Below are 114,086 nucleotides of genomic sequence, written 5' to 3'. Positions count from 1 at the left end.
AAACAAGGGACCAAGGAAGGGCAGGCACATTTTTCTGAGAAGATAATCTAACTTTCCACATGTTCCAAGATACCTGAGCCAAATACAACTTTGTAATCATACCTTTTCAAGGCCCAGGAAGCCTCAGGTCAGAAATTCCCAGCAAAAGTCATTCTGGAGGGGACTCAGGAACTCACTCTCACAGTGTCCCTGCGTTCCATTCCCACCAGTCTACCACAGGCTCAGTCTCTTTTCTCTTCCTGGGAAAAGCAAGGGCCAAGTACACAGAATCTGAGACCTCTCCAAATAGCCTTCTACTGTGACAGAGCTTGACTCTGACAGAATCATGGAGGTGGGAAGACGGTTTTCTTTTCAAAGTTCTCAAGGACAGAAGAGAAATAAGCAGAAATAACTATGAATAAATGTTCCACCACCTGCCAACCATGTGACTTTGGAGAAGTCATGCTCCCCTGTTTAAGGCCTCAGCCTCTTCAGCTATAAAAACAAGATAATACCATCCACTTCACAAAGTTATTGTGAAGATTTAACAGGATGATGTGAGTGTAAGGAACAGGCAATCTGGTACTTATTGATTACATCTGTTTAGATTCCACACTTCAAAAATAAGGCTAAAAAGAATTATATCAGGTTTAACAGTTTATTTTATAAACGTCATAATTATATAAATGATATAAATGTAAGTTTCATAAATTACTATACATAGCAATAAAGCATAAGCTATTATAGAAGAGCTGATACAAAAATATACATAAATACTTGAGAAGGTAATTAAGCCTTCCCACAGTCCACAAAAATAAGGAAAACCATCATTTCTGCTACCAAAAAAGCAGTATCTTTACAAGTTAAAAAAAAAACCAACTTTGCTTAATAATAACTGGAAAATTTTAGCACATATACAACTATTATTTAACCAAAATTTGGTTTTCATTGACATTTATTATTTAAATAACCCTGGATGGCAAAAAAACATGTTTACTCTGTCCTATGTACAAAATGAAACTGCATGATATTGTTCCTGCTTTCAAGGAGCTCACAGACAAGTTACTTAATGACTGAGTGAAGAACACACTAGTTAAGTGTTGTGAAAAAAATACCTGCCCAGAGAACAGAGAGGGAAGAGAAAGGAACACCTGGGTCTCATCCACAGAGCACTGTGCAAGGAGCGAACAGCCCCAGGCTCACATCCCAGCTCAAGGAAGTCACCAAACTTTGTTTTCACTGAGTTCAGCTTAAAAGTGGGATGATAATATGAATATTGTTCACCATATACTGTTGCTGGGCAAAGCACTGATTCAGTAAATACCCATCTTTACTAGGTACTGTGGTAAGGGCTGAGAGAGAGAGGGACAAGGAACATTTCGATACAGAGCTCACCGTCTGGGTGGGTGCCAAGAAGATGCACACACAACAGCTGGGTATCATCAATCCTGTCAAGCCCCTGTCCCTGTGAATGAATAATCTTCAGGAGTGGTCAGTTTGAAAAAAACCAACAACTGCATTTCAAAAAATGTAAAGTTTTGTCTTGTTATTCTTTTGCCACGCCTTTTTGGAATTAATCAGTGGCTCAGGCTGGTAGTGTACATCAGAATTCTCTGTGATGCTCAGAAGTGCTGATGCCAGGCCCCACCCAAAGCTTAATGCTTCACAACCACTGGGGCCTGGCAGTTCTTTACTGCACCCCTTAGTCAAGAACCCTTTAATATTTAAAGGCAGATAAAACAATGTTAAAAGCACTCTTGATAAAAATGTGGATACTCATTAACAGTAAAAAAAAAGTATAGCTAGTATGACACAACTTGAATATTTTTTTTGTGATTAAAGCTGCTAAAACACTCTCACTAAAAAGACTTCTATCAAGGCGTGCCTGCCTGCGTGGCTTAGTCTATTAAGCATCTGACTCTTGATTTCGGCTCAGGTCATGATCTCAGGGTCATGGGACTGAGCCCCGAGATGGGCTCCACACTGAGTGGAGCCTGCTTAAGATTCTGTCACCCCCCCACCCCGCATGTGCACTCTATAAAAATAAACATACATATATATATTTTAAAGACTTCTAGCAAAAACACAATGGAGAAAAAAAACTGGCACTATGGCAGCACTGATTTCAGCTTGCAGAGGCCTGTTACCTGCTGATATTGTTTGCAATCTGTCTCTGTACATGTGCATCTGTTTTCCGGGAAAGAAAAGCTGCCCAAGATTATGAACCCTTTCTACACTACTTTTTTTAAAAAAAAATTTTATTTGAGAGAGAATGAGCAGGGGAAGGACAGAGGGAGAAGGAAAGCGGACTCCCTGCTGAGCAAGGAGACAGAAGAAGGGCTCCATCTCAGGACCCCGGGATCATGACCTGAGCTGAAGGCAGCCGCTTAACCACCTGAGCCACCCAGGCACCTCTCTACACTACTTTTAATATTAAACAACTAACCTTTAAGTGAACATCTGGCCACTGATACAGCATGGTTTTACAGCATAAACCTTAAGGTCAAAAGGACTAGATCACAGCTCTGGCTTCCCTTATTGCATCTGTAACATTTGGCAGATTGCTTACCTTACCCAGGCCTCAGTTCCTACACCTCAGTAAAATGAAGTAACTGTGCCTTGTTCACAGTGCTAATGATAGGCCATGTTAGAAACATTAATGATTGTTTAATATTTACTTCAAAATTAGTGCAATTGTGTTTGCAAAAAAGAAAAACCCAAAACTGATGTATGAATTTTTACACTGTATCTGGAAGTGTTTATTTAACGTTAAAAACGGCTTTTAACGTTATTTAACGTTTAACGTTTATTTTTTAACTTTTATTTAACGTTAAAAAACTAATTTTTGAAAAAGAATGCAATTGTAAAAACAGTCCATGTTTACAAGGATTTACCATCAAAATACTGTGTAACCATAGGCACATCACTTGAACTTTCTGGTTCTCACCCACCTCTCCTGTAAGATCTTCCTGCCAGAAGAGGACTGGGCCGTATCATTTCTTGAGACCCCTTCCAGCTTCAGGGAAGACATTACAAATTTAACTCTTTCCCCCACTTCTTTTCGAGGTGAGAACATGGGAAAAGAAAAAAATGGTGTGTTTAAAGCATTTCCTATCAAATAGAAATATAAGATTTCGGACAAAATACTCAAAGTTGGGGTCAGCCTGATCAAAGCACAAATGTTTAAGAAAAAAGGTTAACCCATCCATCTTGGGATCAGTATTTATTCATAACAAACAAGAAAAATGCAAGAAAAAAAATCAATTAGCAAGGAATCTTCCTCCTACAAAGCATGACGATCAAGGAAGAGTCTAACCAAAACATTTCGGGTCATCTAGGAAAAATAAGTGGTCCACATCTCCCAAAGCAAGTCAAAACCACGACTTAAAAAGAGAGAAATATCTAAAGAAAACCTACAACCCAAAATTCCTAAGACCAAGAGAAGCAATTTTGCAGTTGTTTTACACACACTTATGTATCACTGTTCACTAGTTCCAAAGAGCGGGGAGAGTGGAGAGGACTTAAGATTTGGGTCACGTGTTCACTAAAAGACCATAAATAACAGGTGTTGGACGATTTCAAAACTTTACCTAATACTGCCAGAAGCTGGGGACCTTTAAAACCCAAATAAAAACCATCCGTAAAGAGTAGGGCACAAACAATTCAATACCCACCAATAAACCACCCACTTAACCTACAGGCTCTCTGCTGGGAGACTGCTTCTTCAATCAACAGAGGCTTCAGCTCAGCGGGAGGCCGGGATGGAGGCTATCACAGGGAGAACACAGAAACCACCTAGCCTCGAGGAACTCGCGGTCCCCCAGGAGGCGCCGGCTTGCACCCGAATAACGGTGCGCCGCGTTCCCAGGGTTTTAAGACGACCAATCGGCCCTCTGCCCTGAAAACAGAGGCGTCCGCGCCATTGAAATTTCATTTTCGCCTAGCGGCTGTGCCAACCGAGTGCGGGGCAGAGGCTCCCCGGCCAGCAGGGCCGACACCAACTCCCGCTCGCTCGCCGCCGGGCCCGCGGGCCGCCGAGGGGCCGGATGGACCAGCGCCGGCCGCGGCGTTCCGGTGCGCGCGCGCGCCTCAGCCAATCGCGTGCTCGCCCGCCCCCCGCGGCCGCGGCGAGGCTGGCGCTGGGAAGAGGAAGAAGAACATTCGCCCTCCTCCTACCAGCGCGCGGGCGGCGGCGGCGGCGGCACCGGGGTCACGAACTCTGACCTTTCACTGACAAAAACAATAACAAACCCCCCCTTCCCCGCGACCCCGGCGGCGCCCCCGGGCCCGCCCCCGCCGCCCCCGCTCCCACCTCGGCGTCTCGTCTCTCGCCTGCTGCCCCGCGAGCCCACGGCCCCGGGGCTCCCGCCATCCGCCAACGCCGGGAGGCCGGCCTCCCCGCGCCCTGCCCTCCGCGTCGGGGGCCGCCCGCCGCAGACACGGGACCTGCTTCGAGGCTGCTTTGGCGCCAAATCCTGAGGTAAAATTGAAAAGGGGCCGGGGCGGGCTCGGGCCGGCGGCGGAGGGGGCGGGCCTGGCGCGCGGACATGGAGCCGCCGCGACGGCGGCTGAACCCGACCCTTTTACCTTTGCCACGGGGCGGCGGCGGCGGCGGCGGCGCCGCCGCCGCCGGACGCTTTGCATAGTGGGCCGGGCCGCTTCCCTCCTCTCCCCGCCCGCGGCCGGGCGAAGAGAGCAGGCTCCCCCTGACCGGCCCGGCCGGCGCGAGGGTGGGGGCGGAGGGGGAATGGCCGCGGCCCCGCCTCACAGTTGGCCCTCCGCCAGCGCCGCCATTTTGTTCTCGATGGAGATGGCTCCGGCTGGGCCAGACTCCCCTCCTCCTCCCTTTTATCCTCCTCCTCCCTGCAGTCCCTCCTTCCCTGGTTCCCCGGCTCCTCGCCCCTCCGCTTCCCGCCCGCCGTTGGAGACCGCCGCGGCCCAACCGCCGTTTTTTCTGGAGGGAGGGTGGAGAAAAAGGAGGGAGGCGGGTGCGGGGCGCGACTTCGTGAGCGACAGCTGTCCCGACCAATTGATGCCCAGATAGGTGGGCTGGGACCTCTGGCTCCGACCCCCGAGGCTCTGTTGATTGGCTCGGGCGGGAGGGGGCGGCCCCCGCGGGGCGCGGGAGCCCAGGCAGGGCGGGAGCAGAGGCCGCGGCGCGGCGTGAGGCCGGGGCGGTGGGGGCGGGGCCGGGGGCGGGGCGCGCGGGGGCGCGGCCTGGGTTAAGAGTCTGGGGCGCTCGGGGACACCGCGAGGGGCCGGGCGGCTTCCCTTGGCCTGGAACGCGTCCTGAATGAGTGCGGTAGAACAATAGTAATAAAGGTGATGAAGCACCTTGAATCCACGGCGCTGGCTCGTGGGAAGGGCTTTTCGGAACCTGGACACCCGTCGGGGCTCCTGCCCGTGTTTTCGGCATGGCTGCGGGCGAATCCCTTCCGAGGCTCAATTTCCTGGACTGTAAAATGGGGAGAGATCGTTTTAGGGGCTCTGCTCAGAAAATGGAGTCCAGGTTACTTTGTGAACCTCAAAGTAATGTAGAGATGGTGTTCCTGTTGAAAACGGGGTGTAGAGCCACCAGGAGTGGAAAGCTTAAGGGTATTGAGGGCTTGATAGAACAGAGATAAATCTGAAGTAATTCTCATTCGTTGATTAAATGGATATTTGCCTAGTTTGGGGCTCTGGAGGATACATCCAGAGAACCACCTAGACAAAGCCCCTGCCCTCCTAGAATTGGGAGTTGGGGTGAATAGACATTAAAGAGATGATTAAAGAGTGGTCAGTTTCATGAAAGAAATGAAATGAAACTGAGTGATGTGTTAAAGAAGGCCTGAGGAGACTGATTTAGATTGGATGTTCGGGAAAGGTGGTGATGTTTGAACTGAGGAACCCAAGGAAGGAATAGTGTTCTGGAGAGCGAGGCCCAGGAGGGAAAGTGTCTGGAGTGACTGAGAACAGGCCAGTTGTGGCTGGAAAGTGGTTGAAACTAGTTCATTGTCCTTTTTCCATAATCCCACTCTATCTCCAGGCTAAAGTCTGTGAAGTATGACAAAGGTAGTGGAGAACAAATCTTCAATGTAACAATAAAAAAGTAGACAAGGAAAATACAGCTATCAAGTGAATTGCTGATGTATTACATGACTGAGGGCGAAAGCATCAGAAAATCACTTTACTTCTAGATTCAAGTCTTTTGTTAGTCCCTTATATCCATCTTTAGTTCGTAAAGTATTTGCCAGGCCCCACTAATACCCTAGGCACTAGGTGACCAGTACGCTGATTGGTGTCCTCAATTAGGTGAATGTGGTTTTATACAGGTGAGTTCTGTTCTCCACCCACCCCCCGCATATGTACAAACACACATGTAAAATGGTTTAAGCAGCAGCTAAATAGTGTTGTGGTTAACAATGTCAAGATTTACCAGCTGTGTGACTTTGAATAATTTTCTTAACTTTTTTGAGCCTCAGTGTTTTCATCTGGACAATAATAGAACCTTTTTTCTAGAATTGATGATTAAATAAGTTAATGTAAATAAAGAGCTTAGAAAACTGCCTGACATACTCATAATTGGAGTTGTCATTATGAAGCACTAGTTGTCTGGTAAAGACATTGGACTAGTTAAGTGATATAAACAGTGAAATTTTTAGGCAGTGTGGTATAGGGGCAAAACACTGGATTAGAACACTGGGGTTCTAGTTTTAGCTCTTCTGCTTTTGGCTTGTCCCTTGGCATCCAGGCTGAAAGTTTATTTAGAAAACAAAGTAGTTGAAGTAAATAGTACTTACGAAAGTAAGGGTGCTTTACAATTTACAAAATTCCTTTAAAGGCATTATGTTGTTGAAGCCCCACCAGAACCCAAGTTATAGTAGAGGCCATTTGCCTGCCTCCTATTTTTTTTTTTTAAGACTTTATTTATCTATTAGAGAGAGAACGAGAGATAGAGAGCATGAGAGGGAAGAGGGTCAGAGGGAGAAGCAGACTCCCTGCTGAGCAGGGAGCCCGATGTGGGACTCAATCCCGGGACTCCAGGATCATGACCCGAGCCGAAGGCAGTCGCTTAACCAACTGAGCCACCCAGGCGCCCCTGCCTGCCTCCTATTTTAAGACCTTTCTAAAAACTTACCATTTTCCTATCCTTGTACCCCTAGTTCCCTGTGCTCTAAACACAGTGGCCTGCCTTCGACTTCCATGAGGATGCGGCTTACCTTTACCCCAGGCCCTTTCAGGTGCTCTTCTCTTGGCCTGAAATCCTCGTATGCCTGCCCTTTCCCTCACATACCTCCCCCCTTGCTCCAGTCCTGCAGGTCTCAGCTCAAGCATCACTTCCTCAGGGACGTCCTCTCCGATGCCCACTGTTTGTCTAGATCAGATTCTTTTACTTTATATTGTGTTCTTTTTCCTTGTGAGCTTTATTTCACTTTTTAATTACACTCCTTATATGATTGATTGATATCTCTTCGCCTTACCATACTGTAAGCTTTGTGAGAGCAGGAATCATTTCACTCACCATTATGTTTCCAGCACTTAGCAGAGTGTCTAGTACTATTTGTTGAGTGAATGAATTGTTGATAACTTATGGTATCACTGATAACTAAGTTGCTGCTCCTTAATGGTGCCTTTTTATGTGGGCTTGCTTGGCATTCAGATAGCAGTGCCAGCAATAAAATGTCTGTTCAAGTATTTGGATGAATTTAGGAATTGGTCCCTCACAGATGTGGCTCTGCCTGGAGATATAAATATGAATAAAAGAACCCAGATTAATCTCTTTTTACCCACTTATATGTTGATTTGTGTTTTTTTAAGAGAAATAGATAATAATTGAGTTATAAGTTAAATTTAATTCATATGGAACTCATTAATAAATAGCCCAAATATAATCATGTCGTTTCTTTTAAGTGAAGAAACAAAGCATCCATGTGATTTTCTTGAAATTAAAAATGATGGTCTTTGTTTCTCTATCACAGAGGATCAAAGAACAGTAAAGAAGACTTTGGTGGGTTTGCAGGGAGTTGGGAGTTGAAAGTCTCTGTAGCCATTAATTTCAAATACTTATCTTTCCAACAATAATTTGAGTCATGCAGTGGAGTTACTGAAAATCACCTTTTAATTGCTTTACCAAGGTTAAAAGCAGATTTTTGTGATGTGTCAAGCTTCTATGGAAAGTCTGGTAAATAGGACATTTTTGTAACATTTTTACTTAATTCTTTATTTTTGGATGTTTCTTTTCTATCCTGTTCAAGGATTTTTGGTATCACTTATTCAATTTAACACTTTTGATTCCTTGAACTAATTACTCAGGGTAAGGAAAGAACTGATAATTTAATGAAAAAGCTACATGTTTTATATCATTAAATTATTTATTGCCTTCAACAGTTGTATTTATGGTGATCTTGAAGTTTTGTTGGAACATGCCTTAATAGAAAGAAGAAAAATCCTGTGTAATAACCTTACTTTATGAGGACTGGTGGGAAGTTTTCAGGTTTATTTCCAAGGAGTCAAGTGACAGTGCAGCATGTGTCTGGAACCTTGAATAGGTAGCCTCTTAGAGGCTTATACATTCCCCACTTGTCATATAGGGAGGGGTGAGCCAACATAGGGGCCAGGAGTAGGGGCCAGTTGTCCAAATGACTTAGAGAACAAGGTAGGTGGGCCTGTGTAGAGTAGCACCCCCCTCAGTGATAGCACTGAACCACTGGCCTCATGTATCTAGCTGTCTGAGTGTGACCTATTGAGGGCTCTCATTTGGAATTTTTATCTTTTGAGTTCTCTTACCTATGTGCCAAATGCTCCTTTAGTCCCAAAGCACCCCCTAAAGTAGATGCTGGTCCCTGTTAATCAATACCACTTAGGGAGAATCTGTGAAGAAATCCATCTTAAAGCTTATCAAGTCCAGCCTCACACCTGATCCAAAGCTCCCCAGCCAGAGTTAGTTCATCTCTCTTTACTTCATTACTGGTTGTGAGGAGCTTCAGTAGTGTTGACTTTTTCCCTCCACGTATGATTACCACCTTTAAGCTGATAGACACATTTGTGCTCCTGTCACACATTGTAAAAAATACGTTCTTCCTTATATGTTGGAGTTTGACTTGCCTTCAACCTGACATGCCTAAAGGCTGAGATCCCTCCCATCCTGCCATTCCTTCCCTGCATCACCTGTCACACTGCTGCCACCTGCTTCCCATGCGCTCCTCAGTGCCCTGAGTGCTAGAGAGTTTTAGATCAGCGATTCAGCTAGCATAGCTTATAGTGATGATGAGGGGGACTGAACAGAGAAGGTGAAAGCCCATATCAAGGCACTGGCGTGGGGCACGTTAGAAGGACAGTATGAGCAGATTCATGCCCCTGGCATCTGGAAATCTTAGAGTAGAAGGATGGGAGGTGAATTGTTTAAGATGCGAAAGGAATAGGCTAGCTCAGACACTCAACTCTCCTTTCTGATTCACCCCTAGACTCCAGGTAGCCTGTAAGGATGAAAGCCAACCTCCGGTGCACAGTGTGATGTTTAGAGACAATAAAAATTACCTCCTCCACTATAATAAGAGGCCTGAAGTCTTAATAGGTTAAACCTTTCATTCTTTATTGACAGTAACCCCAAAGATTTTAATTCCTGGAAATGTTAAAATTGTTGTAGAGAGAAGTTTCATTCCAAGCATAAACAGGGATATAGCTCTCTCCTGTTTGGATTAGTAGTAGGAGGTATGGGAGATATTGGGGCCTAGAATATTAAAGTGAGTGGGAGAAGTGAGGGGCTTGTGGGAGCAGACTCAAACTTGAAGGCTTCATGGCTTTACTGGAGCCACCTTACTTGCCTTTTTTTTTTTAAAGATTTTATTTATTTGAGAGAGAGAGTGCGTGCGCCTGTGCGTGGGGTGGGGCAGAGGGAGAGGGAGAAGCTGACTCCCCTCTGAGCCGGGAGCCAGATGTGGGACTTGATCCCAGGACTCTGGGATCGAGACCTGGGCCGAAGGCAGATGCTTAACTGACTGAGCCACCCAAGCACCCTATTATTATTATTTTTTAAAGATTTTATTTATTTTAGAGAGAGAGACCGTGCGTGTGCACAGACATGAGCAACCCAGGGGAAGGGAGAGGAGCAGAGAGAGAGGGATAAGCAGACTCTGTGCTGAGCGCAGAGCCCAACGGGCTCCATCCCAGAACCCTGAGATCATGACCGGAGCCGAAACCAAGAGTTGCACGCTCAGCGAACTGAGCCACACAGGCACCCTACCTTATTTGCCTTTATTGTTCATGTATTGATAGAAGCTATGCAAAAAAAAAGAAAAAAGAAAAATAATAATTATGGTTTCTTACCTGGCTGCTCACACATGCAACCTCAAGAACTCTAATAACTGCCTGCTTCTATGTGGCAAGCAGGTCTTGGCTGAGAAAGATAAACAACAAAGATTGGACAGCTCTTGGGAAGTCATACAATGCCAGCAGGCTTCATGATGCATTTGCCCCAGTAGTATTTATTGAACTTGAATCTAATTATTGTATTATTTGTGAAACATTTCAGAAACGCCATTTGTGTTGTCCTCATTCTTTTTCTCTCCCCCTGCTCCATTGCTTCTGTAATAATGCATGTTTTTACTAGGTTGATTAAGTGAATAGCCTGGAATTATTGAAAAATCACCTTTCACTAAGGTTAAAAGCACATATTGCAAAGTACATGCCAACCCTTGGCTGAAAAGTCTGGTAATTAGAATATATTTGTTGGGGTGCCTGGGTAGCTCAATCAGTTAACCATCCAACTCTTGGTCTCAGCTCAGGTCTTGATCTTAGGGTCATGAGTTCAAGCCCCATGTTGGGCTCCAAGCTGGGCATGAAGCCTACTTAAGAAAAAAAGTAGAATATATTTGTTGACTTATTTAATACAATACAGACACTTGAAATTTTAAATTTATAATATGTTTCTTTTCTGAAGAAGGAAGACAGTCGACTTTTTAAAATAGGAAAATTTTCAAATGAAGAAAAGGTAGCATTGCATCAAAAGGCATGTACAAGAATGTTCATAGGAACACTAGTTATAAGAGCTCCAGACTAGAAACAATCTGAATGTTCATCAGCTATAGAAAGGATACATAAATTATGGCATATCGGAATACTATACAACAATGAGAATGGATTAACTGTTGGAATCTATTGGATCCCCATATATATTGGAATACTATACAACAGTGAGAATGGATTAACTGTTGATGTTTATCCCAGAAATAATGAGCAAAAGAAGCCAGACACAAAAAAATGTATTACAGCTCAAAAACAAGCAAAACTAATCCATGGTAAAAGAAGTCAGGAGAGAGAAGGGAACTAAATGACGATGGGGGGTACAAGGGAAACTTTTGGGGGTGCTGGTAATGTTTTCTGATCTGAGTGGTGTGTACATGTGTGTTCACTTAGTGAAAATTCACTGAGGGTTTCATTTATGAATTGTGCACTTCTTATTTGCATATTGTACTTTAGTAAAAATTTTTACTTTAAGAAAAGATAGTAAAATTATCCTCATTATTTTAATCAAGTGATTATTAGATAGGTAAAATTTTAAGGGAAAAGTGTGTTCAAGTTCCAGAAGAACTGTCATGTTACTTACTATCTGAGTGGAGCCAGGTCAGAAATCTGTGAGTAATACTGAACATAAATCACATATTTTGGAATTAGTGGTATAAATGAGTTACTAAGTGATCTAGCTTATTGAGGTAAGCAGTTTGTTCCCTTAGATAATCAACTGGTCTGTCACTTCTTAAAATTGCCTCCTCTTCTGTTTTCTGGGAAACTATTTTGAAGGGCACTGTGGTATACAGGGAATGTTGTGATTTTAGAGGCAGAGAGGCCTTAGAATCTTAAGTCCATCTCTTACTAACTGGATGACTTGAAACAAGTTGATTAAAATTCTGAGTCTGTTTCTTCTATCTGTATTGGTGGAGCTAATAATACTTAGAAGGTATGTTAAGGATTAAATGATGCCGAGTTTGATGTAAGGCATATAGTAGATGCTCAGAAAATCTATCCTGCTTTCCTTCCATCCTTCTATCCGTGGTTCAGAGTAATAGAAACAAAAGAGAGTGCATATAGCCTTTACAGTTGGGCCCTTGGTAAGGGATTTAATCACCCACAAGTGTATACATTATACATATACACATTATGTACATTTAGGGGCAGTCTCATACAGAAAATTGTAGTGCTGCTCCCATAGAATAGGAACTCCGTGTAGATGAGAGTCACTTCTCTTCCCCACTATTCATTCACTCCTCCCCTCCCCTCCCCTCCCCATCACACATATACCATTGCTTTCTTATACTGCAGACTTGTAATATGAAGAAATAGGTTTCCTATGGAGGGCAGGAAATCATCTGACCTAGAAACTAAATAATCTTTAAGTCTAAATAATGTCAGGGTTTCTGATAAAAGGATATATATATCTGGGGGCTTCTGGGTGGCACAGTGGTTAGGCGTCTGACTCTTGGTTTTGGCTCAGGATCATGAGATCCAGCCAGGGTTGGGCTCCCTGCTCAACACGGAGTCTGCGTAAGACTCTCTCTCCCTCGACCTCTGCCCTCTTCCCTCTTCCCTCCCCACATGCACTCACTCTCTCGCTCTCAAATAAATAAATCTTAAAAAAAAAAAAAGGTTGCATATCTGAACTTGAGGCATTCCAGTGAGCATGTTTTCTGTTGATGAACATTTATATTATACTCAATATGCCACTTGATTTCCATTTCCTGATTTCAGGTCTTGATTTAGGATTTCAAGTCTTCACCTGTGTATTTTTTAATTCTCTCTCAGGCAATCCAGATTCTTCAATTTTTATTTTCCCATGAGTATAAAAAGACTTCTGACAATCACAGCATAATAAAACTTAAACCAGATACCTCATACCTATCAAGAAGTTCTATACCCAGTAGTATTTTGCAAATAGTTACTACTATTTATTAATATAAATATATATAATAAATATACTATATATTACTAATAAGTTATATTCTTTAAATATTTGTGAGATGTATCCTAATTCAAGCCTTTCATTTTGCACAGGTTTTAACAATGAATTACAAATGCTGTGTGAGCATATTTTATATGTATGTGTATATTATATACACACACATTTCATGTGGTTCTTATGTCAGAATAAGAGACCTATTCCTAGTAATAATACACATTATACAGTTTGAATTTTTGCTTTCAAATTTCTTTGAGAAAGTGAAAGTGTCACCATATCCTTATACCAATAGTAGCTAGCATGTATTGCATGTCTACTATGTGCCAGGCACAGTATTAGGCTCTTGACTTACATATTTAAGATCTAATCTTCAGCCTTCACAGTAACCTCATGCAATATGATATCCAATCAGCTTAGTGTCAGAGCCTCAGAAACCTGATATATTTGTTTAAATGGAAAAATATCAAGACTAGATATTTTCAGTGTTATATAATCATGGGCCATGCACTGCATAAATATGGATGATGTGAATCAGTTATTGGGAAGGGTAAGGCAAGCTCACTCATTCCTGTCAGTGAAGACAGAGTTTCCTTGTCCCAGGACTTGTTTATTGTTATTTGAGACACTGGCTCCTAAACCTGCCCCTGTGGAAAGCATAGCTGGTCTATCCTGGCGACTGACTTCAGGTGTTCGCAGTGAGAGCCCAGTTTTCACTACAGTGGGGTCTGTAGCCCTGCTTGACTAAAAAACCCTGGTTGCCTCTTCAACTTCAGCCACAGCAACTTCTTCCTAGAAACATCGCCAAAGGCATGGGAAGCAAGGGCAAAAATGAACTATTGGGACCTCATCAAGATAAAAAGCTTTTGCACAGCAAGAGAAACAGTCAACAAAACCAAAAGACAACCGACAGAATGGGAAAAGATATTTGCAAATGACATATCAGATAAAGGGCTAGTATCCAAAATCTATAAAGAACTTCTTAAACTCAACACCCAAAGAACAAATGATCCAATCAAGAAATGGGCAGAAGACATGAACAGACATTTTTCCAAAGAAGACATCCAAATGGCCAACAGACACATGAAAAAGTGCTCACCATCGCTCGGCATCAGGGAAATCCAAATCAAAACCTCAATGAGATATCACCTCACACCAGTCAGAATGGCTAAAATTAACAAGTCAGGAAACGACAGATGTTGGCGGGGATGTGGAGAAAGGGGAACCCTCCTACACTGTTGGTGGGAATGCAAGCTGGTGCAGCCACTCTGGAAAGCAGTATGGAGGTTCTTCAAAAAGTTGAAAATAGAGCTACCGTATAATCTAGCAATTGCACTACTGGGTATTTACCCCAAAGATACAAATGTAGGGATCCAAAGGGGTATGTGCACCCCGGTGTTTATAGCAGCAGTGTCCACAATAGCCAAACTGTGGAAAGAGCCAAGATGTCCATCGACAGATGAATGGATAAAGAAGATGTGGTGTATATATACAATGGAACATTATGCAGCTATCAAAAGGAATGAAATCTTGCCATTTGCAATGACATGGATGGAACTGGAGAGTGTTATGCTGAGTGAAATAAGTCAATCAGAGAAAGACATGTATCATATGACCTCACTGATATGAGGAATTCTTAATCTCAGGAAACAAACAGGGTTGCTGGAGTGGTGGGGGGTGGGTGATAGACATTGGGGAGGGTATGTGCTATGGTGAACGCTGTGAATTGTGCAAGACTGTTGAATCACAGATCTGTACCTCTGAAACAAGTAATACATGATATGTTAAAAAAGAAAAAAAAGATAGCAGGAGGGGAAGAATGAAGGGGGGGAAATCGGAGGGGCAGATGAACCATGAGAGACGATGGACTCTGAAAAACAAACTGAGGGTTTTAGAGGGGAGGGGGTGGGAGGATGGGTTAGCCTCGTGATGGGTATTAAAGAGGGTACGTTCTGTGTGGAGCACTGGGTGTTATACGCAAATAATGAACAGTGGAACACTACATCAAAAACTAATGATGTAATGTATGGTGATTAACATAACAGTAATAAAAAAATGAAAAAAAAAAAAAAAAACCCTGGTTGCAAAATTTGGTCAGCTCTACACTTTTTGTGAGCCTAGAAGAGTTGATTCAGAGTCACAAAAAAAAAAACCCTGGTTGCAAAATTTGGTCAGCTCTACACTTTTTGTGAGCCTAGAAGAGTTGATTCAGAGTCAGAGTTGATTCATTGTGTTCTCTGTTTTTTGTTGTTAAAAGAGTGATATTGTTCTATTTGTATTTGAAAGGATTTATATTATAAAACCTACCACCACATAAGGCCAAGCAATAATAGTTTTACTTCCATCATTCTGTAGTCTGTATCACAGTTTTTTATTTATTTATTTGAAGATTTTATTTAAGAGAGAGAGACAGAGATAGCAAGAGAGAGCACAGGCAGGAGGGGAGGGAGAAGCAGGCTGTCCATGGAGCAGGGAGCCCGACACGGGGCTTGATCCTAGGACCCTGGGATCATGATCTGAGCCAAAGGCAGATGCTTAACCAGCTAAGCCACCCAGGCGCCCCAGTATCACAGTTTTATATGCTGTGCCCTGTTGTCATCTGTGTGCAGTACAGGAAAAACTCACTAGTTCAAGTTAAGTTTAAGACTCTGCCTTCATTCCTAGTCTTTCTAGCCACCACTTTCTAACTGCCTTCCCACATACAGTCTCTCCTTTTCCATCTCTCCACACTGTTGCCCAAAGGGGTTTTTGTTTTGTTTTGTTTTTTTAAGATCCAGATGTGATTGTTTCATTTCTCTGACAAACCTCTGGTAGTTCTCTCTTGTCAACAGTGTCAGCTTCTCTCTTCCCCTGACCTCTCCAGCAGTTTCCCACCTGATTGTCTGCTGTTCTTCGAATACGCCATTCTCCTTCATACCTGCCAGTTTGTATGAGCCGTTCCCTCTGCCTAGAACTCTCTCCCTGTCATCCCATTCCTTGCTTGCTAAATTTCCAGTCTTCCTTCAGGACCTAGTTTAAATAGCTCTTCTCCTAGGAACCTGTCATTGGCTCCCAGAGGCAGAGAGAAGCTTTTTCCTTTGGCTACTCATTGTAGCATTTACATTGTGTAGCTATTACAGGTTCCTTCTTAAGTTCTTCAGGGACAAGGACTTTTCTTCTCTTCCTCCTCCTCTTCCTTCTTTCTTCCTTTTTAGTTCACTGCCTAGTTCACAGCAGTTGCTTTAAAAGGTTTAGTTGTCTTGAATTTGATTAGTTTAAAACCACCATAGGAAAATACTCTGTAGTAGCTTTTTTTACTGAAGATACTTGGTCTTAACAGCTCTTCTGGCGACTAATCAGGCTCTTTTTCGGAAGCATTGTGCATGTGGGCAATCTTCAAGGGTTAAGGAGCTGAGCGGTCAAGCGCCAGCCCTTGAAGACCTCGGGTTTCTTTACCAAGAGCTACTTTAATGTTTTGTCCACAGTGGTTATTACTACAGTGCCTGGAGTATAGTGACCACTCAGTAAGTGTTAGTTACTATCAGTATTATGCTTACTGTTAGCTCCACCAGCCAAGAATCGCTAATGCTTTGTCTAATTTGTTGTATCCAGACAATAGATTGTTCTCTTTTTTCAGATCAAATGCAAAATTATATTATGCTAGTGAATATGGTTTTTCAAGCTACATGTAGACACAACCAACTGTCCCCTGGAGCTTCTCATTCTAGGGGGACACCCCTAATTGACAACCATTGCCCAGGACCCTTTCCAAAACACTCTACCCTTCCTTCTCACTGTGATCTTTCTGTCTCTAGGACTGCCTATGGCTGCAGTAGCAGTAAGAGAAGCTCTCATGTGAGAGTCTTACCCCCTGACATTATCTTTTTTTTCTGGGGTGCACTTGAGTTAAATGTTTTCCCTCACTTGACATTGCCTGAGGACTTTAGTTTGCTTCTTATATTGTGATATCCTAGGAGAAGCCTCTTTCTTATTTATATGTGAGGATAGGATATGGTTTGTGATAACATATTTTCAAAAATGATGGAAAATAATTTTCTGAAATAAGCCTCTCACCTGCTCTTGCTCAATTTAAATCTTTATTGAAAGCACTTGCTTTTCATAGTTTCTCTTTCATTTTCTCTCTCCCACTCTTATTCTCACTCTTTGTCTCTGCTTGTTTTTCCAGAAGGTGCACATTCCTCCTTGTTCATTTTAAGTAGCTTTGAAAGTTGCTGTTGATGATGCCTGAAGTTGCTTTGGAGGGAGAAAACCAACAGTGAGATCAAGAATTGTAAGAATTCAAATATGTAAAGAAAGGTTGCTGTTCTGGTTTTGAGTGCTTGAGATGGTCCAGGAAGTTGATGGGTGGAGAAGAGAGCAAGGTGGGGGGGGGGGGGTACTTGCCCTAACAGAAAGCACCACTTCTTGTAAAGCTGCAGTAATAAGATAATGGTAGTGGCATGGAGAAAAGTAGAACAGTAGTGGAACAGAATAGAGAACTGAGAATTATAGCCACACATACGGGGAAGCCTGCAATAGGACAGACATGGCATTACAGATTAGGAGGGAAAAGGATAGATTGTTCAGAAATGGTGCTGGAAAATTGATTATTCACACAGGAAGAAAATTAATTGGATCCTTCTCATCAAACTCAAGAATCAACTTGCACATAGATTGAGGCCTTAAATGTGAGGGACAGGGACAAAGCTCTTAAACATTTATAAGAAATACATAAAATTATGCTTATGACCCTGGGGTAGGACAGAATTTTCATAAATAAAACATAAAAGTACAACCTGTAAAATAAATGTTGAACATTCAGCCTTATTAAATTTAAAAACTTCCATTCATCAAAAGACACCATAAAGAAGGTAAACAAATGTACCACAGGGTAGGCGAAGATACTTAGCTTAATATTTAGAATATCCAGAATATTTAGCTTTTTTAAGCTGAACAGATTAACTACTATTTCTCTATGACCTAGTATCTATAATCACTGGTCATGAGCAGTATCTTGGGACAGGCCCTCCCATCAGCCTTATCTGAGGCTGATTGGTCCTACAAATTTAATGTTAAAGGAATCATTATGGAAAGTTTTCTGAGTTACAAAGTCTATCAGGCAGTCATCTGTAAAATCTGCTTCAGCTCAAAACTTGAAGGAATCAAGCCACCTGTTTTTAGGGAAACCCAATAGAAAGATATACTTTTCTAGTGTTCTTTTGTTTCTCTACTATTCAATATTTCCATAAGGATATTTCTGTAATATTAAAATTCATACATTTCTTGCAGCAAACTGCAGTTAATAACAGCAACAGAAATACTAACAAGACCTAAAAGTGATAAAATTAATAGTTGCAGCTGCATATTTGGATTTTATTTCTTAATATAAAATACCTATTAGCTATCTACCCATTTGATTTCCTAGAGACTTATTTACTATTTTGAGAAAAAAGATTAGAACTCTAGACTTTTAACATGCAATAATAATGTTTTTAACAACTGTCAATAGACTTCTGGTACCCATGAAGTGATGCTTTTTTTCTTCCATTTCTGTTAATTGGAACCAAACCGTAACTGGGAAAGAAGACCAGAGTGTTTTTCTTAATCACTGACACGGGTGACCTGGTTTCATTGTAGCAGGTGGTACAGTACCCACTCTTACAGGATTTTGACTCCTTGGAGGCAGGGGCCAGTTGTTTTATATTTGTCAGTCACAGTTTCATGCCACCATTTCTCTCTCATTGCTATTTTAGCAATAAAATAATCTGAAGGGGAATTATGTTAGTAAATATGGCTATTTAATAGTAGATAGAATCATTGGAAAATTACCAGAGGGTGAAAACGTTTCATAGAGATCAGTGTTTACAAGTATAATACTTGAGGTAAGAACTACATGGAAGTGTTTTGTAAAATTGCATTGTCTAGTTTATGGTCGAGGGAGGGCCAAGCAAATGAACTGTGTATGCATTTGTGTAGTACTATGTAGTTGGTAGTACTGTATAGTTTTTCTATGTATTGCCGGAAATAAATTATACCAGAGCTTTTTTTCTCATACTCACTGTGAGACCAGTGCCGTCAGTAATAAAGTCTTTCTGATTTGTCCAGGAATTAGGTCCAAAGTGGAATCTCTTTATCCTGGATTCTTTGTGGAAGAGTTATTGGAAGGGGGTCAGGGACTGTTCAGTGGAGCTGTGTCTTTAGACCTGAAGAGACGGTCTGTTGCATTAACAGTGCTTGCATTCAAGGGATGCTCCCCAGGAGACTAGCACACTTTCTGGTTTTTAGATGATTTTTCTTGATTTTTACAAATGATGGCACTATTTTTTCTATTAATAGAAAGCTGAATTATCTGGTTTTCTTATTTAATGAGGACTTTAAATATAAATTGATGAATTTATGGGTACCACATTTTTACCCCACGTTTTAGCACTTTAGTAATGCAGTCTCCTTACTGCTTTTCTTGGTCAGTGCTGGTGTTTGCCTTTCAGCCTATGAGTGAGTTGTGTTAGCGCCTGGACAGGGTTTTGCTTCTCACATTGCCACTGGTAAAAGTATAGTTGTTGATAGCAATCTAGTGCTCCGTATCTAACGTTGATCTCATACCTTTCTCAGATAGCCACCTTCTTTTTCAGCATACTGTGACAGGGAGCTATCCAAAAAAGTGTGATTCCCACCTCCCTGAGAGGTGAACCAAGCTGTTACAACCCAAGAGACTTGATAATTAAAGTTCTGAATTCATCTTCGACTGTGTTTACCAGGGGAAGTCTTGTTTCCAAATTGAAATGTTTCTGCTAATTAATTTTGGTACCTGTAATTGAAGAAGCTGGCACAGCATATCCAGATATGCTTAGCCTTGTAGCTGTGTCTTCTATAGAGGGCAGAATCTGCACAAGACAGTACCAAAGATGAATTTTTATTTCTAATATTTTTCAAGTAGCCTGGTTTCTCCCCACCTGATAGAAGTTGCTGCATCTTTCCAAACAGGTTCTCTAATGATCTTGCTTCACCATGGCTACAAATATGGAGGGGCTGGTTCAGCACAGAGTGGGGACCCAGCAGGTGGCTGAGGTGAGTGACAGGGGCTAGCACAATAGCTGGCACCCTTGCTTTTGAAAGGAAAAGTACATCAGTGTGCTCTGTTGTTTGAAAATAGTCCCAATGAAGTCAGCATGTGATCCAGATCCAAAGCAGGATGCTGCCATGGAAGAAAAAGTAAAAATAACAAGAACATTTGTTCCTAATGTTTCTTCGCGTGAGTAGGTGGCCTAGCTGCATATAATAAGGTGACTTTAAAAGTTCACCTTAAACCTAAACCTAAAAGAATCCAATGCTTATCAAACTTGTGATTATAGTTTTAACTCCAAGGCTCTGTCTTAGTTTCTTGCACATTTGATACTTTGTTAAAACTGTGGTATGGTGGAAAGCCCAGTTCTGTGCACTTTGCAGTCATTATTGACCAACTACCACGTGCTAGGGATTTGGGTAGGTACTGAGAAATCTAGAGGTAAATGAGCCATTGGACCTCCTTTAGCAGCCTCAGAACCTGGTTAAGGAGTAATTATAAATCAGGATGAGAAGTGTAACTCCATGTGAAGAACATGATCCTGGAGAGGGTTTGGATAACAAGCATTTGTCAGACAGACCCAAAGAAGTAGGGTAAGGAACTCTGAAGCTGATGCTGACGAGGGCACCCTAAGTCAGAAACCTATGTAAGGTCAGGACAGAGGCATGACATAGCTGGTATGTTCAGGCACCTTGAGGTGTAAAGGAGAAAAGTAGTAGGGCCAGATAAAAGATCTGTACCATGCAAGGGCTTTAGTCTTCACAACATCCATTTGAAGTTGGTATGATCGTTCGTGTTTTATAGGTGAGGAAACCAAGGCTCAAAGACAGGAGTAATTGGCGAATGGTACACTGACCTAGTTCTGTTCCACTTCTTCCAAAGTTCCTCCAATAACATGCATCATACTGTAACCAGGAACCATTAGAAGGATTCACATTCACACTTTTGAACCAATACTCATATTTCTAAGGCAAAGAAGCAAACTTACCCCCCAAAAATGAGCATTTAAAGAAAGAATTTAAAAAGATAAGTAAGAACACACATGCCAGTTTAAACAAATAAAAATGGTGAGCAGATTTTCCAAATTTTTGATCAACCATTAACTTTAAGGCTAATCATCTCTTTCCCCCAGGAAATAGTAATTAATATTAACTGAAGATGAAAGCAGGTGGATTTCGTAAATTTTTTAATATTGCATTTTTTAAAGGGTTATCAGAGCTGTGAAAGTGTTAAGTTTAAAGTGCTTGTGTTTATTTGTTGCTTTAGCCTGTGGTAGGAATAATTACCTTGGAAATCATTGTTGATTTTTCAAAGAGTTAGGGTTATTTTGCATTTAATACAGTTTCCAGTTGAAGCTGCCTTGGAGACTGATGTATGGATCACTGCCCAAGAGGTCGTCATTAATTCTTAAGGGAAGAGATTAGTATAGGAACTTAAAATAGTCATCTACAGCAATTTATAGGCTAATCTGTTTTGTGTATGCAATCAGAAAATTTGCTAGCTAAAATTTTCTGTCAAATGTCTTACTTCCTTCAGGAAATGGAATTTCATATATTAGTGCAAGTATTGTTTCCCATGACAAAAAAAAAAAGTGCATTCTTAGGAGACTTCTAAAGTAGAAGGCATTGTTAATTTGGAGTGCAAAAGCAATCTTATTTAAAATATCCCCTCGATTTCCTTGCTTTTAGTTCAAGGGATAAGTATGTGTGGTGTATTCTTTGAAATTTTTGTTTGTTTTTTGAAATTTTGAGTTTATTAACTTTAAGCTACATATAATAACTATATAATATTAGATGAGCTAAAAGAGAGAGCCTGCAGTTCATCATTTCAGTGCTAAGTAGTAATTGAGAGGAAATGAAGTATCTAAATTGAGGAGTTATTAACAGTCACTTTTGGATAGTTGTTTATTCATTCAGCAGACAGTGAAGGAACACACCCCTTCTCTTTTTGTCGGCCAGCGAGGGCACACAGGTAAATAATAGGCTGGGTGTCTGCTTACCAAGAGCTCTATCAAGGGTGGGGGGTCAAGCATGAGACGGGCCATACTAGAAGAGTGAATAGAAAAGGACAGGCTTTCCATAGTAGAAAAGATCTGCAGGGACCAGACAGATTGGGATTTAAATTCAGGCTCTGCCATTTGCTATATGGGTGACTGCCTTGCTCCTCAGTTTCCTTGTCTAGAAAATGGGAGTAATAATAGTACCTATCTCATGGCATTGTTGTGAGAAGTCATTGAAATAAAAATGTATAAAGAGCTTTAGTAGGTGCCATGCTTTTGCTCAATGAATGAGATACAGCAACATTGTCAATCATGTAAATGATTTTCTCTCAGGTCCCCAGATCAACCTTTTTGTCTCTAGACCAGATAAGCCATAAATACCAGGGTAAACTACAAAAGTTGGATAATACAAAGTAACAACTTGATGGCTTAAGATGTTCTCAAATTTATTCAGTTATTCAGAGAGGCAGTTTAATATAGTGGTCAAGACTGTAGACTATAGAGTCAGATGGCCTAGATTTGAATCCTGGCCTTGCCACCTGAAAACTCTGTGACCTCTCTGTTTTTTGGAATTGTTTATGAAGAATTAGTGTTAATTCTTTTTTAAATGTCTGGTAGAATTTAGCAGTGAAGCCATATGGGCTTGGGCTTTTCTTTGCAGGTAGCTTTTTGGTTACTAATTCAGTCTTTTTCATTTGTTGTATGTTTATTCATACTGTCTTTTCAAGTCAGTTTAGTGGTTTGTGTCTTTCTGAGAATTTATTCATTTTATCTAAGTTATCTAACATGTTGGCATATAATTGTTTACAGTATTCCTTTATAATCCTTTTTATTTCTCTTAGTTCAGTAACAATTTCATTCATTTTTGAGTCTAGTAATTTTTAATCTTTTTTTGGTCAGTCTAGCTTAAGGTATGTCAATTTGTTGATCTTTTCAAAGAACCACCTTTTGGTTTCATTGATTTTTCTCAGTTGTTTTTGTATTGTCCATTCACTAATTTCCACTCTAAGTAAACCCTAATGAGATACCATTTGCATCCACTAGAATGACTAGAAATAAAAAGTCAGATAACAAGTGCTGGTGAGGAGGTGGAAAAATTGGAAACTTCGTACATTGCTTATGGGAATGTGAAATGGTGTAGCCACTTTGGAAAATAGTCTGGCAGTTCCTCAAAAAGTTAAACATAGAGTTACCACATGACCCAGCAATTCCATTCTTAGGTATACTGTTGACCCTTGATCAACACCAGGGTTGGGGTGCCAACGACTGTACAACCAAAAATCTATGTATAATTTTTACTCCCTGGAACTAACTACTAATAGCCTACTGTTGACCGGAAGGAAGCGTTACCAACAACACAAACAGTAAATTAACATATTTTTTATGTTATATGTATTATATACCATATATTTACAATAGTGCCTGACTTTTTTTTCCCAGTATTTCTAGACTATTCATTTCATCTGCAAGTTTTTTTAAATTGTCACAAATCTCCAAAAAATTTACAGCAGTATTTATGGGAAAAAAATCTGTGCATTAGTGTACCACACAGTTCGAACCTGTGTTGTTCAAGGGTCAACTGTATACCCAAGAGAAACAAAAACATGTCCATACAAACACTTGAACACAAGTATTTATAGCAGTGTTATTAAAAATAGCCAAACGGTAGAAACAGGCAATGTCCATCAACTGACAAATGGTTAACAAAGTGTGGTATATACATATAATATTCTATTATTCTACTATAAAAAGTAATGAGGTACTGACACATGCTAGGGCATGGGTGAAACTTGACATTATACTAAGTGAAGAAGCCAGTCACGAAAGGCCATATATTATATTATTCCATTCTTATGAAATGTCCAGAATAGGGAAGTCTACAGAGATAGTAGATTAGTGGTTGGTTAGGGCTGTGTATTCGGGGGTGATACCTAAAGAGGGTTTTTTTTTTTTAAGATTTATTTATTTGAGAGGGAGAGCGTGTGCTTGTGTGCACAGAGGGAGAGGGAGAAGCAGACTCCCTGCCGAGCAGAGAGCCCAGTGCGGGCTCGATCCCAGAACCCTGGGATCATGACCTGAGCTGAAGGCAGATGCTTAATCGACTGAGCCACCCAGGCGCCCCAAGAGGTTTCTTTTTCAGGTGATAAAATGTTGTAAAATTGACTGTGGTGATGATTGCATATTTCTGTGAATATACTAAAAACTACTTAATTGTATACTTCATGTGTGTAGATTATATGGTAGATGAATTATATCTCAATAAAACTGTTTTTAGGGGTGCCTAGGTGGCTTAGTCAGTTAAGCATCTGCCTTCAGCTCAGGTCATGATCCCAGGGTCCTAGGATCAAGTCCCACATCAGGCTCCCTGCTCAGCGGGGAGTCTCCTTGTCCCTCTTCCTTTCCCCCCACCCTGACTCATGCTCTCTCTCTCTCTCTCAAGTAAATAAATAAAGTCTTTAAATAATAATAATAATAAAACTTTTTTAAAAAACAGTACATAAGCAGCCAGATGCCACTGCCAAAATTAGAAAGTATTTTCCAGTATAAAAGAATAAAAAGAAATGGGGGACAGAAACCTAAAGGGATTTGTGATAACTTTCACTTATTAATTAGAATTACCTACTTCCCAAAATAGTAAAGGATGATTTACATATACAATAAACTATGCATTAAAAAACAACCATATATACAGTTTGATTCCAGTTTTGTAAAATATTTATAGCTATATACCATCTACTATGTAATACAGTGTGCCAGGTATTATGCTAAGCTTATCATCTCATTTAATACTTCCATTAACACTACAAGGAAAGTATTACTTTCCCCACTTTATTTTTTTTTTTAAAGATTTTATTTATTTATTCATGAAAGACAGAGAGAGAGAGAGAGAGAGAGAGGCAGAGGGAGAAGCAGGCTCCCAAGGAGCAGGGAGCCCGACGCGGGACTCGATCCCAGGACCCTGGTATCATGACCTGAGCCGAAGGCAGACGCTCAACCATCTGAGCCACCCAGGCGCCCCACTTTCCCCACTTTAAATGAGGAAACTGAGAGGTAGAGAGATGAGATTACTTTGCCAGGTTTCAAACCCCTATGTGAGTGACATCAGAACCCAGGCCTTTAATCACTATCCAGTAAGTTCATTTTTTAAAATATCCTAAATACTAACAGTGTTTTTAGTTTTCCAGGTTATGGACAATTGTCCTTATACAAACTTCATTTTCCAAGTTTTAATTTTAACACTCTTATTTAAACAATTCAACAAATTATTGATTCTTTCCATGGACAGAGTGTCAGAAGCGTGGCTAAATTCAAGCTTCTGCAAAATCTTTGTGCTATGGAGTTGACTATGAAACTTGATAAAGAACAATATGGTTAAATTTTTTAAAGATTTTATTTATTTATTTTAGAGATAGAGTGCAAGTGGAGGGGATGAGCAGAGGAAGAGGGCCAAGCAGACTCCATTCTGAGCGCAGAGCCCGACTTGGGGGCCTGATCCCGCAACCCTGGGATTATGACCTGAGCTGAAATCAAGAGTCATCCACGTGCCCCCAATATGGTTAATTTTTTAAAAAGGGATAGTTGAGAATTTGTAACTATAGCAGCAGAAGATTGAATTATAATAATAGCATTAGTTTTGCTTTTCATTTATGAAATAAATGGATTTTTGAAAGGGCTTCACTATTTTTTAAGCATTTAAAATTTCCCTCTATGGCTGGAAATAATAAAACACAGAAACATCCAGTCTTAGTGTTTCTTCATATTGCCTACATGAAATAAAGACACTTTTTAACTCAATGTTTTGAGTCAGAGAAATTTAGGAGTTAACTTGTTAGAGCATTTCGAGTTACTTACTGGTTGGCAGAAAGAGCCCATTCATGCATCCAAACTGTAAGGTGAGTGTATGTTTACCCAGTGGGAGGGTGGTGGCTTCGCAGATCTTGGCAAGGCATTTTCCTGGGCCCCAGGCTGTCTAAGGGGCTCTCAGCCATCAGATCCTCTTTGAATAGGAAGGTCCTGTCACCACAGAGAAAATAGCCAGATTCTTACGACCCCATTATTCTTTTATCAGCAGGGCTTGCATCACCATTGGAGAAAACAACTCTTCCATATAAGGGAATGTTTAAAAACATATGGCTCTCCCAGTTCTTGAACAAAACTCCATATTGGCAAAGCTACATCCTCAAGTGGGAAAAAGCAAAGTCATTGCTCAGGTTTCAGGTTTCCAGTGTCCTCAGAAGACCAACTCATTACATTAAATTCTGTTATTCTGCCCTCATACAAACTGGACATTTAAGTTTTAATTTTCTTGTCGAAGTGTAGTACATATACATAGATTTGAAAGTTGGCCAATACTCTGTTTGGCTTGAAATAGGAAACAGCAAGCTCCTGAACCACCCTTACCCCTTCCTTATCCCCAAAGTCTCCCTCTCTAAATTTGATTTCTTCTGGTATTTAACTACTTATTTCTAAAAATAACCTTCCCCTGCCCTTTTTTGTTTTTTAAATCAGTGTTAGACATTGTCCTTTTTGGGGGAAGGAGTGTTGTGTTGTGTTTTGTAGTAAAATATCAAATTCACCATTATAACCATTTTTAAATGTCTGGTTCTGTGGTGTTAAGTTCACATTCACATTATTCAGCAGCCATCACCACCATCCATCTCCAGAACTTTGTCAAATTCCCAAACTGAAACTCTGTACTCCTTAACATTAACTGCCATTCCTCTTCCCCTCTGCCTCAGCAACCACCATTTTTTTCTCTATGAATTGGACTACTCTAGGTACCTTATATAAGTGGAATCATAGTATCTGTCCTTTTTGATAGGCTTATTTCATTTAGTATAATATCCTCAAGGTTCATTAATGCTGTAGCATATATTAGAATTTTCCTGCTTTTTAGGGATACCTAACTGGCTCAGCATCTCTTAATCTCAGGGCCATGAGTTCAAGCCCAATATTGGGCATAGAGCTTACTTTAAAAAAAAAAAATATGTGTGTGTGTGTGTGTGTATACACACACACACACACATATATATACACACACACACATATCTTCCTTTTTTTAAAAAAGGCTAAAAAATATTCCATTGGTATATGTTACATTTTGTTATCAGTTCATCTGTCCATGGACACTTGTGTTGCTTCCACCTCTAGGCTACTAAGAACAATGCAGCTACGAATATGGGTGTACAAATACCTCTTCAAATCCATGATTTCAGTTTTGGGGGCATATACCCCAGAAGTGGAATTGCTGGGTCATATGGTAATTCTATGTTTAATTTGTTGAAGAAGCACCATACTATTTTCCTTAGCAGCTGCACCATTTTATGTTTCTGTCAGCAGTGCACAAGGGTTCTGATTTCTCCCCATTCTCCCAAACACTTGCTATTTTCTGCTTTCTTTTTTATAACTGCCACCCCAGTGAGTATGAAATGATATTTCATTTTGGTTTTGATTTACATTGCCCAAATAATCAGTGATGTTGAACAGTTTTTCATGTGCTTATTGGCCATTTGTATATCAACTTTAGAGATCCTCTTTATTCAAGACCTTTGCCCATTTTTTAATTGAGTAACTTTATTCTTATTAAGTTGTAGGAGTTCTTTACATATTCTGGATAGTAAAGCTGATCAGAGATAAGCTTTACAAATATTTTCTCCCATTTTGTGGGTTGTGTATTCACTCTCTTGATAGTGCAGTTTGATGCAAAAAAAAAGTTTTTAGTTTTAAGTTCAGTTTATTCATTTTTTTTTCTTTTGTTACCTGTGCCTTTGGTGTCATCCATGAAATCATTGTCAAAATCGTTGTCATGCTTTTCCCCTATATTTTCTTCTAACAGTTTCATAGTTTTGGCTCTTGTTTTAGGTTTATGATCCATTCGTATGTGGAATAACAAAAGGGGCCAGCTTCATTCTTTTGCATGTGGATATCCAGTTTTCTGGCACCATTTGTTGAAAAAACTGTCCCTTCCCCCACTGAATGGTCTTAGCATCCTTTTTGAAAATCATATGACATATATGCAAGGATTTATTTCTGGGTTCTCTCTTTTTTTAAATTATGGTAAAAACCATATAACATAAAATTTACCATCTTAACCACTTTTAAGTATACACAGTAGTGTAAAGTACATTCACATTGTTGTGCAGTGGATCTCCACAACTTTTTTATTTTGTAGAGCTTAAACTCTGTATCCACTAAACAATTACCCATTTTCTCCTCTTCCCAGCCCCTGGCAACCATCATTCTTTCTATGAACCTGACTCCTTTTTATACTTCATATATATGGAGTGGAATCATAAAGAACTTACCTTTTTGTGACTGCTTAGTTTTAGCATAATATCCTCAAGGTTCTGAACTCTCTATTCTATTCCACTAGTCTGTACGTTTGTTTTTATCCCATTACCATACAGATTTGATTACTGTAGCTTTGCATTAAGTTTTGAAATCAGGAAGTGTGAGACATCAAACTTTGTTCTAATTTTTTTAGATTGTTTTAGCTATTTTTGGGTCCCTTGACATTCCATGTGAAAGCTAGGGTGGGTTTTTCTATTTCTATAAAAAACATTGTTGGGATTTGAATCCCTAGGGATTACATTGAATCTGTAGATAGCTTTGGGTAGTATTGACATCTTAAAAATATTAAATCTTCCAATACATGAACATAGTATGTCTTCCATTTATTTATGTATTTAATTTCTTTCAGCTGTGTTTGTAGTTTTCACTGTTTTAAGTCTTTTACTTCCTTTGGGTAAGTTTATTTTTAAGCATTTTATTCTTTTTGTGCTATTGTAAATGGAATTGTTTTCTTAATTTCCTTTTATCATGTTCATTGTTAACGTATAGAAATGCAACTGATTTTTTTTTAAAGATTTTATTTGAGAGAGAGAATGAGAGAGAGAGAGAGCACAAGAGGGGGGAGGGTCAGAGGGAGAAGCAGACTCCCCGCTAAGCAGGGAGCCCGATGTGGGACTCGATCCTGGGACTCCAGGATCATGACCTGAGGCGAAGGCAGTCGCTTAACCAACTGAGCCACCCAGGTGCCCCGAAATGCAACTGATTTTTATGTGTTGATTTTGTGTCCTGCAACTTTAATGAATTGTTTATTCTAACAGTTTGTGTGTGTGTGTGTATAATCTTTAGGATTTTCTATATGGAAGATCATATCATCTATGAATAGAGATAATTGTACTTATTTTTTTCCAGTGTGGGTGTCTTTTGTTATTTTTCTTGCGTAACTGCTCTGGCCAGAACTTCCAATATAATTTAGTGGAAGTGAGGGAGGGCATCCTTGTCTTCCTGACCTTAGAGGAAAATTTTTCAGTGTTTCATCACAGAATATTGTATTAGCTGTGGGTTTGTTTTTGGTTTTTTTTTTTTTTTTCTCCACATTTGACCTTTATTATGCTAAGATAGTTTCCTTCCAGGGGCACCTGGGTGGCTCAGTCATTGGGCGTCTGCCTTCGGCTCAGGTCATGATCCCAGGATCCTGGGATCGAGCCCCGCATCGGGCTCCCTGCTCCGCGGGAGGCCTGCTTCTCCCTCTCCCACTCCCCCTACTTGTGTTCCCTCTCTCGCTGTGTCTCTGTCAAATGAATAAATAAAATCTTTAAAAAAAAAAAAAGTTTCCTTCTATTCCTGCTTTGCTGAATGTTTTTGTGAAGGAGTGTTGAATTTTGTCAAATGCATTTTCTCCATTGATTGAGATTATCTTGTGTTTTTTCCCTTTCATCCTGTTAATGCAGTATATTGCATTGATTAATTTTTGTATGTCAAATCATCCTTGCATTGCAGGAATAAATCCCATTTGGTCATGATGTGCAGTATTTTTACCATGCTGCTGATAATCAGTTTGCTACTGTTTTGTTGAGGAATTTTGCATTGGTATTCATAAGGGACACTGGGCTGTAGTTTTCTTTTCTTGTAATGTCTAATGCTAGCCTCATAGAATGAGTTTGGGAGTATGCCTTCCTCTTCAGTTTTTTGGAAGACTTTGAGAAGGATTATTGTTAATTCTACTTTAAATGTTTTCTAGAATTCACCAGGACTGGTCCAGGGCTTTTTTATTTTACTTTATTTATTTTTTTTTTTGAGAGGGGTGTTGATTAATAATGATTCATTCTTCTAATTAGTTATGGGTCTGTTCAGATTTTCTATTTCTTCATGTTTAAAAGTTGATAGGGTTGGGGCACCTGGGTGGCTCAGATGGTTAAGCGTCTGCCTTCAGCTCAGGTCATGATCCCAGAATCCTGGGATCGAGTCCCACATCGGGCTCCCTGCTCCTTGGGAGCCTGCTTCTTCTCCCTCTGCCTCTCTCTCTTTCTCTCTCTGTCTCTCATGAATAAATAAATAAAATCTTTAAAAAAAAAAAGTTGATAGGCTTGTATGGTTGTTGGAATTTGTCCATTTCATCCAGGTTGCCCAGTTTGTTGGCATGCAGTTATTCATAGTACTCATTTACAATCCATTTTATTTCTGCAAAATCAGTAGTAATGTTTGCACTTTCATTTCCAGGATTAGATATTTTTTGGCTTACTATTATGGATGAAGAAATTTTAGTTTTCATTCAGCACCTCCCATTTCCATCTCTCCTCCCTTCATTCTCTCATTAAATTATATCCTCTTTGCATTAATTAATGTTCTGTTACCCACTTATGGCACTTAGTACAAATACTTCCTAGTGTCTCCAGTATTGTAAAAATTATAAAATTGTAAAACCCTATTTTCCATACAAATACGTCAGAGGAATTTTCAGTTTCCTCTTTTTTTCTTTTCCCCATGAAAACATTCCTTCTAAAGCCTTCTGATCTCCTGCTCCAGTCCTTACTGATTGCTTTTTGGGCCTGCTGCACAGCTGTCATTCTTGACTTCTCTCTTATTTGGAGTCTTTGTTTCCTTGAGTCCATGTTTTTTTCTTTAGAAAAAAAAAATGGGGGGGGCGCCTGGGTGGCTCAGTCGTTAAGCGTCTGCCTTCAGCTCAGGTCATGATCCCAGAGTTCTGGGATCGAGCCCCACATCGGGCTCTCTGCTTGGCGGGAAGCCTGCTTCTTCCTCTCCCACTCCCCCTGCTTGTGTTCCCTCTCTCACTGCGTCTCTCTCTGTCAAATAAATAAAATCTTTAAAAAATAAATAAATAAATAAATAAAAATGGAAGTAACATGCTTCAGTAGCTTCCTAGGAAAGGGTACATCAGAGGTGAATTCTTTTTTTTATTTTTATTTTTTTAAATTTTATTTGAGAGAGAGCACAAGCAGGGGGAAGCAGAGAGAGAGGGAGAAGCAGACTCCCCGCTGAGCAGGGAGCCTGATGCGGGGCTAGATCACAGGACCCTGAGATCATGACCTGAGCTGAAGGCTGACACTTGACCAGCTGAGCCATCCAGGCGCCCCGGTGAATTCTTTTTGGATCTTACACAGTTGACCTTTGAACAACATGGGTTTGAACTGCTTAGGTCCACTTATATGCAGATTTTTTTCAGTAAATACAGTACTGTAAATGTATTTTCTCTGATTTTTTTTTTTACATTTTTTAAGTTTTCACTTTGTTTTGTTTTTAAGTAATCTCTACACCCAACGTGGGGCTCACACTCCCGACTCCAAAGATCAAGTGTTATATGCTTTTCCAGCTGAACCAGCCAGGCACCCCCTTCCTTATGACTTTCTTAATAACATGTTCTTTTTTCAAGCTTACTTTTTTGTAAAAATAGAAGATGTAATACATAAAACATACAAAATATGGGGCGCCTGGGTGGCTCAGTCAGTTAAGTGTCTGCCTTCAGCTCAGGTCATGATCCCGGAGTCCTGGGATTGATCCCCGCATTGATCACCTCATCAGGCTCCCTGCTCAAGTGGGGAGTCTGCTTCTCCCTCTTCCTCTGCCCCTCCCCCTGCTCTCTCTCTCTCAAATAAATAAAAAATCTCTGAAAAAATACGTGTTAATCGACTGTTATCAGTGAGGCTTTGGGTCAGCTGTAGGCTATTAGTAGTTAAGTTTTGGGGGAGCCAAAATTATACGTAGATTTTCAACTACACACAGAGTCGATGCCCCTAACTCCCACATATGCCAGGGTCAGTTATATATCTAAACATGTTACACCCACATGTTTGATAGTTTGACTAAGAATAGAAATCTAAGTTTTTAGAAAATAATTTTACCTCAGAATGTGAGGCATCATTTTATTGTCTTCCAGCGTGGAGTGTTGGTTTTGAAAAGGCTATTTGTACTCTTGATCTTGTGGGTGACCTTCCCTCTCTCTCTCTCTCTCCCTCCGTTTCTCTCTGTTTCTTTCTCTTTCATTCTCCCTCCTTTTATACTTCCCTCCACCCCTATTGTTAATATTTTTTCTTCATCCCCGTTCTGAAATTTCACATTATCTCTTGATATAGTTACTCTTTCATATATTGTACTGCTACTCAGAAAGTCTCTTCAAATCTAGGAAATTGTTGTGTACTAGTTCTCTGATAATTTCTTCCCTCAGTATTTTTCTAGTCTCTTTTCCAGAACTAATTAATTGGATTTTGGATCTCTTGAACTAACCTTTTCAATTACTCATCTTTTTTCTCCTATTTCCAACTCTGTCTACTTCAGGGATAGTTCCTGATTTATATGTCTTCGGCCTTTAGCAATTGCATGAGTATATCATTTAATCTTGCTGTGCCAACTTCTCTACCGGTCAAATGGGGTTAATGTTTATATTTACTTTATAGAGGATCACTGTGAGAATTAAATGAGTTAATGCATATAAAGCATGGCACGTAGCAAATAATACCTTATGGCAAAGAGTAATCACCCCAACTCCTGCTGCTGCTGGTGTACTGTTCTTTAAATTCTTTTCGTTTTGAGCATCAGTACTCAGACATTTCAATTTGTACACAATTCTTGAGATATGTACTGAATATCTAAAAAGCCAAGTAGTTGTGGTTCTTTTCTAAGTAGTTATTCCAGCTTAAAATTTGAAAGTAAATTTTCCTTACAAGTTATCAATTACCAGTATCTTCAAATATTGATGTTACATGATAAGTCCCACTAATACACAATTTAATGTCGTATACATACATTTTCAATCTTTCACAGCGCATTAACGAAGTTACTAGGAAAACTGGACTAGCACTACCCAAAGATGTTTCAGAGTGCAAGCAGTTCTGACAGGGACAGCCAAGATCAAGGAGTGTTCTTTAGAAAACAGTTCTACGAAAAACAACATGGGAACAGAAGCAAGTTAAAATGTTCAAGGCATAGTAAATGTACAAGTGTGACTCCACATTGCCATTTAGTGTGTTCTGTGTAATAGGATATAAAAACTACCTCCCATCCATGGAAAGTTAAGCTGACAACTTAAGATAAAGCGTTGCACATTCGCTATCTCACTGTTTTCAGGATGTACCAAAAAAATAAACAACCAGCAAATGATTTTACCTAAAAAAAAAAAAAGGTCATTTACACTTTAAAGATGGGATGAGGTGGGATTCCTTTCCTAAAAGCATTACTAGAGGGGCGCCTGGGTGGCTCAGTCGTTAAGCATCTGCCTTCAGCTCAGGTCATGTTCCCAGGGTCCTGGGATCGAGTCCCACATCGGGCTCCCTGCTCAGCAGGAAGCCTGCTTCTCCCTCTCCCACTCTCCCTGCTTGTGTTCCTGCTCTCGCTTTGTCTCTCTCTGTCAAATAAATAAAATCTTGGGGGAAAAAAAAGGCATCACTAGAGCTACTGAAAACATTTGTGTCTACAAAATAGTTGATACAAGTATTCCTCTGGGTTGTACAAGAAGGGAGATGGACCCCTGATAAGACAAGTTATATGATAGTAATCAAACTTAGCCTCCTTCTGTCCTGCTTCTTCAGAGGCTGGACTCTCCTCCTTCTTAGTTTCTCTGTTTTCTACAGGAAAACCGTCTTTAGTTTCCTGGTTTCTCCCTTTGCTCCACTTTTCCCCTCGGTGCACTTATTTCGTCTGAACATTTATGGTTTCCTGCCCTTTTGGCTTCGTTTCCACTGCAGGTTTAGCTGACAACCTCCTGGATCTCCTGGGCTCCCCTGACTCCACCCCTTCAGAGGAGCTGACCTTCTTCCTTTGGGCTTCCTGGAGGGCAGGGACAACCAGAGAGCCTTTGCGAGGCTGGGCCGCCAGAGTGGCCGTGACCCACCGCAGGGGTGGGGGTGGAACCAGATGGAACTGTATGGCAGCTTTTTATTTTCTCTCTGATGCAAGAGCTTGTCCTGTTTCTGTGAGGGTGTTAATTGCAGTTTTTTGCTCTTTTTAGTTTTCCTTTGCTTTTACATAGTTGCTGTTTTATCCAAGTTCTTTTGTTTCTTTTAGTTTCTTTCGTATGGAAGCGTTCCTCAAATGATTAATGATCCTTATTTTTGGCTCACATTTAAGAATGAAGCACTTGCAATTGAAAACAAAAAAGTGTTTAAGGCTTGTCAACTAGTTTGGTTAGATTTTACTTTGGGGTGATTACATAGTCACCCACACATTTTGTTTGGAGGGTGCCCCAGATATCACTATAGGTTTCTTTTCTGAGGCCATTCATTTTTTCTTGTCAAGAATATTTCAGTTTTGGGGCGCCTGGGTGGCTCAGTCAGTTAAGCATCTGTCTTCAGGTCATGATCCCGGGGTCCTCGGATCGAGCCCCGCATTGGGCTCCCTACTCAGGGAGCCTGCTTCTCCCTCTGCCTCCTGCTCCCCCTGCTTGTGCTCTCTCTCTCTCTGACAAATAAATAAAAATCTTTTAAAGAATAAAAAAGGGTGCCTGGGTGGCTCAGTTGGTTAAGCAGCTGCCTTCAGCTCAGGTCATGATCCTGGAGTCCGGGGATCGAGTCCCACATTGGGCTCCCTGCTCAGCAGGGAGTCTGCTTCTCCCTCTGACCCTCTTCCCTCTCGTACTCTCTATCTCTCATTCTCTCTCTTTCAAATAAATAAAATTTTTAAAGAAAAAGAAAAAAGAATTCTTCAGTTTTCTGTTTGAGATATACACCTAATGCCAGTATTTTTTGCAGCTGCTGCTGCTATTAAAGCTGTGGCACAAGGAAGGGGGATTGGAGGTTTACCTTCAATACTTTTTCTTAATCTGCCTCTTTGAAAACAGAAGACAGGGCTCCTTCCTTCACTGTGAAAATGTGTTTGATGTCCCTGGGTCTGGGGCCTCTTTGGTTCAACTTATCCACTGACTACATTTCTTTATTCTGCAGTGAATGAGGAGGTGATGCTTATTGTGTTGAGTTCCTGGCTGCACCACAGACAGCCAGTCCCCTAGATTTTAGCTTGTTTCTCAGCCCAGCTTTCTGTGGGACCTAGAATTCTAGTACTGGGCCTTTCCGGGGTCCTGGGGTAGGAATTCGTTTTCTAGCCCCTCTGTAGTCCCTGGAATTCAGCTTTGTTCATTCTGCTGAGTCGGTTTCTTTTGTTTCTTTTCTTTTCTTTTCTTTTCTTTTTTTTTTTAAGCCAGGCAAAGTCTTAAAGACTTAACTGTATCCATATTTAAGTAGTTGTTACATGGTTATTGGAGAATATAAAGATAGGCCCTGTCACATTAATTAAGAGAAAAAAAAGTTTTTTTTTAAGATTCCAGCAAATCTGTACCCCGTAGTTTAACATTAGGGGTACATAGGAAATTTAATGTTATCATGAGAACAAATTTAGGCAGCTGTTGTTGCATGAAGAGATGTAGAACCACCCAGAGCAATTTTTCAAGAATCCATAAATACTTTCTTGTTAAATATTGGTTTAAAAACTACAGCACCCCCAATCACCCAAAAGTCTAGCGTTCAAATGGACCACCCATTTACAGCCTCTGCTTTACAGCATTCTTCTAACACCAGTGGTATTCCAAAAGTGACCAAACTAGGATTAAAACATTCAGCAACTACGTTTTTCCTGCCCTAATACAAAGCCCTCGGGACTAAGTCATTACATTTTAAGTAGCTAGCAGCATTTCACTATCTGTAATATAGATTTGATTCACTGGTACAATTTCTAATCAGAGCCGTGTTAATAGTCCATTTCTACTAAAGTTCCAGAATAAACTTGGAGTATTTCCTATATTCTGTCTTACTTGCTATATTACTTTTCATTTCAAATGTTCTACTTTGATTCAGTCTAAACAAGACTAGTATTGGTCAATAGCAAATTTATCAAGGCAAAAATTTTAGTTTTAGATTATAGGTCTGGAGGGGGAATAAAGCTCTTGGACTTTACTCTGTATACGCTATTGGTTTTCCTCATGATAAACTATCACTCATGAAGAATAACAGTTTTACTGCTTCAAAGTAAAGAAGACCAAAAGAACCTTCTTCCTCTTTTTCAATTAAAAAAATTATGGGACAAAAGTAAAGTTTGCATTTTTTATAGCATAAATTACCAGCAAGGCACAGACCTAGTAATCAAAAATTAAATAAAATCTCAAAATTTAAAACCAAGAAACAAGCTAAATTGCACACATATTTCAACCAAACAAATATTGGAATATTTCCCAAATAAAAATGTAAGCACAATTATATTCCATGGTTCAGGAAAGCAGCATTAAGGATTCATGCCATAAGTTTATTTATAAACATATCAAGCCTATTGAATTCAAGAGTTTGATCCATTTTTCAGAGATTGCACCTTTTATGCTCCTTTTCACATCTGTTTAATGGATTAATTAAAACATCCTTATTTCTTAAGTAGTTGGTGTCTTGCTTATAAAAAAAAAAAAAAAAGGTGCAACAAATCCGGATCCAAAGTACACAGTTGTCATAATTAGTAACAGTCACATGTTTTCCACTGAAAATGGCAAATTCTTCCCAGGGCCCTCCTCATAGTGGCTCCTGTGGGCCACAGAAGTTGTGAACCTTTGGATACTCTATCCCAACATAGTGCTATCGGAAATTCTGTGAAAGGCACAGAGACCCAGGACGGAAGAAATGGCAGCACCACACCAAGTCCTCCTCTCACTGGGTTGGTTTCCGTTCCACCTTCTGCTTTCCATTTTCCTGAGGTTTGTTAGTATTTGTGACCTACTGCCACCTTCTTGACTATCCTTTTTGCCCTTGTGGGTCTGTACATTTTTTTAATCCCTTACTCATAACTTAAATGTGATTTGGAAAGGAATAGAGATGATAAATGAATGTGAGTGTATTTTGGTATCAAGTTTAGCATAGCCTCATAAAGGGAATTAGGGGTAAGTCCCCTTCTTTTCTACTTTTTATGATAATTTCTGTAAAATTGCAGGTTTTTTTGGTTCTTAACTGCCTGTAGAATGCACCAGTAAAACTGTTAGGGCATGGAAAGATTTTTAACTACTTAGTTTCTTTAATAATTAAAGGACTATTCAGATTTGTTATTTGTAATTGACTCTGTTTTAGTAAGTTATACCTTTTTCTAAGAATTTAAGTTTTCAAATTTATTAGCATACCATTGTTCAAAATAACTTTGTTTTATATTTTAATATTTGAGGCAACTCTGGTTATAGCCCCTTTTCATTCCTAGTATTACATTATTTGTAATAATGTAATAATCTCTTTTTTCCTTGATGGGTTTCATGAGAGAATCATTTTATCTCTGATTATTATTGTCTCTATTGTTTTCTTTCCTCTGCTTCTTGGCACTTATTTTGGTATTCTTTTTCTAAATCCTTGGGATGGATCTTAGCTTACTGATTCCTCAGCCTTTCTTCTTTTCTGCATAAGCATTGAGCTATCTACTATCGTCTGAGTAGAGCTCTAGCCATATCCACTTCCAGGCAACCAATGATTATCTTCCTATTGTTTTAGATCGATTTGCACTTTCTAGAATTTTCTGTAAAAGAAATTATACAGTATGTACCCTTTATTGTCTGACTTCTTTCATTCCACATAATTATTTTCAGACTCATCCGTGTTTTATATGTATCAGTAGTTCATGCATTTTTTTATGGTGTATCCATTATATGGAAATACTGCAAGGTGTTTTTTTATCCTGAATGGATAAACATCTTTTTTTTTTAAGATTTATTAATTTATTTGTGAGAGTGTGTACACACGCATGTGTGCACAAGTGGGGGATGGACAGAGGGAGAGGATGAGGGAAAGAATCTCAAGCGGACTCCCCACTGAGCATGAAGCCTGGTTTGGGGCTCAGTCTCATGACCCTGAGATCATGACCTGAGCCAAAATCAAGAGGCGGACACTTAACTGACTGAGCCACCCAGGGGCTCCCCGATAAACTTTTATCCTAAATGAATAGACATTTGAGCTGTTTACTTTTTTTGACTACTACAAATAAAGATGTTATGAACATTTCTGTACAAATGTTCATGAGAACATATGCTTTCATTTCTCTTGGATAGATAGCTAGGAGATAGACAGCTACTTGCTGGGTCATATATGGTAATTTTTAAGAAACTGCCCAATTGATTTCCAAAGTAGTTTGTAAAATTTTATATTCCTACCAGCTGTATATAAGAGTTCTAGTTGCTCTACAACTTTGCCAACACTTGGTATGGCCAGTCTTGTTAATGTTAGGCATTCTGGTAGATGTTTACTGGCTCCTCATTGTGGTTTTGCTTTGCATTTCTCTAATGTTGAGTGTCTTTCATGCACATATTTGCCATCCATGTATCATTTTTCATATGTTGAAATCTTTTGCCAATTTTTTTGAGTTGTTTTACTTTCTTATTAAATTTTGAGAGTTCTTTATGTATTCTGGGTATATGTCCTTTATCAGATACATGGTTTCCGAATATTTTCTTATAGTCTGTGGTTTATCTTTTCATTCTCTTAAGAGTGTCCTTTGAAGAACACAGATTTTTTATTTGGATGAAGTCTAATTTATCAGTTTTTTATTTTATGAATTATGCTTTTGATGTCATATCAAAATCTTTATCTAACTCAGGATCACAAAGATTGTCTCCTGTGTTTTCTCTAGCAATTTTATAGTTCCAGGTTTTACTTTTATAATTAACTTTTGTAATATTTTTTAAAAGATTTTATTTATTCACTTGAGAGAGAGAGAGCAAGCAAGCATGAGTGGGATGAGAGGCAGAGGGAGGAGAAGCAGACTCCCCACTGAGCAGGCAGCCCGAAGCAGGGCTTGATCCCAGGACCCAGAGATCATGACCTGAGCTACCCAGGCACCCCTATAATTTTTCTTTAACTTAATATAATCAGAAAAGCTGGTTGTATGATAGCAGTTCTTGAAATTTGTTTTAGCTTGGTGTGTTACCTTCCAGGCTTTTTTCCTAAGTATTTATGTTCATGTTTATGTAGCTACAGAAATACATTTGACCCTTAAACAACATGGGGTCTTATGGGTGCCGCACCGACCTCCACACAGTTGAAAGTCCATGTATAATTTTTGACTCCCCAGAAACAACTACTAATAGCCTACTGTTGACTGGAAGCCTTATAAATAACATAAAATAGTTGATTCATACATATTTTGTATGTTGTATGTATTATATATAATATTCTTACAAGAAAGTAATTTAGAGGAAGGAAAATGCTATTAAGGAAATCATAAGGAGGGATTCCTGAGTGGCTCAGTTGATTAAGCGTCTGCCTTCAGCTCAGGTCATGATCCCAGAGTTCCCGGATCAAGCCCCACACCAGGCTCCCTGCTCAGTGGGGAGTCTGCTTCTCCCTCTGCCCCTCCCCCCTGCACATGTGCTCTCACTCTCTCCATCTCTCAAATAAATAAATAAAAATCTTTAAAAAAGAAAATCATAAGGAAGGGGTGCCTGGGTGGCTCAGCCAGTTGAGCGTCCAGCTTTTATTTTCTGCTCAGGTCGTGATTTCAGGGTCTTGGGAACACCCGTGTTGGGCTCCATGCTCAGTGGGGAGTCTGCTTCAGTTTCTCTCCCTCTGATCCTCCCCCTGCTCTTGCTTTTTCTCTCTCTAGTAAATAAATAAATCTTTAAAAAAAGAGCGACACAGAGAGGCTTTCAATGGATTTGACAAAGCAGCTTTACCCAACTTGGGCCCCGGGATCATCTCAGATGCCCAGTGAAGAGAATTCCCAGGAAGGCTCAGCTGCCTCTCAAACTATCTCCAAAGTGTTAATAAAGAACCTTAGTAAATTGACTCTCGACCCTAGTATCAAACTCCTTCCCCTCTACCAGAATATCCACCCCAACAGCAGGACAGAGAAGAAACCACAGGGGCTCTTTGACCGCATCCTCAGCAGCAGAACAAGAAGTGAAGTAAGGACTTTGCTAACTGCTTGGAAAGAAAGGATGGAAAGGATGATGTGATTGATTCAGTACCAGTGCTACCCCAACCAGCAATCCATGCTTCAGAAGGAAATTGAGGATGAATCAAGAGTGGAAAGATTTAGATGTATGTAGCTGTCATTATTACCTGTATCATAAAGATCTTTCTGAGGATACCAGCATGGAGAATAATTATGACATGCAGCCAGTGTAAACATAGTCTTTATTCTTGTACTGTTTCTTCTCGCTAGTAATTTTAGGATCATTATGCAGCAGCTTGGGAAAGCTGCTCTATTTTAGGACAAACTGTACAATATTTTGGTAATCTATGATATAAGCTGTCTTTTTTGTATCTTTTCTACCTTAATACCAGTAATTTGTGAGGAATCCTGTAGTTCGCATTTGAATGACTTCAGTATACTTCACTTTTTGATTTGACCTAAGGAAGCACTAACAGGTTTTGAATGTTGCCTGTGTGTTTGAGAAGACTGAAATCGTGTGTTTGAGAAGACTGAAATCGTTAAGATAAAACCTAACATCAAATTGGAAGCCAAGTAACTTGTGCAGAAGGAATACACAGAAAACTTCGGGTGGTTTGGTTAGAGCATAATTAGGGTAGGGTGCATATGCTAGATTTTCTGGTTTTCAAAAATTGTAATAAAATTTTTTTTATGTGCTATGCTATTTAAATTTTCAGTAGCAAATGCGTGTGTAGAGGATTTATTAAAACTGAGACTTATTTGGGGGAAAAGGGAAAAAAAGACAATCATAAGGAAAAGAAAATATGTTCACAGTACCACACTGCATTTATTGGAAAAAAATTCACATGTAAGTATACTCACACAGTTCAAATCCATGCTTTTCAAGGGTCAACTGTATATAGGTTTTTAAATTTAATATAAATGGAATCACACTAGATAAGATGTTCTGCAAGTTGCCTTTTTTTACTTTTTCTCAAATATAGTGATTAATTAGTATACCATTTTATATTCCTGCCGGCAGTGTACAAGAGTCCTGTTGCTCAAATCTGTATCATTCTTTTTGCTGTCATAAGTATTACATAAATTAGAGCTCTGTTTATTTAGCCACTCTACTGTAGAAGCACATTTTTAAGTTGTTTCCAAATTTTCTCAGACATACATAGTGCTGCAACAAACCTCTTTGTGTATGATGTCTCCTTGAGCTCACATGTGGGTGTATTTCTCTAGACTAGAAGTAGAATCACTGAATCACAATCTCTCTGGGCAGAATGTTATCTTCTAAGGTGTGTTTTTGTTTTTGACAGCTATCACATAACCTTGTATACAAGAAGTAGCTGGGCCACTGATAAGCTCTGTTGTTGATTCAGCAAGCACTCATTGAGTACATACTTTCTGACCCTTCCTTTTGGGGATTTCTGGGGTTTTCAGTTCCTTCAGATGCAGTACCCCCTCTTTATTGCAGTATTTCTTTTTTTTTTAAGATTTTATTTATTCATTTGACAGAGATAGACACAGTGAGAGAAGGAACACAAGCAGGGGGAGTGGAAGAGGGAGAAGCAGACCTCCCGCGGAGCGGGGTCCCGATGTGGGGTTCGATCCCAGGACCCTGGGATCACGACCCGAGCCGAAGGCAGACACCCAACGACTGAGCCACCCAGGCACCCCATTGCAGTATTTCTTAATGACGCTTTTACTATACCAAAGTGATATTCATATTAAATATACCCATTCATATAGAAATAACTTCCAAAAAAATCAGTATAGTACAATAACTATTTCCAAGAGAAGTAAAAGAAGCAATTTATTATAAAGTAATATGTATTTCATGTAAATGCTCAGTCACAGCTATCATAGAAGATGTATTAGAGAATTCATATAGTTCCACATATTTAATTAAGTTATGACTTAAGAGTAGTAAGAAGATGAAGCTATTTTGTGAATGAAATACAGACCGTGGACTTAGAATAAAATTAGTGTTATAATGAATAAGACTAGACTTACTTGTAGTATGGTAAGAGAAAAAGAGTTGACAAGTGGGGTTGTCAAACAGGAGAAAATGAAGAAGTATGCTGTCCTTCTAAGTATGATGTACCTCATGTGGAAGTATTGTACCAAAATAATTTCGTGTGGTATGTATGTCTTGGGGCAGAATAGTAACGTTCTATCTTAGAAAACATCTCAACATCTCCTTTCTTAAAATCTCACTGCATTTGAGGTGTGTAGCTTTATTTTTTTAAGATTGTATTTATTTATTTGACAGCGAGAGAGGGAACACAAGCAGGGGGAGTGGGAGAGGGAGAAGCAGGCTTCCCACCGAGCAGGGAGCCCGATATGAAGCTCGATCCCAGGACCCTGGGATCCTGACCCAAGCCAGTGGCAGACGCTTAATGACTGAGCCACCCAGGCGCCCCTAGTGTCTGATACTTGAAACAAGACTTTGGAGATTGTATCCTTTTATTGGTCATAGGTAATGGGGGATTAGAAATGAAACCATTTTGTCTATAAATAAACAATGAACATCAGCTGTAGGAGGAGATTAACATCTTACTCAGAGTGATAGGTTTAGCTCTACGCATTTGATTTCCTCCGAAATTATAATAGGAATGCTCTGTGTTTATATAATGCATTGTACTTTATTGCCTCATTTTGATCCTCGCATTGTCCTGTGAAGTAAGAGGTATCAGTGTCAATTTTACAAATGAGTAAACAAAGGCTTAGAACAATTAAGGGACTTGTCCAAAGCCACCCAGACAGGAGCTAGCCTTCTAAGTGAAATGAGTGTCCCCTGTAACTAGCTGCCTACCAGGATGATTCCGTTTATTTTGATTTGTGATTGCAGAAACATAGCCTAGTTTTAAAATATCTTCAGTAGGCAAGGAGAATTCTTTCTCACAGTAAAATTTTATATATCATCTTATGTGAAAAAAAGGTTTTCTTGAATGCGTAGAAAAGGAGTTTTTCTTTTTAAAATGAAGAAAAGTATGAAGAACACTCAGTATTTCAGACGGGGTGAAAAATAAGATCGTTCATAATACCAAATTCGAACAATATTTGCTGGTTTTAAAAGGTAACTTTTTTGGAAATAGGTTTTTTTTTAATTGATTATAAAAGTGGTAAAACATTCTGGAAAATTTGAAAAGGAGAGAAGGAAGCCATATTTCTACAATTTTACACATGTCTATCATTTTACTACTTTATCCCTTCCTTGTATAACCATTCTACCTCTGTCACTCTTTATCCTTGTTACTGTTACTTTTCTCCAAAGTGCTCATCATTATCTGACGAACATTTATACATCTTTGTCACAATAGAATGTAAAATCCAGAAAGGCAGGAACTTTGTTTCATTTGCTGTTGTCTTCCCAGTATTTAAAACACTTTCCACAGTGTGTAGAACACTGTGAGCACTCAATACTAAGATTTCTTTATTGGGCACTTGGGTGGCTCAGTTAGTTAAGCATCTGACTCTGAATTTTTGTCTCAGGTCATGATCTCGGGGTCATGAGGTCAAGCCCTGGGTCGGGCTCCAGGCTCAGCAGGGAGTCTGCTTGGAATTCTCTCTCTCTCCCTCTGCCCCTCCCCATCATGTGTGTGCGAGCTCTCTCAAATAAATAAATCTTTTTAAAAATTTAGTGAATAAATAAGTGTATTTTTTTGGTCTTTTTCTCACATGCATGTCGTCCAGTTGTAATCACAGCATACACATAACTTAGTAGTGTGATTTCACAGAATGTTATTTCACAGAATAAATGTAAATATCCTATCCACAAGTTGCTACATAGCCTGCACGATCAGCATTTTTCATAGCTACATAGTATTGTATCAAGGGAGCATAGCATAACTCATCTCCTAGTTTGAGACATTTCAGTTGCTTCTGACCTTTAGGTTAAATATATCCATTCTGTACCAGTCAAGGGGCCCACCTGTCTCTAAGCCAAACTAGGTATTAAAACAGGTAGTGAGTCCCATGGCAAACAGAAGGCTACAGTTTGGCTTAGAGACAGGTGCTCTGAGTATTAGTTACAGCCCCACCTCAAATGTGACATCAGGAGCTCCCTTTTGGCTGTGGCCTTGGGGGAGGACTGAGACTGAGACTTGAAGCCATTGAGCAGCCAGTTACTATGCCCTCATTTGCAAGGACTACATGTGCTCACCTTCCTGCCAGAATGGGAGGCTGCAGAGGCAAGAACTCTAACCTGAATTCACATGCCTGGCACATGTTGGGTGGGTGTAGTAAAATATTTGTTGAATGAGCCCAGTGCTGTTATTCTCATGGTTGTTTTGTATGTAATGTAGATTGTTATGTTGCCTTGCCTTTGAGTAGAATAGTAACTTGCAGAGACCCTGTATCTTCAAAAAAATGTTGTCTTGATGTACTGTGAAGTTCAAAATGCTATATTCAGAACACGGTGTTTCTGAATTCTCCAAATCTTCCCTCCACTCTTTTTAGTTTTAAAACTGTTTTGAGTTGGTTGGATTCCATGGTAATATGCTCAGGAGCTCTTGGTTCAGGAAGGGTGGTCTTTAAGGGGAAGCCAGTGAGGATGGGGAGAGGAGGATGGTGCATTTAGCAAAAGCAACAATCTAGGTGAAGGGGGAACTTTGTAAAGCAAAGTACACCTTCCTTAGAAGCAATTAATCATATTAGACAAACCGCTTCAGCAGCTGGGGAACTGGCAGGAACGTGTCAATTTTGCTTCCTGGGTTACAGGGAGTGATAGTGTACTTGACCTTCAGCAAGCAGGGTCATAGAGAGGGCATCTTTAAACAGCTCTGCCTGGTTTTGGTGAATGGAATCTGTACTGGCAGTTTGAAAGCAAATGCCTGCGTTTTCCCCAACCAACCCTTGGCCCTTCGGGTTGGGCTCTCTGGCCTGGGAGGTTGCTGAGAAAAAATGTAAATAAAGCTGCAGGGAGCCATTGGCGTGGTAAGTATAAGTGTCCTAAAAAATCAAGACTGCGATTTTGTTCTCATTCTGTTTCTGGGAGAAGCCTCCTTGTAATGCAGTGTATTTCATAGATAACTTGTTTTTAGAGCAGTTGGTAAAATAGCAGTGGATTTAGACACCTATTATGTATTTTGAAAGAATTAAGTTTAGTGTGTGTTGCTATGCTTAGCACCTAGCAAATTATGTCTTCATAGGAACTTGTATTTGAGTATGCTAGGTAAGTTCAGGTGGGGCAAAAGCTGCTTACTTGTTTGTTGTTTTCAACAGTTTTACCTGCTTATGAACAGGGAGATGCTCTTAAACACCTCATTGTTTTTACATAATGTGGCTACTGATTGTTGACTGTGTGGATCTTTGTTTTTGTGCCAAGAAATAATAGGGCTGGGGGCGCCTGGGTAGCTCAGATGGTTAAGCGTCTGCCTTCGGCTCAGGTCATGATCCCGGGGTCCTGGGATCGAGTCCCGCATCGGGCTCCCTGCTCCTTGGGAGCCTGCTTCTCCCTCTGCTTCTCTCTCTCTCTCTCTGTCTCTCATGAATAAATAAATTTAAAAAATCTTAAAAAAAAGAAATATAGGGCTGTGATTTTATCTTTTTAAACATATTATCAACTGGCAAATTTAAGAATTGGATAGTCAGTTCTGATATAAATGAGGCTGACTTGTAATGTTCAGGTTTGAATCCTTCGTTGACTCCAGCATAAAGAAGAGCCTAACTTACCAGTCATCAGGAGAATTTATTTTTTAGGAACACAACACCCTGGCATTGTAAGGTCCTAATCCTTTGTATGAGGGAAGGGATGAGCACTTTCAAGACTGGCAGCCTCCTGTGGATTCTTCTCTCTATGCTGCAAGTTGCAGAACAAAGAGGGATTAACTCTTTGCCCATTGACCCTTCACTACACTTATTATTACTTAGTGGTCCTTTGAAATAATAAAAGGAGGATGTGGAGCATTTCAGTTCAGGCTGAAGGTATCCCATGGCTGAAACCCTTTACCCTACTTAGGTATTTACATTGTTCATTATTTCACTGGGTATGTTTAGAAGTCGGAAGTTCGTGGCTAAGATTTGTAACATATTAACTCTGCATGATCTTTTTTTTCCACAGAGTGTGAAGTTGGTTACCCTGTTAATAACCCATGGGAATGTTACAGCCAAAACTCAGAATAAATTATAGATTTAGAAACTTAATATTTGCTCCTTAGCTCAGTGCTGTGGGCTTTCTCTTCAACCTAGATGTCCATCTTTTAGCATGTAAACCACAGAAATTTTTCCTAAGAATTTTTTCCTTAAAAAACTGCCAAAGCAATGTCATCTTATTATGATCGAATAGAGAAGGTTCTCCAGGGTGAAAATGTATGAACTTTCCTAGCAGCCTCATAAACGCAGGTATGTCAGTGAAAGCCCGTACTCCTTGGGTTTATGTAATAAACTGCCAAAGCAGGTGTTACGCAGTACCTGCAGGATGTCTGATTAGCAGACGGGCATGAGAGTGGAATAAAAGAAGAAAAGGTGTAAACAGAATCCCAGGATCAAGGACTGTAAAACAGACTTCTTACTCATTCCTGAAGTTAATAAATGTTTATTCACCAAGCAATCATTGTGGCCCTAAAATGAACCTGGCCTTGGGAGTAAAAGGAGAAATAGGAAATGTTTCATACTGCCCTCTGAGGTAGACAAAACCAAGCAGTTACAGTAGGTGCCTTGTGGAGGGGCACCTGCTAAGATATAGGAGCTCCAAGCACCCAGAACAGGACCTGTATATCAACTTGAGGAATCAGGAAAGGCTGGCCTGAGGAGCAGGGCTTTTATTAAACTCTTTAGACAGTAAACATTTGTGTGTTGGGCGAGCATGGTTAACTTTTTTTTTTTTTAAGATTTTATTTATTTGACAGAGAGTGAGCTCGTGCACAAGCAGGGGGAGCAGCAGGGAGAGGGAGAAGCAGGCTTCCTGCTGAGCAGGAAGCCTGACACAGGGCTCTATCCCAGGACCCTGGAATCATGACCTGAGCTGAAGGCAGATGCTTAACACGGTTTACTTTAGAAAAGATGCAAAGCAGAACCACTGATTTTACCCTTTAAGTGTGAGTCAGAGACCGTGCCCTGGAAGGTCTATGTCCAAACATACTTTCACATCCTCCTTGCTTATGGTTTAATTGGGTCCTTTGGACTAGCCATTTTCCTATTAAAATGTAAGTGTTCTGGCCAGGGTATAAGGCACATCTGGGTGTTGCCAGGTGTTTTATACCTCAGTATGAACTAATGATCCTGTCGTTTGCAACTTGAGCGGATTGAAGGAGTAGAAAGTAGGCTAAGGCAGAGGGCCAAGACTGACACCAGGTACTGAAAAGGTAGGCAGGGAAGGAGATGCTCCCGCTAGTTAATTTGCATCTATATTTTTATGTCCTATTACCAAATTGGCTTTTTATCACTGTGCTAAATGATATTCAGCGATATGCTTCTGGAAAAAAAGTAGATTCCTCACCTAAATGTGTACTTATAATATCAGGTTCTAAATTCATACAGCTGCAAGAATTTCCGAGCAGTCCCATTGTGGCATCACTTTGCCTTCAAGCCAGATCATATCAAACTGCCCCAGTGCCACTTAGAACACACCTTGTCTCTAAAGGTCACGGGGTGGGCGGGGGAGATCCTAAATATTTTCCCACTAACCTGTCACCTCCAGAGTTAAGCATTCCTCTGCTAAATTCAAGGGATATTTTGGGTTGTTCATCTAATCTGAATTTGTTATTGAGCTACTGGGAACCCATTGCCAACATGACCTATACCCCTCTCAGGCAAATTTGTAGAGGCCCTTGGGCTTCTCATACAAAAGGAATCATAAAATTTGCAAGCATATCCTTGAACAGGTGAGGGAACCAGAGTCTAGAAAGTTTAAACTAGCTCACACAGAAGCTGGCAAAAAGCAGTCTTAGCACCCAGTCTGTGCTGCTTCCACTACAGCCGTCTGTCTTCCCCAGCAGGTGCTCTTAAGGCAGAACCACTTTTGATTGCTCTGCACACCCAGCATGCAGCAAGCTCTAGGGTAGCAGAGGGTTAATGCAAAGCAGGTTCAAGTGAAGCATGGACAACAGTCTTTTTCCGCTTACTGACATAGAAAGCTTCTTTGAGACCCTATGAAATACTTTTTAATACTGTTACTCTTTTAAATAAACTTTATTGTAATGTACATAAGTTCACAGTTCCTAAGTGTGTGACACAGTGAATTATCACACAGAGGACATGTCCATGTAAACACTACTCAGATAAGAGCAGAATAGAGCGGTACCTGGCTGGCTCATGAGTTCACACCCCACATTGGGCATAGAGATTATTTAAAAAAAAAAAGGCAGAATAGAATTTCCTTCCTCCTTCCAATTACTGCCTGTACCCTCTTCCCTAAAGGTGACCTTTATCCTGACTCCTTAAATAATTTTCTATTTGTTGATTTCATTCATTTAAAAAAAAATTTAAGAGCTCTATTAAGATATAATTCACATATCATACAATTACCTAAAGTATATAATTCTGTGGCTTTTATTATATTCATAAGGTTGTGTAGCCATCACCACTATCTAGTTGCAGAATGTTTTTCATTATCACAAAAAAGAAACTCTTACACCCTTTAGGTGTCACCCACCTACCCCCAATTTCCTTATTCCCCAGCCATAGGCAACCACTGTTTACTTTCTGGGTTGTTTGGGATTTTGTTTTGTTTTTTTAACTGCCTATTCTGGACATTTCATATAAATGAAATCAGACAATCTGTGGCCTTTTTATGTCTGGCCTCTCAGCATGTTTTCAGGGTTCATCCACAATATACTTCATCCCTTTTTTTTTTTTTTAAGATTTTATTTATTTGCGGGGGGGTGGGGTAGTGAGAGAGCGCAAGCAGAGGGAGTGGCAGGCAGAGGGAGAAGCAGACTCCCCAATGAGCATGGAGCCCAATGTGGGACTCGATCCTGCGACCCTGGGATCGTGACCTGAGCCAAAGGCAGACACTTAACCAACTGAGCCACCCAGGCATCCCATTTCATTCCTTCTTATGGCTGGATAATGTTCATTGTATGTATATACCACATTTTATTTATCACTTGATGGACGTTGGGTTATTTGCATTTTTTTACTATTATGAATAATGCTGCTATGAATTATGTACGAATTTTTGTGTAGACAGATGTTTTTATTTCTCTGGTGTATATACCTAGAAGTAGAATTGCAAAATAGTATGGCAACTCTTATGTTTAACCATTTGCAGAACTGATACTTATTTCCAAAGTGTCCATACCATTCTGTATTCTCCCCAGCAGTGTATGAGAGTTCCAGTTGCTGCACATCCTTGCCAACTCTTATCTTTCTTTTTTATTATAACCATCCTACGGGGTGGAAAGTGGTATCTTAATGTGGTTTTGATTTGCATTTCCTTAATGACTAATGATACTGAACAATTTTCGTGGGCTTATTGGTCATTTGAATATTTTCTTTGGAGAAATGTTTGACTCCATTTGCCCATTTCTAAATTATTTCTTGGTATTCTTATTGATTATAAGGGTTCTTTATATATTCTTGATACAAATCCCTTAAGATATGTGATTTGCAAATATTTTCTTCTATTCTGTGGGTTACTTTTCACTTTCTATATAGTGTCCTTTGAAGCACAAAAGTTGTTAATTTTGACAAAGTCCATTTTGTGTATTTTTCTTTTGTTTATTGTGTTTTAAGTGTAATAGTAAGAAATTATTGCCTAATCCAAGGTTAAGAAGCTCTACACCTATGTTTTCTAATTTTTGTATATGATGTGAGGTAGGGTTGAATTTTTTTTTTTTTTTAAGGTTTATTGAAAGAGAGCACGAGCATAGTTGGGGGAGGGACAGAGGGAGAGAATCTCAAGCAGATTCCCCACCAAGCATGGAGCTTGATGTGGGGCCCAGTCCCGTGACCCTGAGATCATGGCTTGAATTGAAACCACAAGTTGGATGCTTAACCTACTGAGCCATCCCAGTGCCCCTTATATTTTTTTATAATAAGAAAAAAGAATTTCCTGTCCAAGGAGAGCTTCACTATTATTTTTATCACATGTAACAACATTTATACACAGTTTATAACTCAGGCTCTAGAAGAATTTTCAGGAAGCTTGTGATAGTATTGATAGTTACTATGTGTTGAATGGAAATAATACTTAACATATTATTCATTAACCCTCCCATCAGTCTCATAAAGTAGTCATAATATGTCCATGTTAAATTTGAGGAAACTGAAGTTTAGAGGATTTAAGTCACTTGCTCAGGATGACAGTACATATTTCAGAGCCTGGGTCTATCTGATTGCATAGCCTGTGGTACTCATATAATGTTGATTGCTTTAAAATGTCTTACAGGTAAAGTGAATATCTAAATCAGAAAGTTAGCATTATTAGTCTATTAGTTAAGAATTCCATGTATCTGAAATTGGTAGAATTAACTTGCAGAGTAATAATAGATTCAACCGAAATGCCGAATGTTCATTACTAAAGAAGGATTTAATGAATGTGCTCTGATAAAGTGACTGGCCAGTCTTTTCTTCATACTTACAAATAAACAGAGCTAGGAAATATGTGTACATGGATACTGGGAGATGTATTTTGCAGGGTTTGCCTTTCCTGCCTACATCTTAGCTCAGAACTAATTTACATGAAGCATTTTGTAAACTGAATATCACTATGAAAATATTGTATTCTGTTGTCTTTATAATGTAATCTTTTTGGTTGGTTAAATTAATGCTGTGAAAGAAAAAAGCTTTTCATGACTACCCCCAGCAATTAATCAATTGTGATGTGCTTTATAAAACTGAGATGTGTTTCACTTACCAGAAAATTCACCTTTAAAAGTATATAGTTTTGGGGCACCTGGCTGGTTCAGTTAGTAGAGCATGTGATTCTTGATCTCAGGGTTGTGAGTTCAAGCCCCACATTGGGCATGGAGCCTACTTAAAAAAAAAAAAAAGATACGTATTTGATACATTCGCAGTGTTATACAGCCAACACCACTAATTCCAGAACATTTTCATCATCCCCCAAAGAAACTCCATGCCTATTAGCAGTTATTCCCCCTTCCCCCATCCCCTCAAGTCCTGGGAACCACTAATTTACTTTCTTTAGCTACAGATTTGCCTATAATATGAATGGAATCATACAGTATGTGTTTTTTTATGATTGATTTCATCCATGTTGTAGCATGTATCAGTATTTCATTACTTTTTATTACTAAATAATATTCCATAGGATGGATATACCACTTTTTTTTTTTTAATCCATTCATCAGTTGATGGTCATTTGGGTGGTTTCTACTTTTGGAGCTGTTATGAATTATGCTGAACATTGATCTACAAATTTTTTGTGTGAACATGTTTGCCTTTCTCTTGAATATATACCTAAGAGTGAAACTGTTGGTTCATATGACAACTCTGTGTTTAACTTTTGAAGATTGGTGAGACTGTTTTCCAAAGAGGCTGTACCATTCTATATTCCTGCCAGCAGTGTATGAGAGTCCAGTTTTTTCACATCCTCATCAACATTTGTTATTTTCTGGTTTTTTGGATAGTAGCCATTCTAGTATGTATGAGATGGCATTTTGATGTAGTTTTGGTTTTTATTTCCCTAATGATTAGTAGTGATGTTGAATGGCTTTTCATGTGTTTATTGGCTGTTTTGTATCTTCTGTGGAGAAATGTCTATTCAAGTCCTTTATTCATTTTTTATTTGGGTTAGGTTTTTTATGTGTTGGATTTTAAGAGTTCTTTGTATACTGGATATTGTAGTTGTAGCTGTCTTAAATTTAGATTTTTGATCCATTTTGAGTTAATTTTTGTTCATGGTGTTAAAGGTACAACTTCATTCTTTTGCATGTGGATAGCCAGTTTTTCCAGCACCAGTTGTTGAAAAGACTGTCCTTGCCCCCACCAAATGATCTTGATACCCCTATCAAAAATTATTTAACCATTATATGCCAGGTTTTATTTCTGGGATCTCTGTTCTGTTCCTTTGGTCTTTATGTCTGTCTTTATACCAATATCACACTGTTTTGATTATTTTCACTTTGTAGCAAAATCAGGAAGTGTGAGTTTTCCAGCTTTGTTCTTTTTCAAGGTAGTTTTGGCTATCTGTTTAGGGTCCCTTGAGATTCCATATGAATTTTGGGATGGATTTTCTGTTTCTGCAAAAAACACTGGGATTTTGACAGGGGTTGCATTAAATCTGTAGATCACTTTGTAGTATTGACATCTTAGCAATATTAAGTCTTTCAATCCATGAACACAGAATATGTTTCCATTTACTTATATCTTTAATTTCTTTTAGCAGTGTTTTATAGATTTTATTATACAGGTCTTTTTTACCTCTTTGGTTAACTTAATTGCTAAGCAATCGATTCTTTTTGATGCTTTCACGATGGAATTTTTTTTTTGTAATTTCCAGATTGTTCATTTTGTATAGAAATGCTACTGATTTTTCTGTGTTGACTTAGTATCCTGCTGCTTTGCTGAATTTATTTATTCTAACAGACTTTTTTGGGAGGGAGGGGGGAATCTTTGGTTTCTTATCTTATAGTTAGAAACTTTGCAGTCTTGGGGTGCCTGGGTGACTCAAATTGGTTAAGCAACTAACTCTTGGTTTTGGCTCAGGTCATGATCTCGGGGTCATGAGATCAAGCCCCGTGAGAGTTCTGTGCTGAGCCTGCTAAAGATTCTCTCTCTCCCTCTGCGCCTCCTCCCAACCCCCTTCACCCCATCCCCGCTGTTGCACATACGCTCTCTCTCTCTCTCAAATAAATAAATCAAATTTTTAAAGAAAACTATCGGTCTTTTACCATTAAGTATTGTGTTAGCTGTATTTTATAGATACTCTTTATCTGATTGAGAACTCTTTATTTTATTTATTTACTTGAGAGAGAGAGTGTGCATGAGCGGGGGGAGGGGCAGAGGGAGAGGGAGAAGCAGGCTCCCCACTGAGCGGGGAGCCCAACACTGGACTGGATTCCAGGACCTGAGATCATGACCTGAGCCAAAAGCAGACGCTTAACCACCTGAGCCACCCAGGTGCCCCAGATTGAGAACTTCCTGTTTCTAGTTAGTTGAATGTTTTTTTTTGTGTGAAATGGTGTTGGATTTTGTCAAACGGTTTTTCTGTGTCAATTGAGATTTTGAGGCTTTTATCCTCTATTAATACAGCAGATTACATTACATACATATGGTGAGCCAACCTTCTGTTTCTGTGGTAAATCCCACGTGGTCATGGTGTATAAGTTTTTTTAAAGATTTTATTTATTAGAGAGCATGTGCTCATGAGAGGAGGGAGAGGGGCAGAGGGAGAGGGAGAAAGAGACTCCCCAGTGAGCAGGGAGGCCAATACAGGGCTCCATCCCAGGACTCCAGGTTCATGACCTGAGCCAAAGGCAGCTCCCTAACCAACTGAGCCTCCCAGGTGCCCTCATGGTGTATAATTTTTTATATGCCTCTGGATTCAGTTTGCTAATGTTTTATTGAGGATTGTTGCACCTATATTCATAAGGAATATTGGTCTGTAGTTTTCTTGTGATGTCTTTGCCTAGTTTTGGTTACATAGAATGAATTGAGAAATGTTCCCCCGCCTGTTTTTTGGAAGAGCTTATAAAGCATGGTTCATGATATACTTTTTTCTTTTCTTTTTTTTTTTTTAACAAGAGCAAGCACATGTGAACGGGGGAGGGGCAGAGGAAGAGGGAGACTCTTTAAGAGAGAATCTTTTGTTTTTTAAAGATTTTATTTGAGAGAGAAAGAGACAGAGATAGTGACAGAGATAGCATGAGCAGGGAGAGGGAGAAGCAGGCTCCCCGCTGAGCAGGTAACCCTGCATGGGGTTTGATCCCAGGACCCTGGGATCATGACCTGAGCTGAAGGCACTTAACCGACTGAGCCACCCACGCGCCCCTTAAGAGAGAATCTTAAGCAGGCTCAGTGCCCAGTGTGGAGCCGATGTGGGGATTGATTTCATGACCCTGAGATCATGACCTGAGCTGAAATCAAGAGTCAGTCGCTTAACGGATTGAGCCACCCCGGTGCCCCATGATATACTTTTATTCAAGGAAAAGTAGTAACTGCCCACTTCAGGTGCCCAGATGACCACTCAGGACCTTGAACCTTGCCTTTGGTGGGTATTGACTAAATTCCAGACCTTTGTATAATTGATTGGGCTTTTCCCAGCCCCATCCCAGTGGGACTGGGGGATTACCAGGACTCTTTCACAAGTAGTTTTTCAGTGTAGTGCTGGTTCTTTTTGCCATCCTTTATGGTGTTATGAGAATCTTTCTTCTGGAAACTATCATCTTAAAGGAGTGTTTTACAGCTGGTTTTGGAGACAGTGAAAACATTCAAAGATCATTTCTAAAAAGTTACCCTAGCAGCTATTTATTAAAGTTGTATAGAGCAGATTTGAAATTCCTCTGTGTTTTTTGTGGGAATTTTTTTGTTTTATGGGGGGGTATTTGTTTTTGCATTTTCAGCATTAGAAATAGCTCTTTTAAGATTGTATTTTCTTACAGCCATCCTGTGGCAGTATCTCATTAGTCCTTTGTCACTCTGGGTACAAACACCAGAACTACTCAAGTTTATTACTCAAAGCCACAGTGAAAGCAAGAGGCATGGTCCCCAGCTACCACTGGGCATTTTTCTGAGCTCCATTGTGATCCATCCCACTTCTCCCCAACAGGTACCACGGACACAGACCTCTCGGCCGGAATCTCCAGGGATGACCAGCCCCTCCCCGCGCATCCAGATAATCTCTGCCGACTCTGCGGTAGCTTCACCTCAGCGAATTCAGGTACCTGCACCAATCCCACTTGGTTCCAGCCACCTGCCCAAAGGTAGTCCTGTCTTCTGAATCCTTTGCAGAACAAACCTACCTCAGGATTTCACTAACGAGTTGTGCTTCTTGGGCATCAAGTAAAATACAACCTCATTTATTCTTTAAAAAAGAAAAAGTTTACATTGATTGATTAACTTTTTATGCAAAAGTTTAAACTATTGTTCGAAACTATTGGGATCAGTATACCATTTAATTACTTAAATGCTTCCAAATTGAGAGGCAGTATGTCCTCGTAGTTAAGTATATGGGCCCCCACTTGAAGTCAGATTCAGTGCCCCACTTTTTAGCTATTTCAACCTTAAAAATTAACTTTTCAGTGCCTCGATTTTTTTCATTTAGAAAATGTATGTAAACCTCATAAGGTTATTTTGAGGAATCAATGGAATATTGCTTGTAAAGTGCTTAGAACAGTGATTGGCACATACTAATGGTTCAGTATGTACTAATTATCTGCAATAATTATTGCTAGTATTATTGTTATTAACTAATTGGTATTCACTTATGATAGGTTTAGTCTTGCCCAGGGCTCTGAGAAGATGTGTGTATTGAAGTCACTGTCAACAAGTTGGGAGGAAGGGATAATATGTTGATGACACACAGATTAAAGATTCAAAGTTACCTCAACAAGCTGAATCAAAAGGCTAAACAACAACAACAACAAAAAACATGAAAAAAGATGAATGGCAGAAAAAATATTAGTTACATAACACGAGTTTGAGAGAATACCAGGGTGGACAGATAATTTGAGTGAATAAGTAAAAGGATTGCTTCATTTACAGTTTATTCCAAGCTTGGTATAAGTGAACAGGATGATATTGTAACTAGGTAATTTCTATAATGTTTACCTACTCTTAAAAGTGATTTTTTGGACTAACCTATTATAAACTAAACATAAAAGAGTTCTAATGAGTAAAATGAAAGAAGTTAAAAGATTATATTCCCATTATGTCTGTATTGTGTAATATTTTACCATAAACACTGAAGCTCATAATATATAAGTCATTTTAACTTCACACCAGTAGGAAACATGTAGCTGAGTGTTTGGAAATTCAGAAGTAATGGGCCCAGCATTTAACAAGGTTTTACTGTTCCTCAGAATTAAGAACTCTATAGCTAAATTATTTTTTCTCTTTTATTTTGTCCTTATTTGATCATTACGACTTAAAAATGGGTCCTTTATAGTTTTGTGGAGTATGTGTTAGGATTCTGCCTAACTCTCCCAACTCTGGGAAAGGAGCTAACTGCATTTAATCATGGCCTATACATCATGGGCTCATAACCATCTGAGGGCAGATGAGAACATAGAAAGTTCTCCAGGAGACTGTCAGTAGCTAATGTATATATCAAGAGTACACCTTTCCCCCTTTTGGTATGAGAAGAATCTCTCTTTTCCTAAGGGCCATTCTAGCATCCCATTCCTTACAGTGGGCTATCCCCATGCCATGGTGCTTGGCCCATGGTGACACTGCTGTCCTGGCTGGAATGCAATGCAGTAAGGTCCCTTGAATAGAAGTCTTGTAGAATAGATGCTTGGTGTTGAGCTTTTAGTCTCTCTGGGGAAGATAAGCCTTTGGCATGAGCTTTATATATAGTAAATGTAGTCGAAATCTTTCCATTGTGAACTGTCAATAAAATTGGACATACCCTGAGTGCAGCTGAATTGACTGTATTTCAAGGTTTGTTTTTTGTTTTGTTTTGTTTTGTTTTTAAGGAAAATGAAGGTTATAGGATGATTTTTTGGTTCTTTGTTGGTGGTGATGGCTTCAGTGAGTTTTCATTTCTAGCCCTGACTTCAGTGATAATCTCCAAAGCCTTAAGTCCTGGGAAGAGAATAAGTGCTATGATGTTTTCATGAATAACAATGCTTAGAACCCAAATGGTGGCTTCTGTGTTAAAGTTAGGAGGGAAAGATTATACAGTAAGGGTGATAGGGCTAGGTGACATTTAGGAGCTTTGGCTCTGAATGGAACAGACTTAGGATCAAATCTTGTCTCCACTCAGCTATGTGACTCTGGAGAAAGTTTCTGTAACCTCTATAGCTATAAAATGACAACAATAATAATACCTATTTAATAGAATTTTGAAAGGATTAAATGCTTGCAAACTTATAGGAAGCAAATACCAATGTTAGCAACTATAATTTTTTTAAGTTTTATTTTTATATAATTTCAAACTTACAGAAAATAGTACATGGAAATCCTGTACATCTACCCAGATTCACCAGTTGTTTGCTGTTAACATTCTAAGTGAATGTACGTATATTTTTTCTGAATTATTTTGAGAATAGAGATAGCACACCTCTTTGCTCTAAATATTTCAGTATGTATTTTCTAAGAATAATGACATTTTCTTACATTATCACAATACAGTTATCAAAAATCAGGGAATTTAATATTGAAACATGCCATTGTCTAATCCATAGTTGATATTCTAAAATGTCATCAGTTGTCATAGTTAAGTCCTTTAAAAGCTCTTTTCTCTCATTCCAGGATTTATGTTCTTGTTTTTAATAACAATAATGTGGCAGTCAACACCAGACCAAACATATCTAGTTATGCAGGCCTGCACTGAGTGATCTAGAACATAGACTTGTATCTATCAGTATCTTGTCATCATAATGGCTGCAAAGGGCTTTGGGGCCAAGTGGGAAGGCTGGAGGAAGTAGCCTTGTGTCTAGAGTTGAGAGCTATCGTTATGGGGTTACAGAGGTCTAGGGTGGAGTCTGTGGAAGGAGATAGGGAGATAGGAAGAGCCATAGAAGAGCACCCACTTGTCTGAGAATGAGGCTTAATTGAACCCATCCAATCACAAAGTAGCTTCTCAATAAATCTCAATAGGTTTTCATCATAATGCAGTGTTTCCAGGCCAGTGGTTTGCAAATTTTGTCTTCATTGCTTCCCACATGACATAAACATCAGGTTCAGATTTTTTTTTTAAATATGTAATCCAGTTTTTAAAGCAATCAAGATAGATTAAAAAAAGAAAAACCCACTTGATCATGTCATATACCAAATTTGACATGCTGGAGATCACTGGTGTGCTCACGTGTACTGCCATGTTCATTGTTCGGAGCAGACCTTGGTATAAAGCTTCTCTTGCCATTTCTGTGTATTTTAAGGTTTTCCTGAGGTACCCCTCTATACTCCCCATTTCAGGTTTATGTTTTGAGAGCATCATTATATTCAGAGTTTGACCTAAAGAAATGTTTGAATTTGAGCTTATAAAATATATGATAAAATACTTGTTTTACCTACTTTATATATTGAAGTTTCACATTTTACTAGGAAGGACTTCTGCTATTATATATTTTTTAAGAGTTTGAGATCTTTACTTGGGCTCTTAAAGCACCTCCTTCCCTATTTCTCTCTTCTATTAGCTCTTTATTCCTGCACATCCCTTCTTGGATGTCAGTACTTTTCTGTCCTTCCCATGTTCTCAGCCATCTGACGTTTCCTTTCTTGCTCTGAAGTTCTCCTGGCCCCCCTCAGGTACTCATTGCTGTGAAAAATCACACCACACCAAACAGGGTACAGAGTAAATGATGCATCTCCCTTCCTCCTCTTCCCCAAGTCACCCAGGTCTCTCCCAGGAGGTAGCCACTATTACCATACTGCTTACTTGTTTTTTCAGAGACAGGCTGTACATATAGACCAAAAACACATGTGTAAATATGTACAGCGTATTTTTCATGCATGTAGAGATTTTTCTAGACTGTGCTCACCTTACTCTTTTGTCTTAACATCTCTTAGAGGTAGTTCCCATGTGGTAGAAATAACTCCTTCTTTCTCTTGAGTGGCAACTTTGATATCCCATGGATGCTGCAGTGAATACCTTTTACCTGTTTAATTTAGCACATCTGTAGAATCAGTTCCTCAAACTAGGATTGCTGGGAGAAAGGATGTATCCATGTGTAATTTTTTTTTTATTGAGGTGTAATTGACCTATCACATCATATTCTTCAGGTATACAACATCATGATTTTTTAAAAAGATTTTATTTGAGAGAGTGTGTGTGCGTGTGCGCAAGAGAGAGAGCGCATGGGGGGGAGGGACAGGGGGAGAGGGAGAAGCAGACTCCCCACTGAGCAGGGAGCCCAATGTGGGACTTGATCCCAGGACCCTGGGATCATGACCCTAGCAGAAGGCAGACGCCCAACCGACTGAGCCACCCAGGCACCCCAATGTAATAGTTTGATATTTGTATATATTGTGAAATGATCACAGTGAGTCTGGTTACCATTCATCACCATACGTGGTTAGACATTTTTTTTCTCATACTAAAAACTTTTAAGATTTACTCTCTTAGCAACTCTCAAGTATGCCACACAGTAGTATTAACTGTAGTCACCGTACTGTATATTGCATCCCCATGACATTTATTTTATAACTGGAAATATGTACCTTTTGACCTCCTTTGCCCATTTTGACCCCCTCCCAACCTCCCCACTTCAGGGAGCCACCAATCTGTGCTCTGTATCTATGAGCTCGTTTTTTTTTTAAGATTCCACATGTAAGTGAGATCATATAGTATTTGTCTTTGTCTTTATTCCACTTAGCATACTGCTCTCAAGGTCTGTCTGTGCTGTCGCAGATGGCAAAATTGCATTCTCCTTTATGGCCATATAATACTCTATGTAAATACACACACACACACACACACACACACACACACATAATACTCTATGTAAATACACACACACACACACACACTACACACACACACACACACACACACACACACACACACTACATTTTCTTTATCCACTCATCCATCTATAGACACTTAGGTTGTTTCCATATGTTGGCAGTTATAAATAATGTTGCAGTGAACATTAAGGTGCGTATATCTTTTTGAGCTAGTGCTTTTGTTTTCCTTGGATAAATACCCAGAAGTGGAATTGCTGGATTATATGATAGTTCTATTTTTAATTTTTTTAAAAATTAAAGCCACTGTTTTCCATAGTGGCTGCACCGATTTATATTCCTACCAACTGTGCATGAGGGCTCTTTTCTCTCCACATCCTTACCAACACTTGTTAATTGCTTTTTTTATTATTATTTGATACTAGCCATTCTGACAGGTGTGAAGTGGTATCTCATTGTGGTTTTGATTTGCATTTCCCTGATGATTAGTGATGTTGAGCATCTTTTCAGTACTTGTTGGCCGACTTTCTGTCTTCTTTTGGAAAATACCTATTCAGATCCTCTGCCCATTTTTTAATCAGTTTGTTTTTTGCTCTTGAGGTGTTTGAAGTTTTTTTATATAACTTGGATATTAACCCCTTAACAGATATATAATTTATAGGTATTTTCTTCCATTCAGTAGGTTGTCTTTCCATTTTGTTGATGGTTTCGAAACCTTTGCTGTGCAGAAGCTTTTTAGTTTCATATAGTTTCACTTGTTTAATTTTGCTTTTGGTATCAGATCACCAAAACTGATGTCAAGTTTACTGCCTTTTTATGTTTTCTTCTAGGAGTTTTATGGTTTCAGGTCTCAAAATCAAGTCTTGATTTTTTTTTTTTTTTAAGGCTTTATTTATTTGAGAGAGAGAATCGGGGGGGCGTAGAGGGAGAGGGAGAGAGAGAATGCCACTCAGACTCTGTGCTGAGTGAGCAGGGAGCCCGGCCTGGGGCTCAGTCTCACAACCCTGAGATCATGACCTGAGCTGAAATCAAGAGACAGACACTTAACAAACTGAGCACCCAGGTGCCCCAAGTCTTCCTTTGATTTTGAGTTGATCTTTGTATATCGTGTAAAATAGTGGTCCTGTTTCATTCTTCTGCACGTGGCTTTCCCAGTATCATTCACTTATTGAAGAGGCTGTCCTTTCCCCATGGTATATTCTTGGCTCCCTTTGTCATAAATTAATTGACCCATATATGTGTGGGTTTATTTCTGGCCTCTTTCTTCTTTGCCATTTATCTACTTGTTTGTTTTTAGGCCAGTACCATACTGTTTTGATTACTATAACTTTATAATATAGTCTGAAATCGGAGCGTGATGCTTCCAGCTTTTTTCTTTTATTCTCAAGGTTGCTTTGGCTATTTATCTTTTGTGGTTCCATACAAATTTTAGGATCACTTTGTTCTATGAAAAATGCCATTGGAATTTTGATAGGAATTGCATCAAATCTGTAGATTGCTTTGGATAGTATAGACATTTTGACAGTATTAACTCTTCCAATTTAGGAGCACAGAATATTTTTCTATTTGTGTTTTCAGTTTCTTTTGTTAATGTCTTACAGTTTTCAGTGTGCACTTCTTTTACCTTCTTGGTTAAATTTATTCCTAGGTATTTTATTCTTTTCTCTTCTCTTCTCTCTTCTTTTTTTTTCTCTTTTCTCTCTGTAGGCTCCATGCTGGGCTTGAACTCACAACCCTGAGATCAAGACCTGAGCTGAGCTCAAGTGTCAAGAGGCTTGACTGACTGAGCCACCCAGGCGCCCCTTGTCTTTATGATTTTCTATGCATAATATCATGGCGTCTGCAAATATTGACAGTTTTACCTCTTCTTTTTCAATTTGAATGCCTTTTTCTTATTTTTCTTGGCTAATTGCACTGGCTAGGACTTCTAGTACTTTGTTGAATAAAAGCACCAACAATAGGCATCTTTGTTTTATTCCTGATAATTGGAGGAAAAGCTTTCAGCTTTTCACCTTTGAGTATGATATTAGCTGAGTTGTCCATGTGTAATTTTGACAGTCACTGACAGACTGCCTTCCAAAGAGGTTGTGCCAATTTATATTCCCACCAGCTCAGTATGAGGGTGCCCATTACCCTTCACAGTTAACTATATATTATGCTGTATATACTGTTTAATCTTTTTTAGTTCTCTAGGTGAAATATCACTGCTGTATAAGTTTTGCATTTCTGTTACTTATTCATCCATAAATATGTAATAAACAAAAATTACTGTTTTTGAGTATCTAAGCTGATACTTAAAATTTATATCAATTTTAAATCATAAATAAGAAAGTACTTTTCCTGCTTTCTGAGAATTTCCATCTTCTTACATTTCTCATCTGTTCTTCCATGTTGTCTGCTTTTTCCTCTAGAGATCTTAACATATTGATCTTTCTATTCTAAGTTTCTTGTTTGGTCATTCCAAGATTTTTGTCCTTTTGGAGTCTGATTCTGCTGCTTGTTTTATCTCTTCCAATTGTGTTTTTCTTGCCTTTTGGCATGCCTTATACATATTATTTTTAAAACCAGACAGTATCTGTTGTTGGGTAATAAGAACTGAAGTAAATAAGCCTCTACTATGAGGATTTATGTTAATCTGGCTAGGTTGAATTGTGTGTGATGTTTGCTGTGGCTGTAGGTCCAGAGGCTTCAGATTCCTCTAGTGTCTTTGTCTTAGTCTCTCCTCTTGACTTTGGGCTTCCTTGGATATTCTTCCTCAGAGAGTGTGTGTCTTGAAGCTCTTCCATCTGTAATCCACTGTTATACTGAAGCCCTGTTGGTAGGGTGGTAAGGTGTCAGGGAGGGAAAGCGTTCTATCATCTTATGATGAAATCTCAGTATTTAGTAGGCCTGTGTCCCTGGGCTACCTGTATGAGTTCCAGGACCAAGTTCCAACTTTGAGGTGGGGTTGGAGGGGTCCCGCATACACAACACCAAGCAGTTCTGACACTATCAGCACAGAGATAGCATCAGATTCTACAGACTAATGATTCAGACCTGTAAGACTGACCCCTACTCTCACCTCAGACACCAGTCACAAGTCCCAGGCTATTAGCTGAGCTTCTGACCAACCAGTTACAGATTAGAGGTTCCAATGATGTTCTTAGGTTCAATTAATTTGCTAGAGCAGCTCACAGAACTCAGGGAAGCACTTATGGTTACCAGTTTGTTAAAGGATACAGATCACCAGCCAGATGAAGATACCTTGGGCAATGTGCCAAATGAGGGAGCTTCTGTCCTCGTGAAGCTTGGGGCCAGCTTGGTGACACATGAAGTGTTCTGGTTCACCACGCATGGAGGCTCTCTGTAAAGGGCCAAAAAGCTGTTCTCTTGGGTTTTTATGGAGGCTTTATTACATAGGCATGATTGATTAAGTAATTGACCACTGGCTGATTCAACCTCCAGCCCCTCCCCCACACCCCTACCCAGTTGGGGGGTGGTACTGAAATTTCCAACCTTTTAATCACATCGTTGATCCTTCTGGCAACCAGCCCCTGCCCTTGGGAGGGGTCCCAAAAGTCACCTTCATTAATAACAAGACACTTGTTTCACTTTTTTGGCTCTAAAGCATTTTTAGGAGCTGTGGGTGAAGATCGAATATATCTGAAAAATATATTTTTGTCATCTGAATGACCAATTACATATTTCTTATAAATCATATTGCAGGTTGTAACCTTCACAAGTGTGTATTATTCCCTTACTGCCCACCCCTTTCTCTAAGATAGAAAGGTCCAAGAGGCCTGGAGTTGAAGAAACGCCCTTTCCCCAAGTGGGATAGGACTCAAGTAGTGTTTTCCCCTGGGGAATAGGCCTGTGTTTATTTTACAGAAGAAACCCTTGAGTTTATTTTACAAAAATTCTTTTTTTTTTTTAAGATTTTATTTATTTATTTGAGAGAGAGAGAGAGAGAATGAGAGATACAGAGCACGAGAAGGAAGAGGGTCAGAGGGAGAAGCAGACTCCCCGCTGAGCGGGGAGCCCGATGCAGGACTCGATCCCGGGACTCCAGGATCATGACCTGAGCCGAAGGCAGTCGCTTAACCAACTGAGCCACCCAGGCGCCCTATTTTACAAAAATTCTTCCCCTACCCCTACCAGAGCCACCAGGGAATCTTTCTCATCTCTTCACCTTGAGAACGAGGTGGGATTCCTAGATCTAAAATCCCTGACCCTCCCAAGACTGTGGCCCCCAGGAGTTTCTTACTCCCATCCTAGTCTGTGCTAAGTCTCCAGCAGCTCTTTGTAATTACCTTTTAAATATTCCTCCGGGTTGGCTTCTGTACCACCTAAGCAGATCTCAGACTTTGTGAATCCACCTCTCCAGATTTGGGGATGGATTTGCCCTGCACACTCAAGTTCTCTGATAAGTCCAAGGAAAGTCACTGATTTTCAGTTTATCTTGCTTTTTCTGTTGTAAAGATGAAATGGTGACTTCTAAGCTCTTTACATTGAAGTTGAAACCAGAAATATACTTTGAGCTCCACACTCATCTATCTGGTATTTTACTTGACATATCTATTTAGGCATCTCATATTTGGCAGGCCAAAAACAGACTTCTGAATTCCTACCAACCCTTGCTCCCTCCACCATGCCAGTCATTGTTCAGGCTAGAAACCCGAGAGTCATTCCCGGCTCTTCATCGTCCAGTGCTCACATCTGTACCCACCTGCATGTGCTGTCGCTCCTCCCTCCAGCACACATCCTGCAGTGATCCCCTGCTCTCCAGACCCGCAGCCCCCATCTTCAGCTCCCACCTGGGCTCCTCCAGGGACATCCAAACAGTTTCTCAGTTTCCACTTTTTTGGTTCTATATTTTTTCCATCCAACATCCAGGAATATCTGTTTAAAATGCAAAGTCCATCATTCCTTCACTTCAAGTCTTGAATGTATTTAGAAAACACTGTTTTGTGTTATTCAGGGAGGAAAGCTTTGTCAAATATTTTATCTACATAAACGTTCTAGGGATTGAGTTAGTGAGGCTGAATGGAGAATATGTTTGATCTTTGCCTGTGAGCAGCACTAATTACTCATGAGTTAAAAATTTATATTTGAGTAAAAGATTCATGTACCTTTTTGCATAGGTCAAAAAAATTTTTAACAGATTTTCTTTGCCTTTACTTTTAATTATCTCTTCTATTGTCCTTTGTTATGCTTTAATATACCGACTTGTAATAATCTGACAAATTTTATATATGTATTTAAAAATATATGTTTGTATAAAATAGTATATAAGATAGATATAAAATAGCATAAGAAACCTGAAGACCCTGATTTAGGAGGGCAAACCCCTGAGTGGCTCCTGTTGTACTTGGAATGAAATCCTGACTTCTCCTAGGGCCAGCCCACCCCCCTCCCTAGGCTCCTGAGCCACTCTTCATTGTCCACAGGCCTGATGTCAGTTCTAAGAGTTCCTTCCTCATAGGGCTTTCCATATGCCAGAACATTTCCCATTGCTTAGAACACACTTTTCCCTAAACCTTTATCTGACTCCCTTCTTAGCCTTGAATCCTTGTTAAATGCCACCTTGACACAGAAGCCTTCCTTGACCTCGCTTTCTAAAAAGTTAAGGGCCTGTGTTACTCTCTCCTACTCTAGCCAGATCTTTTCTCCCATAACATTTATCACAAATTGTTCATTGGCTGTTCTGTTTGTGTTTTTGCCACTTTTCCACTAAACTTAGAAGCTTCACAAGAGCAGGAGCCATCTCCATCATGCCTGTAATCTAGCAAAGTGTGCCCGGCATAGAATAGACCCTTTGTAAGCATTTGAGGAATGAATGAGTGAGTGAGTGAGCCAAAGTCAGAGGGGGAGATTCAGTGAGGTGAAAGGAGTAAAAAAGGCTTCCCAATGAGGAGACAAGTATGTGAGAGCTTAGAGCAGGAAATACTTTTAGCGAGGTCCTCTTATATTCTGGGGCTCGTACCATCTGCCTTCAGATGTAATAATTCTTTTTTAAAGATATGTAAACAGGGGCTCAGAAAGCACATATAACTGTTACACAGTGACCCAGTTGGGAAGCAGTAGAATGAGCATTCCATTCACAGCTCTAGCTGCAAAGCCCTATTTCAGGATCACAAACTGTGTTTACAGGACCAGGTGGCAGTGAAGAAGGTGGGCAGGGTGGGAATTAGGGCCAAACAGAGAGCCTGTGCCCCATCCAAAGGAGCGACCACACACAGCCAGTTGATAACCACAGGGGAACTTGGGGGCAAGGATGGGGACAGCTTGTCAAAAGAACTGTAAGTCTGATTTTTATGGTAAATACTCTATCCTCAGCTAGTGCCAACCAGTTTTTTAAATTTTAAACCCTGAGAGGTCAAGCAAAAGTTATCCAGTGGCTGTCTTTTGCCTTCAGGCTGTCCATTTGCAGACTCTTCTTTACAACATGAATGACGAGCTCAGCTTGGCTGGAACAGAGAGTGGGTAACATGGAGGAGAATGGCAGTAAGTCAGATCTTTGAGGTCCTTTTGGGGTAGAAGTAGAGAGGGCCTTGGGCCAGTAGAGTATGTAGTCAGCTGTGCTATAATGTGACATATGTGTTCTAAAAATTTGCATACTGTGCAAAATTCTGCAGTGGAAACCACAGGGCTTATGGGGGTATGTGGGGTTAGTGGCATAATATTCAGAACTTGTTGGTGACACATTAAAAAGCAGGTATGAATTTGATCTTATTTAAATTGCGGTTTTACATACATTAAATGGTTAAGAAACACATAATGACAACCATAAATATGGCACTTTTCCTTGAAAGAGACCTGAAGCTTGCTTGTGGAGGGGATGTGGGAGGATTGTAGCTGCTGAGTTGCTGTGAGTGGGGTGATCTGAAATCAGGGAAAGCTTAACACCACATGTACTGAGCTGGCTATGCCCACCCCGCTCACTTCACCTGGGGATCATTCTCTGTGTGTGTACTGTTTCTTAGGAGAAGTCATGCATAAACACAAGATTTATATTATGCACAGGATAGTCCCTAATATATCAGTCACACTGGAACAAATGTACCTTTTCAAAACAAGAGTTGTAGCAGTACTAACCATGTAGCCAGCCTCGGGAGGCCTTAAGAGTCACAGAGGGGCACCTGGGTGGCTCAGTCAGTTAAACGTCCAATTCTTAGCTCAGGTCATGATCTCAGGGTCATGGAATCAAGCCCTGTGTTGGGCTCCGCACTGAACATGGAGCCTGCTTAAGATTCTCTCCCTCTCCTTCTGCCCCTCCTCCCTGCTCTCTCTCTTTCTTAAAAAAAAAAAAGTCACAGAGAAAACAAGACATTCCTCCTTAGGTTCTTCCCCCCCCCCCCATTTGTTACTGTTTGCAAGCAGAGAGTATGAACATTTGTTCCAAGTGAAGAGATTAAATAAAGTTTGCCTATTATGTTCATTTCCTAGGGCTGTCATAACAAATTACCACAAACTTTGTGCCTTAAAACAACAGAAATTTATTTTCTCGCAATTCTGGAGCCCTGAAGCCCAAATTCAGGTATTTGCTAGGGGCATGCTCGCTGTAAGGTTCTAGGGAAGCATCCTTCTGTGCCTTCCTAGCTTCTGGTAGTGACCGGAAACCCTCAGGGTTCCTTGCCTGCAACTGCAGCACTCCAGTCTCTGCCTCTGTCATCACAGGCCTGCTAGTAAGGACACGAGTCACTGGATTTGGGGCCTACCATCTTCCATTATGGACTCATCTTAACTTGATCACACTTGCAAAGGTCCTGTTTCCAAATAAGGTCACATTCACAGGCCCTGGGGGGTTAGGATGTAACCATCTCTTTTGGGGGGACATGATTCTACCAACAGCACATCTTTACCACCCCTCCTCGGGAAATTTAATAAGTCTGGATACATCCTCAGTTTGTTTCCTTGGTCTCATTAAACAGGTATCTGCCTGCTGATATTTGTCAGCAAGGCCTTTGTTTGCCTGAGGGTCACCCTGGGGGTTTGTGAGCCTGAATCTTTAGGGGGAAAAAAAATAATCTGAGCTTTGGGATATGTTACATAGAGTCACCAAGAGCAGCTGGACCCAGTTACTCCTACCTCCCACCCCTGCCCAGCCCCATACCTGCCATGCCTTGACCAAGAGGCCTGGGGAATAGCATCAAAGGTGGTGACATGCCAGTGACTTTGTGTACTCAGGTGCAGAGTGTGTCACCTCTGAACACGTGAAGGACTTCGACTAGCCTCGCCTTGGTTATAGCTGGTGATTGGAGATCCCTCTCAATCACATGACTATTTCATTTGTTAACAGGGAAAGTCATTTAGGAAGTAGATAAGTTTTGAGAGACATGAAAAGGAAGTCAGACATTTTACTCCCAGATCTCAGGGTTATAAGGGCCTTCTAAAGGCCAACTTGTTACCTTTTAACTAAGGTAGGAGTGCCTTCTGTGGCAGCTGAGAGAAGTGTGTGTCAGCCAGTCTGTCTGCAGTCTTTCAGTTCAGCATTGGGTAGGAAAAGTGTAAGAGAATTCTTCTTACAAAGTTTTCTGTCTCATGTTTTACTTTTCCAGGGGACTCTGAGTGTGTATGCCACAGGTTGTAACAATGAAAGGTACTTCCTTTCATTCTCTAAATCTGTTCTTCAGCCTTCAAGATCTTTTGACCTTGACCAGTTGCAAATGATGCTATGCTGGGATTCATGCGCCACCATCAGCTAAGGATTTGTTCATGCATCTTCTATTCCCAGTCTGCTCTTTCTGGTCTTGAGCTTGCTGTGCCCTCAGCCTATAACATACTTCGCCACATATTTGCATGGCTTCCTCTCTTGCTTCATTCAGGTCTTTGCTCAACATCACCTCCATCAGAGAGATCTTTCTTTCTAAAGCAGCCCCCCTGCCTCCTTCCCCTTGACATGCTTTGTCCATTTACTCTACTTTTAAGTTTTCTTTATGACACCTACCATGACTGATACTCTACAATATCAGTGTTCATGGTCTGTTTCCCCCATATAAGGTTAACTCCACGGGGTAGGAGCTCTATTGTGTTCATGTCCCTATCCCTAGTACAAAGAACAGAGTTTGACATATAGTGGACACTCCATAAACATAATGAAGTGATTGGATCTTTGTCATTTTTTTTTTTTTGAACTAACCAGCATTGTCTGATTTTCCATATTGGATAGTTGGCAAAGTTGTTGTGCTAGATTCTTTGTGAGTTTGCTGTCTGAACTTTGGAATGCTGTGTCACAAGTCAGCATCCGTCAAGATGTAGCACGGATGCCAGACCTGCCCATAAATATGGTGGAGGGAAGGGAGTTCCAGCTAGAGATGTAGTACCTCTCCCCTTATCCAAGGCCCAGCCACAACAGCCCCCAAAATCCTGTTTGCTGTGAGAGCCTGCTGGTGCCCCAGGGAGAAGGTGGGCAGCATTCCAAAGCTGGGCACTTGGCCTCGAGGAAGGCAGGACAGAAAGTAGAACAGCTTCAGAGAATTTCAGGAGCAGGAATGACAAGTCCGTCTTGCTATAGCAACTATTTCAGTTGTAACCAATGCAGTTAGGCAGGGACTCTGGAAAGAGGCGGACTCCAACAGCTGGCCCCCTGAATGGTGAACGGTGGGAGTCTCTGGAGGAGTCAGGGTCAGGACTTCACTGGACTTTATTATGCCTAGGACAGGGCATTTTTTTTTAAGTTAAACTTATCATCTACTATTATTATCTCCATTTCATAAAAGAAAGGATTTTTCTTTTTCCAGTTTTATTGAGATATAATTGGCACACAGCACTGTATAAATTCAAGGTGTACAGCTTAATGACTTCACTTACGTATATTATGAAATGATGGCCACTATAAGTTTAGTTCATATCCATCATCTTATATAGGTACAAAAGAAAAAGAAAAAAATGGCTTATTCCTTGTGATGAGAACTCTTAGGATCTACCTTCTTAACAACCTTCAGATGCACCACCCAGCAGTTAGCTACAGTCACTGTGCCATATGTCATACCCCGGTACTTTTTTTTGTCTTAAAACCGGACGTTTGTATCTTTTGACCACCTTCATCTAGTACCCCACCACCGCCCCAAAGGACATTTTAATTAAAATAGTAGGAATGATATCATCCTAAAATAAAATTAGCTCCATGAAAATTGGTTTCTGAAAAGCTCACGGTTGTGTTTTATTTTTCTCATTTCACCATGCACTGGTGAAATTGCATCTTGGACCAGCATTGACTCCAGGACGGCACTGGGCGGTCACCACTTTGAGCACCATCTGCAAGTACACAAGTCGCATGATACTCCGTGAGAGCAGCCTCCATGTTGTGTCTTGTAGATTGTAACAGACCAGCAGACAGGACAGAAGATCCAGATAGTCACCGCAGTGGACGCCTCCGGATCCCCCAAGCAGCAGTTCATCCTGACCAGCCCAGATGGAGCTGGAACTGGGAAGGTGATCCTGGCTTCCCCGGAGACATCCAGTGCCAAGCAGCTCATATTCACCACCTCGGACAACCTCGTCCCTGGCAGGATCCAGGTAAGGCTGTTGACAGGCGTTCCTTTCAGCACTTCTGCTACCAAATCGGTTTCTGACTCTTCCTCTGCCTTGAAGGCCAAATCCATCTCTAGAAGGTCCTTTGAGGACCTACAAGTATGGCAGATTGCTGCTTTGGCTGAAGTAAAAAACCAGCAAGTGAGTGGCAAGGCGCCCAGGAGGCAGTGCTTAGATGTGATGGAAGTTGAGCCAGGACAGTCAGTGGCCCACAGGAGACTGGCATGAGCAAGCTGGTACTAAGGCCACTGGAGAATTGTTCTAACTAACCTAAGGCTGCACAGAGGCAGTTCTTGGCCCCTGATATTTTAGGGGCCCCACCTAGGGCTGACTACAGCCAGATGAGGACTGACTTATTCCTAAATCTCACTTCATCTTTTCCAGATCGTCAGGCCTGGTCCCAGCTCTTCATTCTGTCCTTACCTGCTCCTGTGAACTGCTGCCTCTGGGTCTCTCCTCTCCCTGCAGCCCTGGCAACCATCCTCCCCCTTCCTGTCTTTATGACTTTGGCTACTTTAGGGACTTCACCAAAGTGGAACCCTACAATATTTTTTCTTTTGCATTTGGTTCATTTCACTGAGCATAATGTCCTCAAGGTTCATCCATGTTGTAGCCTGTGTCAGAATTGCATTCCTTTTTAAGGCTGAATAATATTCCACTGTATATACATAGACCACACTTTACTTATATAGTCATCTGTTGTTGGATGTTTAGGGTGCTTCCTCCTTTTGGCTCTTGTGAATACTGCTAAGAATCCATGTGTTTTGAGTGGGGAGGGACTTTCTACTATGGAGAAAAATAAGGAAAAGAAAAGATGTTTTTTCTTCTGATAGGACTGGGTTCAGAGCACAAGTGATGTTCAGCTTTCAGAACTGCACTTTTGAGGGCGCCTGGGTGGCTCAGTTGGTTGAGCGCCTGCCTTCGGCTTAGGTCATGATCCTGGAGTCCCGGAATCGAGTCCCGCATCGGGCTCCCTGCTGCTTGGCGGGGAGTCTGCTTCTCCCTCTGACCCTCTTCCCATTCGTGCTCTCTCTCTCTCAAATAAATAAAATAAATAAAATCTTAAAAAAAAAAATGCACTTTTGAGACTCCTCATAGTGCAATTAGTAAATTCTGCCTCCTTTCCCAGAGTACATTCTGACCAACTGAAATTAAAATTCCTCCCTGCTTTTTTATGTTGTTCATGAGAAGGTGTCTGTGGATTTTGTTGCATGTTCTATAAGAGGTCATTCTACATGGTAATTTCTATATATATTCCCACTATACAGAAATAATGGTAAGGGTTATTGTTGGTACATTATTTAATAACAGCTATTTTTCACTTTCTCCTATTGGTGTCAGTTACAGTATTCTTCCGGATGAGTAACACTGTCACCTAGAAAGTCACCTGCAAGTGAAGGAGAAACAACAGGTTTCAGAGGTCGCCTGTTCTAGTCCTTCTACTCACAGCTGCCTCAAGGAGAGACCTGGTTATTTAATTAATAAAGCTTGATTCTGGGGCCCCTGGTGGCTCAGTCGGTTAAGCGTCTGCCTTCGGCTCAGGTCATGATCCCAGGGTCCTGGGATCGAGTCCCACATCGGGCTCCCTGCTCAGCGGGGAGCCTGCTTCTCCCTCTGCCCCTCCCCCTTGCTCATGCTTTTGCTTGCTCGCTCTCGCTCTCTCTCTCAAATAAATAAAAAAAATCTTGGAAAAAAAAAAAAGCTTCATTCTTTCTCTGCCAAATATGCCTCTCGGCATACATTCCAAGCTGTTTCATGGGAATAGAGAAGGAGCCAGAAAGACCTGCAGTATGTTCATGTCGGAGCATCTGCATGTGATTCTCCACATGGCCCCCCATCCTGGGCAATTTGCTAGCCAGATAGGAGAGTGAGTAAAAACCAGTGCCTGACCTTGGACAAACCCCCCCCACCCCCACTACCATCACCCCTGAAGGGGCACTGTCTAGGTGACCAACAGGGCCATTCTTGTTATCAGGTTAAGTTGTCAGGTGGGATTTTCCCAGTTCTGCCCAGGGTTTTCCTGCTTAGAAACCCAAGATGAGGAATTTATAGTTAAACATTAGTTTGTTTAACGATCTGGTTTTTAATCAGCACTTTGCTTGTTTCCTGATTCTTCTTAGATCGTCACGGACTCTGCTTCTGTGGAGCGCTTGCTGGGTAAGGCCGACGTCCAGCGGCCGCAGGTGGTAGAGTACTGTGTGGTCTGTGGCGACAAAGCCTCTGGTAAGTAACCCTAGGTTATAGGTGCACATCATGGTCCAACATCCTGAACCAAATGGGGGTTGGAGGATTATTGGAGAGAGAACATTTTCTGTTGATTTGTAGGTTTCAAAACATGAACTCCACTTTTCTGAGTGGGGTAGTGATATAAATAAGCAAACCAGTTTGTCAGATTATTAGAATCAAAAGGAGTCGTCAAGACACTGTTTCTGTGACTTATAAATCTTGGCTATGTGTCAAATATTTACGTACTACCAAGAAAGCAATCATTTCTTTAATCTAGGTAGTATTAGCACAGTGCTTTGCTATTTCACAAGATGTGTTATCTATTTCTTCTTCATCCTTACTCTGTCTGCCATCCCCTCACTATAAACCAGTATGGGAACTACTGTAATGAAGGAGGAGGGAGCATGAGATTCTAGCTGGAGCCGTAGGGTCAGGCAAGGTCCCCCAGTGGCAGTCACGTTGTGTGAGGCTTGGAGGTTGAGGGTGTGTGTGTGTGTGTGTGTGTGTGTGTGTGTGTGTGTGTGTTGGGTAAAGCAGGAGGGCGTTCTGGCTGGTGGAGCCAGGGCCCGGTGAATTTACTGTCCACACCCATGGTGTCTTTGTGTGTGTGTGTGTGTGTGTGTGTGTGTGTGTGTGTGTGTGTGTGTTGGGTAAAGCAGGAGGGCGTTCTGGCTGGTGGAGCCAGGGCCCGGTGAATTTACTGTCCACACCCATGGTGTCTTTGTGTGTGTGTGTGTGTGTGTGTGTGTGTGTGTGTGTGTGTGTGTGTGTTGGGTAAAGCAGGAGGGCGTTCTGGCTGGTGGAGCCAGGGCCCGGTGAATTTACTGTCCACACCCATGGTGTGTGTGTGTGTGTGTGTGTGTGTGTTGGGTAAAGCAGGAGGGCGTTCTGGCTGGTGGAGCCAGGGCCCGGTGTGTGTGTGTGTGTGTGTGTGTGTGTGTGTGTGTGTGTGTGTGTGTGTGTGTGTGTGTGTGTGTGTGTGTGTGTGTGTGTGTGTGTGTGTGTGTGTGTGTGTGTGTGTGTGTGTGTGTGTGTGTGTGTGTGTGTGTGTGTGTGCCAGGGCCCGGTGTGTGTGTGTGTGTGTGTGTGTGTGTGTGTGTGTGTGTGTGTGTGAGCCAGGGCCCGGTGTGTGTGTGTGTGTGTGTGTGTGTGTGTGTGTGTGTGTGTGTGTGTTGGGTAAAGCAGGAGGGCGTTCTGGCTGGTGGAGCCAGGGCCCGGTGAATTTACTGTCCACACCCATGGTGTCTTTGGAGAAGAGCTCCTGGACTTCTGTGGTTAGGATGTGGGTGAAAGGAAACTGGAGATGGTGTCTGGTCCAGAAGTTCAGTCTTCAGCCTGCTAATGCCGGGAAGCTGTAGAAGGTGAGGCAGGCAGGCAGGACGGAGGAGTATTTAGTATAGGTGCCGCTGAAATGAGCACAGGATAGAGAAGGATTTAATAAGGTACTCTTCCAGCTGTGTTCCGGGCACAGGCCTGGGTTTTGTGATCGGTTCCACTTTATTCTGTAGTCACAGAATTCCCAGGAACTTTGGACACTTTGTGGTCCTAGTTAAAACAAGCAAAAAAAAAAAAAAAAAAAAGGTGGGACCAAGCATCTTAGGAAGACAGCCCAGACAAACATCCACAGAGGTCAGAAGCTCCAGCGCCGTCCTAGCTCATGGTACCATTTGCTCTGCCTCTATTCCCACTCTTTATCTTGAACAAGGCAAAACCTAGCCCATCCCATCCCTTTGCTGAAGCCAGTGCTGTCTGTGTCCTCATCGTCCTTCTGTATAGACTGCTCTGGCATTTGTTACATTCTCTTATAATTGATTCTTACAGGCCTGTCTTCCACACCAGAAGGGGCTCTTTCTGTTAGAGCAAGAACCATGTGTGGCCCCTCCATCTCTATATCTTCTTGCTCAGCCAGGAGAGGCACTCTGCAAGCTTTTAAACAGATGAATGAAGCATGGACATGACAAAGAGGCCACAGAGTCTGCTTGGCTTCCCCATTTGTCATTCGCCTTCTGGGCTTAAAGGAATGGCCTAGTCATAGGCTTGCAGTGCCACAGTCTCCAGATATCAGAGGTCACTCTAAGGGCTAGGGAGGCTAAGGAAATACCGCAAGGAAGGAAAAATGATGTCTACACAGCAATTTTAGTACTACTCTTCAAGGCATAAAATTGAGACCCTCCAAGTACACACTTGGGGAATGGCTCTGCATGCTCCAGCTCAGGACAGTGGGACGCTCAGTAGCTGCCATCAGCGATGATCCTATAAAATGTGCAATGTAGCTATGGTATTGAGTTACAGAAGATCAAACCAGGAGAGCATATCCATGGTCTCTGTCAGCTGGAAGCAAAGGAGGTGTGATGCATGTGGAAGCGCTTGGTGTATTTGCAAGGGTAAACTGAGATGGGGGGCTCTTTTTAATGTCATCATTCATTAGAAGTTAGAGACACCAAAGTAAACAAGATTAGAAAAAAAGAATTGTATGTAATAAATGTACTTCTAGAACTGTGTTTCCAAAAGAGTCTGAATACCTAATCCAAGTGAGCCACATAGCATGCACCCTTCCTTCACCTTGGGCCTACATAACCACAGCCCCTGCGCTTCCCCCAGGGTAGCTGTAGGGCCCAGGACGTGACTCACACCGAGGGAGTATAGGGAGGAGTAGGGCCCTGTGTGCTAAAGCAGCTCAAGCATGCTTCTGCTGTGTGCCACCGTCGGCAGGACAGGAGCAACAAGTGGCTTCACAAGCCCAGCTCTGCAGAGCCAGGAGCAGGTGTGCACAAGTGGGCAGGATGGCTCAGCCATCCTCCGTGAGCTGCTGCTGCATGTTAGGTCCTTCGTGTACTAAAAGCATTAAGGTCATGCCATATACCAGCTGTCACGTAACCGATCTGAGCTTCTGTTTTTCTATCATGACATCACAGGGCTACTTTAAAGATTATAGGAAAATTAGGGGAAGAACCTAAGTGCTGTGCTTCATGCTCAGGCTCGTGGTTGTCCCATGGCTGCTGGCACCGGACACTGTGCACCAGTTACTTTGATAGCCTTACCTTAGACACAGGGCCTGTGATGGATCACCTCTTATCTTGGTGATCTGTTTCACACACACTTTCTCCTTTTAGGCCGGCACTATGGGGCTGTCAGTTGTGAAGGTTGCAAAGGTTTCTTCAAAAGGAGTGTAAGGAAAAATCTGACCTACAGCTGCCGGAGCAACCAAGACTGTATCATCAATAAACACCACCGGAACCGCTGTCAGTTTTGCCGGCTGAAGAAATGCTTAGAGATGGGCATGAAAATGGAATGTGAGTAACTGTATGAACAAGCCACTTGAGTTAGCAAGTTGAGAGAAAGCGAGATTTCTATACCTGGCTTTAAAATACTCTAAGAGGAAAATAACCACTGAGGCTTCCTTTTGTTTCCATTCTGGGTCAGCTAGGTGATCCAGCACCCATGCTGCTGCGATTGGTCATTTCCCTGTGGTGTGTGTGGAAACCTCCTCCAGATAACTCTGCATGCAGCACAGCACAGTGGGGTGAACACAGGCTTTGGAGTATCAAACCCCAGTTCTGCCATTTCGGAGCTGTGAGGCCTGGGGAGGACATGGCACCTCTCTCAGCCATAGGTTCTTTGTCTCAATAGAACCCCTTAGCTTTCTTACATATTGGATCTGGGGTTCATCCTTTCTTTCTTTTAAAAAGATCTTTATTTCCTTCAGTTGTTTCTGGCCCATATACCTCTCTCAGACCAGATTGCTGAAGGGAGAGACTGCTGGTGTTATAGAAAATTGATACCCCATTAAATAGTTTGCAGAAGCCATGCAGACTTGAGTTGGACATTAGAAAAGTTCTCTATGACACATGCATCAGACAAGCTCTCTGTTAAGGGCCCACTTGAAGATGGGTGTTTCTCTTCCGGGAGAGTGCCTTTTGTGAGCAGCAAAAAGTGCAAACCCAGAGAGCTCAGTGTGGGCCCCCCACAAGGCCATGCAAATGCCATGCTGAAGTTTCTTAGCAGGCAATGAGCTTGAACTCTTTACACTTAGCATGGCATTGTTTGGCTTTGAACTTTGCTTTGGCTGAAAACTCCCCTGAAAACTGAGCTGGATGTGCCTAGCACTGGAGCTTATCATCCCTATAGTAGCAGACTTACTAAGGAAGATCCCTGACTTTACTACAAAGGATGTAGTTTTTTAATGACTTGACTCCTTCGTCTAAACGTGAATATTTATGTTGTGATTTAAGCTGTGCAGAGTGAACGGAAGCCCTTTGATGTACAACGGGAGAAACCAAGCAATTGTGCTGCTTCAACTGAGAAAATCTATATCCGGAAGGACCTGAGAAGTCCTCTGATAGCCACTCCCACGTTTGTGGCAGATAAAGACGGAGCAAGGTCAGTCCCTGTTTTGACAAAGGGCAGCACTACCATCAGCCTTTGAGCTGATTAGAGGAGGCATGGATATTCCTTGGAGGGAGCTTATGTGGCTCCCTCCCCACTGCCACAGCCTTCAGCCTTGTCTTGCCTCTTCCCACCCTTTTCGGAGGTGCTTCGGTCACGCCTGTGGACAGACCTGAGGATGGCTGATTTAAGATGGGGTTTTTCTCCTGCCTTGGGGTTATGTCCTATAGTTATTCATAAATTGCTCTGCAATTCAAGATGGGGTTTTTCTGCAGTACAGACAAAAGGCCTAAGTCCCCAGGTAGTCCCAAATAGTTAACACAAGTTAACTTATGTCTTTTTTCCCCCACGTGATCTATCGAACTTCATTTAAAAGGAACAGAAAGGGAAAACAAGAAATCCAAACTGTATCCTAGTGAGAACTAGAGTTGAGAATTCCTTGGTGATATTCTGAAGATCAAGTTAACTTTATTTAACAAAGCGGTCACAGTCTGCAGTCTGCATGGAAGCCAAGGGGATGTGTATCTGTGTGGCATCCTGTCTCAGGCTGTAGGCCCAGCTTTGTGCTCATCTCATTCTAGAGAGAAGGTGGGTGGTTCAGTCACTCGATGGCTGAGTCTAGTTAGAGCTTTTCTGCTATTCAGGCAGTTTTGCAGATGTAGAAGGGACAGGGCAATGCAGCATGATCATACTGTGTTAAATGTTGGAAGCTACTCTGGGTTTCTTTATGTCTTAAATAGACAAACAGGTCTTCTTGATCCAGGGATGCTTGTGAACATCCAACAGCCTTTGATACGTGAGGATGGTACAGTTCTCCTGGCCACGGATTCCAAGGTGATATTGTCTACTTATGCCTTCTCTTCCACCTTTATGTTGCAGTGCAGACTGCTTCTCTAAATTTGTGTGCCCACCTTCTTCTTGGCCTTCTGAGACTACCTTGAAAGCATAGCCTTCTACATCTCTTATTTCTTATACAGCATCCTATGATTTGTTTTAGGGATGTTGACAGCTTTCCAGAAACTCGGGGCTGGCTGGTTATAGTCATTATTACATGTCAGGGTCTAGAGTTCAGTTTGGTGAAAATTCAGTGGCTCTCATCTCAGTAACCACCCCCACCCCACCGCAGTACACACATTAGCAAACTACTGGTGTGCTGGGGAAATGGCTGCTTATCCTCAGATGGCCTTTTGCAAAAGCCCTTAGTTCTTTTTTTTTTTTTTAATTGAAGCATGGTTGACACACAGTGTTACATTATCCACCCCCACCCCACTCTTTTTAATTAGATGATCTGCAGGAGGAAGTTCAGGCAGGATTCTCACAATTGCAGAACTACTAAGAGCAAATCAACCATAGGGAATTTAACATGTTGTGAACAGAGGTGGAGGTGTTTGTCAATCAGGAGAGAGAGAAAGCTGGCTAACCCCCATGAAGATACCTAAGGGAAGGGTTTTATCCAGGCAAGAAAATTGATTATATTTCTCATCTCGTTCCTGATGTGACCCAGTAATGATGAAGTAGCAGCAAGCCATGGCTGAGTTCCAGTTTTCCTTCTCTAAAAGGAGGGACTTGGGAACGGTGCTGGTGGAACTACTGCCCTGAGAGCCAAAGCGGCGCTACCCGCAGGCTTCCTTCTCGTCAGTCCACGTGCACATCGCTGTGACCACCCAGTACATGAGGAACATCCTCTCGAGAAAGAAAGGCATCAGTGAGAGCTCTTGGCTGGCACCAAAAGCGGCCCTCCGTCCTGTGGTCCTGAGGCTGGGCCTCGAGCTTCCTGTCTTTGGGCCCTGGTGCTATGTGTGACATCACACCTGGCTTGCTGCCGTCAAGTAGACAGGACAGTGATGGATGCATGGTAGGGTGGAGAGAAACCAGAAGCCTGAAGGGAAGGCCCAGATAACCTTAAGATCTGGTTACCAAAGGATTTCCCAGCAGCTCTTGTGTTGTGCCGTCCACACAGAGACTGAGAACCAAGAGACTCCAGAGTTGGTTGGCCCTGGGTCCAGAGCCCAGCGCCACTCTTGGTAGCCATGCGCCCTCTTTCCTACATCCCTGCTTCCCTCAGGACCGCCACACGGGGTGCTGGCAAACTTGAGTGAGTTAACTTGTATAAAGCCTGCAGCATACAGTGAGCACTCAGGAAGTGAGGAGTTAGTCGTGGTCACAGGACGGAAGAGAACGGACACGGGCACTGCGTGGTATTTAAGTAGTAGTGACGAGCAAGAGCTGCAGACTCAGACATGCGCTTCCACCCCGCTCCTTCCTCTGTGCTGTGGAAGTGACCATACCCACCCCAGGCATGTGTCATGAATAATAGGATATAGACAAAGCTCCTAAAGGTAGCTCTTTGTTTTTTTAAAAGATGTATTTATTTGGAACAGAGAGAAGACATAACAAGTAGGTAGAGTAGCAGGCAGAGGGAGAGGGAGAAGCAGGCTTCCCGCCGAGCAGGGAGGCCCCACGCGGGGCTCGATCCCAGGACCCTGGGACCATGACCTGAGCCAAAGGCAAACGCTTAACGACTGAGCCACCCAGGCGCCCAGAGGCTGTTTTTTAAACCTTCTACTTTTATTAAAATTCAAAACAGTGTACTTTGACTAAATAACAGCTCTCACAGAGATCCCAGGCGCCCACGGCCAACACCTGAGCGGTGCGGGCCAACTGGTCTTTCTCTTTCTCCCTGACGTGACAGCCCGCATCTTTCAGCAGCTGCACGATACTCTGTTATGTGGTTGTTCTGTGATGTATGAAGCAGTGCTCTGCTTAGGATCTTTTCCACTGTTCTAGTTTTTCACTTTCATGACCCAGACACAACAGACATTTCTGTCTACCTGTCTTGGTTTATTTGTTTGCATATGTCTTTGGCTTTCCTCTTTTTTTTTTTTTTTTTTTTTTTAGTGGAGATATAATTCATGTACCAGAAAACTCACACTTGTAGTGTACAGTGCAGTGGTTTTAGTACATTCACAGACTATACGACCATCACCACTACCTGATTCCAGAACATTTTCACCACCCCAAAAAGAAGCCCTGCACCCATTAAGCCATCACTTCCCTCTCCCCCTGCTCCAGCCCCCACCAACTGCTACTCTACTTTCTGACTATGGTTTTGTCAATTCTGGACATTTCATATAAAGGGAATCTTTCAATATATGGCTTTTTGTGACTGGCTTCTTTCTCTTGACATACTGTTTTCGAGGTTCATCCATGTTGTGGCATGTATCAGCACTTCATTCCTTTTTTTTGCCAGATACTAAGCCATTGAGTGGCTGAACCACATTTTATTTATCCATTCATCAGCTGACGAACATTTGGGTTGTTTCTACTTTTTGTCTATTATAATAGTGTTGCTACAAACATTTGGGTACAAGTTTTTTTGTGGACATACGTTTCGATTTCTCTTATGTATGTACCTAGGGTGGAATGGCTGGTCATATGGTAACTCTGTGTTTAAAGTTTTTGAGGAACTGCCAGACTGTTTTCCACAGTAGCTACACTATTTCACATTCCCACCAGCAGTGTGTGAGAGGGTCCACTTTGTCCACATCCTCCTAACACCTGTTACTATCTTTTTGATTATAACCATCCTGTTGGGTGTGAGGTGGTATCTCATTGTGGTTTTGATTTGCATTTTCTTTGATGTTGAACATCCTTTCATGAACTTATTGACCACTTGTATATCCTCTTTGAAGAAAAGTCTGTTTAAATCCTTGGCCCAGGGGCGCCTGGGTGGCTCAGTTGGTTAAGCGACTGCCTTCGGCTCAGGTCATGATCCTGGAGTCCCGGGATCAAGGCCCGCATCGGACTCCCTGCTCAGCGGGGAGCCTGCTTCTCCCCCTAACCCTCCCCCCTCTCATGTACTCTCTCTCCCTCTCTCTCTCATTCTCACTCTCTCAAATAAATAAATAAATCTTTAAAAATAAATAAATAAATCCTTGGCCCATTTTTTTTAACTCATTTGTCTTATTGAGCTGTAAGAGTTCTTTAGATATTCTGGCTACTAAACCATTATTAAGATGTATGATTTGCAAATACCTCCTCCCATTCTGTGGGTTACCTTTTGTGTGTGGAAAGGGGGGGTTGTCTTTTTACTTTCTTAATGGTTTTTTTTTTTAAGATTTTATTTTTAAGCCATCTCTCCACCCAACATGGGGCTCAAACTCACAACCCTGAGATCAAGAGTCACACGTTCCACTCACTGAGCCAGCCAGGTGCCCCATTTAACTTTCTTAGTATCTTCTGAAGCACAAAAATTTAAATTTTGCTGATGTCCAGTTTGTCTCTTGTTCTGTTACCTTATTACATATATTTTATATGTATATATTACATATATACATATATATTACAAATATATTACATATATTTGTGTAACTACCACCACAATGAAGACATAGAACTCTTCCATCACCAAAAAGATCTCCCCGCTGCTGCCCTGTTGAGATCATACCCCATAGAAGCTGTTTTTATTTATTTATTTTTTCTAAGATTTTTTTATTTATTTATTTGACAGAGACACAGCGAGAGAGGGAACACAAGCAGGGGGAGTGGGAGAGGGAGAAGCAGGCTTCCCGCAGAGCAGCAAGCCCAATGCAGGGCTCGATCCCAGGACCCTGGGATCATGACCTGAGCCGAAGGCAGACACTTAACGACTGAGCCACCCAGGCGCCCCCCATAGAAGCTGGTTTTTTTGTTTGTTTGTTGTTTTTTAAGATTTTTATTTATTGAGAGAGAGAAAGAATGGTAGAGAGAGAGCATGAGAGGGAGGAAAGTCAGAGGGAGAAGCGGGCTCCCTGATGCGGGACTCGATCCCGGGACTCCAGGATCATGACCTGAGCCAAAGGCAGTCGCTCAACTGAGCCACCCAGACACCCTAGAAGCTGTTTTTAAACTAACATTATACCTTCATTGGCCTGAGAGCCTTTTTTGTGGGTGTTTGTGTTCATCTTTAATGTTCTTATTTTGTGTTTAATAGGCTGAAACAAGCCAGGGAGCTCTGGGTACACTGGCAAATGTAGTAACCTCTCTTGCCAACCTAAGTGAATCCCTGAACAATGGTGACACTTCAGAAATGCAGCCGGAGGACCAGTCTGCGAGTGAGATTACTCGGTATGATGCCATGAGTGTGGAGGCTCCCCCATGATGTGCACACTCAGTTGTTGCTGCGGGAGGGCGGGTGGCAGCATTTGACACCCACCCTGTATTTATTCAGGGATTGTAAAATCGTCACAGTGTTCCTGCACATCTGTCTTTCACATTTTGACTATGGGAACATGGACCCATTTATATTACGTGATATAAAACAATCAAAACTGCTTTTCATTCCAAACAATGAAAAAGGAAATGGAGTGATTCAGTGGAAGCAGGGAAAACCCTTCAGTAGACAGGTGTTACTTGTATCAGTCTTTGTTTATTTTGACTAAATATTAGTAGTTTGTCCCCTTTCCCACTTCTGTTTTAGCCAATTTTTCTCATGTATATTTTTTTCCAAGTAGTCTAGAACTTCAGTCCATCAGGGTGTTACTGACAGATGGCATTAGCTGATCCCAGACACCCGTAACTGACTGCAGGCAGCGTTTCTTCCCTGTGGCCTGGCTCTCGTGTTTGCCCCTTCCCTGTGGGACTGGCCACTCCTGCCCATCTTGCCAGGCCACACAAGCACCCCTGGTCCTCATATTCTCTTGCAGCCTGATAGCAAAATTAAGATCTAGATCCAATGGAAAGAGAATGGGATTTGAGTTGGGTAGAGTTCTGGTTCCACCACTCACCGGGTGGTTGGTATTAGAAAAGTTATTTAACATCCCTAAGCCTCAGCTTTCATATCTGTAAAACAGAGAGGGTTTTACCTTGGAGAGTAGTTGTGAAAAATAGAAATTATGTGTGAAAATAAATACTATATTGCTTAGTGCCCATGATGATGTATAGACCGTACACAGAAGCTCTCATTATCCCTTCCCCCAGCAGGTAGACTTGAATGATCTTTTCCCTATCGCCTTGTTTTTCTAGATTAGGTCTCAGCTAGAGTTCTGTTCCTCCTAAAAGCTAGGGATTCACAACACTGCCTGCTTCATTTTTGCTTACAGGGCATTTGATACCTTAGCTAAAGCACTTAATACCACAGACAGCTCCTCACCTCCAAGCCTAGCAGATGGGATAGACGCCAGTGGTGGAGGGGGCATCCATGTCATCAGCAGAGACCAGTCCACACCCATCATCGAGGTCGAAGGGCCCCTCCTTTCAGACACTCATGTCACATTTAAGGTGAGTGCATTCAGCCTAATCACATGCCCCAGCCTCCCCAGCCTGCAGTTTGAAGCTAAAATCTTGCAGTGAGTTCATTTTCGTATTGTTGGCTTTTGTTTGGATCCAGACCTTGTGTTCCAGAACAGTATTCTCATTAGAAAGAATTGTCACTCATGTTTTGCTCACAGTATTTTGCCTCTGAAGGTAATTCACCCTGAAGCAAGTGTGGCCTATCCTTGCCAGGTGGGGCTGACATGGTGCTGCCCATCGAGGGCTTTTAGTGGACTACTCTGCCTCTTCTGCTTTCTGGGATGGCCTGGCTCCAGCATAGGCTCAGGCAGGCACCTGTGTTTGCTCCAGCACGCACGCAGCCAGCCCTCATTCCTAACTACTGGTCCTGACTGCTTGCTGTCTCGAGCCACAGAAAACAGACCTCCTACCTCCTTGAAGAAGGCTGTCTTCCCCACATGCTCCTTCACTGGCCTCACTTCCGAAAGACAATGCCAGGTTCCCCAAAGCCCTCTCAGTTTCTAGGGCTACAGACTATGTCTTCCTGTTCCCCCAGTGTTCTTTACTAGAGAGTCCTGACCAATCACTTAGGAAGACTGGGTCCCTGCTCATAGTTGCCCACCAGTGCCAAGAATATAGGTCACCAGTGGGATTCCAGCATCAAAGGCATTAATTCTCCTTCTGGACAGTGGAGCTCTGGAGCCCAGTCCTGAACGTTCTGGTGGTGAGATCTCATCCTCCCACCACATAGGCTTCTGCTCAGCTCTCACTCACTGCTACCCTGAGGCCACCTACCAAATGCCTACTAGCCATGAAGTTGATCCCTATTACCCGATTTAATTTAGATTTTAACCTATGGCTCAAAATGAATTGCCTTAGAAGAAATACCAATTTAGCTGAGGCAAGAGTTGAAGAGTATGTGCTTTGTGTGAGTGGCCTGGGAGGTCACCATCATTGACCACATTCCAACTGCCATCAGAGCCTAGTTCACTGGGCAAGAGATTACGGGGCATTGGTGCCAGCCCCCCACTGCAAAGGACATGGGCTTCGTAAGGATGGGTCTGCACAGGAACTTCAGCATCAGAGATCATCACAATTCAGGCTCTCATAGTTGTTGAGACGTGACAGCAGTTCATGTTGACAGACAAAGCCATGCCCTGTCTCTCTGTCACCTCCTGTGCTGTGTGCCTCCTCTTCTCCAGCTCACAATGCCCAGCCCAATGCCAGAGTACCTCAACGTGCACTACATCTGCGAGTCAGCATCCCGCCTGCTTTTCCTCTCCATGCACTGGGCCAGGTCAATCCCAGCCTTTCAGGCACTTGGGTAAGTGGCCTTTTCCTTTATATGTATCCTTCGGCAAGAGCCTTCTCCTTGTTAGGAATGGCCTGGAAGGTATCTGAGGGCCCTTCTAGTTTGCACCTAGGATCTTGCTCCAGTGACCCTGATTGTCTTATTAAATACACTCTGTGGACTGGGAGCAGAGGACCAAGGCTGCCAGTGCTTCGATGTTCCTCAACTTTTCTCAGGCCTTCTCCATATGCTGAGGACTTGGTGCTAAGAGCCAGGGATGGAGTGCAACAGAAGGCAGGAGTTGTCTGAAATCTTGAGACAAGTAGAGTGAGGCTGCATCTAGGGGCTTCTCAGATAAGGTCATACCGTTCACAGTGAGCCAACCAGGCCATCCTGAGTATAAATCCTCCAAGACAGGGCTGAAAGCTGGCATGGCTGGCCCCTTTCTCTGCGCCCCAGTGCCGGCCCCTCCCCTGCAGGGCTCACAGGCCCTCTGTCCTTGAGCATAGGTGCGGGCTGTGTCAGAGACCACACTCAGCTCCTAGTCTTTGGATCGCTGCAGCATCTCTAACAGCCACACCAGGGCTACTGTGGGTTTAGGGGGCTGTAGGAGATGACACTTGAGTCATACCCATCTCGATTTCTCATTACTGAAGTCTAAAGTGTCTTTGTTAAGAAAATAGTTTATCCTCAGAGGGACTTTAGTTAAGAGATTCACAGACAGTGGTATTTTTGGAGAATGATCCTGGACATACCATAGACTTTCAAGAAATGCTTGTTGGATCTACTTGTTTGGGGCAAGCTGGGACCTGGAGAATACCAGCATGTACCCACACCCACCTTGACCTTGTGTCCCCAGGCAGGACTGCAACACCAGCCTGGTGCGGGCCTGCTGGAACGAGCTCTTCACCCTCGGCCTGGCCCAGTGTGCCCAGGTCATGAGTCTCTCCACTATCCTGGCAGCCATTGTCAACCACCTGCAGAACAGCATCCAGGAAGGTAGGGCTGGGGCTGTGGGGGAGTGGGTCTTGGTTCAGGCCGGCCCCTTGCAAACTGGCCGGCCACAGTGTCCCACAGCTTCCCACAGGCTGAGGGTAGCTTAACGTTTAAGTCCTGGGGCCTTTACCAGTGAGAACATTTAAATTTCCACCTGTCTTCTTTTCATACAAGGAATATGAAAGGGAAAAAAAAGATAATTGAAAAAGTTGCCAGCTTCCTGATACATAGGTATTTAGTGATGTTTTCAGAATAATCACAGCTTACACTTTCATCTTGATTGACAGGTATAAATGGAAGAAACTGTAGTTTTTCACTTGTGTGGGTGAAAGAAAAAAACCTAGTTCTTCTTTACTGTGTTTCTCTACCCTGCGTGTCTCCTTTACTACTCACACAGAACACTTCTGACATGTGTGGTCACCAGTGTGGGGGGTGTTTTCCCCACAACAGGCAATTCTCTGAGACACCACCTGGGTATACAACAATTTAACTCCATTCTGACACTGTCAGACATAGTGTCAGATCCCACAGGTTAAGGGCTCAGTCCCATGAGACCCTCCCCCCGCCCCCCCCCCACACACGTGTCCAGGCTATCACTTGTGCTTCTGACCAACCTGCTATATAGACTGGAGGTTGTAGCAACCCTCGGGTTGGATAATTCACTAGCATAGCTCACAGAACTCAAGGATAAAGGATACAGATGAACAGCCAGATGAAGAGATGTATGGCGTGAGGTCTAGGAGAGTCTCAAGCACAGGATCTTCTGTCCCTGTGGACTTGGGGTGCTTTGCCCTTCCGGTGTGCATGTGTTCACCAACCTGGAAACTCTCTCAACCCCATATTGGGATTTTATGGATACTTCCTATGTAGGCATGATCAGTTATTAAGTCCATTTCTAGCCCCTCTCCCCTCTCTGTAGGATGAGGGATGGGACTGGAAATTCCAACCTTCTGAGCGTGCTTTAGTCTTTCCAGGGGCCGTTAGGGGTCCCACCCAGAGTCACCTCAGTGGAACAAAAGATGCTCCTAGTGGTCTTAACATGTAAGAATTTACAAGGGTTTTAGGAGCTCTTTGTCAGGGATAGGGTCAAAAACAAGTATTAGACCAAGAGATGCTGCTAATGCTCTTACCACTTAGAAATTACAAGGGCTTCAAGAGCTCTGTGCCAGGAACTGGGGGGGCAGAGACCAGCATACATACTTTCTATTCTCTCACAACGGGTTGCGCTTTCCCATGTAACAAGTTCTCACAGCCTTAGAGGGACTGTGATTGCAGTCGGCCTTGATTTGCCCCAAGTGAAAGAGCAAGTAGAAGAGTTGGGCACAAATTTGGCCACACAGGACTTAGTTGCCTCACCCATTCTCTCGTGAATGAACATGTTACTCTTTTCTAGAAAGATCCGGACCAGGAGATAGCCAGTGCGGTCTCTCCACATGCTCTGAGCCCAGAGTGCACCAAAGACACGGTCTCAAGGGAGCATGCCCAGCATTCAGGACTAATACTTGATGCTAAATTGCAGTTGAGCTGCACTTTTAATTAGGCATTCGAGATGTTTGATTATCTAGGAATCGAGTGACCTAGTTACAACTTTATCTGGTTATTCCTTTGGAATAGTAATATAACATTTGGTTGCATTTAAGTTAGATTTGTTCACAAGTGAGGATTAGCTATCATTCATTCATCCATTCATTCATTCATTTATTTTGAGAGAGAGGGAGTGGGGGAGGAGGGGCAGAGAGAGAATCCTAAGCAGGCTCCACACCCAGCAAGGAGCCCAGCACAGGGCTTGATCTCACACCCCTGAGGTCATGACCTGAGCCAAAATCAAGAGTCAGACACTTAACCAACTGAGCCACCCAGGCACCCCTTAATTACCCTTTATTTTTAATTGCATGTGATAATACTAATACCTTCAGCACATATTATCAGAAAGATTAAAATAGGTAACATATAAACATGGTTGTCACAACTAAAAAATGTCAGCATTTAATGGTCAGGTCCATAAACCTTTATTAAATGCCTGCAGAGACTTTAGAGCGCCTGACCACTGATAAGAATTGACTTAACGGGGGCGCCTGGGTGGCTCAGTCGTTAAGCATCTGCCTTCGGCTCAGGTCATGATCCCAGGCTCCTGGGATTGAGTCCCACATCAGGCTCTCCGCTCAGCGGGAAGCCTGCTTCTCCCTCTCCCGCTCCCCCTACTTGTGTTCCCTCTCTCACTGTCTCTCTCTCTGTGTCAAACAAATAAATAAAATCTAAAAAAAAGAGTTGACTTACGGGTCTTAAGCACAGAATAAAAGGAACTATCAATTTGCATCTATAGGCCCTACCCCAAAGTAGGGCCAGGGAGAATCAGTGGTCTAGGGGTTTGTTACTGAGACAGAATATACGGCAGAGTGGCATTTGGGTATACCTGTTGTCACTTCACCTTCACCTGGAAAATGAGGCTCCTAACCATCTTAAGGTAACTGGTTTTCCATTAAAAAGTGAAATTATTTTCTCTTTCAATCTCTGGCTCCTCAAAGAAGCTCATGTCTTTGTTCTTACCAGCCTTTCTCAGGGGATCTGTGATGTTCTTTTCTAGATAAACTTTCTGGAGACCGGATAAAGCAAGTCATGGAGCACATCTGGAAGCTTCAGGAGTTCTGTAATAGTATGGCAAAGCTGGATATAGACGGCTATGAGTATGCATACCTTAAAGCTATAGTTCTCTTTAGCCCCGGTAAGATATGTGGTGGGGACTCACAACAGTTTTCTATCTGTGTCTACTGATATTTCTGAACATGAACTTGTTGTCAAGTCATCAGCCAGATTGTGACCGAATAGTCTCCTAATAGGTGTGCTTTGCTAGCTAACATAAACACATTCTTTTAAATTGTTGCCTTTACAGTCCCAAAGATATGCCGTGGTTCCTGGTGACTTCGTATGTTGAATAGATTTATTCTGTATCCTAATTTAAATCATTGGCCAAACAAGACTTTGGCATACTACCATCCAGTGTCTTTTTTTTTTTTTAATTCATTTGAGACAGAGCATGAGCAGGGGGGAGAGGCAGAAGGAGAGGGAGAAGCAGGCTCCGCACCAAGCAGGGAGCCCAACGTGGGGCTCAATCCCAGGACCTGGAGATCATGACCTGAGCCGAAAGCAGACGCCCAACCGTCTGAGCCACCCAGGCACCTCCTCAATGTCCTTTTGTTTTTATTTCTTTTGCTTTCCTTTTTGCCAGTTTTCAGGTTGTGTTAGCATATGTTCTCCAGTACAGACCGAAAGTGCCCAAGTTCAGCTGTCCCTGTAGGGCAGCACCTGAAAAAGAGGCAGCAGAACTGTCCGGCTGGCCTCGCTGCCCCCCTCTCAGCTGTTCTCTCTGAACCTCCAGAGGTCACTCAGGCTGACTGTTGTCCTGCCCTTAATAGTGGGATTTGGGCACAGCTTAACCCTCCCTTCCTCCCCAGCCATCCACTCGTGAATGAAAAAATAGCTAATATAAATGGGAGAAATTATGTGATTAAATACGTAGGAGGTAAATGGTTATTTCTAATCTTGGGTGATAGTTCTAAAATATCTGTTTTCTAGAGTGGTAGGAAGCCAGATGTCCAGAACCAAGCCAGGTGGGGCTGCTGAGGCTGGTGTGACCACTGAGGAGCCCAGCCCCCTCCTGGGAACCTTCAGGCCTTGGCAGAGTACAGAGCAAAAGCCAGTGTTTTAGCAGTAATATCCAAACCAGACCCACCTTCAGGGTTCAATCTATATTGTACTTGAGAAATTTGTCAGAGGTTTAACTAAAAATAAGTACTAAGAAGTCTGCCAAGTGAGACTTTCCAAATACACAGGGCAATTTGGGGGCACTTTTCTCTTTTCAGATCATCCAGGTTTGACCAGCACAAGCCAGATTGAAAAATTCCAAGAAAAGGCACAGATGGAATTGCAGGACTATGTTCAGAAAACCTACTCAGAAGACACCTACCGGTGAGGCACACAGATACACGCTCTTGCTGTGGGGCAGGAAGGAGTGCAGTTGCATCTGTAGACACAAATATAAACTTCCCGCCCCTGGCAGCCTGGTAGAGCCTCCTTTTGATCACATTTTAATTCTTGCATTTCATGGGTGGTAACTGTGGAAAGTGCTAGGTGGGAGGGTCAGGAATCCTGGGCCATTCCAGGGTTGCTGAGTATAAACTGTGGGCAAGACCTCGGGTTGCTCTTCTGTAACATGCTGAGGGGTTGCAATCATTGCTGTGTGGTTTCCTCTGGGGCTAACATTGTGCACAAAGTGGCAGTTCTCGTGGGGACTCCCCTTGCCCAGAAGAGCAGCCCTGCCCCTCTGGCCCACATCCGCTGAAGAGGTAGAGCCAGCACACTTCATAGAAAAGTTTTCGTTGACAGAAGCCAGACCTGACCTCTACAAAGGAGTGAGTGTGTTATAGAAAATAGTAATTTTGCCCTTAGATAAACTGATTTTTTTAAGTTCCTTTATTTGGGCAAAAAAGTTAATTTTAATGGTTGGGCAGCAAATATGTGTGTGTGTACACACACACACACCTTTTTCATGCAAATCTGAACAGGAAAGTTGTTCTCAATTAAGGCAGAAGGCCTGGCGGGGTTTCCAGCCAAGGAGTGGAGGAGCTCTTTGATCATGACCACTTCCAGCCCACTAGAAGCTACATGAATTACTGAGGTCACATTAGGCAAACTAATATTTCCTTCCCTGCCCTGTCCCCTCAAAGTAAACACTTGATCACAACTGACCAGGAAGATACATGGCCCCACCTTCCTCAATTTGTGTCGCCTTCACAGACCTCAGTCCACAGGTGCCCCGTGGAATGAAAATGCCCCAGGTCCCAGGAAGACTGTTTATGTGATGTGACTGGGGGGGTGGGGGTGGGGGGCTGGCCCTGCTGGCAGAGAACCTCCTCTGCTTTAGACACAACTCCATGACCAGACACACCTTTTGCCAAAGCAGGATCGATTTTCTCCTGGAATCGCTGAAAACCTCACCATGACTCTTGAGTAGTAATTCCAGCTTCAGTACACAGGGAATGGGGCAACAGGCCTATTCCCACACAGTGCCCATGGCCAGAAGAGCCTGGAAATGCCTCTCTGGGGGCTGCTGGCGCAGCCACAGCACACTAGGGTCATCTTGACAACAGCAACTCTCTGGCCTTGGAAAGTAGGTGTTTCTGAAAAAATCTAGTCAGGGACCCAGGGATAGAGGAGATGGCCAGCCAAGTGATTTGGGACCAAAAATGAGGGAAGGGAGGCTTTCTCATGGGACTCAGAAACTCACTCAAAGACAGTTCTCAAAACAAGGCCCTAGGATCGTTGACCTCTTTTTCTGCATTATTTTTTTTCTCTTTATGCCTTTTCTCGTACTGTTTGCTCCTCCTGAAATACCCTCCCATTCTTCCCCACTGTTTACATCTCTGCTGAGAGAAACCTCAGCCAGCCTCTAAAGCCCAGCTGATCTCTCTCATGCCACCCCACCTCCCCCAGGAAGTCCTCCCTGATTTATCTTTGCTGACTCCCCAAGACCCTTAAGCCTGTCAGCCCCTCATGGTCTGTGCTGGTGTCCCCTTATACCTTTGTGTGTCCTGTAAGACTCATGGTGGCTAGACGAATGGAGGATGGTGCTGGAATGCTGCTTGCATAATATATATATTCTCTTTCAAAAAATAACAATGTTTACTATAGAAAAAAGTGAGAACATTCTGGAAAGTAAAATGAAAACATCCATATAAATACCACCTTTCGTAGATACCTGTTAATGTTTTATGCATTTCCTTCCAGAAATTTTTTATATTTGTGTAATTGGAATCATAAAATACAAAGTAAGGTTCTGTAACCCTTTTTTCATTTAATGTTGAAGTGAGCATACTTCATCTTTTGTGGCTAAGGAGATGCTGTAATTTCTTTAACACTTCCCCACTGATGAGAATGTAGGTTGTTTCCAGCCCGGGCTGGCCCCGCAGTGAGCTTCTGTGCAGTGGCAGGGAACGCCAGTCACATGCTTCAGATACAGCAGCAGTGGCCCACCACGACAGGGTCATGGTGTGCCCTCCCACCCAGGGTGTTTTCAAACTGAAGACAATCTTTTGCTTTATTTTTAATTATAATGCTGTACGAACACTGGGAATTAGGGGAGTACAGGAATACAGAAGAAGTTTAATAAGTAAAAGCACTCCAAATCCCCAAACCCAGAGGCCAGCCTATTCACATTTTGGTGAACATCCTTCCGAATACTTTTGTATGCATGTCACACAAATAAATCTACACCAGCAAGACTGCCCTGTACTTGCTGCTTCCCAGTCTGCTTTTATTCAGCTATACGTCATGGACTGCTTTCCTTACCAGTGACATAGATCTTTTTTATACTTTTTAATGGGTATATAGTGATCTTTTATATGGAGACACACCATACTTTTTAACCTATCCTTTATGGATTTCCAAATTTTTCTTTTTTGGTGGGGATGCGGACAATTATTAAAAATGAAGGAAACATTTGTACAGACGTCTTTGTACTTAGTTTTGATTTCTTTTTTTTTTCATGATAAATTCCTACAAGAGGAACTGTTGAAATTTGAAATACAGGGGGTAGATCATAGGTCTGTTTGGTTTAATTCCAAGCAGTGCAGACAGGGTCCCAGGAGCCTGTCTAGGGAGAAGTCTGAAGGGCAGTGAATCCCCTTTCTCTAAGGACCCTCCCTTTCGCAGATTGGCCCGGATTCTCGTTCGCCTGCCGGCACTCAGGCTGATGAGCTCCAACATAACAGAAGAACTTTTTTTCACTGGTCTCATTGGCAATGTGTCGATAGACAGCATAATCCCCTACATCCTCAAGATGGAGACAGCAGAGTACAATGGCCAGATCACCGGAGCCAGCCTATAGTGCGCACCACACACCTGCAGAGAAGCAAAAGGATCCTCCCAGGACCACTCGGATACAGAGAAAATAAAGTAGTGGTATTTTGGTATGTGCAAATATTTCCAATATGTTAGCCATTTCCTACCTGGTTTCTTCTTATCTGTTAATCCCAGACAATAGCAACTAAAAGACTAGTAGGATCCTTTCCTGCCATAAGAAATGTTTTAATGCCTTTTGATGAAGCAGATTTTGGAACAATCTTTTAACCCAGTTTGTATTTAGAAATCCTCAAAGGGCAAAAAACAGAGTTTTATAATGTCAGAGACTAGTATTAAACAAAACAAAAAGAACCTAAGAGAACAGTATGTGTGTATATATATTAAAAATGTCCTTGGAATTAATAGCTACTAATTACCAGGGTAATAATATTAGCACTTTCTAAGCACTTCTTATCAATGCGTAATGTTAGCAACATCTTGCCCTTGGGCAGGACAAACGGAAAACTGTATATGTCTTTTGCCGAAATGCTAGTAATTTCTGTGAAAACGCACTAGGGTACAGGAGACAATCATTTATGTTTAAGAAAAGATGGCATCATTCCTAATTGTATGCACACATTGGTGGTGTTGAACTAAATTCCTATGAACGAATGAAAATGTGGCTCATCTGTATCATGCAGTAAGTGGGAGTGTGGAGGCACAGTCGGTGGTGACCCAAACAGGAAGCTTCCTCCGCTGTGAGTTGATGATGCTTGTCAGCTTCCCTGACCTCTGGTTCTGGTCTGTGACTGGCATCTGCAGGCTCCTCCAAACCTGGGGCTCTCTTCTGATGACTGGTTCTCAGAATTGGATTACAACCAGTCAGACATTAACTGCCAATTCCTGCAGCAACTGAAAACATCCCCACATCACCTCCACCACTCACGGCAGACAGAGCCTTCTGACCAAAAAGTGCAAGGTGGGCATTTTGAACCCGACAGTAATTCCTGAATGCAGTCTGGGGCGGTTGCTTGTTGTTCAGATGGAGGAGTACAAAGGTTCCCTTCTCACGGGGTTTCCATTCCAAACGTCCCCTCAAGAAGAGCTGTATTCCTGCAGTTCACTCAGAACTGTGAAGGGGATGGGGGGCCAGGGGGTGGGGGGAGGTGCAGGATTTTGCTGCCTGGCCAGGGTGGTGGTGGTGGTGCGGCTGAATGGAAGGTTTCTCTGTTGACCTTAAATATCAGGGTTTTCCAAAGTGTCTCCAGACTGAGCATTTCTGTTGGCAGTTTTTTGAATGGTACTGGTACACCATGCACTTTGATTCCCCCAGGTGTGTGCCAGCAAAGAACCCTGGAGCATTTTAGGTGATGGATGCAGAAGCAAGCTACCTGCTCTTAAAAAAAAACAAAAAACAACAAACAAAAAACCCTTAACTCCCAAAGTTATCTTCTTTCTCTTAAGTTATAGCGACCATCGTTTACAAGAACAGAATGCAGTTATAAGGAAGTTCTATCTAGAGAAGAGCACCCATAAAATCTCATGGATGCAAGCAGCGGGCATTTCCTGCTTGGGAAAAGTGCCGTGTCCAAGACCCAGTCAGGTACTCTTCATTTCCTTTCTGTATAGCCCAGATTAAGAAAATAGCTGAAGTTAAATCTGTGTCTCCCAGATCTTTTGATCATATGGTATCCAGAAAGATCCCAGTGCGCTTCCCCGGCCTCAAAGGCACTCCCCGGCCTGGCTCAGGCCCTCATCAAGGTGGGGTCTCAGGTGCTGTGTAGGTACCAGCCTGCCGGCCGCTGCCTTAGGACACAACAGAATGCTCTTGAAGCATTAGCAGCACTTTGTGAAAGTCGTTAGTGGGAATTAAGTGGGGACAGTATCTCCAACTTCTGAATTCCTGTTTGGATTTAATTATATTATTTATAGTTCATGTCTTGGAAGCAAATTTTGGAGACAATAGGGGTGCCTATTATAAAATGATGGAAAGAATTTAATTTTGCCTGCTTCAATTTTTGGTTTTCTAACTTTGAAGCGATTTAAATTTCAAAATTAAGAAAAAAAAAAAACTAGCCAAGACAGTGAAGTTAGGGCAGGTCTGTTCATTTCTGCTCGGGAAGGATTTCAGCAGAGGGTATCTTCAACCGTGTTTGTGCATTTTACACAGCAAGTTGCCTCTTTTCTGTTCTTTTGATTTTTTAACGTAAGCCTGTCTGTTGATCACATAGCTGTTCTCTGGGATTACATGCTATGTCACATCTCCCAGATCTGATTCTCAGTGTTGGGGAGGAGGCCCACCCCTTCTTCCTGGGGCTGGCCCTGGAAGTCTTGTGTCCGTTCGGCTTGTAGACTCAGGTTGCCTTCAGATACTGGGACGGTTTAGCCAAGACCTCGACTGAGGTCCCAACGACGCCACTGCTGAAGAGTTTTGGGGTAAAGGTGATAACCAGCAGAAAAACTGAACATCTGGGTGAGTGAGTGCCGCACCCTGGCAGGATAGCCCTGGAGAGGAACCGGCTTGGCTTGGAGGGCTGTTGATTCTGACCTGGTGCTGGCCCTTGAGTCCCTTCACTGATGTTGGCTGATTGCAGTGGACCATTTTGGGCCTTGAACACTCATTAGTTTCCCAGATCCTCTTGGCCTTATTTTGAAGTAGACTTCTCCCTAAAGATCCTGTTCACACAAGCTGATTTCTTGCTGCCCCAAATCATTTCACACTTTGACAGCGGGTCCGTTCCGTCTTGTCAGATTGGTGAAGAGAAGCCCAAAGTCAACAACGTAAGGGGATCCCAGGCAAATACTGAGGTTCAGCTTTCACAAGGCTTTTACCCCTTGTTAGTCTGTGAAAGTCTAGATTTAGTCAAGAAAGGCCAGCCCTCTACCCATTGGGTCTCTGAGTGAAATAAGCCAGGAGCAGATTCTTCACCACGCAGCCTGCCCACATGTCCCTTCTGCTGGCCTGGCTCTCCCTCCCTTGCGAGGAGAGGTCCACCGGCGAAAGGAGGTGGCAGGACGCGTCAGTGCTTCTTGATGCCAGTGGTATCTCCGATAATGCTAGACAGTTAGGTGTTGAAATCGTGGAGGTCATTACACAGAATGATAAAGCAGGACAGGAAGAGACTTAGAAAAAGTCCAAATTACACAAGCAAATGATACTTTCCAGGTTATTCCACCCTTCTAATCTGAGATTTGTATGTGTGTCTGTTGGGAGGTTACCATTATTTATTATCTAACTTCTGCCGTGAGGCTGTGGTTGGGGTTCTTTGTTGTTTGGGTTTTTATAGTTAATTTCAGGTTTAGTCACGTGTTGTAAGATGCTATGTAAACGCCCTCAAGAGGGACTGCTGTCTAGCGTGTCACTATTAAATGTGGACTGTGTTCTGAGGCAGTTGCCACCAACCACGGTGAGAGCGACGGATGCGCCTTCTCTTGGGCTCCCTGGTGCGGTGGCCACACGCTCGCTGGGACGTGCTTGTGGCCGTAGTAGACTCACTGAGTGCTTTTGCTTGTGTTGGGGATTGCCACGGCAGGGAGCTAAGAATCGGAATGGCTATATCTAGTGCTTTTATTCTGGACAAAAACCACATCCTCATCCTTCAGGGGAATTTCTAGTAGAGCAGTCTTGCCCCCCAGCCTGCCCTCTGCCTGACACGCAGCCCTTGGCTATGGAGCCAAGTTTCAGGACCTGATCAGATCAGCGTCCAGAAGCTTGTCACCCACTTCCCAGTGGAAAGGGCCTCATGTGCAGTGGGGCCGTAGATGACATTTCAACTCTTCTCTAAGTCTAGGCCCTGAAAAGTCATCTTCTGACGTTCACTTTCATCCCGGCTATGAACGAATGGAGGGATGGATAGTGGAGCGGGCCGGGCAGATATGCCCATATGCTTCCTTTGTCCCACTTCCAGTCTCTAGATTGTACGGCTCTTTGAAATGTCTTAACTTTGATGTAAATTTGTAAAGCCAAGCCCTAATCGAGATAGGCTGGGTTTGGGTCTTTTGTACACAGGGTTCTGGACATCCTCACGTATGCCTCCTGCCGGCGCACACTTGCGCATGTCCAGCCCTGGGGTCCCTTCAGCGGCATTGTGCGTGTACAGATTTATAGGCTTGTATGACTGACTGAATGTACATGTGTTTATATCTTCTATATATGTACAGTGTATATAGTGTGCGTGTACATAGATGTATATATTATGTATACAGACATGTAGCCATGTATCCAAAGTTCCCTTATGTTTTAAAGAGAGTCTATGATAGAGTTGCTAAAGTAAATTGATGTGGGTGTTCCAAGGTCCCTCAGCAGGCTGGATTTGCTGATATTTTAACTCCATTTTCCTTAGAGTGAGCCTGGCTGGGAAAGGCCATGAAGGCAGAATCTCCACCCTATGCCAAGGAAAAGTTCCAGACAGAAAAGGTCCTGATAGGAGGACATTGCTGTATATTGTATATTCTCTGGGTCAGACAGCAGCCAGAAAGCTAGAAAGTTGAAAACTAGGTGGGGTCTTTCACCTGGGCGCCTAATGCCTGTCTATAGCCTGACTGGAAGGAACTTGGCCGTTGGAGCTGTCGGCCTTCCCAGGTACTTGCTCTTGTCATGTGGTCCAGAGATAGGCCTCATGGTCAGAGATTCGGAACGGTCCGTGTGCTGGGGCCTGCCTCCCAGGTCTCCGCTTGCTCTGGACTTAGCAAACGGTGGGCACTGCCCTGTGACTCAACAGACTCCTATCTCTAATGCCAGTTGAAAAAAACCTACCAAGTAGTCTTTTAAAATAAGCATGAATAAGATAACTTATGGCATAGAAGTTACAAATTTTAAATTACTTCTTTAACTGTAGCATGTGAATAAAATCCACTGACATAAATCCTTTATAAATTTTTAAAATTTTTAGATAAAAATGGTATTTTAATAAGGCTATTTGTGCCCTTAAAAAGCTACAGATGCCAAATTTTTCTTGTCCAGGTCTGTTCTGATTAATTTTCCCCCTTAATTGGGCTTTAAACTGAGACACGGCACTCGGGAGCCAGAGCCCAGCCCAGCAGAGCTGCTTACAGACCTGGGAAGTGGGGCCTGCCTGGCCGAGGGCTGCAAGCTGGCCCGCTGAAGGGAGTCTCTGGAGAACTGCAAAAACTCACATAATCCACAGGTTTTCTAGTTTTTTGTTGGTGGTGTTTTTTGGGTTTTGGGGGGTTTTTTGTTGTTTTAAATAAGCTACCGAAATGTTTGAAAACACTTCATTGAGACCGTAGTACTCAGTGCCTTTTGTGAGACGGTGGGTCATTTAGCCTTCAGCTTCCCCTCTATTGGATGTAAAAAAAAAAAAGCTCTGCTACTTCACTGGCCTCATCCAACAGTGCTTATTTGACCCTTGCCCCTGTCCTTGCCTGTTGTGACAATCACACTATTGAAGGTGGCTTTCCAGTTAAAATACAAGAAGAAGCTTGACAGTCTCTAAATGAATCTTCAAAATAAAAATTTTCATTTGGGAGGGTATTTTAACAGCAATCTAAGAATAATTAAACTATCTTAGGGGTGGGGAATGCCTGAGATATTTTTAAGGCCCAGCTAGACTTTCAGTTCAGAAACCAATAATCCAGTGTCTCAATATTTATACGTAAGAGCATAGAAAAAAAAAATGCTATAAATATTGGGGGGAAAAGTTTGGCAACATTTATCAGCTGACATACTGTGATAAGCTTAATACTTGGATAACATTTGGAAATAGTAGACTTTTAAGTTACAAATGGCTTGTCTTTAGGAACATATATTCAATTACCATTAACGACCAGAGCATCCATGGACTCAGATGCTGCCGCCACATACAACTCAAGTGCTGGAATATTTTTCTACAGTCTCCGTTCTCCCCATTCTCTTGTAAACCAGTGTTCAACTAGTTTTATAACTGAAAAGCTGCACATTTTTCATAGTACAAACCATAGTTTTTACCTGTAGTTTGGACCTGTTAAAATGTAGCTGCGTTACCAGCCCTTTTAAAAGACATCTGTTAAAGGAAAATTCGGGTGTTAGATTTTTTGGGACCGTTTCTGTAACTTCTGCCCTTAACAATATAGAAAATACTGTTTATGCCGTTACATTTTAATTCCAGGTTTAAAACCTGTTGAAAGCTGTAGCTTGAAATCAGCTTTGTTTGTGATGGCATTTAAAAAATAGCATGTTCTTTTTAAACTGAATTTTATATCTAATCAATGTCTTCAGTCTTGAAGAAGAATTTGCATTGTTGTGTTTGTATATAGAGTATTGCAGTGCATGAATTAGCTTTATGCATTTTATTAAATGCTGTTTCAATGTGGCATTATCGTTGTGGCTTAATACTACTACCTAAATGAGGTTTATACTATTAAAAAAATGAATTAAAGACTAAATGTGCATCTTCTCATTTCTTCTAATAGTGATAGCAGTAATGCCTGATCCCCAGGGGCGCCGTGCGTGCTGTCTTACCCCAAGCAGGTGGTGAGGAAGCAGCTTGTGGTCGGAGCCCTACTGCTTTCACCTCCCCTTAGTCTCAGCTAGAATCCACGTGCTGGCCCACTGGACTTGTAAACACCTTTAGCGGGAAAGGTGTGGCCTTTTCCATTGGGGCCGGTCCTCGGTGTGAAGGTCAAAAAGCCAGGCAGCTGGTTCCGGAGCAGAGCACCTGTGGGCTGCCAGACCACACAGGCTGTCGGCACAGATGCGCCAGAGCCAGGCTGCAAACCAGCACATGCTTCCCATAAGGGTAATGACTATCCAGAATAAAAGCGTGTTCTTCTAGTTGTAGAAGCTGGAAAGAACTTGCTCAGTATGTCACGTGACTTCTCATTTTACTGGTGAGGATTCTGAGGTCCAAAGTCAGATTCCTGGCAGAACCCCCCCACCCCCCACCAACCAGACAGCTTTAAAGATTTTTTTTTTTATTCATTTGAGACACAGAGAGAGACAGAGAGCGAGCGAGAGAGCATGAGCAAGGAGAGAGGCAGAGGGAAAAGCAGGCTTCCTGCTGAGCCAGGAGCCCAATGTGGGGCTCAATCCCAGGACCCTGGGATCATGACCTGAGCCAAAGGCAGATGCTTAACCATCTGAGCCACCCAGGTGCCCCAACCAGCTTTAAATGGCCCTGCCAGGTCGTACTCAAAATGAAATCAGTCACTTCAGAAGAACAAGGTCTAAAACCATGTGAACATCGTTGGTGCGAAGAAAAAAACATAACTCCTCGTAGCGATTTTTTCCTCCCGTTTCCGTAAATTTTAAACCCACCTTTTATCATTACTAAATCTCGGCAGAAATAGAAGACAAAGGTTTAAAGAGAGAACCGTGCCCCCTAGTGGTGCTTATTTCAAGTCTCTGTAAAGAGAGGGGCGGCACTGTCCCATCAGGCACTAGATGCTTCTCTCCAAGGAGGGCTCGCTATCCTGTTTCCAGGTCAGCAACCTTTCTGGGGCCCCCCGTTGGGCTGTGGATGGAAGGGGTACTTCTTCCCTAACGCTGGCGCACTTGCTGTGCACACAGACCAAAGGGAACAGGCTCTGAAAAGCCCCAGCGGCTGGCGGGAAAACCACAGCTGTGGTCACCTGGGAGCGGTTATTAGAAACAAGACAGAAGGATTAGAATGGAGGACAGATTTCTCTACTCATCCTCTAAAATGGTAAAGGGGGGCGGGGTGCCCTGTGGTGCGGACCTGCAATTAGACGCACAGCCCTGGTGAGTCTGCAGCCATCCCGCACACGCACGCATGCACGTGCCCACCAGCCATGACCCCTGACCACCACTCAGGTACAAAATCACAGTAAACCACAACCTGAGCATCAAATGTAAAAGAAGCCAAATCCTTCCAATGTAATGGGCTATAAAACATTCTGGTTCCACAACCTTTCCCATAGCAGTCTACCTCCTGACCTCCCCCTGCTCCTTTCAGCCCCGTTGGCCGGCTGCTTCCCACAGGGCAGAGTCTCATCCTTCACTCTGACCAGCTAAACCGTAAGGTAGCCAACCCTTGAAGGCTCTGGTGTTGCCTGAGGGCTGAAACCAGCAAGTGACCGCAGGATCCATGCCCTGTGAGGAAAGAACTAGGCGGACCCTCCGTAAGCCCTCACCTCCTCTTCCAAACCTTACAAAGTAAGGCCTGAATGAGCAAGAGGGCAGCCTCCAATACCAGCCCTCAGAGCAGGGCCCCAAAGTCTCGGCCAGCCCGCCCCTCCGCCCGTCCCCCATCTCCTGACCTGCAAAACTGTGAACGGGCCCCGGGGCCGGGGAGGCAACTGGCCGAGGGCGCACACCGGAGGGTGGCTGGTCTGCGCCCGTCACAGGGCCTCCTGCACTGCTGGCAGCCAGGCCTCCCGGGAGGAGAGTGGGTTGGCTTCAGCAGTTTAAAAGGGGAGCGCTGACACAACGCTTGCCCTGGGAGTTCTGAAAAAGCCCAAAGAGCCTGAGCGGAGGGGGACTTCCACGTTGCCAACCACCTAGCTCCAGCCAGATCCTACCAGATCCAACCCCAGCAGCTCCTAACTCTCCAGAGCAGGGCCTGGAAGAAGAATCGAAGCCAACAGAGACGAGGAAAGGGCGGCAGGACCAACACAGGGATGTCAGCAGGCTGTGGCCTCAGACCTTCCCCGGCCCCACGCGGGCCTTTCTCCCGTGCCCACCGGACCAGACACACATCACCATGCCGGGGAGAGGACGCATTTTATTGACCTGATAGAGCGGAGATACTCCCCCGACCCTGCCACGTCCTTTCACACAGGTGTGCGAAGGGGACCCTCTCATGGCAAAGAGATCTTTCAGAGTCCCGTCAGGGACAGAACCAGAGGCCTCCCTGGGTGTGGCCTGGGGCCTCAGTCCTGGGTGCTGGCCTTCAGCATTGCTTTGTACTTCCCCGTCAGCTCCTTGGGTAAGGGCACCAGGCCCGGGCAGGGAACCTGCCCTTCCACCTCGCAGATACACTCCCGCAGGCAGTACTTTCGGGGCCCAAAGTGGGCTGGGTGAGAAAGCTGCTTTTTCTCCTGCTCCGCCTTCTCCAGGGTTTCCCTGCCGAAGAGCACAGACAGCAACAGGTGTGGGAACAGCGCTCTGAGCCTCTAGGCAGCGTGGCACTTCTTGGCCAAGTGCACCCCCCCAGCGGCCAGGGAGACCGGGCTCTGCCGTGCCTCTCAACCTTCTCCCCGACCCCAAAGTCTGCCGGCCCTCCCCCACAGGCCTCCCAGGCCAGCCGGCTCACGCAGGGCCCACACAGCCGCGGTCAGCCTCCCTCCAGCCCAGAGGGAGCCCCAGCTCTGAGGCAGCACAAGGTCAGGGGGAAGGGGCCTGCAAAGGCCTCTGTGCGCTTCCTCCAAGGCGCAGTTTCTTGGCTTCCTTCCCCTTCCTCCCATCCATGTAAAGAGAAAGGACGGATCCCCAACACATACTGGGGTTAGACACCCACCAGCTCCAAGGAGAGATTCTTAAGGACAGGTGGCTGCAACCGCCCAGGTGAGTGTTTCCACAGCACCTCAGCTTCCCATGGCCCCGAGGAGGCAGGGGGGTCTCTGACCCCACCTCACAGCAGAGGGAGGGAGAGCTCACATAGGCTCAGTGACTTACAGCCGCACAGCTGGGGATCTGGGGAGGGCAAACCCCGAGGGCACGGCCTCTGCAGCCCGTGAGCTCCGGCTGGTGCGCGCCCTCCTGACGCTCCTTCTCCTCCCTCACTCCGTGCTGAGACATTTGCTCCCCTCCAGGTCAGGCCCGGCAACTCACTTGTTCTTCCCTAGGATTTTCTTGATGTGCTCCATGATCTCCTTATTGCTCTTGGTCTCCACATCCACGAGGACCTGCTCCCCGGAATCTGGAAATGGGAAGCAAAGGGGACAAAAAGTGCTAAGGATTGGGCAGCACGCTCCTCAGCCTCAAGTCACCGTGACCAGTTTGCTTTTAGTGGTGAAGCATTTTAACAATAAGATAAATATGTTTGTCTATATAACCCATAATGATACCCTTCTTTTTTCCGTATTTCTTTAAACATGAGCAAATCTGAGGTATGTGCAAAAGCATACTATTGACTTACTTTTATTTATTTATTTGAGAAAAAGAGTGCACACACAAGCAGGGAGGGGCAGAGGGAGAGGGAGAAGCAGACTCCCCGCTGAGCAGGGAGCCCAACACAAGGCTCCATCCCAGGACCCTGGGATCATAACCTGAGCTGAAGGCAGACACTTCACCGACTGAGCCACCCAGGTGCCCCATAAAGCATACTATTTTAATGGAAAGCAATTTTCCATTTCCATGTCATGGATAGAATCGTCAATATCCTTAAGATGACAATTCTCCCCAAACTAGGCCATGGATTCAGTGCAATCTATCAAAATCCTAGCAGATGTTTTTGTAGAAACTGGTAAGTCGAGTCTCAGATTCATGCAAAGGACCCAAAATAGACAAAATAATTTTGAAAAACAAGAAAATGGGAGGACGTTCATGTTCCAATTTCATTTCAAATAAAATCTTAAAAAAAAATTATTAATAACAGTTAATAATTAGCACATAAAAAGATACTCATCCATCAATAGTCATTAAAATGCAAATTAAAACCACAGGGCGATATTGGAGTGGCTCAAAATTGTTTAAATGGGTAACGCAAGTGCCGCTGAGAATGCAGAATGACTGAACTTTCCTACATGGCTGGTAGGAGTGCCACTTGAGCCAGTGAATACACAGAGAAAGGAAAGAAATAAAAAGATTGGAAAGGAAGTTAAAACTGTATTTGCAGATAGAATAATTGTGTATATTGAAAATCCTAAAGAATTTAGAAAATAAAACCTACTAGAAATAATAAGCAAGGTGGCAAGACACGAGACCGACTCACAAAAATCAACTGGGCTTCTATAAAGTTGTAACCAAACAAGTGGAAAATGAATTGTTTTTTTAAATACTTTTCACAGTAACAAAACATACTCAACATTGTTAAAATGCCTATTTCTCCTCAAAATGATCTATAATGTAACTCCAATCAAAATCCCAGCAAGCGGGGAGCCTGGCTGGCTCAATCAGGAGAGCATGTGACCCTCGATTGCAGGGTCATGAGTTCAAACCCCACACTGGGCATGGAGCCTACTAAAAATAAAAAATAAAAATATCCCAGCAAGCTTTTACCAAGAAACTGATAAGCAGATTTGGCAGGACACCTAGATGCCACAGCCAGTTAAGCATCCAGATTCTTGATTTTACCTCAGGTCATGATTGAGGGTCATGAGATCAAGCCCCGCAATGGGCTCTGTGCTCAGAGCAGAGTCTTCTTGGGATTCCTTCTCTCCCTCTGCCCCTCCCACCCGCTCGCATGCACTCTCTCTAATACATAAATAGATCTTTTTTAAAAAGTTAACATCTAAATGCAAAGAACGTACAACTGCCAAAGTAATTTTGGAAAGAAAAAAAGAGAACAAAGTTAGATTTAAAACTACCTGATCCTAAAGACTTACTATAAAGCCACAAGCCAAGATAGTGTGGTATAAGCCTAAGGACAGATGAAGTCAGAAATATAGTCAAATGGTATTTTTATGTGGTAAAAGACACATAACAAAAATTACCATTTTAACCATTTTAAAGTGTATAATTCTGTAGTTTCTATTCCCTTCACAATGTCGTGCAGCTCTCACCATTATCTAGTTCCAGAACTTTCTCATCCACCCCAAACAGAAACCCTGCACCCATTAAACCATCACTTCCTATTCACACCACCCCAGCCCCAGCCCCTGACCACTTTCTGTCCCTACGGACTCGCCCGTTCCAGACATTTAAATCAACGGAATATTATCTGTGGCCTTCTTGTGTCTGCCTTCTCTCACTTGGCTTATGTTTTCAAGTTTCGCCCGGGTTGTAGCATTTGTTGGTCAAAATAGACTCTATGAAAGAAATTTATGAACGGCCAATAAGCACATGAAAAGGTACAGGGAAAACGCAAATTAAAACTTTGATGAGGGGCGCCTGGGTGGCTCAGTCGTTAAGTGTCTGCCTTCGGCTCAGGTCGTGATCCCAGGGTCCTGGGATCGAGCCCCACATCGGGCTCCCTGCTCCGCGGGAGGCCTGCTTCTCCCTCTCCCACTCCCCCTGCTTGTGTTCCCTCTCTCGCTGTGTCTCTCTCTGTCAAATAAATCAATAAAATCGTAAAAAAAAAAAAAAAAAAACCTTTGATGAACCCTGAAAGGCTAAAATTTTAAGTATTTATGGGGCACCAGGGTGGCTCAGTCAGTTAAGCGTCCAACTCTTGGTTTCAGCTCAGGTCATGATCTCAGGGTCATGAGATTGAGCCCTGTGTCAGGATGCATGCTGGGCACAGAGCCTGCTTAAGATTCTCTCTCCCTCTCCGTCTCTGTCCCCCACCCTCACCCTGCTTGCGCTCTTTAAAAAAAGAAATTTAACGTGGTAAAGAGAATGACCCCAAACATGTCCCTGACCTACTCCCCCAGAATGTGTGAAGAGGTCACCTTAGTGGCAAAAGGGGTTGTGCAGACATGAGTCAAGTTAAGGCCTGAAGTTGGGCCCATTCTCCCAGGTCATGGCCTAAATGAATCACATGACCCTTAACATCAGAGAACCTATCCAGGCGGTGGTCCAAGGCGCACATGACTATGGAAGACCAGCCAGATAGGCCATGTTGCTGTCCTTGAAGATGGAGGAAGGGGCCACAAGCTAAGAATGGGGGTGGCCTGTAGGAGCTGGAAAAGCCCCGTAAACGAATTTGCCCCCGAGCCTCCAGAAAGGAAGGCTCTGCTGACACCTTGATTTTTGTCCACTTTGGCCTTCTAGAGAAATGGAAGAAATGTGAGTTGTAAGCCACCAAGTCTGCGGTAACTTGTTACGCAGCCACAGGGAACCTGCAGGTAACAGTGGGTGAGGATGGGGAGCCACCAGGGCTCCCACGCCCTGCTGATTGCAGGGCGAGACAGGCGTTTGTTCGAGAGAGCGGGTCAGCAGAGCCTAAGAACATTACATACCGATCCTAGGGCCCAGCAACCGACTGAGCCACCCAGGTGCCCCATAAAGCCCAGGTCCACAGGACAACTTGTACAGGAAGGTGCGGAGGCGCGCCAGCTCCGAGGAGCCAAAACTAGAAACAGCCCTCGACAGCTCCGGAGGCCCTCCGGGGGAGCAGCCCACCTTCTGGGACCTGGCCATTTCGGGAGCTCCCTGCTGGCTGGCCTGCACTGCCATCTGAGGCGCCTCCCACCAGACTTCCCTCCAGAGATGTCCCACCTGATCTGCCATCCGAGGACTTTCCCTGCCTCCCCCTCCCCTTATCGCCAATAAATCTACTTCTAACTCTGCCTCGGCATTTAACAAAAACCCCCATGTCATCAACAGGGGAATGGATGAATAAACCGATATATTCCTACAGTGGGACACTTGGCACTAAAAATGAATCAACTACTGACACACGTAACAGATGAGTCTCAAAAACATGATGTGTAAAAGCCAGACGCAGAACATACACTGTGCAACCACCCGTAGGACGTTCCAAAACAAAACTGATCTATGGAAAAGTCTGAATAGCGGCCGCCCCTGGTGGAAGGGGGAATTCAGGGGGAATTCCCTGGAAAGCTGCACCTGGGGACTTTCTAGTCAGAGATGCTCCGTATCATCCCTTGCAAAGTGGAAACACAGCTACGTAACAATTGTCAGAACTGATCAATTTATGCACAGAAGACCCGTGTGTTTTATTACGGGTAAATTATACCTCAATGAAATTAACTGTTTAAAACGCAAACAAAATACATCCACAAAACTGCTACTGCACCACCATTCTCTTCACCCACCTGACCTCGCTCTAGGTTTCTTTCACAGCACTTATGTCTGGCATCCTGTCTGGCTAAGCTTCTTGTCCTTTCGGTCTCCTCCTGCTACGGTATCATCCCTACGAGGGCAGAGAGCTTTGTCCCTGCGGCTCCGACACCCCAGGCACTGTGCCTGGGCCCAGCGGCCACGCCAGACGTATTTGCCGAATGGACTTAAGAACAGCCTCATTCTGCTTCCTGAAGCATCTCCCAAACTACACTTCAGGTGGTCCTTACAACCCATAAAGCAGATGTTGGACCTTCACCTGAGAAACAAAGCAATGGGAACATGACTCACTCACGGTTGGAATGACTGAGTAGAGAGCGGAGCCAAACATCTGGTCTGACTTCCAGGCACTGAGCCCAATAGAACAGAACCGACATTTACTCTGTGCCTCGTGGGAAAGGACAGCATCATGGAAGTGTGCGGCCTGGAAAGGACACACACAGATACACACAGATACACTGCTCAAGAGGGCATGGCCAGCACTGGGCAGGCAGCTGGGGGAGACTGGGAAGGGACAACGTAAGGGTGCAGGGAGGGCTTCCTGGAAGAAGTGGTGCCCAAGTGGAATCTCAGAAAGATTTTAAAAATAAATCAATAAGCAAAGCAGCAAGGGGATTTCCGGCAGAGGGACCAGCATGAGCAAAGGCAGCAAAGCAATGGAAAAACCAGCTGTACGCTGTGAGGCACGTAGAAAGACGTGGGGGCAACAGGAGATGGGGCTGGAGAAACAGCAGAGTCCAGACCTCAGTGGCCACTGTGTGCCATGGTCCAAAGCCAGTGATGAGGGGCGCCTGGGTGGCTCAGTCATTAAGCGTCTGTCTTCGGCTCAGGTCATGGTCCCAGGGTCCTGGGATCAAGCCCCGCATCATCGGGCTCCCTGCTCCGAGGGAGGCCTGCTTCTCCCTCTCCCTCTCCCCCTGCTTGTGTTCCCTCTCTCGCTGTGTCTGTCAAATAAATAAATAAAATCTTAAAAAAAAAAACAACAAAAAAAAACACACACAAAGCCAGTGATGGAAGTAAGGGACGTTTACAAGAGCTCGTATCTCAGATTTCCCCAAGCGCTATGGTGGGAGGAAGGGATGGGAGGAAAGACCCTCCCAGCCGTGGCAGAGGCCACACTCACCCAAATAGAACCGCAGGAAGGGGGACGGCGTCATGTTCTTAAACATCATAATCTGTACCCAAGGATTTTTGTACTGGATCTGAGGTATGTTGAAAAACACAAACTTCCTGCAAAAGGGAAGAAATTAAACCTGTGAGTTAATTTGAAATGCTGTGCACCTGTTTATTTTTTGAAGGAGACCGTCCAGAACTGTCATCCAATTCTCAGGGGACCCTGCCCCACAAAAAGGCTGAGAAAAGCAGCCGTCAGGAATTTATTAGTATATTCTCTGAACAGTGGGTGTCAGGACTTATGGCTTGTCATTTGAGGGAAAAGACATCTGTACCCCTACTTCACACTGCACACTAACCTAAAACTCACTGAGCAGAAGAATAAATGTAAACATAAAACGATGAAATGTCCCAGATCTTGGGTGCTGGTTAGACAGGTGTATTCATTCCTAAGCAGAAGCTCATCAAGCTCTATATTTCATGTAAATTGTACCATAACTTTAAAATAAATGAAAGCAAACATGGAGAATACCTTTAAACTTAGGTTTAAAACACAGATAAATAGGACCACCTTAAAACTTTTATATGGCAAAATTTACCAGAAACAAAATCAACATTTGCCAAACCAAAAGAAAAATGTTTGTAAAACATAAAGCAAAAAGGCTAATTCCTTTGGTAAAGTTTTACACATCATTAAGATTTACAATCCAAGGGCGCCTGGGTGGCTCAGTCGGTTAACTGTCCAACTCTTGATTTCGGCTCACATCATGATCTCAGGGTCGTGGGATCGAGCCCCACGCTCAGCACAGAGTCTGCTTGGGATTCTCTCCCCCTCCGCCCCCGTGCACTCAAACACACACGCTCACGCTCTCTCTCAAATAAATAAAATCTTAAAAAAAAAATAATGTTTTACAATTCAGCCACAAAAGCTATAGGCAGAAACCCAAAGAACCTATCATCTTATGAAGAGATTCTCAATACCTTCCCAATAGTCATGTACGTTAAAATAGGATTCTTTTCCACCTGTTAGATTGCTAAAGATTAAAAAAACAACAACAAAAAGAAGTTACAGAAATCAGGAAACACTTCCTTAAGAATTGGTTTAACCTCTTTGGAGGTCAATTTGGAACTAGCAAAATATAGAAAGCATAGATCTTGACAGTGATTTCACTGCTTTTAGACATTTTTACACTTGAATGCAAAGACATTATTTGTTACAGCAAAGGAACAGAAACAACAAACGTCCTTCGAGAGAGGACTAATTAGGACACAGCTACATGTCTGGATCCCTCTCCACCTGCTCTCCATCCTGAAGTGCTAACCTACATGGGCTATGAGGTGGGCTTCCTTGACCTCTGACTTCATGTTGGGTTTGGCCAACAATGAGTGCTGGCAAGACTGAAAGAAGAGGGCAGAGTCAAAGTATTCTTTCCCTGACTCATCTCCTGGCTGAGTCCCAGGCTCCTGTTAGGCAGCCCTCTCCCCATCACTTCTGCAAGCCTAGACCTGAGGTCCTGCGCAGTCCCTTGTGGTTTCTTTTCCCCGTCCTTGCCCATACCTCTGTAAATAGTCCCTTAATTAAAGGCTCCCCAAATGATCCTAATTTAAATGTGCCCTCTGCTTCTTCCTGCCACCCTGCCCCACACATCAGATGATAGACAGGTGCGAGTGATACATGGGACACTAACACAGTCACCCAGCTTTATCACTTCTCAGCTGTCTGAGCCAGGACAAGTTACTGCTCTGTGCCTCAGTGTTTATGCCAAGATGCTGGCAGTGCAGGACAACCAGTCCATAGTGGAGCTTATAATTCGTTTTTAAGAAGATGAATTGATAGAATCAACAGAAGGCGACTGTGTGACCATTTACTTGGGGAGACTTCCATAACCGGGGCAGAATCTGCAAGCAAAACAAAGCAAAAGCAAGGACAATTATTAACTCCAGGGAAAACAAAAAGCTTTGCAAAAACAAAAAGGAAAAAATAATCACAGTACTCTAATTGGTCCAACTGTGTATAGTGTTTACAAAGTCATATTAATTTAAACATTGAATATTGTTCTAGCCAAAGTTCTGAAATGACTATCCTGGGAGGATGAAGAGCTAAGTAATATGCATGTGTTGGGTTGGGGAATGGCAATAGTGAGGAAAGAGCTAAATTCTCATCTTCCGTAGTGGCAAGACAACAGATAAAGCCTAAACCTAGAAAAGGAAGAAACAGCTCTCCAAGTTTGGTATTTAACTATGGAAGGGAAACTCTAATGAAATGGTTAGAGTTGTAGAAGTTGTTGCCTGTAGGGGAGGCAGTGGAGGTAAGGTCCTATTATATGCCTTGCATCACGACAGGACACAAGGCTCGAAGCTCCAAAGCTGAATTTACCTTCCTGGGCTTATAACATCTCTGCTCAATTCCCACCCCACAGCAGAGGATCTCAACATCGTACAGAGAAACCAGGGCATATCCATGCAGGAATTGCTCACACCTAGAACTACTAGGGCAAAAATTCAACAGGAATTTGTGTTGTTTTTTTTGTTTTTAGAAGATTTATTTATTTATTTGAGAGAGAGAAAGCACACAGTGGGGAGGGGTAGAGGGAGAGAGAATCTCGAGGAGACTCCCCGCTGAGCATGAAGCCCAACATAGGCCTCCATCTCATGACCTGAGCCAAAACCAAGAGTCAGACACTTAACCAAATGAGCCACCCAGGTGCCCCTTGACAGGAAGTTGTAAACGGTTCGTGAAACCTGGGAACAAAGTTAATGGTAGGTAACCTTTAGTTGACCACCTGCTGTACATGCCAGACACCTTAGGCATTTTAATACTTGAATCCTCACAAAGACCCTGCAAGGTGGGGTTTTATAACTAAGCAAACAGGTCAGAAAAGTAAACTGCCCTAGGTCACACAACCAGTAAATGAAAGAAGAGGGCTGTGTGCGGCTGGACCTCAACCACTCTTCTGTCATCATCAAATTACCAAATTCACCTAGATCCTGAGGCTCAGGATGGACACAGAACTCAATAAATGCTAGCAGCTGTTATTTTTTTTTATTGCACCTGAAAGGCAAGAACATCTGGCAAAGGTGAGCAGGGACTTAGCCCGCAGACACTAAGGCAGCTCCCCACACACCCAGCAGACACCCAAGCTATGGCTGGCCTGGAGTTGTATACTGGTGTACTTGGAATGGAGGTGATCCAGGAAGGGACAGCTGAAACGCTAAGGGTATATGAACAAGCAAAGACCAGTGGGGCTGGAAAGGGCAAGTCAGGTAGACTCAAACCCAAGGGCACGAAATCCACAAGGGCATACACAGGCTTTTACCATTCGGAACTATGAAGCACAGAATGGCTGTTTGGCTGTTATTTACCTAACAGGGTATTAAAATACTTGAACTGCTAGTATAAGGCCTGCAGGCCTATTCTAATAGACTGATCATTTAAAAAACCAGAGATTTATATAAAAATCTGAATTTCTGGCTTCTTGACAAGTCAGAAATTCTCCGTGGGCCCACATGGCTAGCCGTAGCCAAGCAGTGAATGGCCCCTTGTGACAGGGCACATTTTCCCAATCTGAGCAGGCCCGTCCAGACTGCTTCCCTCCTTTCTGGTACCGCCCCACCTCTGCTGACTCCTAGCATGGACGGATGGGATGCAGTGAGTTATGAAGGAGTATCTGGGTGCCCATTCACCCCTAGAACCAGGTCTTCCAGAAGCCATCAGCCCACCTGTTCCCATGCAAGCAGGTACAAGTTTTTGGCTTCACCTGTGGACAACAAATAGCTAGGAGGTAGCTTCTGGCTATCCTGAACATCTGTGCAGCAGAGGCCCCTCACCATGGGGGAACATACCCTACTGGGAGCACTCCCCATCCCATTTTGATCCACCCCATACACCCTGTCCCAAAGCTTCGGAAGGACAAGACTTATTCTTAGGCACTGTTGAATCCCCAGCTCACAGCATGGGACCAAGCATTCAGTAGGCAATCAGTAAATTTATAATTAATACCTGAAAAGCCCAAAGCACCGCTGCTGCCTCAAGGTTCAATTCAAACACTTCTTTTCTAAGCTTCCATTTAAGGAGCTCTCACTCTGCTCCAGGCTGAAAAACCACCCCAAGGAGTTTAAGGTGGGGGTGGGGGAGCGTTGGTGGGGGTATGGAGCCTGGGGCTACACAGCTGACATAATCACTTATGAGGGGGATGAGTCCTGCAGCGGAGAAGCACGTTCACAGCTACGGCTCACCCCCACTCACTAGCCAGCGTGGTACCCTGGGCAAGCAAGTTACTAACATCTCTGTGCGTTTCTTCATCCCTATAAACATCAAATCAGACAATGCATGACTAACATTCAGAACCACGCGGCACACAGAGGGCTCAGTAAGTGCTAGCAGCTGTTACTTCTTCCAATACATCTCCACAGCGGCTCTGGACATAGGTATCATGCCAGTTTGGGACAATGAGAAGAAGCAACTCGCCCAAAGCCAGCAGTTAAGAGCTGGGACCTAAACAGGGTCTGTGGCCTCTGGGCTTGGCTTCATCCAGAGCAGAACGTGCGCCGCTGCTCCCCACTGCTCACCTGCCTGCCAGGCACAGGTAGTTAAGGAGACTCCGGCCTCCCCGGGTTAGCCTAGTCCTCCACCGGGGAGGTAGGGGAAGGTGTAGGGGACCCTTGTCCTCCGCTCCCCGACCTCAGTCACGACTGCAGCTGGCACAGCGCGGCCCTGCTGTCCTCGCTGTGGAACCTGGAGCAAACCGCTTGCTCCTCAGTCTCCTCGTCTGTAAAATGGGGCCAACGGCACCCAGCTGAGGCGGCCAGCCTCGGGATTAAGGAGCACCCAGAGCAGCTCCAGGTCTCAGCGTCACTAGCACGTCATTACAGCGAGCAGGGTACGTCCGCGCGACCTGGGGGCGGCCTCAAAGGGCTCCGACTGACCTGGCGCCCTCGCCCAGCTCCCCGTGCGTGTTGTAGTTCACCGTCATGACCTTCACTGAGTCCTTGAACACTATGTCTCCCTGGCCCAGGTACTGGAGGGTGCGGCGGATCGGGAAGCGGCCCTTCATGGGCATGGCGGCGGAGGGGTCGGGCTGCGGGCTTAGCCGCGAGGACAGACCCAAAGCAGCCGACGCTGCCGGTCCAACGGACCTCACACCGCTTCGCCTCCTCGCTGGTTTCCACTTCCCGCGCAGACGCACAGGAGACGCCTCCCGGCAGGCAGCGCGCGCACGCGCGCCGGGAAGCAGCTTGGAACTTGTAGTCCCCGCCAGCCTTGGCTTAGGGTTTGGGGCGGGGATCCGGCTAGTACATCTTCGCTTTAGAACACCCTCCCGGCACGTTTGCTTTTGACACTCTGTAAATTAGCCTCTCCTCACCCCCACCCCGCAAGGGAAAATATTTTTAAATAGGCTCAAACTCAGTCAAACAACAGAATTACAGTTGGAAATAAATCAGGAAGAGCTGCGTTCAGATGCCAAGTGGGCTACTAACTTGCTCTTCAACCTCAAATAAGTCAGTTTTTCCTTTTTTTTTTTTAAGATTTTTATTTACTTATTTGACAGAGACACAGCGAGAGAGGGAACACAAGCAGGGGGAATGGCAGAAGGAGAAGGAGGATCCCCACTGAGCAGGGAGCCCAAGGCGGGACTCCATCCCAGGACTCTGGGATCATGACCTGCGTTGAAGGCAGACGCTCAACGACTGAGCCACCCAGGCGCCCAAATAAGTCAGTTTTTCTCTCTCAACTTCTCCGGATTCAAAATGAAGTGTTCCAAGTGCACAATTTCTAACATTTACTGTAAAAACTGATTCGCAAAAGGGGGAGTGGGGAAGGCAAGTTTGGAAACTACCCCTTCCTGGTTCACCCACGTAACAGCTCCGGACCACAATTTGTTCATAAGCAAAAGGTGGATGAGATGCATTTCTGAAGTATGCTTACTGATCTAAGAAAGTTTTTACTTCTCCTTCACTTTTGAAGGATAATTTTGCCAGATATAGAATTCTAGGTGAATGGGGGTTTTCTTTAAATATTTCTTTAAATATTTTACTCCACTCTTCTTGAATGTTCCTGAGGAGTAGTCAGCTATAATTCTTTGTCTTCTCTGTAAAATTTTTTCTTCCGGCTTCTTCCAAGATTTTCTCTGGTTTATGCAGTTTGAGTAAGATATACCTACATACAGATGAGGCGTCTGGGTGGCAGGGAATGTTAAGCCTCAGCCTCTTGGTTTCCGCTGAGCTCACCATCTCAGGGTTCAGATAGCCAACCCTGAGTGGGCCGTGGTTCTCAGCGGGGAGTCTGCTTGAGATTCTCCCTCCTCCTCTGCCCCTCCCCCAGCACACTTTCTTTCAAATAATCTTTTTTTAAATTTTTTATTGTAATGTTAATCACCGTACATTACATCATTAGTTTTTGATGTAGTGTTCCATGATTCATTGTTTGTGTATAACACCCAGTGCTCCATGCAGAACATGTCCTCTTTACTACCCATCACCAGGCTAACCCATCCTCCCACCCCCCTCCCCTCTCTCAAATAATCTTAAAAAAAAAGATATACGTATGTATAGACATTTCATATTTATCCTATTTGATATTGATCCTACTCTGAGCTTCCAGGATCTGTCATTAATTTTGGAAGGTTCTCAGCCATCATTACCTCAAATATTTCTTCTCCCTTCATTCTTTTTTCTTATTCTGGTGTTCCAGTTACATATATTACACCTTCTGAAATTGTCACATTGTATTTGGATATTTTGTTCTGGGTTTGTTTTTCATTCTTTTTTCTCTAAGCATTTCAGTTAGGGAAGTTTCTATTGACCTATCTTCAAGCTCACTGATTCTTTCCGCAGTTGTGTCCAGTTGGCTGATGAGCCCTTTAAAGGTATTCTTCATTTGTTACAGTGTTTTTGATTTGCTAACATTTCCTGTTGACTAGTTCTAAGAGTTTTCTTATCTCTGCTTACATTACCCATGTGTTCTTGCATACTATTTATTTTTATCTTGAGACTCTTTAATATATTTATCAGTTATTTTAAATTTCCTGTCTGATAATTCCAACATCTGTGTCATAGAAATTTGATGCTTGCTGTGTCTCATCAACTGTGTTTTTTTTTCTTGCCTTTTAGCATGCTTGTAATTTT

The 114,086-nt window shown here is 42.7% G+C and overlaps 2 protein-coding genes and 2 pseudogenes across 8 annotated transcripts; 2 read left to right on the top strand and 2 right to left on the bottom strand.

Annotated features, from left to right (window-relative positions):
* The first annotated feature begins 544 nt into the window (after window positions 1-544).
* On the top strand, window positions 545-98,552 carry NR2C2 (nuclear receptor subfamily 2 group C member 2). 7 transcript variants are annotated; one of them, XR_003518473.2, is made up of 16 exons: window positions 545-4,459; window positions 19,871-19,954; window positions 54,749-54,859; window positions 69,844-70,044; window positions 72,180-72,282; window positions 75,399-75,578; window positions 76,518-76,665; window positions 77,412-77,505; window positions 81,644-81,777; window positions 82,752-82,929; window positions 84,123-84,244; window positions 85,071-85,210; window positions 87,792-87,929; window positions 89,068-89,173; window positions 91,916-92,172; window positions 92,867-98,551. XR_003518473.2 is itself a non-coding variant. In XM_027586447.2 (15 exons), exons 2-15 carry the CDS (start codon window positions 19,895-19,897, stop codon window positions 92,088-92,090), a joined length of 1,890 nt encoding a protein of 629 aa, XP_027442248.1. In that variant the 5' UTR covers window positions 545-4,459; window positions 19,871-19,894; the 3' UTR covers window positions 92,091-98,552. The 7 variants fall into 7 exon arrangements, 3 of the variants coding, with proteins under 3 accessions (XP_027442248.1, XP_027442249.1, XP_027442250.1); XR_003518472.2 differs by having other exon boundaries at window positions 92,746-98,551; XR_003518474.2 differs by having other exon boundaries at window positions 93,509-98,549.
* LOC113917546 lies at window positions 33,643-35,535 on the bottom strand (annotated as a pseudogene).
* LOC113918198 lies at window positions 36,833-40,319 on the top strand (annotated as a pseudogene).
* Window positions 98,553-100,707: 2,155 nt separating the features above from the next.
* On the bottom strand, window positions 100,708-112,154 carry MRPS25 (mitochondrial ribosomal protein S25). Its single transcript, XM_027587905.1, has 4 exons — window positions 111,888-112,154; window positions 106,972-107,078; window positions 101,775-101,862; window positions 100,708-101,066 (listed from the first exon to the last, which is right to left on the bottom strand). Exons 1-4 carry the CDS (start codon window positions 112,019-112,021, stop codon window positions 100,874-100,876), a joined length of 522 nt encoding a protein of 173 aa, XP_027443706.1. The 5' UTR covers window positions 112,022-112,154; the 3' UTR covers window positions 100,708-100,873.
* Window positions 112,155-114,086: the final 1,932 nt, after the last annotated feature.

This window comes from Zalophus californianus, chromosome 1 (genome assembly GCF_009762305.2).
Source record: "Zalophus californianus isolate mZalCal1 chromosome 1, mZalCal1.pri.v2, whole genome shotgun sequence".
Lineage (NCBI taxonomy): Eukaryota > Metazoa > Chordata > Mammalia > Carnivora > Otariidae > Zalophus > Zalophus californianus.
The sequence above is the reverse complement of the archived record's forward strand: the minus strand, read 5'-3'. Positions and strand labels throughout refer to the sequence as shown.

Excerpts from the sequence above, each read along its gene's own strand:
- MRPS25 (XM_027587905.1), bottom strand. The coding sequence starts at position 112,021 with ATGCCCATGAAGGGCCGCTTCCCGATCCGCCGCACCCTCCAGTACCTG. Across the intron at positions 107,079-111,887 it reads GAGCTGGGCGAGGGCGCCAG|GAAGTTTGTGTTTTTCAACA; the intron begins GTCAGTCGGAGC and ends TCCCTTTTGCAG. Across the intron at positions 101,863-106,971 it reads CTTCCTGCGGTTCTATTTGG|ATTCCGGGGAGCAGGTCCTC; the intron begins GTGAGTGTGGCC and ends TCCCATTTCCAG.
- NR2C2 (XM_027586447.2), top strand. The coding sequence starts at position 19,895 with ATGGCTACAAATATGGAGGGGCTGGTTCAGCACAGAGTGGGGACCCAG. Across the intron at positions 72,283-75,398 it reads CTGTGGCGACAAAGCCTCTG|GCCGGCACTATGGGGCTGTC; the intron begins GTAAGTAACCCT and ends TTCTCCTTTTAG. Across the intron at positions 87,930-89,067 it reads TATAGTTCTCTTTAGCCCCG|ATCATCCAGGTTTGACCAGC; the intron begins GTAAGATATGTG and ends TTCTCTTTTCAG.